At 42.1% G+C, this 144,179-nt stretch overlaps 1 protein-coding gene across 5 annotated transcripts; it reads left to right on the forward strand.

The window, feature by feature from the left end:
• The first annotated feature begins 4,391 nt into the window (after positions 1-4,391).
• On the forward strand, positions 4,392-53,541 carry LOC147421892 (putative LRR receptor-like serine/threonine-protein kinase At1g06840). Of its 5 annotated transcripts, none has more exons than XM_086503788.1 (20): positions 4,392-4,415; positions 5,659-5,963; positions 6,387-6,528; positions 7,204-7,275; positions 7,534-7,605; positions 7,777-7,920; positions 8,063-8,134; positions 8,286-8,357; positions 8,443-8,514; positions 24,401-24,469; positions 24,569-24,634; positions 24,787-24,858; positions 24,945-25,031; positions 25,116-25,187; positions 25,339-25,865; positions 25,936-26,088; positions 50,953-51,294; positions 51,516-51,766; positions 52,126-52,260; positions 52,827-53,541. In XM_086503788.1, exons 2-20 carry the CDS (start codon positions 5,807-5,809, stop codon positions 53,166-53,168), a joined length of 2,919 nt encoding a protein of 972 aa, XP_086359914.1. In that variant the 5' UTR covers positions 4,392-4,415; positions 5,659-5,806; the 3' UTR covers positions 53,169-53,541. The 5 variants fall into 5 exon arrangements, with proteins under 5 accessions (XP_086359914.1, XP_086359910.1, XP_086359911.1 ...); XM_086503784.1 differs by lacking the exon at positions 4,392-4,415 and adding an exon at positions 4,422-4,739; XM_086503785.1 differs by lacking the exon at positions 4,392-4,415 and adding an exon at positions 4,791-4,945.
• The last annotated feature ends 90,638 nt before the right edge of the window (positions 53,542-144,179 follow it).

A 144,179-nucleotide genomic window follows, 5' to 3' on the forward strand; every position in this document is an offset into this window, starting at 1 on the left:
GTTTAGATTGACGGCACATATGAGTACCATCACTGATCCGATAAAAGTAGCTGCCATTAATGCCAAACTTTGCAAGAATAAGAAACAGGAATATGTTGCCCACTTTCGGGCAAAGATGGTCCCTAAAACTCGGCTCTGACCCTTTCTCTTTAGGGCCTGTAAAGCTAAGAATATTCCACCAACTTTCCATGGAATGAACAATTAAACTTTGTTGATTTCTTGTCACTTGTGCATTTGAAACTTTGGTACATAATATGATTTTTTAATAAAAACTTTGACTGCTATCTAGTTGGGTGACATCTATAACATGTGGGATACCCACGCATCACCTGCATACGGTCCCAATGCTAACTATGTGTTGTATTGTTTCTATGGATGCATGTGAGGGTTACCTTCTCAACTCTAGTTGTCAAAGTTTGGTTTTTGGATGAAGGAGACGGACTTGTGTTTCTTCAACCTACTGAGAGGCTCTTAGTTTTCTCTTCTACTTTGTATAAGACCTTTTCTGATTTATGAATTGGATTTATACACCTTGTTCACTGACATAGTAGCTAAGTGTCTTTTGTATCTTGTCAAAGATCGTTGGTGTAGATGTTATTATGTTATTGAAACACACACACACACACACACACACACACACACAGGGCTTGGAGAATAAGCATTGATATTACAATCGAAATTTGACAAAGTGACGATCGACGAAAGCCTCAATCCAAAATGAGGAATCGACAATTGACATTGACATCGACATCGACATCTACGAAATTGAGAATCGATGGATTCAGAAATCAATGGAATTGGAAAAGTTCGATTTGAGAAATCCAAGGCAGGTTATGGAAGCCCAAGGCAGGAGCGCACCTCAACATACAACAAAGGCAGACAATGGGAGGCAACTCCAACAACTCTCGGGTGTTTTTGAAGGTGTAGAAACTAGATTTCTTTAAGCTTTGCGGGTGCTCTTTCCTTGGAATTGTATGGAATTTAAAAGTGAATCTCAAAATTCATAGTGGTATTGCACTATACTTAGGTTTTTTCAAGCGCTTAAAGGAAAATTAGAATTTTTGAGACAATTCTCAAAATTTTGTGAGGGGAGTTATACTAAATTTAGTTGAGGGAGAGTGCTTTCTCCCAAAAACTTAGAAAAATTACGTAAGAAATTTTTTAAGGGCAACTACTATTATATTTGAAGGCGTTTACACTCAATTTCTCTATACTTTGTTAGTTTCCTCACCTTCAAATTTAGAATTTAGACATAAATTTCAAAATCTGGAGGAGGGATTTACTAAACCTAGGATTTTTTGAGCATTCAGCTATACTAAGTTTTTTTGCAAAAAATTTACAGGCAAATTAGTATATTTGAAGGTTTTTGCACTTGCACTTTGTAGATTCTTTAAATTTTATCTATGAACTTTGTAGTTTCTTTGACTTTTGGAGGTATTGTCACCTTCAATTTAAAATTTAAGGTGGAGTGCTCGACTTCCGTGGCTCGGGTCATGGATTTGAGTGTAACCAAACGACCCTATGATTTGCTTTGACTTGCATAGGATTTGTACGATTGGAAAAAAAATTTGTTATTCTTTTTTTATCCATGTCTCTTTTGGAGCATGGGGATGTTCACTTTGTGAAGTGAGTGCTGGTAAAAACATTTTTTTTTAAAAATAGGGATAAATCTTAAAGTTTATGGATGGAATTATACTAAACCTAGGTTTTTTCCTCCAATTGCTATGGGTGTCCTAACCTTCAAATTAATCTTATGAGTATGTGGTCCATCCTATGGACGAAGAGAGAGAGAGAGAGAGAGAGAGAGAGAGAGAGAGAGATCCTTTTCTTGGTGCCTAATCCACTCTCTTTCTTTCTTTACCTTAGTCTCCCACCCCCCGTCCAAGCTCTTTCCTTATGTCACGTGGCAGGGTCTCCAAGGTGCATTAGATATAGTTGAGAAAATTTGTAGGTGCGATTACACTAAACCTAGTTTTTTCTCGAGTACTTTGATACACAATAGGTTTTCTCTATTATTCAATAGTCCATTATCTACACTCCAATACACATAATTTTTTCTCTATTATTCAATAGTCCATTATAATTGAGCTTAACAAATTAAAGGAAGGGAGGGCCTCCAAGCATTGCCTTCTGGTTGAATTGCATGGCATGTTGTATCAATGTCAAAATTATGTTGTTGAGTCCCTACTGGGTCATCCTCCTTTTCATGGACACATTAAAGAGCCTTCAAAAATTGCATGAAGTGGTTCAGGTTCTACACAATTCCATTCTTTCCCAATGACCTGCAATAGTCATGATCATGCGTTTGACAATACGTGTGTGTGTGTGTGTGTGTGTGTGTGTGTGTGTGAGAGAGAGAGAGAGAGAGAGAGAGAGAGAGAGAGAGAGAGAGAGAGAGAGAGTACACAAATCCAACCTTTTCCAACAACGGACAGACTATATAGCCAAAATTGTGTGCCTGATAGCTTGTATGTGTGTGTATACGCACGTTCATACACACTCTATGTGTGTGTGTGTGTGTGTGTGACTGTCATTGTATGTGCCAGAGAGAGAGAGAGAGAGAGAGAGAGAGAGAGAGAGAGAGAGAGAGAGAGAGAGAGCTCCCACTAGCAAGTAGACAGAGAAAGAGAGAGTGAGGTGGGTCACTAGGGCCAGGACCAAGACCTAGACCAAGGTAGTTGGTGGTGATTACATATAGTATGATAGGCCAAGCAATGGTGCCGCGATATTCAACAACAACTCGATTGTGAAGTGGTGGCAAACAGGGGGACAATCATTGCTTGCTGCCATGGAGCACTTGGTAGTAGCAAATATATGCTCAAGATAACGAGTGTACATGGTTTTTTTTCTTGGAGTGATTCCAAGGACTATAGTTCCATTCTCTTCATATATGAGAGAGAGAGAGAGAGAGAGAGAGAGAGAGAGAGAGAGAGAGATCCAATTGCCATGCTTTTCTTTGCCGCAGCAGCACGCAGGTCACATACTCGTAGTTTATAAATGGGTCTCTTCATTTAAGGATCTAATGACTTTTTTGTCAACTATTTGATTTAAAACATACTTTTTTTTGGTATTTTTTTTTTCATTTACAGACAATTTCTAATTAAAAGTTTATAAATTGTCCTTAAATGAAAGAACTTTTTCACCATTAAGATTTTGTTCTCAACTTTTGATTTTGATATGCAGATGTAGTCTTATTACTTTAGTGCATGTATTATTATTAGGGATTAGCTTATTTTTTTTTTTCACACAACTAAGATTTTTTTTTCAACTTTTTGTTTTGATACATAAATGTCACCTTGTTACTTTAGTGCATGTATTATTATTAAGGATTAAGTTTAGACATTTTCAATATTCATTTGTATCCTAAATATATTATGGATTTCTTTCATTTAATAGCATGCATGATTTTATTGTGTAGTTTGTTTTATTTATATATTTAGACAAGAATTGGATCAATTCTTAAACTCTCACTAATATTTTATATGCTTTATGTTTTCATGAGGTCAATTAATAAAACACTCATATATAAGGACATAAGGAAGAAGATTTTTGGTGCAATTTTTTTATCATTGAATTGAATTGTTGGATGTTTTCCATGTGGCATTTGAACGTTTTTGGATTTAAATGTGTGCATATGGGAGTGCCCCCCCACTCCTCTCACTTCATTGGAGTCGAGGTAGCTCTCTCTCTCTCTTTTCTGAAGGCCACTGTAAATTTTACCTTGTTTTATGATATGGAGCCCATGCTCTTAAATGAAAGATCTGTTTACAAATTAAAATAACAAAAAAAAGATGAAAGAGGACGAAAAAGATTGTGTGTGACCAAATTTTTAATGGTCCTCTTTAAAGAAAGAGGCACACAATTGTCAACACCTTTCACAAAAGCTTTAAAAAAAAAAAAAAAGATTGTACACGTGTCCTCCATCCGATCGATTTGCATCCATGATCCAAAATTTGCACCAAAAATCCACTCACCCCACTATGGCCTTCTGCAGGCCAATAAGAGCCGGGTCGCACCCGGCAGGAGTGGGGGGAGCATGGTGAGCATATTCACCATTTTCAGAAATTCCTATAACTTTTGCGCGAAAACCGAATGCACCCAATAATCCCACTGTCAGTTTCAAAAAGGGAGGGCATAAGCGAGGGTTGCGGGAGAATTCTTCTCTCCTTGATCGTATGGTAGCTGGAGCTGACGGTGAGGAAGCATTTTCGCTGGTTTTTTATGCCCTGATCTTTTCTATGTTGCTGTGATGCTAGGTGAGACTCGGTGTCTCCCCCCACTCAAACGGGCCCAACCCGGCTCTAAAGATGGTATGAACTCTTTGTATCCGTAACCATGAGTCGTACAATCATCTACAACCTGACTTAAGAAGCGGGCACGATGTATGAAAGAGTCAAATAGCGAGAGTTGAAATGGTAAGAAGCGGTGTAGTAGACTGTAGCACCAGCCTGCTGTCTGGAATATCTGGATGTGTGTAACAGAGTGTGTGTGTGTGTGAGAGAGAGAGAGAGAGAGTCCTTAAATGCGACCTTTTCCATCAAACCCAGGGTGGCGGCATTTTCTCTGTCTCTCTCCTTTTCTCTCTCTCTCACACAACCCGCACCCACCCACATACACAGGTTCTAGCATTCTGTTTCGATTTGGCAATTCCTTTTGGTTTGGGTCATTGCTCGTGAACTGAATACCTCTCATCAGCATCCCTCTCAACATCCGAGCATTCATGTATTCTCAACTTTCAGGTGGGCTTTTCAATCTGTGTGTGTGTGTGTGTGTGTGTGTGTGTGTGAGTGAGTGAGTGAGAAGCGCATGCGTGTCTGTGTGTGTGTGAGAGAGAGAGAGAGAGAGAGAGAGAGAGAGAGAGAGAGAGATGAATTCAGCCTTAATACAATCAATCTCTGCTGTTTGTGGCTGGTCCTTCAATATATCCATTCTCCTGTGCATGCAGGTGAGTGTGGGTGCGAGGTCATTCTCGCATATGTGTGTGCAGTCGTGCCTAAGAGCACTGCGTGCGGGCGTGTGTGTGTGTGTGGTGAGAGAGAGAGAGAGAGAGAGAGAGAGAGAGAGAGAGAGAGAGAATTTTCCATGCCCAATCTCAGTATTTCAAAAGACAAGGATCTGGATACTTTTGCACTTCTGTAATCCCATTAATTTAGTCATTCGCTGTGGCGCCTTTTTTTCCTGCTTTGTCAACACCAGCACTCAATTGAGCTCTATTTTGAGCAATTTAGGAGTTATCTCTATTGAGCTTATCAGAAAGAGATGAATTTCATTGTGAACAATACACAATTCTCTTATTGCCTCACTGCAAAGCATGGCAAGGATACGGTTATCTGACTTAAACTATCCCGCCCACGGTGTGGGTATTGGCATGATTGTATTATTTAGAAAGCATGTTTTGATGCCGGCTAGTGGCAACGGTAATCTGGCATGTCTATTTAAGTGGACAGTTGCATATATCGATGCCTGCCAGTGGCAATGGGAATCTGGTCGGAATTCAAGCGGCCTCTATGTGTTGGCTTTGAGTTTGAGGGTGATTAGAGCTTGTTTAAACATTACTCTGGTCATTATCATTTATATACATCGATTGATGAAGATAAAGGCTTTGACTAATTGCCATCCGTTTCTAATTCAGCTTTTGCTAAAATTGTGTCATTGCAGATTCTCTTGGTGTACATATTGGAGCTTGATCTCTCTCAAAAGCTTTTGAAGATCAGACATAGCCAACCTGAATAGCTTACCTAATACGAGTTTTGGAATTACCTTTTATAAATCAAACCCTCAATTCTTCCACTTGCACTTCTTCTCGATGCTTTCTGCTAAATACAACGCTTTGTTAGCAGAAACATGTAGAAAAAATAGAGGAAAATCACAAGAAAAGAGTGGTTTTTTCAGAGGAACGTTAATTTTCATCATACTTTTTACGTCTTCAAAGCTATGTGGTGGCATCACGGATCAAGTTGAAGGTGTGCAACTCCTCTGCTCTTCTTTTGCTCTTTTGACTCATATTTGCAGACATATGTGTAGGCATTATTTTAATTTTATGGTTGAACTTTGTATTGTTTTCTTCTTTTCTGACATGCAAACATGCGTACACCTTAAATTCATGTAAGCATTTCTGTGGGTATATACGTAAATGTATGTCTAGGTATATATGTGTATACATGTATATACAGATATGTATATGTGCATGTGTGTATGTACGTGTGTATTTAGATATACAGATATATTTGTATATGTGTATACGGAGCTTGTGTTTTGGGCATGTATTTATGTATGTACGTCTATTCAAATTTGCAAATATATATGTCTAGGGTTTCTTAATCAAGAGCAACACCTATCAGCATTTTCTTTTTGGCAAGTTTTAATGGTTTCTATTTTTTTCTCAGTTGATGCTTTGAAGGCCATACACCGTGACGCTGGGGACGTTTTTAACAGGCTTGCAAATTGGGTTGGAGAGGATCCTTGTGGGTCAGCATGGACAGGAGTGTCATGCGAAACCATAAACGGAACAGATCATGTAACAGAGCTGTATGTGATTGTGTGAACCCCTTCGATTGTTAGTGTCTTGTAAGAGGCAGATTTCTCACTAACGCAGAAGTCTATTATGCCGGAACATTTTTCCTTTTCTAGCTTGGTACATGACTTTGACTAAAGAAGACCTTAGATTTGGGCATGGATTAGAGAGGATTAGTGAGAGTAGCATTCATGATGTGTGTGTGTGTGTGCGCGCGCAAAGAGAAGAAGAAGCCTGAGAGAATTTTACATCATAGGAAAAATCCCAAGAGACCTCAAAGATCTACCCTACAAGTCTTGAACTCAAGAGCCAATACTTCAGTGGGAACTGGATAACCAATTTACCACACTTGGGTGGCACAATGTAGACTCTAAATGAACTCTCGATTATGCATCTAAAAAGAGAGATTACAAACCTCTTATGTACGCACATAGAGGGTTACATCATGGGTATATCATAGAGTCAAACCTCACCATATACATCATCATCCTAGGTGGAAAGTAGCCCATGTCATCACATGGCATATCACATGATTTATGACACATAGGCATTCTAGTAGACTAGGGAGGGTACACACCAAGAAGCATAAAACATAGGCTGAAGCTCACAAATCCTAACACGTAGTGGATCATCATCATAGAGGGCGAGAGAATGCACTTTGTTGTTCCTGATCTTGACATGTTTTGCAGGCGTTTGTTGAACATGAATCTCACAGGAACAATAGCTCCCGATGTGGGGAATCTTACTCAGCTTATTTATCTGTAAGTGTGCTGGCTCACTTTCAAAACTGTGAGCTTTTCAAGAATCAGCATAACATGGATATCAGGCATTGTTAATTCGAGCATACTATTGGTATTTAGTGAGGGTAACAGAGTCTTTGTACAGGGAGAGTGTGTGCGCTTGGTTCATTTAGTGCATTGTGTGGTGGTGTAAGGGCTTAATTTACTGCATTCAGACAGTTCTGAGATTGATTTCGGGACAGGATTTGCTGTATTTAAATTATTTGTTGTAATGTGAAGGGATTTTATGTGGAACAACATCACTGGCTCAATCCCCCCTGAAGTAGGCAATCTGAGCAAGCTCTTTTTGTTGTAAGTGGTATTTCTTTCTCTCCGATTCTTGCTTCCCACTTCATGGTGAATGAAATTTTTTAGTGGTTAAAGCTAAAGTAGTTATGAGGGTAGTCTTAGTGGTACAGTCAGTATGTTTCAAGCTTTGGTACATGAAGTAGTTTGATGATTATGACAATTTCTTTTCTTCAGACTTCTCAACGGCAACCAGTTGAGTGGGCAATTGCCACCAGAACTTGGAAACTTGTCAGAGTTGAACCGAATACAAATCGACCAAAACAACATATCTGGCCCTGTACCCTCCACTTTTCAGTTTCTCAACAAGGCACAGCATTTGTAAGCATAACAGATCGCCAGAATGTAGCTTATGAGTGTGAAAGTACTTCCTAAAGTTTTTCGTGTACAAGCAATTGTGGGTAGGTGCGTGGCGTGTGCTGCCAATCAGGTCTAAGCATTTGTATTTTCATGATGTGTGCAGCCATATGAATAACAACTCTTTGAATGGAAGCATACCCCCTGAGTTAGGCCGACTTGAAAGCTTGGTCCATCTGTAAGGATATTTTTCCCTTATTATGAAACTTCAAATAATATAGGCTCTTAAATTGGGCCTTTTCATCCTTAAGTTTGGGGCTTTTCTTGATGGAATGATCATTTGCCTTGCAAAAATTTAATTTTAACTGATTTGTGGTTTTGAATACCAGTTTGCTAGATAACAACGATCTTTCTGGGGAGCTTCCACCTGAGCTTTCAAATATTTCCACTTTATTAATAATGTAAGCCAATCAATGGTCTTCATTTGTGCTGCACACTGTTGATCGTATTGAACTTGTGGTTTTGTTGTTGTGGTATCTGCTGCAGGCAACTTGACAACAACCACTTTAGTGGCTCCATACCTTCTATCTACTCTGCATTGTCAAAATTAACAAAGCTGTAAGCTCTTTCAAACCTATGAACAGATAGAAGTTTTTAAGTCTTATGTCTCAAGATTATTATGCCCTTCTCCTATGAACAAATAAAAGTTTTCAAGTCTTATGCCTCAAGATTATTATGCCCCTCTCCTAATGGCTTCTCAAATTATAAATTCAATGCATCCATAGAGCATGAAAGCAGAAGAACAAGCCAAGAGAAAGGTTAAGTAAAGAGAAATAGGATGTAGAAGGCATACACAAGGTAAAGAAAAGAGAAATAGAATGTGAAAATGCATACACCGTTGCATGCACGCTATACCATCTTCTATATAAAGAGTACAATGACTTTTGGATTTCCATTTCATGAGGCTTTTAATTTCCTACACTATTACCCTTCACTTTTGCGGTTGATGTTTGAAAGGTTTTTAATGTCTCTGAAATGATGGCGCTTCCCTACAGAGTGTTTCAATTGCTACTGCTAAGGATGTGGCTTATACATCTTCACGTCCATGTCATAGGCTCAGCAGCCTTACACAAGCTTGGAGTGTGGGCAAGAAGAATGAACGTAATGGGGAGAGTTCAAAAGAACGGGCTGTCATTTTGCGCTTTCCCTCCATGGAAGAAAAGAAAACTTGTTAAAGAAGAGGCCAACCCTCAAGAAAACAGGTATCTTTTTAGGAGATGACCTTACCCTCTCACAGCTTGCACATATGAGAGAGGTCGTGCCGGAGATTATAGCAGCAAGGGAGAAGGGAAAGTTAGCCTTTTACGGAGATGGGTAAGTAGTGATTACAGAGTGCCGCTCTACATGACGGTGCGAGACCTATGGGACCACTCTCAGGATGGCGGTTTGTAACTGTAATGGTTCGTATAGACTTGATGTGGGGGCCTTTGAGGACAGCTTCAGAGACGGAGACATTGTTTTCTACTCATAGATTCATCAGGCTCCAAGACAGTTGACGCCGCATATATCAGAATACAGATGGGAGACAGCTTGCCTGACATGCACCAGATCTGAGCATGGGACTAAAGGATCAGGAGGTGTAGCAGTTCTTTTCAGAGAGGAGCTCCAGCCACTACTGCACATAGTTCAGAGAGATGATCAGGCCAGATACATGTGGGTGAGGCTGAGGGCAGAGACTGGACGTTTCTTGTACATCACCTATGCTATTTTCCTCCCAGCACTTCAGTATATGCTTCACCCAAAGGACAGTCTCCTTACTCTGTACTTGATGATGATATTTGGGAGTTCTCCAAGGATGGAGACATCATACTATTGGGAGATTTCAATGCCCGTACAGGCAGTCCACAGATGTTTTTTCATGACACCTCAGAGGAGATGCTCAAAGAGCTAGAGCCAGAGGAGATGGGGCTTGAGAGATGTTCACACGACTGAGAGCATACAGAGTAGGGGAGATACCTCAGGGAGATGACCATTACTCACAGTTTAGCCATACTGAATGGCTTACTGACCTTCCCATCATCTACAGGTTTTACTTGTTTTCCACACAGACATGGGGCCAGTATTGTAGACTATGTTCTGACACATCCGAGCTTTATCTCTCACATTCAAGATTTACAGTAGGACCCAGGCCTGTTGGGATAGCAGTAGATTATGCACTTTTGACATTATCAGTCTCCTTTGAGTACAACACATCTCAAGCCTCACTGTGTGGTAGACATCCACGCTATACTTTTACACCAGAGACTGACTCAGTCTATGCACAGGAGATACATAGACTTTTATGCACATCAGAGCCAGTATACACAATGGAGGAGATCACATCTATTCTGACAGTGACATTACATGGGGCATCGACAGAGGCATACCCACACACTCAGCCTGGTCAGAGACGTCGTTCTGGGCACATGCCTCAGAACAGCTGACATGATGAGGAGTGTCGACAGAGGAGAGCTCAGATCCAGCGGGAGCTTGCATTGGGAGTGATCACCTATAGACAGTCTCGTATTGCTACACGACGACTAGTATGACGGAAGAAGCGAGCTTTCTTGGTCCAGATGGAGTAGGGTTTTTTCAGCTCTTCCTTAGTAGAGATTCAGGAGAGGCTTGGCGTCTATTCCATGAGCAGTCTCCCCCACCAGTGATTACTTCTACGGAGATATGGAGGTGTCACAAACTACGGAGATATGGAGGTGTCACAAACGGGAGCGCATAACAATATAAAATATACTCTGATAAATAGAATTTCTCACTTAATACTGAAGCAAGAGGATATAGAGAGAAATAAATAGAGAGAGAGAGAGAGTGAGAAGACCGACACAGTACTGGGACCAGAAGATGGGCTGGTCTCCCCCCTTAAAGAGAATCTTTTATTAGGGAGAATCTTTTAACAAGCACAAGAACCGGAGAAAACCCCACCGTTCTCATTCTCTGACTCGATGGTCGTTCCTTCTCGTAAGGGAAATTCGAGAGACGAGCTCTCAATCCTTTTTCCGTCTGTACTTGGAGTCGAGACTCCACAGACAATTTCCGAATTCCGTTTCCGGAATTCCCAAGGGTAGGCCGAAGCCTTCTCGCTTCTCCTTCGCGATGAAGTACCTGCAAACACACGCAAACACGCGACAACAATTTAATTCGTATGGCGAATCCACAATAGATACCTGTCGCTCTTTCGCGGGAAAAGCGACTTTCGTGCTTCGTAGTCTCGCGATCTCTTGCGTTACCTGGCGGCACAGTCTTCTCTTGCTGGCGTTGGTAACCCCTTTTCAGTGAGGGCATGTGGTGCTTTAATAGCTCCTTGACCACGGCACGAATAGCTGCTCGCGTAGAGATTGCGGCTGTTTTTTTTAAATTTTATAAAATTTATTTATTTATAAATAATAAATTGTTTTTTTCGTTTCTTTTTTCTGTTGTACTCAAAATAGGGAGAGAGAATTCGCTGGTTGGTTTTGTTGCTTTATTTTCTAAGTAGCTGCCCACTTGAAGCGGCCTCGTATCTCGTAGTAGACGGGGCAGCGGCATATATAATGCAGCTCTGTCTCAGATTCCATGCCACACAAGGGGCATGTCCTGGCCTCTGCTGGTACTCTGCTATATCTCCCAGTTTCAATCCGCAGCTGGTGAGACGATGTGCGTAATTGGTCAATAGCACATCGTATCCCATGAGACAAGTGGGTATCCATGTATCTTGGTCTCGTCACAAAACCATCTTCCGTGAGCTGGAGAAGGTGGTCTCTGTAGAAAGCCATCTTCGTGCCCAATTCTTGTGCTGGTTGTATCCATGTCCTCCTGGTGTCTAGCTGGGTCAGGTCTTGGCGGATGAGCTTGGTGATCTCCGACTGTGTAAGAATGAGAGATGGTGCATCCAATGAGTACTGGAACGGTGGCAGCTTGTCTATGCTGAACCCATGTGCCTGAAACCATGATGTCATCTCCCCATACCAGCATGTTGTATCTCCTTGTATGGCTAACTGTCGGGAAGACTCAAGTGCAATGCGGGCATATCTGTCTCTGGGAAGTTCCCATGTGCGGTTTATGAAGGAGAGTGATTTGGTGAGCGCCTCCACCACTAGTGGGGGGGCCGCTAGCTCTGCTCGGATAATGGCCTGTGGTACTGATGCCTTGGCTCTAATGAGCTGCGAGATCATAGAGACAAGAGGTTTCTCCATGTTCCCCCATCCGTCTGTGCGACCCGGCCTCCCGTGGTGATCCAATGAAGGTCCCCATATCTCAGCCCCATAGAGCAATGCTGAAGCCACCAAGGTGTCAAAGAGCCAGAGCTTCGTCCGGGGCTCCTGAAACTGAACCTGCGAACACATCCTCTCCAATCTACCCAATGCTGTGTGGGCTCTAGTCAGTCTGGTCTCTGCTGCTCTTCTGAGTGAGAATGTAGGTCCGCTAAAAACCACTCCAAGGTAAGTGTAAGCGTCTGTGTACTCCACAGTCTCTTGGCCGTATGTGAATGTAGGTGCTGACCTCCTGATCCACTGTGGGGTGGTATTAAACACCATAACCTTGGTTTTACCCAAGTTGCCAGACAAACCACTTTCGTGGGCAAACGTATGCAAAGCATCCAATTGACGTTGCATTCCCTCTGGGGATTCGGAGATCAACACTATGTCATCAGCATATAACAAAAGTGGAATCCATGTCCCTGCCAAGTGAGCACCTTTATCCCCATCGTCGTCAATGTAGTCAGAAACCTCATCCACATACATACCGAAAAGAGTAGGAGAGAGCGGGCAGCCCTGCTTCACCCCAATGGTGGAGTGAACCGGTGTAGAAAGTCCCTCCGGGGTGCGTACATGCCCTACTACTGATCTGTACAATGCCATGATCCCCCAAATGAGTTCTGTGGGTACTCCCATTTCTTGTAATCTACGCATCAGTCTCGCTCTGGGTACTGTGTCGAAAGCTTTGCGGAAGTCCACAAAGCTACAATAGATCCGTCTCCCATGAGATCTGCCTTCCTCGATGATGGCCCTGAGTGTGAGGATATGGTCAAGAGTAGAGAAGCCTCTTTTGAATCCTGCCTGCCCAGTTGCACGTATTCCTTCCCTCTCTGCCCATCTACTCAGCTGTTGCTCAAGAATGGATGCATACAACTGTGCCAGCGTGTGCCTAATCATAATAGTGCGATAATTCCCAGGCTCCATGGGGTCTCCTGATTTGAAGATAGGTACGATCGTAGATAGGCTCCAAGTGTCCGGTAGGCCCTCACACATGGCACGGTTAAACATAATTGCTAGAAGCTCTGCTAGTAGGTCTTTGGCATGCATGAAATGCTCAGCGACTAGGCCATCATGATCATATGCTCTCCCAGTCTTCATCCTATCAATACTTTCTTCACCATCTCAACGGTGAAAAAGACACATGCGTGTGGCATGGATCGGGGGGGGGGGGGGTGTTGGGGAGGGGCGGCTGTCCAGGTACTGTGTACAAAGATGATGCGTACTGACCCCAGGTCTCTGTGGAGGAAATAGTAGGGGGGGGGGGGGGGGGGACTGCTCATGAAAGAGCTGCCACGCCTCACGCGAGTCCTGACTCAAGAATAGCTGATATAGATCCTGCTCGAGTCGAGCCAAAAAAGCCCTCTTCTTCCGCCGCACCAGGCATCGGAAGTCAATCTGTGACTGTTTGTGAGTGACGTCCCCCAACAACACCTCCCTCTGAAGTCTGGCTCTAGTCTGGCGGCACTCCTCATCGTACCAGCTGTTCTGAGGCATGCTCCCTGATCGGCGGCTCTGTTCAGGTTGGGTGTGTGGGTATGCTTCTGCTGCTGCCTCATGTAATGTCTGTGTCAGTATAGTAGTTAGCTCCTCCAGAGGTCGCCCCGGGTCCTCAGTGCATAGGCGCTTGTAGATTCCGTCCATGTATACAGAATGTGTCTCCCGTGTGAATGTGTAGCGAGTAGGGGTTGCTACTCGTGGCCTGTGTGCTACACTGAACTGGAAGGAGATGGTCATTGACACCAGAGCATGATCCACTGCCACCTTGACCGGTCTGGGCCCAACTGTGAGATCCTGGATACTAGAGATGAGATTCGGCTGTGCCATGACATAGTCCACTGTGCTGGCTCCATGTCTGTGTGGGAAGCATGTAAAACCTCCCGCAGCAGGAAATCTCTCTAGGCCGTTCAAGATGGCCAATCCATGTGTAGTGCCCATGTCTATCAGGTGTCGCTCATACTCAGTATATTCCATATCGTGTGATAGTCTGGAAAGGCCCGTCTCTACCACATCTAGCTCTCTTAGCATCTCCTCGGAAGTACCATAAAACACTGCCTGGTGATGGGTAGTTCTAGCATTGAAGTCCCCTAGGATGATAATGTCACCGTCCCTAGAGAACTCCCATATGTCATCATCCAAAATAGAGAAAGGGGACTGTCCTTTGGGTGATGCATAAACTGATGTACTCGGGAGAAAGTAGCAAATAGCTAGATAGAGGTATCTGCCTGTCTCTGCGTTCAGTCTCACCCACATGTACCTAGCCTGCTCGTCCCTGGGGGCTATATGTATCAGTGGCTGCAGATCCTCTCTAAATAACACTGCCACTCCTCCCGAGCCCCGCCCTCTGTGTTCTGAGCGTGTCTCCTGTCTGTAGGCTGTCTCCCACCTGTATCCACTGATGTGAGGCATGGATTGCCCAGGGGCTTGGTGACAGGTGTGTCTCAGAGTAAAAGATGATGTCTCTTCCAGTAAAGCTATCCTCAAAAGCACCCACATCAAGACGCATAGATCCATTGCAGTTCCAGGCAGCTACTTTGAGTGTGGTCCCTTAAGTCTCGCACCGTCATGTGGAGCGTCTCTCTAGTATTACCACTTTTCCGTCTCGGTAAAAAGCGATCTTGCCTTTTCCCCTTGCCGCTCTAATCTCCGACATTACTTCCTGCAAATGAGCGATCTGCGAGAGGGTGAGATCATCCCCGAGAAAGATGCTAGTCTCTTTAAGAGTTGGTCTTTTCTTCTTTGCTTCCATGGAGGGAAAACGGAGGATGAGTGCTCTTTCTTTTGAGGTTTCTCCACTGCTTCCATTTTTCTTTATGTTGCCCACTCTCCATGCCCTTGTGTGCGTCGGCTCATGAATCCCCATCAAGGCTGTGAGTTCTTTTACTTCTTCGTCCACATTGCCTTTGTCTTTAAGACCGCAAATTCTCACATGTAAAGCGCACACCCTTCTCCTCTGCTCCTCCTCTAGTGTCTGATTAATGATGTTGTTGGGTGTGGACGTGGGCGTTATCTCCTTGCCTTTTCGTTTCTTGGCCACCTTGATCCATTTCTCGGCTTCGTCCGCCTTCTGTTGAGTTTTGGTAAGAACATCCACCGAAAAAGTCGTCATTTCTTTGTGTTGCTCTTCTCCCTCTTTGATGGCCCGTACTTGCTCCTTGATTGTGTTGATTTCTTCGATTACTGAGGGTTGCAGTTTGCCCTCTTCCAGTGTGTTTCTTGATCGTGCTTCGGCGAGATCTTTCTTGATTGACGCGATCTCTTCCTCTTGGGTCGTCACTGGGTCTTCCAGCGTGCTTATCTTGCTCTCTTGGATCAGCACGCGTCCTTCAAGCATGTTTATTGTGCCCCAGAGATTGCGGTTCATCTTGGTAATGATCTCTGTCATTTCCTCTTTGCATTTTTGAATGGCATCCTCTAGGGGGTCGGCTTTATCGTTCATCTTCCTCATGCTTGATCGCCGTCCGCAAGGGAGTTAGATGTACGTGTGCACCCACCCTAGCAGCGGGCGCGACAGCTGGGCGAGTGGGGGAGCCGTCCGCAAGGGAGTCACTAGATGTATGTGTGCACCCACACTAGCGGTGGGCGTGGCGAGTGGTGGAGAGTGAGGTGGTATGGCCAGGGAGGGATAGCGATAGTTACAGACGGGAGAGAGGGGGGGGGGAAGGGGGGTTAAAGTATGGTAGAGAGAGTGGGGGAGGGGGTTTATTTATTTATTATTATTATTATTTTTTTTTTTGACTTCCTAGGCGTAGAAGGACATCCTACGCGTAAAAGAAAAAAAGGGGTGGGGGGTGGGGGGGGGGGGACATGCTACGCGTAGAAGAAGGGGGGGGGGGGGGGGGCTGGGCAGCGCAGGGGGAGAGAGAGAGCAGGAGCAGGAGCACAACAGGGCGCGAGGAGCGGAGCGCGCGAGCAGAGCGGAGCAGGCGCGGGGGTGCAGTGCGTGAGCGGACGTGGGGGGGGGGGGGGGGGGGGGGGGGGGGGGGGGGGGGGGGGCAGTGCAGCGTGCAGTGGGCGGGCGCGGGGGTGCAGAGCAGGCAGCGGGCGGGGGCTGGGCAGTGCACACAGAGAGAGAGAGAGAGAGAGAGAGAGAGAGAGAGAGAGAGAGAGAGAGAGAGAGAGAGAGAGAGAGAGAGAGAGAGAGAGAGAGAGAGAGAGAGAGAGAGAGAGAGAGAGAGAGAGAGAAATGAAATGAAATGATATATTAACGTCTACAAGAGGCCAAAATGACCTATGAGACCAACTGATTACAATGATGAGTCTAGTACCAAGTCTGGGTACAAACAAGAAAACAAGAAAACAAGAAAACAAGAAAACTACAAACAAAGAACTGATAGGAGTGCTACCGACTCCTATGGGTGGCTGGTAAGCTGAGCAATGGTATCATGCCATAAAGGTACAAAGTGGGGATAAGTGTCACCATGATACAATATAGCAGTAGCATGAAGCCTATCCCGATCGACATTCTGGGTGTCGTGCTAGAATCCTGTGGATCCTCTGCCGCAATCTCCGCCGGTGCTGCGTGGCTCCCCTCATCAGTCGCGGTCGTCTCGATCTCCCTAACTCTATAGATCGATCAATGAGAGTACCGCTGATGTGTGTATGGGTGGGAACCGAGCTCTCTGGTGGTGGTGTCCCCTCTGACTCTGTGGTACTCAGACTGAAGAAATCTGAGATGCGTCTTTGGGACTGTCTCTGTCTTTGCCCATTCAATAGAGCGTCTCTATGTCTCTGAATCTCAAGTAGGAATAATCCGAGACATCTTTGATCCTGATATCTCATGACTCTGTCTAACGAGTCAAAACCATCTCTGAATAGACAATGAAAGCGTCCACGTATCTCATAGTAGACTGTGCAGCGACATATGTAGTGAAACTCTGTCTCTGGCTCTCCATGGCATAACTGACATATCCTACTGTCTGCTGGTATGCCTCTGAATCTACCTGTCTCAATCCCAAGCTGGTGTGAAGATGTGCGAATCTGGCCAATAGCACATCGTAACCTATGAGATAGATGTGTGTCCATGTAAGTGGGCCGTGTGACAAATCCGTCTGTCGTGAGTTGAAGAAGATGTTCTCTATAGAAAACCCTCTTCGTACCCAACTCCCGTGATGGTTCTATCCATGTCCTCTTGCTATCAAGCTGGATAAGATCCTGCCGAATGAGTCTAGTAGTCTCCATCCGTGTAAGAGCCAAGGATGGTGCATCAAGAGAATACTGGAAAGGGGGCAGCCTGTCCATGCCTCAACCATGCCTCTGAAACCATGAGCTCATCTGTGCATACCAACATGATGTATCTCCCTGTAATGCCAGCTGTCTGGATGACTCGAGAGCAAGCCTGGCATACCTGTCCCTGGTGGTGTCCCATAAGCTGTGTACAAATGATACTGATCTGGTGAGTGCCTCAACCTCCATAGGTGGGGCAGCCAGCTCCGCTCGTATGATTTCATGTGGGACTGAGGCCTTGGCTCTAATCAGCCTAGAAATCATAGATATCAGGGGTCTCTCCATATTAGTCCATCCAGCACTATCAATAGACGGTCCCCAAACCTGAACCGCGTAGTGCATAACTGAAGCGACCAAAGTATCGAAAACCCAGAGCTTTGTTCGAGGTTCCTGGAACTGAACTTGCGAACAAATCCTCTCTAAACCACCTAGGGCTGCATAGGCACGAGTCAATCTAGTGTCTGTTGCCACTTTCAGTGTGAACCTCGGTCCACTAAAGACCACCCCAAGATATGTGTATGCATCAGTGTACTCCATACTGTCCTGTCCATATGTGAAAGTAGGTGCTGATCTCCTAACCCACTGTGGCGTGGTATTAAATACCATGACCTTGGTTTTACCAAGGTTGACAGACAATCCACTATCCTCTGCAAAACTATGCAATGCGTCCAAATGTCTCTGCATACCCTCTGGTGAGTCTGATATCAACACGATATCATCAGCATACAATAAAAGAGGGATCCATGTCCCTGCAAGCTGAGCACCTCTATCTCCTCCTCTGTCAATATAATCAAAGACCCCATCAACATACATACCAAATAAAGTAGAGGACAGTGGGCATCCCTGTTTCACTCCGATGGTGGAGTGAACTATGTCGGATATCCCCTCTGATGTGCGTACATGACCCATCACTGAACTGTACAATGCCATGATCCCCCACATCAGCTCTGTGGGTACCCCCAATTCCATAAGCCGGTGCATCAATCTGGCCCTCGGCATTGTGTCAAAGGCTTTGCGAAAATCCACAAAGCTGCAGTATATCCGTCTACCATGTGCTCGACCCTCCTCAATGATAGCTCTGAGTGTAAAGACATGATCTAGTGTGGAGAAACCCCTTCTGAAACCAGCCTGCCCAGGTGCTCGTATGCCCATAATCTCTGCCCAACTGCTCAGCCTATGCTCGAGGATGGATGCATATAACCGTGCCAATGTGTGTCCTACCATGATAGTACGGTAATTCCCCGGCACTGTGGGGTCACCTGTCTTGAAGATAGGTACAATAGTAGATAATCTCCAAGACTCGGGGAAACCCTCACACATGACACGGTTGAATAGCCGTGCAAGCATCTCTGCCAACAAATCCCCAGCATGTATAATGTGCTCTGCTACCAAACCCTCATGATCCTGTGCCCGTCTGGTCTTCATCCTGTCAATGGCCTCCTTTACCATCTCAGTGGTAAAGAAGGTGCTCGCAGCCGGACATGGCTGTGGTGGGTCTGGTAGTGGTGGTTGTCCAGGTACAGTGTATAAAGATGTTGCATACTGCCCCCATATCTCTGTAGAAGTAATCACTGGTGGGGGAGACTTCTCATGGAATAGACGCCAAGCCTCTCCTGAATCTCTACTAAGGAAGAGTTGATATAAATCTTGCTCCATCTGGACCAAGAAAGCTCGCTTCTTCCGTCGCACTAGTCGTCGTGTAGCAATGCGAGACTGTCTATAGGTGATCACTCCCAATGTAAGGTCCCGCTGTATCTGAGCTCTCCTCTGTCGACACTCCTCATCATACCAGTTGTTCTGAGGCATGTGCCCAGAACGACGTCTCTGCCCAGGCTGAGTGTGTGGATATGCCTCTGTCGCTGCCCCATGTAATGTCACTGTCAGCATAGATGTGATCTCCTCCACTGTGTATACTTGCTCTGATGTGCATAAAAGCCTACGTATCTCCTCTACATAGACTGAGTCAGTCTCTGGTGTAAAAGTATAGCGTGTATGTCCACCACCCCGTGAGGCCTGAGATGTATTGTACTCAAAGGAGACTGATAATGTTAAAAGTGCATGATCTACTGCTATCCCAACTGGCCTGGGCCCCACTGTGAAATCCTGAATGTGAGAGATAAAGCTCGGATGTGTCAGAACATAGTCTACAGTGCTGGACCCATGTCTATGTGGAAAACAAGTAAAACCTGTAGACAATGGGAAAGTCGTTAAGCCATTCAGTATGGCTAAACTGTGAGTAGTCGTCATCTTTCTCAGGTATCTCCCATACTCTGTATGCTCTCTGTCGTGTGAGCATCTCTCAAGTCCCAACTCCTCTGGCTCTAGCTCTCTAAGCATCTCCTCTGATGTGTCATAGAAGATTGTCTGTGAGCTGCCTGTACGGGCATTGAAATCCCCCAGGAGTATGATGTCTCCATCTCTAGAGAACTCCCAGATATCATCATCAAGTACAGAGTAAGGAGACTGTCCTCTGGGTGAAGCATATACTGAAGTGCTGGGAGGAAAATAGCATATGGCGATGTACAAGAAACGTCCAGTCTCTGCCCTCAGCCTCACCCACAAGTATCTGGCCTGATCATCTCTCCGAACTATGTGCAATAGTGGTTGGAGCTCCTCTCTGAAAAGAACTGCTACACCTCCTGATCCTCTAGTCCCATGCGCAGTTCTGGTGCATGTCCTACAAGCTGTCTCCCATCTGTATCCTGATATATGCGGCATCAACTGTCCTGGAGCCTGATGAGTCTCTGAGTAGAAAACAATGTCTCTGTCTCTGAAGCTATCCTCAAAGGCCCCCACATCAAGTCTATACGAACCATTACAGTTCCAAACTGCCATCCTGAGAGTGGTCCCATAGGTCTCGCACCGTCATGTAGAGCGGTGCTCTGTAATCACTACTCGTCCATTTCTGTAGAAAGCTAACTTCCCCTTCTCCCTTGCTGCTATAATCTCTGGCATGACCTCTCTCATATGTGAAAGCTGTGAGAGCGTAAGATCATCTCCTAAAAAGATACCTGTTTTCTTGAGGGTTGGCCTCTTCTTTAAAAATTCTTTCTTTTCTTCCATGGAGGGAAAGCGCAAAATGAGAGCCCGTCCTTTTGAACTCTCCCCATTACCTTCACTCTTCTTGCCCACTCTCCAAGCTTGTGTGTGCGAGGGCTTCTCCACCCCCATCATGGACATGAGGCTCTTCACCTCTTGGTCCACCTTATCTGAATCTTTTAGGCCGGTCACTCTCACGTGTAGAGCGCGTACCCTTCTTCGTTGTTGCTCTTCTAGTGTTTTGTTGATGATGTCGGGTGTAGTCGGAATTTCCTTGCCCTTTCCCTTCTTGACAACTTCAATCCATTTTTCAGCCTCGTCCATTTTCTTTTGCGTTTTGGAGAGAACCTCCACCCATGAGGTCTTCATTTCTCCTTCCTCCTTTATTTCTTTGGCTTGTGCTCGTATACTATTCAGCTCGTCAATCATTGATGGCTGAATTTCCCCATCTTCAAGGCGTCTTCCCTCTTTGGTTTCGTCGAGTTCCTCCCGAAGGGCTGAGATGCTACTTTTAAAAGCTTGAATTTCATCCCGGAACTCCTTGCGTTCTAGTTCCCTCGCCTGTTCCTCCCTCTTTTTCCATTCGAGAATTAAATTCTTCTCTTTCTTCCACTCATCCATGTGGGCTTTGCATTCTTTCAACTCCTTTTCAATGGCTGTCATCCTCTTGCTTGTGACCATGTAGTGCGCCGCCATTTGTCTTGCCTTATTTGTTTCACTTTCTGAGAGAGAGGAGAGAGCAACCTATACGCACCGCATTATGCATACATATGTTTCCACATTCAGCCTACATGGCATATATTTGCTTTCTGTATGTGTCAATTTGCAATTTCTGTGAGCTCTGCAGTTTCCAAATTCCTTGCAAATAAATCCCTGCAGGTCTGAAAATACAGGATTTTGAGAATGCGAAAATTCGGAAAATCCAGAAAGGCCGAGATTGAAAGTTCCTGTGGGAATTCTTCCTGTGTTTTGAACTTTTGCAATTTTGCCGTATGTACCTGCGGGCTGAAAATCTACGGGCTCGCTGTCACAGCAGCAGATGGGCGGGCTGAAAATCTACGGGCGCGCTGTCACAGCAGCAAATGGGCGGGAGGTGGGGGGAGTTTGTGCGCGCTGTCACAGCAGCAAGTGGGCGGGGGGTGGGAGAAACTTGTGCGTGCTGTCACAGCAGCAAGTGGAGGGGGAGGATCCGCAGCGTGAGGGGACTGTTTTCGTGAATTACAACAGCAGGCGGGGGGGAGTGTATGCGCAGCGTGATGGGTGCAGCAGGCTACGTGGAGAGATGGGTGCAGCAAGCTACAAGAGAGAGAGAGAGAGAGAGAGAGAGAGAGAGAGAGAGAGAGAGAGAGAGAGAGAGAGAGAGAGAGAGAGAGAGAGAGAGAGAGATTTTTAACGTCTATGTCAGGCCGAAATCGGCCTATGAGACAAATCAAATGTACATGGTGTGTATGTCATCCGTCTATCGGAAAGACAAATGAAACAAAACTGATACAAAACTGAACTGAATGTAGGTAGTGGGGTATCTGAGGAGGGATGGAGCTCTATCTCTAGGGGTATATGCATGTCTATATGCTCAAGGTAGTACAATCATGAGAATGCATCAAGCTATCTAGCTCCATCCTGTACTAATGGGGGGATGTAAGATGTGGTACATGGGCGGGTCTGGTGCCAAGGCTGCCCGGATGAAGGCTGTCGGGTCGGCCCTCATATGGGCCACTCGCTCCTCCGTGGCACGGCGCTCCCGGGCTCGGATCTCCTCGATCTGTCGGTGGTGGGAGCTCGCGCCCCTGTAGCCTATGACTCGTGGTCGTCGTCTAGCTCGGCTCACCTCCGCCTGTGGGAGTGTCACTCCCCTCTGAGTGTCTGGTGGGGGAGGGGCGGTAATCCTCTGAAAGAAGTCTGTGAGCTGCGACTGTCTCCCCTCTGCCTGTGTAGTTGTGTGTGGCTGTAGTAGTGTGTCCCGATGGCTCTGTATCTCTAGTAAGAATCATCCGAGCTGTCTCTGATCTCGAGAGTCCATGATCTCTCGGAGATTGGGCTGTCCTCTGAATAGGGCCTCATACCTGCCTCTGATCTCAGTGTATGCTCTGCATCTACATACAAAGTGCTCCTCACTCTCCACCTCCTCTGTGCAGGCTCTGCAGACTCGCTCCTCCCTGGGAACACCAGTATGTCTCCCGATCTCAATCTCTAACCTGTGTGAAGCCACTCTTAGCTGACCAATCGCCACCCGTGAGCTATGTGGCATATATGTGTCCATGTAGCGTGGTCTCTTTATGAACCCCCCAGACAATATGGTGAGAAACTGGTCTCTGTAATCTGACATCCTCGTCCCCAAGCCAGGTGACTCCCAGACTCTCCTAGTGTATAGCTGCCACAGATCCTGTCTTAGTACCAAGTTCCTCTCACTGCGAGAGAGGTGAACATATGGTGAGTGGGGGTCGTACTGGAATGGTGGTAGGCTCTCCATGTCAAGACCGTGTCCCTCAAACCATGCTCTGACCTGTGAGTACCATGCTCTCTCATGCCCACTCTCTGATAGCTGTATAGCTGCCTCAAATGCTCTACGAGTAAGTCTGTCAGGAGGTAGCTCTCTCATCCTCTGGATGAAGCAGACTGTCTGGAATAGTGCCTCTACCACCATGGGTGGTGTGGCGAGCTCGGCTCTAATAATGTCATGTGGCACTGTCTTCTTGCTGCGAAGCAAGCGTGAGATCATACATACCTGTGGCCTCTCAAGCTGTGTCCACTGGTCAGCTGTCAATCCTGGTGCCCATACTGCCGCCGAGTACATCAAGGCCGGGGTGACTAAGGTGTCGAAAAGCCACCCCTTCGTGCGGGGTTCCTGAAAGTGTGCCTGGTGGCATCTCCGCTCTAGCATGGCCAGAGCTGCATATCCTCGGGTGAGCCTGTCAGCAGCAGCCTGCCTCATAGTGAAGGTCCTGGTAGGCTGGTGAATGTGATGCCAAGGTAGACATAGGAGGTGACTACATCAACCTGTCCTCTTGCTGCTGTGAAGGTGGCAGCGCTCCTCACTGCACTGGATGTGTGAAAGATCATAACCTTGTTTTGCCAAGGTTCACAGTCAACCCCCTGTGTGTGCTGAATTCGTCCAAGGCCTCAAGATGGCGTTGCAAGCCCTCGGGTGACTCTGAAATCAACACAATATCATCAGCATATAACATGATGTGGACCGGAGTACCTGCCAAGTCGCTCCCCTCTCCTTCTGCTCGCAGTATGTAGTCGGAGATCTCGTCGATGTAGAGCCCAAAGAGTGTCGGGGAGAGTGGGCATCCTTGCTTAACACCAATGGTGCTAGCAATGGTCTCTGAAAACCGCCTGGGCAACGAACTCGACCCGTCACCTTCTCGTAGAGAGCATATATGGCCCAAATCATCTTTGTTGGTACCCCAATGCTGTGAAGGCGCTGGAAGAGTCTCTCGCGTGGGACTGTGTCAAAGGCCTTGCGGAAATCCACAAAGCAGCAGTAAAGCCTCTTCTTCCGCGCCTTTGCCCCATCAATGAGGCAGCGCAGAACGAAGATGTGATCAGTGGTGGAGAAAGCTCGTCTGAAACCTGCCTGGCCTGGAGCTCGTAAACCCTCGATCTCTGCGTAGCAGCTGAGCTGTGCTTCAAGTACTGCTCCATATAGCTTGGCCATTGTGTGGCCAATTATGATAGTCCTGTAGTTCCCTGGATCCAGGGTGTCGCCAGATTTGTGGAGAGAGAGAGAGAGAGAGAGAGAGAGAGAGAGAGAGAGAGAGAGAGAGAGAGAGAGAGAGAGAGAGAGAGAGAGAGAGAGAGAGAGAGAGAGAGAGAGAGAGAGTTATTTATTGAAAACATTGACTGTAAAACTTTTAAAAATTTGGTATACTGGTTTGGGGTCTTATTTCTTAAATGCAAGCCTTCTGAAATGATTCAACATTTCTTATGCTTGTTTTGATTGTATGCAGGAGTTTAAGAAATTGCAGTCTGACAGGCACTATTCCTGATTTGTCTGCAATGAGCTCTTTGGGATACTTGTAGGTTCCTTACACGTCTTGTAGGTTTTTCAATAAACGTGATATTTTTGGATGCTTGAGGTGCAATACTGACACATTTTCTATTGATTGGTTAATAAGGGATTTAAGTCAGAATCAGCTGACTGGCCAGCTCCCATCCAGCATATCACAGGTTGTCACAACCATGTAAGGATTGCAATTCAAGAAGACCTCGTGCAAAGCTCTACCATCTATTTAAAAAACTTACAAAGAGATTTTGTTTATTGATTTATTTGTTTCATGGGTATTTCACTTTCGTAGTATTCCAATCCTTATATATCTGTCTATGGGAGTTTCAGCGTTCTTTCTAATAATCGGCTTGATGGTGAAATTCCAGAAGCTTTGTATAAATTGGAAAATTTGGAGTTTTTGTAAGTGGTCTTTACTTCTGTATCTTTTTCATTAAGTCCAAAAATAAGATGCAGAATTGTCATCGGGGGGATTTTGTAAAATGCAGACTTTTGGGCAACAACCTTCTAGATGGGAATGTTTCAGCCAACGAACTAACACATACTGAATTTTCTGCTTCTTCAGTCCTTGTTTTGTAAGTGGTTGGCATGCAAAGTACATATTTGAGAGAAGCTGAACAATTTCTTAATTGATCTAATTTGCCGCTGTCAAATTTCAGGGATTTTCAAAATAACAATTTTTCAAACTTTACCTCCGGGGCGCTACTTAGTTCACCAAATGTCACATTGAGGTAGAGGTTATTTTATTCTTCTTTTGCTGTTTTGTTTTGTTTTATTTGTTTTTCATGGGGCTTTTGGCCCTTTGCATCACATAAAAATGACCACATTACTATGGGAAATACACACATTTTGATTAGTTTGTTGGGATATATCTATTTCCAGGTTGTTTGGGAACCCGATTTGCGACAATTTGAGTCCTCCAGCATCTCAACCAAACATATGCATAGCATTTAATGGCACAGCTACAAATGTGTCAGTTCCAACCACTACTATTTCAACAAATCTTACCTGCACAACCGAAGCCTCTTGTGACACAAGCCGGAATGAAGAGATAGTTTATGGGCTGCTACTTGATGGTATCTGCCGATGTGCCTACCCTCTTAATGTAGGGTACCGGCTCAAGAGTCCTGGTTTTGCCACATTTCCACCATATGAGGATGGCTTTCAATACTATTTGTCGTCAGGGCTTAACTTGTCTGATTATCAAGTAAATATTTCAAGTTATGGATGGGAGCCAGGGCCTCGTCTGGCCATGAACCTCAAGTTGTTTCCCAACAGTTCTACTACCCAATTTACTGATGGAGAGGTTCAACATCTCTTTGATACCTTCACAACTTGGAAAATTCCAGATAATGATACTTTTGGTCCTTATGAGGTGCTTTCTTTTATCAAGAATTTTCCATATAATGGTACGCCTCCTTTTGAACCAGAATGGAACCAATGTTTTTGGCACCGCAATCTGACTATGTATGGCTGCAGGCACTGCAACTTCTGGGACTAGTAGCGGTTTGAGTGGTGGTGCCATTGCTGGCATAGTCATAGGTGCTGTTGTGTTCACAGCCCTTCTTGTGGCAGGAGTTATGGCTTTCTTAGCTAAACGGCAGCGCCGCTATGCTGCTCCATTAAGAGCAGGTAAGTGTGGGTGTATGAACCTGTGGCCTTTTGCTTGTGGACGTGTGCATGTGTGTCTGAGAGAGATGAAAAGAAATGAAATGTTTATTTACATCTGCAAAAGGCCTGAATCACCTAAGAGAAAGAAAGAAAGAAAGAAAGAAAGAAAGAAGGAAAGCTTTATTAACCTGTTCTAAAGGCTGAAGTCGGCCCATGACACAGAATGGTGTACACGTTTGTGTTCTCTGGATACCCAGAGAAAAGGACAAAAGTGCTGAAAATAAACATGCTACAAAATAAAAGGGACTGATGGGGGGAATGAAATATATGTGGAGGGAAATGAACGGAAGGAAATGTGTATTATGTTTGCAAAGGAGCAAAAGACCTATAAGACCAAAAAACTTTATCATTATTATATGATCTAAATGTCCAATTTAAAATATACAAAAGACAAAAGACTAAAGTAAAAAAATGTAAAATGTAACCAAATAATTGAACTAGTAGAGCCAGCTGAAGCAAATCTCCCAAAGCCTGATCTCCTCCATGGGCGGCCACAATAAGTATCATCACATACACTCTTACGGCATCAATCTCCTCGTCTGTAAAGAACCTTGCAGGAGCTGTTTATGTCTCAATATATCGATGCGGTGGCAATAACTATATTGGTGATGTGAAGTACAGAGGTGTCATCCATGTCTTCTCTGTATAATATTTGTGAAATCTTGCTAGATAATCCTGTTAATTTATAAGCATGTGAAGGTGACTGTCCAAGAAGTACTGAAAGGATGGAAATCCGTCTGTAGGAAAGCCATGTAAATGAAACCAAACTGACATTTGCACATACCAACATCTAGAGTCTTCCCCCCATGGTTAGTTGTTGAGACGACTTCAGTGCCAATCTAGGATTAGGATGACCTAGGTAGAGAGCCTGTCAGATTTGGATGACCTAGGTAGGAGCTCCCAAGCCATGTATGTAAATTAAGTAATGGGTCTCCAACTTCTTTTATTTGCATTCTCATGTTTTTCTTTCTATGTGCAACCCGAACCTACAACTTTACTTTTGAGACGGCATACGACCACTTGTGAGAGTCTATAATGATTTGAAGGCCATGTGTGTTAGTCCCTTCGCTGGATCCATCTTGCATGCATGACATGACAAAACATACTCCCAAAAAGAAGTGAAAGTCCTCTAATCAAATGTGCATACGGAGGGGTTACTAAGTCCTTGGAGTGGGCAGCTCCAAAGGGTTGCCTCATGCTCAATTGAACACGGAGGGGAAGAACGATAACTACCAAAAATCCATGAAAATGATACACACACCAAGCATCCATGTGACGAACACTAGCATCAACCTCCACACATGAGATTTCTATGTGCAAAATGAAAGGAAAAGCTTACCATAGATTCTCACCATTGGCTTGCATGTGGTCCCCTTGCTCTCCTCTCTTGCTAGTAGCGTCTCATACCACCTATGTAAGAGGGTGGAGAGCCTATTAGGCTAGTTCATCATGGCCTCATGAACTCTAATGGTTTGCTGTCATGTCGTATGTATGAGCAAGAAGAGGCTCTGATATCAATGGTAGTCCCTTCGTCGTATCCATCCTGCATACATGACATGACACAAGCCATACTCACGCATAAAGGAGCGTAGAGAGCGGACGTTAGACTTACCTCCTAGCCATAGAGCCAATACGGACTCACCCCCGAACTTGGGAGCCTGCAGCTAACGGGCTAGCCTCTACCTCAAGGGTTGGTGTCCCATACCACCAAGCCCACACCTAAATGGGTGTACGGGTAGAGTTGCCAAGCGCCTAGAGTCCAAGTGTGGTGATCGCACAAAATGGCTCACAAATGAGTCCTCAATCCTATTTAAAGGACTCCTTAACCACCCTTTAACTAAGGGTGCCTTCACATGCAGGGTTGGTTTACACTTGCCGGACATAGCTCACCCATCTTGATGTTCGGGGATGTAACAATTTGCCATCATATCTAGGTAAGTGTGGAGGCACTCATTGGATACGACTATTACATACATATCAGGCATCAGTTTGATGATGTGATAAGGAGGTTGGTGTGGTCATAAATCTCATTGTTAATACATACCCATGGCCAACGTTTGTCCACATCCAATGCACGGACTGATAGTATGATAGTAATGTATGGTATGATGAGTATGCTTGCAATTGATGGAATTAGTTAGTGAACGTCTACTCTAAAATTCGGTCAAATGGACTATTCTAGTTTCACCTCTCCTATATCTTGTGAAACCATCTAGTTGGCTATGCTGCAAATGATTCTAGCCTATTCTAGTACTCTTTTATGTTTCAATTTGAAGTGAAGCCTCAATGTCCATTAGGTGCTAACTTAATAATTAACTTTTTTGAAACTTAAAGTTTAGACCTAAAATAATACTTGGTGCTTTTTTTTGCATCACACGTGTTGTACTTTGGCCTGGTCCATTGTGTACCTTACTAACACTAGGTGATACTAGCATTGGACGCTTACACATGTCAAGCCTACCCATGATCTTTAGTCTTGATGATAAGTGTTGGGGAAGGAAAGAGGTAGATACTGTCACGAGGACGTGGCAATTGCTAACTTGAGGAGTTGTTCTTTTTGATGATTTTTGTTTAATTTTTCGGACCCTCTTTTTGAAGTTGCAAATGGTCGGACATTGTATGGCCAGTGTGAAATGGTCAACGGCCGAGAGTTTCTCCAGCAGTTGGGAAGGGCAGGTCACCACGAGTTGGTCGGGCCAATCGGCACTGGAATCCGAGCAATAAAATGGTGTATAGGATCAGTTCAAAGTCATTTAGGCCCCTCACGACACAGAGGTTGGTGGGTACTAGGGAATTAACTCAAAAGAGGCATAGGGACACATGGCGGCTCCAGGCGACTTTCCAGAAGCATCAGCAAGAGGGGGCGCCCATTTCAAGAGGGAGGGCTGATTTTTACTAAGAGGGTGCTACAGTGTGTGTGAGTAGTGGGTGCAGGTGCTCACAGCTTTAATGGAAAGCTTGCCTTCTCCCTTGCTCTATGTAGCGCGACGATTTGCTCTCATGCATCTCTCTCCCCCCTTTGCACATATGGTAATGCCCCACTAGTTGGGCTTCTCAGATGACCATGAACAGATCTAGGGGTTTATGCGCGTTTGCCAAGGCAAGAGCCTTTTGTACAGGAACCGGATTAGCTAACTGCTAATCCCCTTCAAGTACGCACAGTTCCATCGCAAAGGAATGCGAAAACGGAGAGTTTTGTTGCGTGAAAACTTGTACGATTTACAAGGGAACTGTCCCATTGCGTGCGGGAGCACTTGAGACACGCGTAGGTGTGCTTGCTCCGCTCGGAACGGTCCAAAACAAAGAATTACAGCCTGCTGTGTTTTTATGCAGGTTTTGGGTTTCTCACCTAAACTGTAGGGCATCACCAAGGGAGCCTCGGAAAGGCCTTGGGATGTGTGTACGAGGCAGTACGCACCTAACAGTGGCAAAACAGAAAATTACAGCATGCTGAAGTTGACCTGCAGCTCATTGGAAAGCTTCCATACCGCAAGGGAAAGTGTCCTTGACGTGTGCTTTTGACCTACAAGGATTTTTGCGTTGTTATGTTGGCGAAATTGGGTCAAAAACCTGCAATTACAGCCATGGACAGGTTTGGACAGCTTGGTGAAGGTTAGGTGAAAGCGTTCGGATCGTTTATTTGCTAGGGGAGCCTCCGGAAAGCATTGGGTGCTTGTACAAGACAATTTGAAGAGATTTTTCGTGAGGAATCTCGTCTAATTCAAGGGGCAAGTGACCCTACAGGTGTGAGAGCTTGAGGGCTATCCGCAGAAGCGATCAACACGCGGATCGGAGCTTAAAACAGAGAATTCAGCGAGCTGCAATTTCTCACCAGGTTTTGCAAAGTGCTCTAAAGTGCGTGGAAAGTCAATGTTTACTTGGGATTTTGTCTGTGGAGACTTCTACTTTGGTTATGTTGCCGAAATCGGGTTAGAGTAGAGGAATTTCAGCCCGATAAAAGTGGGACAGCTTGTAGAAGTTTACGGGTTTTTCTCGAGTATAATAAGAATAAAGAAATACTGAAAGGGGCACCAGTCTTTGGGGCCAACACGGTGTCGTTGTTTGCTTGGTAGCGCTCTAGCTACCAGGCCGTGGTTTGTCTTGAAGTGTTGATTTCCAGTCACAAGCTTATTCGTGAAGTTTCTTTGTGTCATAGAGTTAAAGTAAAGCTTCGGGTGAAAGCCAAAGTTTATCGCCCTACGGACCGGTTTCATGGTTCCATTGCCGGGATAGAATCACTTTTTCCTCAAGAAGTGAGCCTCGGTTGGTTTGGTGAAGACAGAGTATAGGAACTTAGATTTACACTATGGTTGACAGGACGGATGACACCAGGGAAGAGGGTGCCTCTTCACAGGACAGACTGGAAATTTTGCATGTTCCTACATAACCTTTTCAGAGTTCGCCCTGCCAAAACGTGGTCGAATTAGGGCTGATTTTTTGTTGCGTTTTTAGGGTTTGCAAGTATGAACCAAGATGAGATAGGGAGAGGTCTCACGGTGGTAGACTGGCCACTAGATCTCCTGCGAGAGGGATGTGGGTCTGCCAGGTGGCATGCTGCTCGCCGATTCTCTGAGGCGATTGCTTGGACTCTTTGACGCATTGGTAAATATTCTTGAAATATGAGCTTACTTGGTCGTGCGTAATACGCTACAGTGTAGTGGAATTATGCTCGTTTGCAGAGGCCAAGGGTCTCTTGCACATGTAAAAGTTAAGGGACAAGTTGCAAGATGCTATTTGGTGAAGTTCAAGAACTATCCACCTATGGATGCAAAGTGGATGGAAGAGCATGAACTGTCAGAGTCACCAAATGTATTGTAGCTTTAACTTGAGGCCTTTGGGTTACAGCCTATGTATGCTCCAACCCAACGTCTACAAAGGAGGGGTAGTGATAGAACTAGCACATCAAATGTACTCATGGATGCAATGCAATAGTGAAGGAGTACGAGTGGAAGTGCGACGCGAGAGAGAGTGCGAGAAGAAGAGCACGACGATATGGTGAACTCGCTCTACTGTAATGTGTAGAGCATAGTGAGTTCTTATTAGGTTTTTACAAAAGAATATGTGTACATACCTGGCGGCCTGCCCACTTACCTGGGCGACCACATTGGGCTTTATACCCCAACAACCTCCCACTTAAAGTCCAATGTGGTACTTTAAGTGTGAGAGAAGCTACTATACAAGCTAATATACAAGAGATGTAGAGAAGTGATGTACTACCCTACACCTAACTGCTTGCGAAAATGCGCAAAGCTCTCTGAGGGAAGTCCTTTTGTAAGTAGATCAGTAGGATTTTCTGTGGTGTGAACTTTGACAAGCTGAAGTTGCTTATCCTCGAGCATTTCCCTGATGAAATGATACTTCACATCCACATGCTTTGTCTTTGAGTGATAAACTGGATTGCGAGCCAATTGTATAGCACTTTGACTATCACAATATAACACAGGCATCTCTTCTTTGATTCCCAAATCTGTTACTAGTCGATTAAGCCAAATTGATTCTTTGCATGCCTCTGATGCTGCAACATATTCAGCCTCTGTAGTAGACTGAGAACACAATCTTGTAATCTAGAACGCCATGATACTGCTCCACCAGCCAATGTAAAGACATACCTTGACGTAGACCTTCGGTTGTCTAAGTCACCTGCATAATCTGAGTCTGTAAAACCCTTTACACTTAGCTCCTGACTCCCATAGCATATACGCATACTCTTTGTAGCTTTCAGGTATCTCAATATTCCTTTCACTACCTCCCAATGTTTCTTGCCTGGGTTTGACATGTATCGACTTACTACTCCCAATGCAAATGCAATGTCTGGGCGAGTAGCAATCATTGCATACATCAAACTACCCACTGCAGACGCATATGGAATCTTATCCATTTCAGCGTGTTCTTCCTCAGACACAGGACAATCTTGTTTGCTAAGTTTCACATATGGTGGCAATGGAACACTCAGTGCCTTTCCCTTCTCCATATTGAAACGTTGCAAAACCTTGTCAATATACTCTGTTTGAGATAACCAAATCAACTTCTTTGATCTGTCTCTCTCAATGCGCATACCAAGTATATGACTTGCCTCACCCATGTCTTTCACGTCAAACGATTTTGCCATCTTTGACTTCAAAGCTGAAATTTCTTCCAAGTGCTTGCCAGCAATCAACATGTCATCCACATTCAAAATAAGGATCAGCCAACTACCATCCTTAGCCTTCTTTGTATATAGATAGTGATCGAACTCACTACGTTTGTAGCCTTGAGAAAGCATAAACTTGTGGAATTTATGGTACCATGCCCTCAGTGATTGTTTTAAGCCATAAAGACTCTTTAACAACTGGCATACGCAATCTTCCTTGCCTTTCTCAACAAACCCTTCTGGCTGCTGCATGTAAATTTCCACATCTAAATCACCATGCAAGAACGCTGTCTTGACATCCATTTGGTGCAACACCAAATCTAATATGGCAACCAATGCAAGAAAGCATCTCAATGTAGTCATCTTGACCACCGGAGAGAAGACTTCATCAAAGTCAATGCCTTGTTCTTGCTTAAAGCCCTTGGCAACAAGCCTTGCTTTGTACTTTGGCTGACTATCATGAGCGGTGATCTTATACCTGTAAACCCATTTACAAAGTAGAGCCTTTTTGCCGTGTGGTAATTTAACTAGCTTCCATGTCTTGTTTTTATGCAGAGCTGTCATCTCTGACTGCATGGCTAATTGCCAATTCCCGGAGTCCTTCATTTGCACTGCTTCCTTGTAACATGAAGGCTCATTGCAATCAGTCAACATGACATAGTTCATAGATGGAACAAACCTATCAGGAGGTCGCGTGACACGTCCAGATCTACGCACAATAGGTTATCAGGCTCAGCCACAACCTGTGGTTCCACTCTATCCTGTCCTTGCTCCTCTTGAGTCCTGACATTTTGTCTTGCACGTGCAGGTCCATCTTCTTGGAAGACAACTCTTCTAATCTCCTCAACCCTCTCTGGTTTAGAATGATATTTGGATTCATTAAACTGAACATCATTGCTGCGGACAACCTTTCTGGATTCGGGATCCCAAAATCTGTACCCCATCTCACCAGAATTACCATAGCCTAGAAAGATGCACTTTCTACTCTTTGGCTCAAGTTTGTTCCTAAATTCCTTTGGAACGTGAGTATATGCCTCACAGCCTCAGTATATACCATCTCTGACACTGAATCCTTCTGCAAAACCTTGCTAGGAGATCTATTTACAAGATGAACAGCTGTTGATACAGCTTCAGCCCAAAACCCATTTGGCAGCTGTGCATTAGACAATATACTTCTGACCTTCTCTTGTATGGTCCTATTCATCCTCTCAGCAACACCATTTTGAGGAGGATTGTAAGGAACAGTAAGTTCACGTTTTATACCTTTTGACTCACAAAAGTCCTGAAAGGCCTTTGAAACATACTCTCCACCATTGTCAATGCGTAAGCATTTAAGCTTCTTGCCACTCTGATTCTCCACAAGTGTCACAAACGTTTTGAAAACACTAAACGCTTCATCCTTGTGCTTGAGAAAGTAAACCCATACTTTCCTCGAGTAATCATCTATAAATGTCATAAAGTAAGAAGCTCCCCCTAGAGATAGGTTAGGCATAGGTCCACACAAATCACTATGAACAAGTGCCAACTGTGTATCTCTTCTACTGCTTCTATGCTTATGTGGCTGCTGTGTTTGCTTACTATACAGACAATGTTCACAGAATTCAAAATCATTAAATGAAAAGCCAGGCAAATAACCAGAACGAGACAAGATTTCCATTCCCTTCTTGGACATATGTCCTAACCGGCTATGCCACAAAGAAATGTTCGGCTGCTCGGTTACATTGATTACATTTTTAGAGACATTTGATACATAAATAATGTAAAGTTCTCCAGACTTTACTCCATGTGCTATTGTCATAGAACCTTTGGATATCTTCCACATGTTCTGTCCAAAAGTGGTGATGTAGCCAGCATCATCAAGTAAACCTGTGCTGATCAAGCTCTTTGTAATTGCGGGAACATGTCTCACATTCTTCAGCGTGAAAGAAGAGCCATTCTGAAACTTCAATTGAACATCTCCAACACCTAAGATCTCACATGTCTGCCCATTGCCTAGCCGAACATGATCTTTAGTGGTCACATAAGAGGTAAACCACTCCTTGTTTGGAGACACATGAAGTGATGCCCCTGAGTCTATAATCCAGTCACTCAAGGCATTTCCATCAGATGCTGTAAGAAGAGCTGAGTCCATTGTATTCTTCAAGAAGTAGATGTCTCCTGACACTAGACTGTCATCCTCTGCAACAGTGTTTGTCACATTTATTTCTTGAATCTTCACTGAGGACTTGTTCTTCTCACCATGGTGTTCAACTTTCTCTTTGCCTTTTTCTGCTTTCCATTCTCTGCAGTCTCTTTTCATGTGACCCTTCTTGCCACAATGGTAGCATTCTATGTCACTCTTGCCTTTAGCACTGCGGGACTTGCTACGAGACTGATTCCTCTTTCCACCTTTGTACTTTTCTTTGGTCCTTCCCCTGACAACTAAGGCTGTTCCTTTGCCTTTGTCCATTGTCTTTCTATTGGTTTCTTCAGTAAGCAGACTTCCTTCTACACCTGCTATGTTCAAACCATCTGGAGGTGCAGAATTACTCAAAGCTTTGCGAAAAGTGTCCCAACTTTCCGGCAATGTGATCAACAGGAACATAGCTCTAACAGGTTCATCAAACTTGACACCTTGAGCTGACAACTGACTATAGATTTGTGTTGAATTCATTCAGATGATTGGACATAGGTGTCCCTTCTTTCATCTTCAAGTCAACAAGCTTCTTAAGCCAGTATACCTGTGAAGCTGCACTCTGCTTCTCATAAAGATCACTCAGCTTTAACCATGCTTGATAAGCCGACATCTCGTCTGCTACATTGAAGTAAACGCTTTCTGCCAAAGTCAGCATAATGGTAGAAAGTGCCAATTCATCCATTTCGCTCCATTCATCTTCGTCCATATCTTCTGGTTTTATCCCCTTGAGCTTTATAGGTCTTATCTGCTTCTTTTGTACCAACACGTGCCAAATCTGCTTCTTCCACAATGGGAAATTGGTTCCATCCAGCTTCTTGATATTGTAAAGAGCAGTGTGCTGTGATCCAGCCATAGCTACGCTGCACAGTAGTTTACTTTCCTAGGAAAAATTTGGCAGAGTTTCCCCTGTAAACTGACCTCTGAACCAATATCAACCTGATGAACTAGTGGATGTCGCCTACAGTCTGTGTGTAGATGCGCCCATGTCGTATGTGACACGCCTCCAAGAACTGTGAGCCGTCCTTCGATGTGTAGACAGCCACAAATCAACACTCTGGGAGTGTCGATATCCTCAGCACCTGCAGTCGTAGGCCGAAAAACCCAAATTTGCAGAGTCGGATCTGAACCCGCTGAGACCACGTAGTCGAAAATGGCCTGCGCAGAACTTTGTCGAAGCCGAACGGTGACCAAGATGACCTCAGAATGAAATTCTGAGCACACCAAGCCCTACAGGCTATCCCACAAGATTTGGGGCCGTGTCTTTGCCTGTCGAACTTCACTCCAATCTGAGCTGGTGACTCTAGCCTCCTGCAGTGCTGCCCCGAGCCTCGATCTGAGCTCTGATACCAGTTGAAGGAGTACGAGCGGAAGTGCGACGCGAGAGAGAGTGCGAGAAGAAGTGCACGACGATATGGTGAACTCGCTCTACTGTAATGTGTAGAGCATAGTGAGTTCTTATTAGGTTTTTACAAAAGAATATGTGTACATACCTGGCGGCCCGCCCACTTACCTGGGTGACCACATTGGGCTTTATACCCCAACAAATAGCAGTGTAGTCATTTGTACACATGTTTTGACAGTCTTTCTGCGGATACATGCGATGATAAAAGGGTGCTTCCCACACTAAATCATCTATGGCATGTATATATGGCACGCATGACGTTTGCGATTTTAAGAGGGCGGTATGTCACGAGGACGCGACAATTCCTAACTTGAGTTGTTGGTTTCTTTCCGATGAATTTTGTTTAATTTTTGGGACCCTCTTTTTGAAGTTGCAAATGACCGGACATTGTATGGCCAGTGTGAAATGACCACGGCCGAGAGTTTCACCCGCAATCAGGAAGGGCAGGTCACCACGAGTTGGTCGGTCCAGCAGTAAAAGGGTGTCTAGGCTCAGTTCAAAGTCATTTAGGCCCCTCGCGACACTTAGAAGTTGGTGGGTACTAGAGAATTAACTCAAAAGAGGCATAAGGGACACATGGTGGCTCCCGGCAGATTTGCTAGAAGCATCAGCAAGAGGGGGCGCCCATTTCAAGAGGGAGGGCTGATTTTCTCTACAAGGGTGCTACAGTGTGTGTGAGTAGTGGGTGCAGGTGCTTACAACTCTAATGGAAAGCTTGCCTTCTCCCTTGCTCTATGTAGAGCGACGATTTTCTCTCGCGCATCTCTCTCTCCCCTTTGCACATATGGTAATGCCCCACTAGTTGGGCTTCTCAGATAACCATGTATAGATCCGGGGGTTTATGCGCGTTTGCCAAGGCAAGAGCCTTCTGTACAGGAACCGGATTAGCTAACTACTAATCCCCTTGAAGTACGCACAGTTCCATCGCGAAGGAATGCGAAAACGGAGAGTTTTGTTGTGTGAAAACTTGTATGATTTACAAGGGAACTGTCCCATTGCGTGCGAGAGCACTTGAGACACGCGCAAGCGTGCTTGCTTCGCTCGAAACGGTCCAAAACAGAGAATTACAGCCTGTTGAGTTTTTTTGCAAGGAAGCGCTAGGGGAGCCTCGGAAAGGCCTTGGGATGTGTGTACAAGGCAATAGGCACCTAACAGTGGAAAAATAGAAAATTACAGCATGCTGAAATTGACCTGTAGCTTATTGAAAAGCTTCCATACCGCAAGGGAAAGTGTCCTTGACGTGTACTTTTGACCTACAGGGATTTTTTGCGTTGTTATGTTGGCGAAATTGGGTCAAAAACCTGCAATTACAGCCATGGACAGGTTTGGACAGCTTGGTGTGCAATTACAGCCATGGACAGGTTTGGACAGCTTGGTGAAGGCTAGGTGAAAGCGTTCGGATCGTTTATTTGCTAGGGGAGCCTCCGGAAAGCATTGGGTGCTTGTACATGACAATTTAGAGAGATTTCTCGTGAGGAAGTCTGTCTAATTCAAGGGGCAAGTGACCCTACAGGTGCGAGAGCTCGAGGGCTATCCACAGAAGTGGTCGGCACGTGGATCAGAGCGCAATACAGAGAATTCAGCGAGCTGCAATATCTCGCCAGGTTTTGCAAAGTGCTCTAAAGTGCGTGGAAAGTCAATGTTTGCTTGGGATTTTGTCCGTGGAGACTTCTACTGTGGTTATGCTGCCAAAATCGGGTTAGAGTAGAGAAATTTCAGCCCGATAAAAGTGGGACAGCTTGTAGAAGTTTACGGGTTTTTCTCGAGTATAATAAGAATAAAGAAATACCGAAAGGGGTGCCGGTCTTTGGGACCAACAGGGTGTCGTTGTGTGCTTGGTAGCTCTCTAGCTACCAGGCCGTAGTCTGTCTTGAAGTGTTGAATTTCAGTCACAAGCCTATTCGTGAAGTTCCTTTGTGTCGTAGAGTTAAAGTAAAGCTTCGGGTGAAGCTAAAGTTTACCGCCCTACGGGCTGGTTTCAGATACCCAAGAGTAGATTGAAAAAATGGAGATTTTGATGAGGAGTTCGGCTTTAATAGCCATAGGGCCCCCAAAAATGACTAAAAAGGGATGAGCAGGACATAGAAAATTCCTTAAAATGTGAGGTGGAGCGGAATTGAAATGGTGAAGATCCATGTTTTACACTTCCGCAAATCCTTTACTTCTTTCCTTGCGTCGGTGATTCCTTTTAGCTTGAATGATGGTTCCTTTTGCTTTTCCCTGAAGAGAGGGAATGAGAGAGTGTGGTAGAGATGTGTAGAGGGAGAGAGAAAGAGAGAGTGGTAGAGATGTGTAGAGGGAGAGAGAAAGAGAGAGAAGAGGAGAATGACACCCGATGAACCCTCTCAAGGGCCTCCCACACCGTTGTTGATGTGGTATTTGCTTTAGATTGCGTAAATGGCTGTATACACATGCAATACCTCAAGTGCAGACTCTACTGACTCGAATGATGACTGTCTGTCACCAGCATGTGACTACTATCTATCCTTTTTGTTGATTTCTTTCTTATTATTTATTCATTTTCACTTTTTGGAAACACCCCTCTGGAAATCTAACTGCCCTGCATTGCATAGCTAGTGTGGAACTGTTCAGAGGGAGTCCAGGCCTGAGGGCAAGAGAGCACTAAGGTTGGACAATGACTATGGTTAGCCAAAATAGGGTCATTGACTAGCCAAAGTGGAATCCTTTGCTACAGAGACTACATTTCAGTTCTGGGTGTGGCTGCAGTGTACAAAGAGGGTCAGATGACCTAGAAAGATACAATGGCAGCATCTTCTAAAATTTAGGGAACTGCTATTTTGGACCTGAAAATGTGTTCGCTGACTTACCTCCGGAATGACAAGCGGAACATTTTATTACTCTGCCGTGAAGTCAACTGAGCAACCGGTCGGGAGATTTTTAGGCGGCAACCCCGAAACGGGAAATGGCGTGTAAATGTGCCAAGTGGTACATTTCTGTGCACTTTCCTCATGCATGAAGAAGTGGCGCTGATTTTAGAGAAGGGAGGGTTCATTTTCTTTCTTTGTCTCACAGGTTGAGAGCTATGGAGTGCTTCCTTTCTCTCTTATGTACAGTGCGGTGATAGGAGTGATGCCCTGCACGCTACGCACTGCTCTCTCTCTCCCCTATGGCAGTATGTTATGTCCCTCTAGTGGGCTTTTCAATTGACCAATGTACAGTTGTGTGGGTTCATGCGCGATTGCCGAGGCAAGAGCCTCTTGCACAGGTACTGGATTAGCTAGCGGCTAATCCCCCGCAGGTACAATTGATTCAGAGAGATTTCACTTGCAAAATCTTGTCCGACTCAAAGGGCAAGTAGCCCTACAGGTGCGGGAGCTCGAGGACTTGCTACGGATGCGATCGGCACGCGAAACGGAGCCCGAAACAGTGAATTACAGCCTGCTGTGTATTTTTGCAGGTTTAGGGTTTTGGCCCTAAATGGACCCTAATACCCCCAGGAGGTTCGGGGACGCGAGGGGACCGTTGTACAGGTGATCTGGCGCATTTTCGGGGCAAAAAACAGAGAATTCAGCGTGCTGCAGATTCTCGCCAGGTTTTGCGAAGTGTCCGTATACGTCGGGAAAGTCATCCAATGCGTGGGGATACTGACTGTGAAGGGTCCTAGTACAATTATGCTGTCGAAATCGGGCCAGAACAGTTGAAATCCAGCCAAGATTGTGTGGGACAGCTTGTAGGGAACCACAGCTTTTATTCCCTCTTTTAAAGAATAAAGAAATACCGAAAGGGGCGCCTGTTTAGGGGCCAATTTGGTCTCATACAGGTGCAATCTAGCAACCTGTATCCCTTTCCCCTTTGTTGTGTCTTGAAAGTACAGGTAAAGTGGGCGGCAAATTAAATGGGTGAAAGCAAATAAGGTTTAAGTCTAAGGTCTACCGTCCTTTTTGGATTAAACAGGCCGGTTTCACTGTCACCGCGGTAGCTCCTCAAGACGAGGCACCTCCGGGGCTGATTTGATGCACCTTTAGATCCTTCTTGATGTGGGATTGTAGATGGTCACCAAGGGGCTGATTTACGCTCTCGATGTGAGAGGAATGAAGGGCTGAAAACGCAGACCTCGACGATACCGATGATGGACAACAATGGAGCACTCAATGCCGGCGAGGGAATGGCGTCCATGGGAGGCTCGATTGGCTGCCAAAGTATTGGACCGCAACTGGAAAGCTAGCGATTACAGATGCGGGCGATCCGGCAAGGGAAGGGCTGCAAACTGAAAACTCTAGGGCTGAATCTGCATAGAATGCCAACACTTGGGCTGAATCTGCAAAACGTTAGTCTTGCAGGCAAAAACGCTGGCGCTGATCTGTAGGGATGGAAATGCTAGGGTTGAGAATCTGCAAATGTTAGATGGTCTGCTCCTCAAGCTAGCGCTTCCTCAATCTGCTGAAAATGTTGGCCCTCTTGGTCCCTTTATAGGCTAAGAATTGGGCTTATGAATTTATTTAGGCTTAGGTAGGGTAGTCCATCCACCACACCCGAGCCTTACCTCTCCCTTGAGCATCAAAGAATTAGCATCAGTCAGTACCAAGCACCCATTAGGACATATCGTTTTCATCAGCCTCATTGCCAGCATCATATCTAGCGTTTTTAACCCGAGTACCGACAACATCAGCTGATTAGCCCTAGCATTTTCCCCTCAACATCTACCATTAACGTTTTCCAAGAAGCATCCTTAACCAACAGCAGATCAGCCTTACCATTTTGCATTAGGTTAGCCCTAGCGTTTTTGCATCAGATTAGCATCAGCTTTTTCTACTTGCTTTAACAACAGAGCAAGGGGATGTTTGAGGGTGGTTGGCCCGACATGCAGTGCCATCCCTCTCTCATTGTTTTTAGTTCAGCTTCTCTCAAGTGAAGTAAAGTAACCTCGTGTTTGTGCGGAGTACTAGATTTGAGGTTAAATCCTTAAACCCTTCGGTTGCACCTGACATTGGTATCAAAGCTCTGGACGTGCTTCGATTTCACGAACTCAAGGGAAGAGAAGAATCAAGCACCCAAGGAACCTTGCCTGGATTTTTTTCTCTCTATATCAAAGAAGTTTCGTGCCCTTGCCTTGGACTAATACCTTACCTTGAGCAAGGGGATGTTTGAGGGTGGTTGGCCCAACATGCGGTGCCATCACTCTCTCATTGTGTTTAGTTCTGTTTCTCTCAAGTGAAGTAAGGTAACCTTGTGTTTGCGCGGAGTACTAGATCTGAGTTTAAATCCTTAAACCCTTCCGTTGCACGTGACATTGGTATCAAAGCTATGATGTGCTTCGATTTCGCAAACTCAAGGGAAGAGAAGAATCAAGCACCCAAGGAACCTTGCCCGGATTTTTTTCTCTCTATATGAAAGAAGTTTCGTGCCCTTGCCTTGGACTAATACCTGTTGGCGACATATATTAGCTACTCCCACCCTTAGTCCATTGTGCATCTGGTGCACTCCCGTCTGTCTTCATTGCTATGTCGTTGAACGAAGATCAACATCGGATACATGAAGATCGAGATCTTGAGTACCACGATGTGATTGCCTTGTATGCGGATCTGGAAGGAGTTGGAGACAGGATCCTTAACCCTCTTGCGCATTTGCATTCGCATGTACTGTGCATTCACTTTTATCGACACAAAACCATTGGGAATACCTCCTAACACCCTTACCTTCCATCTTCACCCGCAATGTTTTTAGGACAGGGCTATTCGGGTGGTAGTACTTGCTTTCAAGGTAGAGTTAGCATCAAGGCTGGTATTCTGCGACAGCAGTAAGGTTACCTAGTAGCTTGGCTCGTCGGTGTTTACATCGTAGCAGTACCTACATATGCAATCCCGTAAGTTTGGAGAAGTTTTTATCGGTTTATGCATCCACAAGCATTAAGCATCAGAAGTACAGAAAGCATCCATAGGAAGTTCTTCAACAGTTGTGCCTCACCTTTAACGCGGGCCGGGGGGGGGGGATGTCAGGTGCGCATTGCACTTGAGCCACATGGACTGCTATAGGTCAACATCAGTCCAAGTAGTATAGCTTAGGTTCTAGCCTGGCACTTTGTGAGCCTGTTTGCAGGACATGCATGATCAGACAGGTCAATAGTTGCATACCTTCACTTGCACAGTGGATCCATAATGTCACTTAATCAAGTAGGCATATGAATAGTCTCTTCAGCCACTTTTACGTAATAAGTTATAAAACCTCATGAAAAACCAGTCGTGGGATCTAGAACCTTGCTCGACCTCCTCCCTTTTTGCTATATAAGTGAGCCTTGCCTCTCCCTTGAGCATCAAAGGATCAGCATCAATGCGAAGCATCCATTAGGACATAGTGTTTTCATCAGTGGCCATTCCCAGTGTTTTCAGCCTGAATACCGGTAGTATCAGCAGATCAGCCCTAGCGTTTTCCCCTCATTGTCCATCAATGCGAAGCATCCATTAGGACATAGTGTTTTCATCAGTGGCACCATTCCCAGTGTTTTCAACCCGAATACCGGTAGTATCAATAGATCAGCCCTAGCGTTTTCCCCTCATCGTCCATCAATGTTTTTCAAGAAGCATCCTCAGCCAGCAGCAGATCAACTTAGCGTTTTTGCATCAAAGCAGCATCATTGTTTTTGCAAGTCATCAACATCAGCACGAAGCATTTAGTACTCAACATTTAAGCATTGTATCAACATTTGTGCAAGTAATCTAAAGCAAGTACTCACTCTGGCAATAGAGCAAGAGGGCTCTTTAGGGTGGTTGGGACGTGGCATGCAGTGTCATCTCTCTCTCTCTCTCTCTCTCTCTCTCTCTCTCTCACACACACACACACACACACACACACACACACACACACACACACACACACACACACATTGTGTTCAGTTCAGTATCTCTCTCTCTCTCTCTCTCTCTCTCTCTCTCTCTCTCTCTCTCTCTCTCTCTCTCTCGCGCGCGTGCTTTTTCTTGGGGGTGTAGTAGCGTGAAGGATAACTACGAGTTGGCATGCGATGTTGATGGGCAACACGAGGCGGCTCTGATGGCTGAGCTACTCCAGCACAGAAGGCGGTGATACTGTACTCCCAGCAAGTGGCAGCGGCGTTGGGCAAGGCCAGCAGGTGGCCCCCGTGCATAGAAGCAGGAAGCGGTGACAGACTAGCACTTGCGCGCTAGGCTCTCTCTCTCTCTCTCTGTCTTCTATTGCGAGGAGAATATTCTTCTATCGATAAAGCGTATTATCCTCTATCGGACCCGTATTGACTTTGCTGGATTTGCAAAAGTCATTTGAAGTATATTGTGATGCTTGTGGTCGTAGCTTGGGAGCGGTCTTAATGTAAGAAGGCCATGTGATTGCCTATGAAAGCAGATTGTTTTCAAGGCCAGAATTGACAGCACAGATTTATGAGGAAGAGATTTTGGCAGTGATCCATGCTCTTACTCAGTGGCGACATTACCTACTTGGAGCCGACTTCACAGTATTCATTGATCATCAGAGTTTACGCTACTTCTTGTCACAGAAGTAGCTTTTGGAAAAGCAGATACGGTGGGCTAACATCTTGTCACAGTTTCACTTCTAGATTGTTCATGTTTAGGGACATAAGAACTTGGTGGCAGATGCTTTGTCTCGGAAACCGCTAGTCTGGGCTATTTCCGTGATTCATCGTAGAAGCTTCGAGGACATGGTTGATCAGTACACCACAGATTCGGATTTTTCCGATGTATTCACTCGAATACGGAATGGGGAGGTAGTAGCCAGATATTCCATACGGGATGGCTACTTGATGAAGAAAACGATGTTGTGCGTCACACAGCCGTTGAGGGAAAAGAGACTGAGTGCCATTGTCCACCTTTTACGGGTCACTGTGGCATTGACACCACCTTGAGAGATGTGGAGCGTTACTTCTTTTGGCCGAGACTCAAAAAGGATTTGGATGAGTTTGTACGCAGTTATTTGGTATGCTAGAAGGTCAAGTTTGACATGCATAAGGCACAGGGATTGTTACAGCGTTTATCCATTCCATCCGCCCTTGGGAAAGTATTGCTATGGATTTCATTTTTAATCTCCCGAAGACACAGAGTGGGCATGATGGCATTTGTGTCGATTTAGCAAGCAAGCTCACTTCATCCAATGAAGAAAACAATCAAGTCGGATCATTTAGCGAGATTGTTCATTGCACAGATTTTCAGACTACATGGTATGTCTGAGACAATAGTCTCTGACAGAGATCTCCGATTCACGGGGTTGTTTTGAAGGGCTATTTGGGAGAACATTGGCACACGGTTGTAGTTCTCATCATCTTTCCACCCGCAGACAGATTGGCAATCCGAGATTGCAAATTCAGTTGTACTTGATTTATCGAAGTCTTACATTTTAGGTCAGAAGAGTCAATGGAATTTTTTTTTGCCCTTGGTGGAATTTGCCTATAATAATACGATCTACTCTTCGACGGGGAAGGCGCCATTTGAGATATTGGAGATGCTCCGAAGGTTCTACCCTTCCTAAGCACGAAAGATAGAATTTTTGAAGCCGTATAGTACACGAGAGACTTGGACACTACATTTAGAGGTCCAGGAGCAAAATCTCAAGAACGACACAAGAAGGCAACAGATCGACACCGTCGCGATTTGAAATTAAAGGAAGATAATTGGATGCTCTTACGTTTTTAGAAGACACGCCTAAGAAAGAAAAAGGGAAAGGAGTGGCTTTTTCCAAAGCTTAGCATGAGATATTATGGCCCTTTCCAGATAAAACAAAAGTTAATGATGTCTCCTTTAGACTGAAGGTGCCGGATACTTGAAAGATTCACAATGCATTTCATGTGAGTCTACTGAAGCCTTTTAAAGGCTATGTGTCCGATGAAGGGGAGCCGGATGAGCAACCCGAAGTGGAGGAAAGCTAGGAGATACTCGTTCCAGAACAGATATTGGCACACAAAGATAGAAAGATTAAAGGTTAAGTGATTAGGCGGTTCTTGGTTAAGTTCAAGAACTATCCTCCATTGGATGCGAAGTGGATGGAGGAGGAGGACCTAGCAGATACTCCTCATATTTTAGAACTTTACTTGGAAGCATTCGGTTTAGCATAGTCTACTCCGATTGAACCCCGATTTCAGCAAGGGTGAATCTAGTGCAGTGGGTTTGCACAAGAGGGGAGTCACTCCGCTCCTATATTAACGGATTACTCTGATTTTGATGTTCCCTTTGGGTTTCAGGGATACTAAAGGGCTGAGCAGTATTCTGCTGTATGACTTTATAACTCGAATTCCCGAAAATGAAATTGATTGATTTGTATTTGACTTGTTTGAGTGCAAGAACTGAAAAACAAAATGACTGCAGCATTTTGGTCTCATAAATCTCTATAGACATGATTGCAATAAGGATTAGTTAATCAGGCATTTGTGAGGTCCGGAATGGATTTAGATGTGATTACTAAATACGTTGTCGATTGATCATGGTCTGAGATTTGGAATGAATTTGTATGTGATTTGTCATGTGATGTCATGTGATGTCTTGTGATGTTCGGTGATGTGACTGTCAATTTGTACAAGAGCTAGATGTGTTGTGTCTAGTGCATCGGTACTAACAGTCAATGTCTACTAAGACAGTTTATGGCCTCTGTCTGTTTTGCAGGTGTAATTGAGGGCGATTACAATTCTTTCAAGAGGGGGGTATGTCACAAACGGGTGACGTGGCAGGTCCCCAGACACACACACACACACAGTCTGCAGACTCCTATGAAATGCGTCGACAGGCTGACATGGCAGTAGGCCAGCGGAAAATCCGCTGGAAAACACGTTGATAGGTTGACGTGGTAGGTAGTACGGACTTCCGTAATTTCTGCTGACATGCTGACATGGCAGTGTACGGATTTCTAGAAATTGCATTGCTACTTTTGGCTGAATTAGCGCTGGCTGCTTCTCGGAGAAGTTTGCTTTTAAATTTTTCAAGTTTCCCAAGTAACATTAAATAAGTCTTTTGGGCCTCATTACTTAGAGCATTTGGACGTAGAGTCTGAGTGTGAGTTCCCGCAGACTCCCTTCTACTTTGCACACAGATTAATATGAAAAGAAATACCGAAAGGGGTGCTAGCCTTTGGGGCCAATACCTCTTGGCACGGAACTACGCCGAGCCGTGTAATCTACTGTGAACTCTTTAAAGTGAATTTCTGTTGTGTCGCGGTAGAATCTAGACTTGGGGTGTCGAAGTTTGTTACATCACATGACAAATCAATCACACAAAAATTCGTTCCAAATCTTAGACCATGACTGCCAGCAATGTATTTAGTAACCGCATTTAGATCCATCCCGGACCTCACTGATGTCGGATTAACTAATCCTTATTGCGATCATGTCTATAGAGATTTATAAGACCGAAATGCTACAGTCATTTCGTCTTTCAGTTCCTGCACTCAAACAAGTCACATGAGAGGGTACAAATCATTCATGTTCAATTTCGGGAATTCCATTTCATAAAGTCATACAACAGAATACTGTTAGCACAGTAGTATCCCAGATACCCAAAGGATATCAATGACTATTCGATCGAAGTAATTTGTGACAAAGAAGCGGAGTGGCTCCTCTCTTATGTAATCTCTCTGCACCAGATTCAACCTTGTTGATCTGCGGTATCTCTCGGAGTAGACGCAGCCAAACCGAATGCTTCAAGGTAAAGTTCCAAATTTTGAGGAGTATCTGCTAGGTCCTCCTCCTCTATCCACTTCGCATCTAATGCCGGATAGTCCTTGAATTTAACTAAGAACCGCCGAATCACTTCACCTTTCACTTTTCTTTCCTCGTGTGCCAAAATCTGTGGAGGAACGAGTATCTCCTCGCTCTCTTCCACTTCGGGTGTTCATCTGGTTCCCTATCAATTGGCACCTCACCTTTAAGAGACTCACATCAAATGCATTGTGAATCTTCCAATATCTGGCAGCTTTCTTGAGTCGAAAGGAGAAGTCATTTATCTTTTCTTTAATCTGGAAAGGGCCATAATACCTCATGCTAAGCTTTGGAAAAACCGTTACTTTCCCTTTCGTTTTCTTAGGTGTGCCTTTTCAAAACGTAAGAGCACCCAATCGTCTTCCTTTAATTTCAAGTCACGTCGATGTCCGTCTGTTGCCTTTCTTAAGTCGTACTTGAGACTTCTCTAAAGCCTCGCGGACCTTGGCAAAAGCAATGTCTAAGTCCCTTGTATACTGGTCGGCTTCAAAAATCTTGTCTTTAGTGCTGAGAAAAGGAGGAACCTTCTCAACACCTTCAATTATTTCAAATGGCGCTTTCCCCGTCGAAGAGTGAACCGTGTTATTGTAGGCAAATTCCACCAAAGGCAAATTTTTTTCCCATTGAGTCTTCCGATCAGAGATGTAAGACTTCAACAAATCCAAAACAACTGAATTTGCGATCTCAGATTGCCCATCTGTCTGCGGGTGGAAAGATGACGAGAATTGCAACCGTGTGCCGATGTTCTCCCAAATAGCCCTCCAAAACAAACTCGTGAATCAGGGATCTCCGTCGGAGACTATTGCCTTAGGCATGGCATGTAACCGAAATATCTGTGCAATGAACAGTCTCGCTAAATGGTTGGGCTTGACTGTTTTCTTCATTGGAATGAAGTGAGCTTGCTTGCTAAATCTGTCAATGACAGTCCAAATGCCATCGTGCCCACTCTGTGTCTTCTGGAGATCAAAGATGAAATCCATTGCAATACTTTCATAGGGGCGGCCGTAGTAATCCTTGTGCCTTATGCCTATCATACTTGACCTTTTGGCATACTTAACAAGTGCGAACAAAGTCGTCCACATCCTTCTTGAGTCTCGGCCAAAAGAAATAACGCTCTACCTCCTTCAAGGTGGTATCGATGCCGCGGTGACCCGCAAACGGTAGACAGTGACACTCTGTCAAGACCTTTTCCCTCAAAGGTTGTGTGACACACAACATCATTTTCTTCATCAAGTAGCCATCCCATACGGAATATCCTGGAACTGTCTCCCCATTCTGTATCCAAGTAAAAAAATCGGTAAAGTCCAGATCTGTGGCGTACTGGTCATCCATATCCTCAAAGCTTCTATGATGGATTGCGGAAATAGCCAAGATGAGGGGCTTCTGAGACAATGCATCTGCCACTAAATTTTTCTGTCCGTGAACATGAAAGTGAAACTGTGACAAGATGTTAGCCCACCGCATCTGCTTTTCCGAAAGCTTCTTCTGTGACAAGAAGTAGCGCAGGCTCTGATGATCTGTAAAAACTCTGAAGTCGGCTCCGAGTAGATAATGTCGCCACTGTATAAGAGCATGGATCATTGCCAATAGCTCTTTCTCGTAAATCTTGGCTACCAATATTGGCCTTGAAAACATTCTGCTTTCATAAGCAATCACATGGCCTTCTTGCATGAAGACCGCTCCCAGACTACGACCACAAGCGTCACAATAAACTTCGAATGGCTTTTGCAAGTTTGGCAAAGCCAACACTTGTCCAGTAGTCAATTTTTTCTCAAGTGTGTGAAAAGCAGTCACCTTTGTCGGTCCCCACGAGAAAGGGACTCCTTTCTGAGTCAATAAGTGCAAAGGCGAAGCTATCTCTGCAAACTTGGAATGAACCGCCGGTAGTAAGAACACAAGCCCAAAAAGCTACTAATTCTTCAAGTCAAGCCAATTGCAGATAGTCTCAATTTTGGCCGGGTCCATCTGTACTCCTACTGCTCAGACAATGTGTCCCAAAAAATGTACCTCCAGCAAGAAAAACTCGCTCTTTTTGGCATTAATAACGAGTCTATGATCGCGCAATGCCTGAAAGACCGGTAGCAAATGGTGTCGGTGCTCTGCTTCATTCTTGGAGAAAACTATAATATCATCAAAGAAAGTGCCCACAAAAGATCGATGCTCTCGGAAAATCCTATCCAACATTCGATTGAAAGTTGTTGGAGCATTGGTGAGTCCAAAAGGCATCACCAAAAATTTGTATAAATCAAAGCTTGTCCGAAAGGCCGTCTTGTAGACATCTCCCGGATCGATTCTGATATGATGATATCCGCTTTTCAAATCAATCCTGCTGAAACACGACGATCCCTGAAGTTTGTCGAGAATATCATCGATCCTTGGGATTGGGAATCTGTTCTTGATGGCGATTTTATTGAGAGCTCTATAGTCAATGGACATTTTCCAATATCCGTCTTTCTTTAGTACTAGTAAAACCGAAAAACAGTAAGGTGAAGTACTAGGCTGGATGAGACCCTTTTCAAGAAGGTCTTATACTTGGTTCATGATTTCTTCATTCTGGGCTCGGCTAACACGGTAAGGTGGCCGGTTCGGTGGTGTGGTTCCAGGGATTAGATCAATAGTGTGGTCCTCGGGACGAGATGGAGGAAACTCGCATGGTAGCCTGTAGGCCTTCTGAGAAACAGTCAGCATGTGTGTGCATAAATTCTTGTCATTCTTTGTCCAATTCAGACTGTTCGTTCGTTGTTCATCATTCAATTCTTTCAAATAGATCGAGTAAATTTCACCCGTTTCGCATTTCAGGCCTACTGAAATGCGTTTCACGGTCATGCTACCCCCAGGTTAACAGACAATCCACTTTCGTGGGCAAATGTGTACAAAGCATCTAAATGACGCTGCATCCCCTCCGAAGAGTCGGAAATCAACACAATATCATCAGCATATAACAATAGTGGGATCCATGTCCCTGCCAACTGTGCTCCTCTATCACCATCCCTCTCAATGTAGTCAGCAACCTCATCCACATACATGCCAAATAGTGTAGGAGATAACGGGCAACACTGTTTCACCCCAATAGTGGAGTGAACCAAATCAGAAATCCCCTCGGAGTGCGTACATTCCCCATTACTGACTTGTATAGAGCCGCAATCCCCCAGATCAACTCTTTTGGTACCCCCATCTCCTGCAATCGGCGCATCAATCTAGCTCTAAGCACTATATCGAAGACTTTACGGAAGTCCACAAAGCAACAATAGAGCCGTCTCCCACATGATCTCCCCTCCACAAAAATGGCTGTGTGTGTCAGAATATGATCAAGAGTAAACCTCTCCTGAAACCCCCCTGTCCTGCTGCCTGTACACCCTCTCTCTCTGCCCATCTACTCAACTGTTGCTCAAGGATGGATGCATACGGCACAGCACGGCGGAGTTCCGCGTCCATACGCACTGGCCCCAAAGAGTGGCACCCCTTCCGGTATTTGTTTATTATTGAGTCATCAAGGTACAACTCTCGAGGGTCCTCTGTTCTCAGACTATGCGTCAGATGCTCTGTAGCGTGAGGGCTCCAAGGGTCCTTATAAAAAGTACAAGGGTTGTCCAAAAGCAGAGCCCCAAAAGCAGTAACCCCAAAAGTATTTGCTCACAAAAGCTAGCGTAGAAACAGCCAAAACTTGCTAGCGTCAAAAGCGAAAATCTGTACAACCTGCCACGTGGCACAGCCAAGGCAAATCGCGGAAATTCCGTACAGCCTTGCCACATCAGCGTCCGCCCAATCATGATCTGCCAGGTCAGCGCGTTTTACGCAATTCAGCCTCAGAGTTCAAGCTTTTGGTTTTTAGGGTTTTAGGCCCCTCGGCCGGTGTGCCACAAGTTGGGTGGGAACTAGGATTTAAAAATCCCTTATTCCTTTCAGTTTTAGGCCCTTCGGCCATTCTCTCTGGGTTCAAAACTTCCTTTGTTCTTCGGGTACGGTTTCTCTTGTTCTCTCGGCCATTTCTTTTGAGTTGGGCACGCCACATCATCACTTTGTGACAAACCTTGTGTTTGTGCGAAGTACTTGTTCTGAGTTAAAATCCTTAAACCCTTCCACTACACCTGACACATAAGAACTATGGGAAAAGGCTATAGCTGGTGTGTAAGCTCTATTAAAAGTGCTTGTCCTTTTTTACCACATCAGAATCCTCTTCAATCTATTCTCTAATATATGTGAATTAGCTCTTTTATTTTATTTTGTAATTGTTGACCCGCTATACTTTTTGAGTTGTTAAGGTTACTCTCACATGTTGCCTGTTCTCTCTTGAGATCTTCAATCACAGCATCCTTTTCACTTCTGCAGTTTTCCGTTTTTAATTTCCAAGATTGAATGCATCATCCAATTTCTTTTGCACCACAGTTTCCATTCCATTCATACGACCTCTGATACTCATAGCTTCTTTGCAGCCCGTAGGCACCATGAACGTATCAAAGTTACTGGTGTAAAGGATTTTACATACGAGGAGATGGCAAAGGCAACCAAGAATTTTGAGCCTTCCATGCAGATAGGGCAAGGTGGATATGGAAAGGTTTACAGGGGTATTCTAGCTGATGGGATGGTAGTTGCCATTAAGCGTGCGGAAGAAGGGTCACTTCAAGGAGCAAGGGAGTTCTATACTGAAATTGAGCTACTTTCGCGTGTGCATCATCGTAATCTAGTCTCCTTGGTTGGTTATTGTGATGATGAGGGTGAACAGATGCTGGTTTATGAGTTTATGGAGAATGGTACACTTCGGGATCACCTAAACTGTAAGTCATTTTCTTTGAGCTTGTTTCTGGAAGTTAAATGTGTTTGTCTTTTTTGTTTTAGCTGTTTCCAATTGACAGGTTTTAGCTCATATTGAAGTTAAAATCTTTCTAGCCTGTTGGGCTTGAACGTAATTCTCGAGAATCAAGTTTTTTCCGTGCATTGTTTGGTCAATAGTGATTGGGTCTAGCCGGAGCATCTCACTGTTCCCTCCTTTTTCCAGCAAATTCAAAGGTGCCTCTCAATTTTCCAATGCGGATACAGATAGCTTTAGGATCAGCAAAGGGCATACTTTATCTTCACACTGAGGCAAACCCCCCTATATACCACCGTGACATCAAAGCTAGTAATATCTTGCTTGATGCAAAGATGAGAGCTAAGGTTGCTGATTTTGGCCTGTCGAAGCTGGCTCCGGCTGCTGAGTTCGAAGGTCTTGCAGGTGGCCACGTCTCGACTGTTGTCAAGGGCACACCGGTACGTGTCTTTCTGTTTTTGGTTGCTTTGCTAATGGGTGCATGCATGCCTCTGTGTTTTTTATGCACTTCCATTGGGGGAGACAATCATAAACCTCTCCTTGTTGCTTTTACTCTCTAAAACTAGCTCTTTGTCTAGAGATTGAAGTACCTATTAACATGCATGGCTGTCCTCAAAACATGTGACACGTGTCACTATGAAAAATGCTTTTTTCTGATGAATTTATGCGGGCATTCATAGATGCACATCAAATTGCTGGCTTTTATGCTTGTGCATTTGCAGCACGCATTGCACATGCAGTGAACTTCATGTATTCAGTGATTATTGAGAAAGGCTAATGCAAGTTCTTTATCTGGCAGGGCTATCTTGATCCTGAATATTTTTTGACTCATCAACTCACAGACAAAAGTGATGTGTACAGTTTTGGAGTAGTGTTACTAGAACTTATAACAGGCATGCAACCTATCTCTCATGGAAAGAACCTGGTCAGGGAGGTGAGCTCTACTATTCCCTTGAGATAATTCATGTTGCTTGTTAGCATTGATGTGATATAATGGATTTTTTCTTGCTGTAAAATTATTGATGCTTTCTGCATATTATCCATCATCCATGTGATATTATGAATTCCGCACACACCCACACATATATACATACATGCATAGTGGAAACTCCAACAAAAAGAAAATGCGAGGGAAAGGTAAATGAAGAAACACTACAATATAAAGAAACACTACACATTGCATGCAAGCGAGGCCACCTCTTTATATATAGAGCAAAAGACTTGTGACTTTCTATTGTCAGGCTTTTCATTTCTTACTCTCTTACCTTCCACTTTTGCATTTAGATGTTTCGAAAGTTTTCTGAGATTGTGGGGACCGAATCCATGTTCTTATATTTCAAGTAACTGCTACTATGGTGTATGTGGTGTGCTTGTTTTCCGTGTTATCCATTTCTTGTGTCTGTTTGAGTACATTGCATGGTTTCACACACATTTATCAATATAAACACATTGCATTGCACTAAATTTTTCATTTGCACACTCAACACTCTGGGATCGCAGGTCAACCTTTCTTATGAGGCTGGTATGATGCTCTCAATTGTGGATCCTCGAATGGGTCCGTATCCAGCAGAATGCCTTCAGCCACTGTCGCGGTTGGCGGTCTCATGCTGTAAAGATGATTACGAGTCTCGCCCTTCAATGGGTGAGGTTGTGCGAGAGCTAGAAGCGATATGGCGCCTGACACCAGTCGGAGACTCTATGACCTCTTTTGAGACCTCTTTGGATCCAGATTCTGACGCAAAACATGACAAGGGCTTTACTTACAACAATCCATACATATCGTCTGATATTGACGGAAGTGGCTTGATGAGTGGCACTATGCCGAATGTGGCTCCTCGCTAGCCTTGCCATTGCATGAGCATGCGTGCTCAGCTTCAGTCCTCTCCTTTTTCCCTGTATTCATGCATGGTCTTGGTGTTTGAGTTTTGTTTGGTCACGCAGGTGTGGTAGCTAAATAGTTTGCACTTGGATTACACTTGTAGCATACCTGTCTTGTACATTTATGGGACAAGTTCATACTTTTTCCCATCCCTACTTGTAACATACACATTCTGTATATCCCATGTAAGATGTCTTTTGTACCTTTACATACATAAAGGACATACATGCAACATATTCTTTTTGGTCCAACAACACACATTCTGTGTATCCATGTAAGATGTCTTTTTTACCTTTACATACATCAACGACTGAATGAAAGGGATGTTTTGTGTTATCTGATGAGGTCGGCGTTGAGCTTTCTTGAATCGCTTCTTGATGTCCACCAAATGCTTTGTTTTTAATCCATTGGCCTTTCACCATTGACCTCAAGGTGATGCTCTCATCACAAGGGTTTTATTATCATCCCTGCACTATGATCCTGCTCTAATAGTCCCTGGCTCCTTGGTTATTGCTAGTGGGAAACCTCAAAGCAGGGTAAGCTTTGTCACATAACTTCATAGTTAAACAAAAAAAATCCTGAAATAGGTAAAAGTATCTCGAAAACACTTTTGAGCTCGTAGTTGATCTCTCCTTTGAGTTGAAAGCAAATCAAGCACTTGTCAAAAAGAATTAAGAATACGAGAACTGGGACAAAGGAGCCAATTGTGAGATGTGCATGATACCACAATAAGGAAACACATACATCTAAAATAGAGAGGAATCTGGAATCTTGCTTATGTGTCCTCGTGATTCGGTTAAAAGTGTACTATTATTGGGGCTCGCCTCAAAATTGAATTTCTCAAATAGAGTATATAGATAAAATAAAATAAAAAGTGAAAATTGAATTTCCTCAAATAGAGCATCAAGATAAAATCTCAAAAATACATCTAACTAGTCTTTTCCTGATGGTTTTGTTGCAATCTTGACAGCCAAAAAATATCCTCCAAAATTACCATCTTACATTAGGGTAAAGGGCCAGTTTAATAACCTTTAAAATGTAGGAGTCAATAGTGGGACATTTTAAATTGAAATTATTCAATCTTGAGATAGGATGAATTGTTTTGAGCAAAAATGCCATGAAAAGATAGCTCATCTAATGCACTTCATGTTCCCCATGCTATTTGCACCATGATTATCAAGATTCTAAATATATTTGATGTTTATTTTGAAGGTGTCTTGTTATTGGCCCCTTTATCCTAGGTGTGTGTATAATGGCTCATCTACCCTAGCATCGTCTTAGTGCAGCATGAGAAGTCCAATTGAGATCTCCAAGCCAAGGCTAGAATTAGACCAAGTGATTCAAAGTGGCAACAATTTGGCAAGTAGGGGCCAAATCTTGCAATTTGCCAATCACGTTAGTAATGTTTAGTTTCTTATGTTTTTGTCACATTGCGTGTTTTACAATTTTCCTCAATTGTAAAGGTTCTTTCGATACTCACTTTTCTGTGAGTATTACCTTCACTTTATGGCATGTTAAAACATGCCTTAAGAACAACGAGATAAAGGTGACTAAATTTTTCAATCTTGTTTTTTAGTTTGTAAATGGTTCCTTCATTATAAGTGCCTAGTCATTTGAAAGAATTTGTAAGTAGTCCCTTCACAGTACTTTCTTTTCAAATTTTTGTTTTTAAAATGCCAAAGTGAGCCTTCACCTTGTTATATAGTCTAATCAATCATAAATAGTGTGACACCCACGCATTGCTCTGGTCAAAAGAGCACGGCCATTGGGTCACACACATACACATATCTCTAGGTGTGTGTGCGTGTGTACGCATAAGCAAGCATGGTGTACTTTAGTCCCTATAATCACTCCAAGAAGATAGCAATTCTTTCTCTCTTTCTTATTAGGTCTTGAGATCAAGCCTTGTTGAACATATCTTTGATATATGTATGGATTGTTCTTATGTTAATAAAAATCTCTTATTCTTCCACCCTCCCTCCCCCCCCTCCTCTCTCTCTCTCTCTCTCTCACTCTCACACACACACACACACACACACACACACACACACACACACACACCAAGTTTTGAATTTAATACTTGTCGGTAGATCTTTGGGATCTCTCTCAATGAATAAGAAAAGGAAACTATAGTAACCTTTGAGTGTGGTGGATTGGTTATCATAGTTCCCTATTAAATACCAGGTCACTAAGTTCAAAACTTGTCAGATAGAGCTTTGAGGTCTCTTGATGTGTTTCTATGCCATGAAAGCTTCTCTCTCTCTCTCTCTCTCTCTCTCTCTCTCTCTCTCTCTCCATCCAATTTCAAGTCTTGGCCAAATGGATCTTTGAATTTTTGGGAGTTCCTTTTTTTTTGGTGGGTCGAAATTCTCTCTCTCTCTCTCTCTCTCTCTCTCTCTCACACACACACACACACACACACACACACACATGTTTAAACCCCAAGCTACCCTTTCTATCTCCATCCATCAATCTTTATTTTTCTATGGGCAAATGTAAGCTTGAAGGGAGCTATAATTTTTATTTTTGCGTGTGCGTGTGTGTGAACACATAAGCGAGGAGGGTGGATTTTAGTCCCTATAATCACTCCACAAAGATGACATCTCTCTCTCTTTCTCTCTCCAAAGTTTGAGATCAAGATTCGTCAAGTAGATCTTTTGTATCTATTTGGGTTGTTCTTATGACAATAAAAATTCTCTTATTTTTTCTCCTTTCCTCTCTCTATTTGTCTTTCTCCCCCTGTTTCTCTTATTCTCTCTCTCTCTCTCTCTCACACACACACACACACAGACACACACACACACACAAAATAACATGAGGTCTTTCAATAGACTCTTCTATTAAATTTGACAAAAAGAAGCCGGACTGATAAGGATTTTGGGATCCCTTCATCTACATCTCTATTAAACCGCCCATTACATGATCACACAAACAGCTATCGCAGTAAAGCCGGGTGTTTGGACGCTCTGCTAAAAGCAAGATACGAGTCGCCAAGACTAACCCATACTCCCGGGTGCGTGGAGTACTGTTAAAATATCCTCTTAATAGATGACCATAACTACGATACAAAAAAATCTTATGAGGTGGAAGGAATTGGGCTAGCAGGTATAACCGCTCAGAAAAACCTGGCTTCAATGAATGTTCTATGTAATAATACTGTGGCCCTAGACCTAGAGCCTCAGTTACCATCGCCAATCTGATATTATTCCTAAAATGTTCGCGACCCCAAAGGGTTACATGAGTCACTCGGTTTTGATATGACCACCATTTAGTCTGGGAAACAGAGGTTCCTAATTGCGGGAATAGATGAAGTTCATAACGGAGTAAAGTAGCTCTCCGAGTAGATTCACCTGATTGATAAAGGTGTGCTGTTGCTATGGAAAAAACCAGTTCTCGATTGGAGGCCATTATTGGATAAACACACCTGAGGAGCAAATAAACGGATATGTAAATTACTTGAGCACATTTACTCCTTACTGTTACCTTGGACGTGGTTATGTATAAAAGTCATCTGGCTTTTATAGACCCACCTTTTGACTTCGAGTCGGAATTGGAAGTAATAAAAGATCACAAAAAAGTGATGTTGCTATGTAGTGTATCGCACACAGGTAAGATCATGGCAGGTATACTGTACCCTAGTGGATGGCTGCATGACTTAAGCTAATTGTAAGGTTCTGTTGAATTGATAACGATGTGTGTGGAATCAACCTGAGCTAGGTACAAAAAGCTCGTAAGGTGATTCGAACCGGCTATCGACTGCATTGGTTTTTTTTGGTTGGTAGTCATAGTGTGACTTGGTATTATAGGACTTGACCTTGCTTTCAATTTTTTAAAAAAAATCTCTCTCTCTATTCACTCAGTAGCGTTTTTAAAGCTTCTCTGCAATTGTGTCGGGCTGCTTGCAACACGCCACTGCCTGTGCTAGGGTTGAGTTGGCAGGTGATTGTAGCAGCGAATGTTGGGGCGACTTGGTCTAGATCAATCGGATCTTTTGCTGGGATAATCCCGGAGTATCTGGCCCGTATGGGCGCCCTCTAGTGCGGTAGCTGGTCTGAGTTAGTGGCGGATCTGCTCCCGATTTGCTTCAACAAGTGTAATGCCTCTTAAAAAGTGAGTACTCTTACTCACTTAGCATTGTGTTGTATTCACCTGTGTGTGCATTCTATATTGTGTGGGTTAGAAGCTATTTTCTACTGTGTGCTCAATCGTGCCGAAAAAGAATGGGAAGGAGATTGTGGAAGCTTCGTCGTCTCCTAATCTACAGGTTAAACAAAAATTCTTTTAGGGATTGATGCAAGTTATGGTTCTCTTTGACTTATGTTGTAAGGGTCCGTGAAATATGCGGAATGGGAAATAAAAAACTGGTTCTGTAAGCTAGTTTTTTTGGATGGGATAAGTCTGACCCTATCGGCTAAGGAATAATATGACTTGAGCATGTCTAAATATATGGCATGATTTAGGATCGGACTGCATTATGTTTGTTTGGAAAAGGTAAGGTTAGCTGGTGATTATTCAATTTTTTGATGTATGTATAGCTGGTCTTTGCATAGAGCCAGAAATTCACGAATATTAAAAAAAAAGCTAAAAAACAGTGAGCAAGTAATGTCGGAGACCTATGTCTGCTGTAATACTAAGGAGGTCGGAGTACACTATGTACATGGGCTGACCTCAGAACTGATTCAATTCATAGTACTAGTACCGAAGTTTCGGAATTGTCTAAAGAGACTTTGAATAAACGGAAGATTGTTTTCAGATTTGCTGACCATATTGGATGATACTCTGGAGGTATCATATGTGTTTTTTACTCGCTCGTCTTTTCAGTATTACCGCACAAGATGGAAGATGAGTGAATGTTTCCTTTGCTAATCACAGATTCAGCCTATTTACAGATTTCTGCTGGCTGAGACTGTTTTGACCTTGTGTAATTAAAAAAAAAAGAGCATGAAACTATACTTATAAATTAAAACACAAAACAGTGTGCTGAAGGTTCTGTTACCTTGGTAAGTTGGAATACCGATGTGATGTAGTGCTCTAGGTAAAGTTACAAATCCTGGACTGATTTGGTTGTTCTTACTGAATCGACAAAAGGTTACTCTGAAATTACTGGTTACTGGTGTCAAAAGGTTATGTAAGGTTTCGCATACCCGAATGTAGGAGTAAATAATGTTCTTTCAACTTAACTCGACCATTTTTTGTAAAGTTAGATTGATCTTTTTTACCAGTTGCCTATGTGACTGAGTCGGCTAAAAAGGTTATATACTGAGTACTGGCTTCTGGTAGGGTGCCCTATATGCTGACTACACATACCGGACTGAGGTTGAATAAAAGCAAGTTTCTAATTTACTGGTTTTTTTCATCATCATCATATGCTAGGAAGAATAGCGGTAGGTTCTGATTAACCTATCACTAGTTCAATGTGGTGACAGATTTCTGATGACTGAGGTTAGGTCAAACTTTGGCTACTCAATTCTTTTTGCTTACCTTCTTCTGCTGGCTTCTTTTTCTCATTCAAAATATATAGACTTACCTACCATCTTGCTAGTAGGTTTGATCTCGATTCTATAGGGTCAATCATATAGTGACCTTAAGTGGATCCTGGCTTGTTAATCTGATGTTAAATTACAGACGTTTTTATTTTACTGATGTAACTAAAATGATACTCTGAATTTACAGATTACTTCGGAGTTATTGCCCTAATTTCTGATATTTGATAGGAATGAATGCATTATATGGTAGATGAGTATGGTATATAGTTTCCTCTATCTGGGCATGACCGGAGGATTTTTTCGGACTGAGTCTAAGTTGACTCACTGTGACTAAGTAGTCCAATATATTGTAGTATACTTTTGTTAGCTGGCATATGGCAGTAGTAGGAGTGACATAACATAATAGTAAGGATTTTTGGGAATAATGATTATGAAATTTCTCTAAGAAAGGGGTATCTCCGTTAGGTAATAAGTGGTAAATACTAAAAGTTTTTTTTTTAAAAAGGATATCCCAACCTGATTATAAAACTAGTTCTGAATAAAAGGTTCTATTACAAATCTTGTTGATATACAAGGAAGTGGGTGGTTTTGAGCTGGCTTGAGACTACTTCAAATAGAATATAAGTCACTCTTATCTAGTTAAGGATGAAGTTCTGAAAATTTTGTTTACTTAAAGTCCTTTAAAAACCTTAAGATTGTTTAAAAAAATGCTTTTTGAGAAAAAATAAATCAGAATTTATGGCTGCTCTATGGGGGTGAGTACCGTCTGTATCAGATTGGCAGAAAAGCCAAGGATCTTTGTTTTAAAAAAAAACCTTTTTTATCAAAAAGAACAAATTACAAGTTAAGAACTATGTTTTTTTTATGGTGACATGGATAACAACTGGGATGCCCAGCATCATCTGCGTACAATCACGTGCTAACGAACTGTTTTCTTGTGGCTATGGGTGCAGGTGAGGGCTACCTTCCTTGATTAAAATGTCCAGTTCTTAACAAATGGTGGATCTCTTAGTGTGACGCTAAATTTCCCAGACTTTGGGTTTATGGATTCTTGAGTTGTATTTTGTTATGTTCATTACCTTGTACAAAATTTATTTTCAAATGCAAATAAATTATTGTGCAAAGCTACTGTACTTTTCTAGAATTGTTAGTCTGTGAACAGTTAGTGTTCGTTTGCGTATATATATATATATTTATTTATTTAATATATAGACATTTAGAACTGCTACACAAAAAAAAAAATTTGAGTTCTAGATTTGCTGGCTAGATGAATAAGAAAAAGAAACTATAATAACCTTTGAGTGTGGTAGATTGGTTATCACATTACCCTCTTAAATACCACTTCTTAAGTTCAAAACTTGTTAGATAGAGATTTGAGGTCTCTTGTTGTGTTTCTTTGACATTAAAACCTCTCTCTCTCTCTCTATCTATCTATCTCTCTCTCTCTCTCTCTCTCTCTCTCTCTCTCTATATATATATATATATATATATATATATATATATATATATATATATATATATATATATATATATATATATATATATATATATAGTTTAAAGTCTTGGCCAAGTGGATCTTTAAAGTCTATTGGATTTTTCTTTTTTGGTGGGTTGTAGCTCTCTCTCTCTCTCTCTCTCTCTCTCTCTCTCTCTCTCTCTCTCTCTCTCTCGTGATGCATGGAAACGTGGAGCACTCGAATTTCTTGAAGCTCTTAAAGATAAAATATCAAAGTAGAGTCACCCATCAAATTAGAGGGCTAGAGTTTCTTTATGGCCTTCAGAAAGAAAAGTAGTCACCCTTTAAATAACACATGGATGTCTCTAGGGTTCATCTCTTTCTCTCTCTCTCTCTCTCTCTCTCTCTCTCTCTCTCTCTCTCTCTCTCACACACACACACACACACACACACACACACACACACACACACACACACACACACACACACATTGGTGTCCCATGCGAGGGTGTAACAAATTTTCAATAAGTGTGCCCCTCCTCTCTTGGCATAGCATGTACTCCGAGTGGTGAGAGAGTGATCGTGGATGTACTGGGCTTTTGGCTTTTCTACTTCCGTCATGTTTTTCTATTTTGGCGCTATTTAATATTCCCAATGTTTGCAATCAATCAAGATTTAGTGTATTTTTACCACTAAAATTGTAAATTTCTAGCTACATTCCAAGCTTTCCTTAAAGAAAGTCGACAAAAAAATTTCAAGTTTTAATGCAAATATCATCAATTCTTTAAATTTTGACCTAAAATTCAAAAGAGTTTAATTTTGTATTTATTTATTTTAAAATTTTGCGATTGCGTTTATTTTGGTAAGCCATATTCGAGACCTCTCTCTCTCTCTCTCTCTTTCTCTCTTTCTCTCTCTCTCTCTCTCTCACTCACACACACACACACACACACACACACACACACACACACACATGCACCCGTGCACGCGCATAGCCTCAACACGCTCATGTTGTCCCACAATAGGTGTAAGTAGTGCCAATTCGACTCCAAGACCATCCGATTATGGCTCTTTGTGCAAAGTTACATGTGCACATTCTTAGGGCCAAAAAGACTTTCGATCTTTTGTGATGTGTATGCCCTATCAACTACCTCATTTTTGTGCTAATTTTTTCGATTTATTGTCTTTTTTTTAGTGTTAGGCTTCATTATGACTGAGTCTGCCCTTGATCTCCGGAGTCATGATAAAAACTCAACACGTTGAACTTTGTGTTGATGTATGCTCATGTGTGTGTGCCAAGTGTAAGATTTTAGTTTGACGTTATATGATGCTTGAGAGCTTCAAAAGCTCAACGTTTTTTGAAGCTCGAGTATAAAGTTCAAAGCTAAGTCTGCATTTGTGTAGAAAAAAAAAGGGGAGTTCTTTATACCCTTAAAAATACAAAGTGCAACTAGCACCCTTCCAATGGTTTTGTAAAATAAAAGTAATCACTTTAAAATGTGAAGGTTGGAGTGAAACTCCAAAGCCTTGTCAAAGTCTTTAAATTAATTTTTTGACTCAAACTCAAAACTTATCCTTTTCATTTTGTACCCTTCACTTTAAATTAATTTTTTAACTCAAACTCAAAACTTATCCTTTTCATTTTCTACCCTTCACTTTTCTTCACTTTTGCATTTCAAAAGAGATGTTTCTTAAGTTCTTTTTTGAAATGAACCAGAGTGTGACACATGGATGCCATCTCTTTTCTTGAAAAATTTAAGCTGCTTCATATAGATTCTTGATGTTTTTGGTTCTCCTCAAATAAAAGAGTAAATCATGGATAAAAAAAGAAGAAACACTTTTAAGGAAAGTAGAGGTTGTGCAACCCTTTGTTTTCAAAAATATTAAAGGCACATGGAAAGGGCCTCTACAATCCTTTCCTCATTATAACTATCACCAATGACCACATGGCAACCGGTGGAAGTCGAGAGCCATCATCGGAGCAATTATTATCGGAAAAGGATATTAGAGGTCCTTTCTAGGTCAAAGACTCAGCTCGAATGTGCATCAATTTTTAACGCATGTTGATATGTCGGGTTCTAATTAGCCGACAACTTTGAGAACTCCATGTGTTGAGGTGTCGTGTGTGTGACACACCACTTGGATTATAGCTAAGTGCAAACTACTTGATCAAATTCTCGATGCTGATGTGTTAGCAACTCATGACATTTTGTGTGTTAATGTGGAGCTCACTCATTGCTGTAAGGTTTGCAAATTCCATGTGTTGAGGTGTCAGTGATCCAATCGCTGCATCTCGACATTCTTGCCAGTAAATGGACAGACGATGCTCCTAGACCTTGATGGACTCTCACCTAATAAGAAGTGAATAGACACTTCGTATTGGGTGACGAGGTCCCTATTGTGTGTATAGCACTAGGAAAAATGCAAATGTGTCTAAATTTTGGCACAATATTGAGCTCAGTGGGAGTTTGTAATTCTCTTTGTGTGCAAAAGATTTTGAGTAGCGGGAGCATCTCCTCATGAATAATTGCTCTCCCACGGGAGTTCTGATGATTCAAAATACTCGTAATCACTTTCCACGATATTTAATTGGTTTATGCATAGTCCACAATGCTTGACAATGTTTACCTATTGAAGTTAAATATTGCAACTTCACATAATCTTTTTTTCCTAAAATAGAAATAATGGAGCCTCCCTTAAACTAGTCCATTTTGGAGTCTATTCTCCATGGGATAAGTACAAAAATCGAATACCAAAAGGCAATCATGTCATTGAATGATGTGTCATGACCACTTATAATGCATACCCAAACTTGGTGGCCTCACTATATGTAAACCCTCCATATCACATGAGGCCTAATAGAAAAAATAAAATTTTTAATCTGTAAGTTTTTCATGAATATAACACACTAGTTTCCTATTTGATTTGCATATCTCCCCTTTAATTGGTACCCTTCCATGTAATAAAAATGTGTAAAAATTGGGGCTAAAAATTCCCATGTTGAACTCACATGCTATGTTTATACATTTATGAATTACTCCTTGAGGTTTCAATTAATCATAGTATGAAACCCCAATCCTACTTAAACATGGGCCACCTTCAAAATTAACGACATGCCACGCTCAATATGGATCAATGGCCTAGATGGTTTGCCAAATCGAGAGGAGCAATCTCTGTGATTTGATACATCATCTTGTGAATTGTGTGAGAACCCACTTTCTTGAGCTATACGTAGACTTTGTGTGCCCTAGATGGAACTATGTGGAATTTATCAACACATTGTGTACAATGTGAAGAATTGAGGCCTATACTCCATGTACCACACAACACTGTTCCCTATAAGTGGAAGGAGTTGAAGCTTTTTGGATATGAGCACTCGAAATAAATTATTATTATTGTTGGATACGAGCACTATTTTTCTAAAAATTTGAAAAACTTACTTATTAAGCTTTTAGAGATAAGTTGACACAATAAATTTATCATTTTTTTTAAGGTTTTCTCACTATCGCATATAAAATTTTGAGGTAAATTTTAGAGTTTGTAGGTGGGATTACATAAACTTGGGGCTTTTTTAGCCTCAAGATACGAGCCTAACGTGGCTACTCAAACAAAGATATTGTTGTTAGGATGATGCTAGGAATTTTTTGCCAGAACTTTTTTCTATCAATTGTAAGGTGGATGGTGTAGTGAATGGTCCCCTGCTAACCATTCCTTGTAGATTGTGCCCCTTGGGGACTAGCGGTTGCTGACTAGCGGAGGTTGGGAACCAATGGAGGGAATGGTTAGCAAGGGACCATTCTTAGGCCGTCAAGATTCGGGGGGCCACTAATAAAATAGGTTCAGAGGTGACAGAGGTATAAAGGCAGTTCAATTCTGTTGATTGAGATTATGTATGCTGATTTGTCAATGCTAATTCAGAAGCTTGTGATTGGTCAAGCTGCTATCATATTACAAGAGCCGACGTGGTGAGCATCCACGACATGAGGAGTTGGATTCCACATTAGAATGGTGTGGAGATGCATGGTTGGGATTCTTTGGCCTCGACCACTGTCTTGGACGAGCCTCGTATTTGCCCCCTAGGAAATAAATCACTCAAAATTATTGATATCATAACTACTTGATCCTTTTTTTATGTTAGATAGTGCTGCTTTCTATTACATTTTGATGCCATCGTCAAGCTTTGAAATCTCAAATAAAAGCTTCTTCTATTATCCCTCACTAAACTCAATCGTCTCCATTTTTCAAGTTTTCATCGACTTCATTCTCTCTCTCTCTCTCTCTCTCTCTCTCTCTCTCTCTCTTTCTTGGGTGTGCGCTAATAAAATGAGGAAAATGGTGTAACCTTTCTATCACCCAAGTGTGGTAGATTGGTTATGCCATTTCCCTCTCGAAGAATACGTTCTGAGTTCAACTCTCCTAGTGGGATAGATCTTTAAGGTCTCTTGGGATAGTTTCCTACGATGTTAAAATACTCTTCTTCTCGGGTGTGTGTTAATAAAATGAGAAAAATGGTATAACCTTTCTATCACCCAATTGTGGTAGATTGGTTATGCCATTTCTCTCTTGAATAACAGGACTTGAGTTCAACACTCCTCATTGGATAGCTCCACAATGTGATGCCACTACGCGTTGAACGAGACCCACCATAGCCTATAGAGTTCACATCCGAGTTGACACCTGGTTTACATCAAGTTCACATTCACGATCAATGATTGTGATCTTTGCCGCTGACACGTGACACCGATTTTCAATTTCAGATTCCCTTTAAAATTGCGGTGTCAATTATTAGTAACGAGTTCCTCACACGCCTCTGTGGCTTACAAAGGCCTAGGATCCCATCTTGGACTAGCGTAGGCAGGGCCTTCAATGAAGGTTTCAACTGCCAAGCTCAATTGAGACCAACCTAATTGACACGTACCAATCAGATCAATGGCCAACATTTTTTAGAATTTGTGGGTTGCTCGCTTGATCCTAGTGGCTAAATCTGAGCTTCAAACATGATGTTTACTTGGTTGCCCTGAGGTGTTTTTTTTGAAAACGAGGCCTAATCATTTTATATACATTGTATCACCTACTGGCAGCCTCACATACTACTGGGTTGTAGCATATTATATTCAATTCAATGTGAGATTCATACGGATTCTCTTCATTCACCTTCTTGAATCTTGAGGATTTGCTTCTCTTTCAAAAGAGAAGAGGGGATTCGAACCTGCGCCATGAAGACGAAAGTCTCCGGCTACACCGCCATAACCACTTATTCGAGGTCGCCGAGTTGTTCACTGCTGCAACTCTAGAAAAGAAAAAATATTACTCTGCTTCTCTACACGCGTGCTCACTCTCTGCACGCATTGTGTTGGCATGCTTGTCGCTCGTCCGCATGTGTGTACTCTACCTACCGCACCGCCCGGAACCTGCTTGCATGGTCTCCGCCCCCTCTTCGGGCTCCTGCTTCCACAGCCTTCACACCCCACTCCGGCATTAGCTAAGATTCCATTGTTTTATAGAATTTACTCCAGCTGGTACCCCCTACTGGCAGCCTCACATGTTTATTCAATTATCGAGTGAGATTCCCTTTCTTTCATCTCAAGGATACACTACCCTTACAAAAGGGAGACAGGGATTCAAACCTTCACAAATGAAAAATTGACTTTATAATTTTCTCTTGTAACCACCCCACCTAGCACTCTGGCTTGCTTTCCTTGGAAGCAGATACAAAAAAATAAAAGGCAATGCCTGACTCTGAACGCCATCCTCTCTCTGCACGTAACCACCCCACCTAGTACTTCGACTTGCTTTCCTTGGAAGCAAATACAAAAAAATAAAAGGCAATGCTTGACTCTACACTCCGCCCTCTCTCTTCTCGTCACTCTGCCCCTGCATGCAGCTACCTGATCTACGTGTCACCTTGCCTTCACCTACCCGCTCTGCCTGCTCCGTCGCCCAACACCCTCCATAAGGCTTTAACTTTACCCACTCGACGCATCTTGCAGGATTCCAAATTTTTTTCCGAATATCTTCCAGCTAATACCCCCTACTGGCTTCAAAATAAATAAATTCACTACTTACATGGTGCAAGATTTTTTTTGCAAACCTCACAATAGTGAGTTATATTATATTATCAAACGAAAAAATTACATGGAAAACCGTGCTGACCAATTCTAGCCAGGGTATCGATAGATTCATGGGTGACTATCAAGGACTAGGCGAATAAGGGAACCATCGCAACAAAAGATCACACACCCCATGCATGAAAGAGATCCATATGTTAGGAATAAAGCGTGTAGAGATTAGACTGATTTACTAATAAAGAGAGATGATTTTCACACACGAGAGAGAGAGAGAGAGAGAGAGAGAGAGAGAGAGAGAGAGAGAGAGAGAGAGAGAGAGAGAAAGCAACCACTCAATGGCTTTGCACTTCAATTTTGAAGTAGGTTACAAAGGGATTATACCCTTAATGGAACTTCCGCCTTGCTTCACTCTCACCACCTCAGACACACCTTGCTTCACCAACTCCACAATCCATTTGTGTGTAGAAGAGGCCTCATGTTATAGGCCAAAAGGTTTGCTCTCTCTCATGAGAGACACTCGTGTGTGTAGCTGCCCTTGTGTAGATGAGCTCAAGTAGAACTCTCCCATGTGCCCATGTGTAACCGTAGACAAGTCCACTTGAAACTCGTCCATCGTCCATTGTATTCGCCAAAGACTTCCAACCATCGACCACCGCCAAACTGGCCTATCAACTACCTATTTTTCGATCACTTTCCAACCGCCGTCCGACCACAATATTTTGACGAACCCGGTCTCGAGCAAAGCTCTTAACTGGACGTGAATTTTTGGTTTTTTGGCAAGTGATTTTTCTTAGCACGATGGCTTCTCCTCATAACGGAGCCTTACAAATATGCATTTTTGAGTAAAATAAATTTACAAGGGGTGAATCAGGCTCCCTACTTAACAATCTCTCACTACTTGGAGATTGATCTCCACACCAAACCTGTGACTGGTTTCCATTCTTGCTTCTTATCCTTCAATGCCGATTGAAAATGAGCAAAATCTAAACTTCTCCTTGTTAACCACCTTTCTTAACATGTCTGCAGGATTTTTGCTCGTGTGCGCCTTTCCAAGCTTTAGCTTTTCTTCTTCCAAAAGAGTACATATGAAGTGATATCTCACTTTGATATGATTTTTCCTTGAGTGAACTCCTGAATTCTTTTCAAGATGAATGGCGCTTTGAATGTCGCTGTACAAGACACAATTGTCTTACTTGTATCCAAGCTTCTCCAAGAATCTGTGAAGCCATATAATCTCTTTGCTTGCCTCCATGAGAGCTACATATTCTTCTTCCGTACTAGAAAGTGAGACCACTTTCTACAGCTTTGAAGCCCAACTTATTGCCATGCCTCCAACCGTGAAGACGTAGCCAGTAGTGCTCCTTTGAGTATCTTTGTCATCTGCCATATCTGCATCAGCATATCCTTGTAAGAAAGTATTTAAGCCTTCAAAACACATAGCATTCATGGTTGTCCCATTTAGATACCTTAGTATCCACTTCACAATTTGCCAATGCTCTTTATCTGGATTATCCATGAACCTACTTACAACTCCCACTACATGTGCAATATCATGCCTTGTCTAGATCATTAGAGAACCAACCATTGCAACATATGGAACTTTAGACATGTAGTCTATCTCCTCGTGTCTTTGGACACAAACCTTTGGTTAGTTTAAAGTGACTAGCCAAAAGTGTAGAAACCAGTTTTGCATCTTGCATTGCAAACCTTTCTAGTACCTTCTTGATGTAATCCTCTTGAGATAGCTTTAGTGTCTTCTTCATCCTGTCCCTTGATATCTTCATACCAAGTATCCGCTTTATCACCTAAATATTTCATTGAAAATATTTAGACAATTCCTCTTTTAGGTCCTTGATATCTTGCATGTTAGCACTTCCAATTACCATGCCATTAACGTATCACATTAGAATGATGACTTTCCATCTCCCAAATTCTTCGTGTAGACACAATGATTCGAGTTGCATCTTTTGAATCCATGATCCAACAACTAGCAATCAAACTTTAAGTACCACTGTCTTGATGCTTTCTTTAGACCATACATGCTTTTCTTTAACCTGCAAACCATTTTCTCCTTACCTCTTTTTTTCATACCCTTTCGGTTGAAGCATGTAAATCTCTTCCTCCAAGTCACCATGAGGGAACGCTGTGCTTATATCCATTTGCTCAAGATTTAAGTCATGAGCATCCACAAGGCTTAAAACAAGCCTTGTGGAATTCATCTTTACAACAAAAGAAAATATTTCATTGAAGTCAATACCTTTCTTTTGAGAAAACCCCTTTACCACAAGCCTAGACTTGTATCTTTTCTTCTCGCCTTCTTCTTCCTTCAACTTGTACACCCATTTGTTTTGTAGTACCCACTTACCTTTAGGAAACTCAACCAAATCCCATGTTTGGTTACAATGTAATGATTCCATCTCTGCTTGCATGCTCTTTGCCATTCTTCTTTGGATTTTTGTTGCATAGCTTCTTTGTATGACTCTAGCTCTCCAAAATCTGAGACCAAGAGATGATTGAAGGAAGGAACAAACCTTTTTGGAGGTCTACTTGCTCATAGATGTTTGGGGCATAGGTTGAGGTTCCTCATCTGGTTGACGTTGTTGCAAGTTGTCACCACTTGCACTCGTTGAGCCTTCACCGTCCTCTAAGTTCCATGTACTCATCACCTGTAGCTTTTGTTTGTTTTCTTTCCAAGTAATCTTTGTACATATTTTGTTCGTTGAAAATTACATCCCTACTCAAGATTTTACCATCTTGGGATTCCATAGGCGATACTCGAAGTATGCTTCTCCATAGCCAATTAAGAAACTTTGCATTTAGCTTTAGCCTCAGGCTTCTATCTATGTGTATAAAAGCCTCGCATCCAAACACTTTGAAGAATGCATGTCATTGATTTACGTGTCCATGCCTCTTCTGGAACTCCTCCATTCAATGCCGTTAAGGGTGACCGGATGATTAAGTACACAAACATACTTATTGCTTCCACCCAAAGCTCAAGCGATAGGCTTTCATGTAGCCGCATGGTTGGTGCTCACTTTATAATTATCATGTTCATCTTTTCCAAAATACCATTTTATTGAGGTGTCCTTGGGGTTGTCCTTTGCCTCGAAATGTCATTGCTTGTACAAAAGCTTTCGAAAGCTTGGCTGCAATATTCACCTCCATTGTTGGATCTGAAGCATTTAAGCTTGGTACCTGATAGCATGTGAGGTCAATAAAAGGGGTCTATTTATCTTACAAATCTATAAAAGCTACACATACATAAGGGTATTTTAAATGAGAAAAGTGAAAATTTTGGTATATAAGGGGTCTCTTTATCAGAAAAGTGGTACATAAGGGGTCCCTATATACATGAGAAATGTTGAATAAGGGGTTTTATAAATACCTCTTGAACACACGTGCTATATTGAATTGCTATATAGCAAACTCCTCAAGGAAAACGGTTTCGTCAAAGTGGCCAAGAAAAGACTTTCAACTACAGATTTTCAAAGAGCAAAAGTTTAAAAATTATGTTTTAACTATTTGGGACAACATTTAAAAAAACATTGTCCCCATGCACTGGATCCATAGGGATTTAACGAATGCCGTTAATGAGTTGAAACCATCATTTACATGCCATCCATTATGTATCTACTTTTTTAGTTATTTGTATAGGATGTAATGAACTGATTGATTGCAAAATATATATCCAAAGGCATTGATCTACCTATACTAGATTGTTTAAAAATTCCAATACGACAATCAATAAAAGAGGTATAGAGGTAGTAATCACAAGAGTTGTACAAAAAAATGGATATAAAGATGCTAAAAAGCTGCTAATCAATAGTTGGTATGTGCTCAAATAGGCACCAATTCAATCAAGCAACTCAAATGGTTCACCCACCTCAGCACAACACAGTCTTAATAACTACACAGAGAGGCATACACTAACAAGATAGCATAGAAATGTTGAGCTTGTGGATTTTGTCGCACCTCACATTCATAGGAAACCCCCCTAGTCAAAAGTCATTTGGAACATGTGTGTGGGCCATTGATAAAGGCAAGAGGTGTGTCTCAACAAGAAGCTTGTGTGTGTGAGAAGCATATGTCAAAGCCAAGGTCCATATGACATGTATAAAAACAACTCTTTGTAATCTCGTTTTGTGTGCAATAATCAAGTTACTTTGCATCTACTCTCTTGTATATTAGCACTTTCTCCTAGTGTCTAATCTTGTGCTACTCTTATTAACTTTACTAGTCACTGTTATGCCATGAATGGTACACTAATATACCCTTATTAACATTACAATTGGTATCAAAGATTTAGTCTAGATTAGCATTTTCTAATCTATTAAGATCGTAGGCATTGTTCCTATGCTAGATTGCATATGCCCTCTCTCTTTCTTAGCCATTGCAATTGCTAATCAAATTCCCCATGCATTTGCATAATTAGACTATGTAGCCTAATTTCCCCCTCCAACATCTCTCTTTTTTGGTCAATTACCTATGGGATATGTACAATTTAATGTGCCACTACCCACACTAACCTAATTATCAGGAGTAAATGTGTATTTACTACCATTAATATCTTACAATTTTAGGCTATCTTCTCACATTTTTTTGGTGTATATCAGCTTGGTTTTATTGCAAAATCAAAAGCCCCAATCCAATTTCATGGTTATGTGTGCTTGCATTCGTTTGGAATAGCTCTCATTTGACTCCTACCTGAGATTTTGGTCTCAATTAGAGTTCCTAATTAATTTGCTAGTAATAGGTATGTGTACGTGTGTGCACCTTCTAGGAGAACCACTTCTTTGGAGCCGATCTGACCATCTAGTTTGGCCTCTTTGGTTAGTTTGGGATAAGGATTACTGGGGTCGTGGATGAATTTTAGCATTTGAATTAAATTCCATTTCACTTCTTGGGCGGGTCCGATTGGAATCTGGATGCTTTTGCGGTTGGCACAAGTGACAAGTCGTCTTATGCTCATAGCGCCAAATGCTCTCCCTCAGCACCAAAAACCGCTATCAAAAGCTTTGCAATACAACTTTGCAAGCTTCGCACAAGACGCTACCTGTAACAAACCTGACTTGTGGCACTATAGGCTCCAACCCACTGCGGAGTTGACGCAACCCCCCACCTGCTATTAGCTACCTGCTATTGTGCCATGCCATCCTAGTGGCCTCCAACCCGTTGTGGCATTTATGCAACCCCCCACCCGCTATCAGCTGCATGCATGCTACTTGCTATCGTGCCACACATATGTTTGTCAAATGGCATTGGAATCGCTATCAAATACCATGTATCGAGCACCTGAAACCTGGTCATGTGCTGCCTACATGATGGATGTCATTTTCACTTGGTGAGCCAAAGCTCCTTTTTTCAAATAAGGCTAGGGTATTGAGCCACTTGGCTCAATCTTGACCATAGACTCAAGATCTCTATCAACAGCCTCTTTTCCTTATGCTGTTGGCGCTGTGTGCAGAAAAGGAGAAGGATCTGCACAAGAAGGTCAATAGTAATGGTGATGACTTTCACACTTCCACAAGGAGAGTACTAGTAGTAAAAGGCTCGCCTCAGGTACTGGCCGCTCAGCCAAGAGTATTGTGCACACAACTCCCAAGGCAACACCATCATTAAAGCAGCACACACATGCCCCATCAGTGGACTGCCCATGGATTAGGCAACGGTGTCGATACTAATTATAAGGTGCAGAAGAAGTGAGTATCAAAGCCTACTGTGAGTTTGCAAGGCTGCCACTAAATAGCATAGGAGCTATAGGCTTTGAGGGAGTGAAGGTTTGCTTTGATTTGTATGATTTAGAGGGACACTTGTATTGATAGTTCCAATTGATGTGGAGAGGAAAGAAAAAGATTGGTAATTCCTTGATATCATTGGCATTTCTCTATCCATAATCAACCAAGATCCACTCCTTCCATTATCTCTTCTTGAGCCATGACTATGTTATCATAGGTGCATTCGGATGTTATCATGGATGCAGTCCAATGCGAGGCCTCTAAAGCACAATGGAGAGTAGAGAATCATTGCTGGCAAAGGGACGTACGACTTGGAGGGTGAGAGACTTTTGAGAGAGGAATTTCTAAGATGAAGGCTAAAGCTAAGGCACAAAGAGAGAGAGAGAGAGAGAGAGAGAGAGAGAGAGAGAGCAGCTAAAGAGCAAAATAATGCACACAAGCAGGAAGCCACCTATACAAGAGAGATGAGATGTAAAGTGGAGCACCTGCCATATAACCCTCTGAATAGTGTAATGGAGATTTAGAGATTTTGTATTGTACATCTAAGATTGTAAATAGAAAGTTCTCTTCTTGGCCCATCACTCTTTACATTTATTTTCCAAGTACTAGTGTTAGTTTTTGAGATGGTTACAATGTTTGCTTAGATAATCCTTATTGTTAATCCATAATGGTTTCATACCTCATGCCCATGGTTTGCAAATATTTCCCTCATTTGATTGATTTGGGACATGTTGATTAGCATATACAATATGCTAACTAGCACATATGACAATCTAATTAGCATAATGTATGTATCAAAGGCATCATAATGCTAATTAGCGTGTAAGACACTTTGATTACTTTGTTAGCAAATAGCGAGATTTATTTCAACCGTATCAAAGGCATCATAATGCTAATTAGCGTGTAAGACACTTTGATTACTTTATTAGCATATAGCGAGATTTATTTCAACCGGTATTATATTGGTCGCTCTTATATTGGTCGCTCTTTTCTAATCGTTGCAAGCAGAATCCAATGAGGGCCTCTCTATCACCTACTCAGGCATCTTGAAGGCATGCGACTCTGACACATTTTTTAAATCATCTACAGAGGTAAAATCCAGATGCAAAGCGAGAGCCTCTCTCAAGATGCAATCACCTCCGCAGACGTCTTGAAGGCATGTGGCTCTACGCAAGTCGTAAGAAGAATCCAATGAGGGCCTCTCTCCAGATGCAATCACCTATGCAGGCATCTTGAAGGCATGCGACTCTGACACACTTTTTTAATCATCGCAGGTAAAATCCAGATGCAAAGCGAGAGCCTCTCTCAAGATGCAATTACCTCCGCAAGCATCTTGAAGGCATGTGGCTCTACGCAAGTCGCAAGAAGAATCCAGTGAGGGCCTCTGTCTGGATGCAATCACCTATGTAGGCGTTCACCTACGCAGGCATCTTGAAGGCATGCGTCTCTGTTACGCTTTTTTAATCGTCGTAGGCAGAATCCAGATGCAAAGCGAAGGCCTCTTTCAAGATGCCTTCACCTACGTAGGCATCTTGAAGGCATGTGGCTCTACGCCAGATACTGATATGGGCAAAAAAATTGATAGTTTGCTGGTGAAGGACATTTTTGTTGGTATGTCGTAGGCAGAATCCAGAAGGCCTCTCTCAAGATGCAATCACCTATGCAAGCATCTTGAAGGCATGTGGCTCTATGCAAGATACTGATATGGGCACCAAAAATCACAGTCTGCGGGTGAAGGACATTTTTGTTGGTAGTGACCCGGTCAACATGTATGCAAAATGCGGTGCACTGTCAAAAGCTCAAGAAGTGTTTGATGAGCTTCCATCTCCGAATCTTGTGACATGGAATACCATGATTGGAGACTATGTCCAACATGGGCGTGGAGAGGAAGCTATTGGTTGCTTTGAAGGCATGCAGCGGTAGGGAATCTCTCCAAATGGGCTCACCTTCACCTTTCTTTTGAAAGCATATGGCATCTCTAGAGAAATAGGCAAAGCCAACAACTTCATGTAAAAGTTATCAAAAATTAACTTTTAGAACAAGACAATTTTGTAGGTACCGCATTGTTAGATATGTATGCAAAGTGCGACATGCTTGGAAATCCTCAAGAAGCCTTTGGCCAGCTCACTGCTCAAAATATGGTCTCATGGACAAACCTAATTGCAGGATATGCTAAAAAAAGGGAATTCTTGAGAACCTTTGATGTATTTTGAACAAATGCAGCAAGGAGGCCTTTTTCCAAATGCAATCACCTTTGTATTTTCTATGAAAGCTTGTGGTTGCTTGGTAGACTTAAAAAGGGGCCCAGATCTGCATGCTTAATTTGTAGATGAGGGACTGCTCTATCAAAATATCATTGTTGGAACTGCGTTGCTAGGTATGTATGCCATTTTCCCAGCGAGGAACATGGGAGCATACGTTGGACCTCTTTGAACAAATGCAATCAAAAGGTGCAGCTCAAACCAATGAGCTAACATATGCAAGCGTTCTTTGCACATGCAGTGGCCTTTTTTTGGAAGAGAAAGGAGGTTGATGCATATAGACAGAGTAAAATGTGGCTATGACCTTGATGTTTTTATTGTAAGCACCCTCATCCACATGTATGCAAAATGTGGCTTTCTAGATGATGTAGTTCATGTTTTTTCTAACTTTCCAACTTCAAATGTTGTTACATATAACTCAATGCTTGCAGGATATGCACAGCAAGGTGTTGGAGAGAAGGAGCTCAAATTATTTGAAAAGATGCAAAGAGAAGGTTCGAGGCCTAATGTGGCCACCTTTGCAAGTGTTTTGCAAACATGTGCCTTCATGGAAGCTGTTGAAAAGGGAAAACAGAATCACTTGCAAATTGCGAAAGATGGAATAGTGTCAAATGATGTAGTAGCAAGCAATCTAGTTTCTCTGTACGCTAGGTGTGGCAGCATGGAGGACTCACAAGTTGTCTTTGATAACATACAAGATAGAGACATCGTATTTTGGAATACACTAATATTGGATGCAAAGCAAGTATATCTCTCCAAATTCAGACACCATACATTTATACTGAAGGCTATGTTACATCTTGAAGGCATGTGGCTATATGCAAGTGCTCGAGGAGCTTCCTATACAGAGTGTTGACTCTTCAAATGCACTGATAGTCTGTTTTCAATAGCTATTTTTAGCGGATGCAAAGCATTGGAATGCATTGGTTCACGAGATACACACAACAGGAGTAGGGACATTTGTGGGATGTGTGCAACAAGAGAAGCATTAGAGGCTATTGAAAAAAGATGTCATGCTTGGGACTGTCATGGTCGATATGTATGCCAAATGTGGTGCCCTTTTACGAAATCACAAGAAGTTGTTGTAGCATGTGTTAATGTTGTGATTCTTATGCAAATGTTGGCATGCCAGAGATGACACAAAACTTTGAATGCATGAGGATTAAGAATGGTGCTTGAACGTAGCCGGGTCATAGCTGCTAGATTGATGCAAGTGGAAGGGCTCAATTATTTATTAATGAAGCTATCAAGTACCTATAAGGCAAACATATCTAGTTGCAGAGTATCATATGCAATGCTCATCTCTATCCCCTACCACTACAAAAGGGACTCTCAGCTCTTCCATACCAAAGCTTTGGTGATGCAATTTCAGTCTTTGTCTTGGCCACCCCGCCTCCAGTATGCACCTACCATGCTCAAAGTGGTCACTGTAAAAGAGTCATCTTGGCTCTTCAGCCTTTGCAATTTCCACTCTGCCTTCACTATCGTGTCTATTTCGAGCAGTGAAGTTATACAAAAGGTTAACTACAACCTGCTGCATTGACAATAATCCCATGGTGAGTAAGCATTACGATTTTTTCATTTTTGACACTGAGGACAGTTAATGAACGCGCTGAAAATTGCACGTTACCATGGGAATGGCATGTTCCCTTGCATTATAAAAATAGGGGAGGATTGTGAAAACTCCCCCATGCAAGGAGACTTGCATGTTTTCTTTTTTGTGAAACGTAAAAATGGAACAACAAACAATTAATAACATTGACGTCTTGTATGATTACAAACATTGAGCTTGAAAAAACTCTAACCCTTCTTGTGGTTTTTTCCGAGGTACACTTCTGAAACACTACAATCGGTATCCCAAACACACTCTCAGGGGAAAAAACTAACACGCTTTGATGAAAACTCTCTCTCTCTCTCTCTCTCTCTCTCTCTCTCTCTCTTTGCGTTGGCATGCTTCTTTTTAATGTCTCTTCTCCCAGTTAATAAATATTTTAGACATAATTAATAGCATCAAATAATAGAACATTGTTTTTTTTTTTCATTTGAGAAGTGTTGAAAAACATATACAATTTTTTAATACTTTGCTCGATCTCAATTTGATGTGAACGCAGCGAACGAAGCACTTTCGTTAGCATGTATGACATGGTAAGTAGCATATATCTTGTATCAAAGGAAACATGTTGTATGTAAGTTAGGTTTTATTGCATGTGAATGAAATGATCACTAACCTATTGTATGTGAATTAGCATACTTTAGATGCACTTGCTTTGTTGCAGACACAATAGCTTTTATTGTTGCGAGTGCACGTAAACTGACATAGAGTTGGTATGCCCGTTTTCTGTCATTTTCTAGTTACCCTCAACCTGTATGCTGCCTAGCACAAATTGGATATGCAACTAACTTAGTGGCCTGAAGCATGTACATATTTTATCTAAGTTGATACATGGATAATTTTACAATCCTTATATGCTTAGAACCATGTTCTGGTAGTATACATGTAATTCAATGGGAAGCTAAATCTCCTCATTAGCATCTTGAGGATACACTAACTATCATTTGCTAGTTACCCTTAACATGTATGCTAACTAGCACAAATTGGATATGCAACTAGCTTAGAGGCTTGAAGCATGTACATATTCTATCTAAGTTGATACATGGATAATTTTACAATCCTTATATGCTTAGAACCATGTTCTGGTAGTATACATGTAATTCAATCGGAAGCTGAAGCTCCTGACTAGCATCTTGAGGATGCACTAACTATCATTTGCTAGTTTTTTGCTCCAAGCATGAGCATAGTCTTTGTGCTGAACTCCATATCCATCTATATCAGTTCAACATTAGACATCTACGTACTAAATAAGGTAAATTCTGTGAAAGTGTTAGCGGCTGACTATACAAAAGTATATTCATGTAGGAATGTGGGCTTAGGAGCCTAGGGATATGAAAGTCACGGGATTTGGGAAGTTGCAAAGTCCTAGGAAGTGAGTCGTTGCTTACTAAAAGAACCTTTGTATCTCACATTTATCAATCAAGCAATGCAATGCATGGCAGTTGGAAGGCATGCGTATCTCTCTTTCTTGATGTGTGTTCAAGGCTCAACACTTCCTCCTCTTTATTCATCTCACTACCTGCCTCTTCAAATGGGCTTTGAATATCATGAAAAACATCATTGTTTATGTATGATTTGCTTCTCCTCACAAACAAGGTTACTTTTCCCATATGCAAATGTTTTGGCCAACCTCCTTTTGCACCTTCTTCTCTTCCATCTTTGGTATCCCCATTTCATGGCTTAATGGCAACATACAAGCCCATTCGTCATCATCATCATTTGACTCCCCTTTGAACTCATCCTCAAATGCATCCCTCAACCTCTCACATGCATTTTGCTAAATGCAAACCTTCTTTCTACTGGAACATAATTTCCACCTCTCCCCTTTGTGATCATCTAACCATTCTCAAGGTCATCCTCAAAATCATCTAACTTCTCTTGAAAGGGTGGTGGTAATGTGTGTGTTAGTCTCCACCCAACCGTGCTATCTTATAGCCTCTCCCTAGCTTACACACTGTCCGGTCGTGCCGGTGGCCTTGCCCGTAGGACCCATGTCCTTACATTACCCCCCCCCCCCCTCCCTTGGAGAATCGTTTTCGCCCTCAAAATGAACGTAGGAAAACATTTCTTAAGTGTGAGGACATTCTCCCATGCAGAACCTTCTTCAGGTCTATCTAGCCATTTTACCAACGCCTGTCGTCTGACATGATGTCTGGTGTGAAGCTCATGAGAATCCAAAATCTTTTCGGGCTCATGAGGGATGCTTGGCGGTTCGATAAGGTCAACTAACACACCTGTGTCAATGACATTATCATTCTTAGCTGTTTTCGTAAACGACTAACATGGAAAACAGGATGAACTCGTGAGTGCTCTGGAAGAGCTGATTTATAGGCCACTTGACCTATATGTTTGAGAATGGTAAACGGTCCAAAATAGTGTGGTGAAATTTTAGCAACTTTTCTCGTCTTCAGACTTTTTGAATGCTCCGGAACCTTGAGGAAAATCTTGTCTCCTTCTTTGAAAGTACCAAGCGGATGATGCTCATCTGCGTACTTCTTATATCGATCTTGAGCTTGCTTAACATTATGTCTAGCAACTCGAAGCATGTTAAAAATGGTCTTGGAGAAAATCCTTCACTTGTTGTATCTTGTCTGTAGCCAACCCCACCGTAACGAGTGATCTAAGTTGAAATCCATATAAAAGCATAAATGGACTAAATCTATAGTCACATGCTTTGAACTATTCTAAGAAAATTCCAATATAGGTAAGTAGTCTTCCCAATTGGTTTGCTTCTTGCTAACGTACGCTCGTAGCATAACCTCTAGCACTTGATTAACTCTTTCGGTTTGACCATCTGTTTCTGGATGATTAGGCGTACTTAGATTAAGTTTAGTTTCCAACTTTTGAAACACAGCTCTCCAAAAGTGATTATTGAACTTTCGATCTCTGTCACTAATGATACTAGCTGGAAGATGGTAGAGTTTATATATATGCTCTACAAATAGCCGTGATTTTGGCATCTTAACCGTAGTCTTAGTGTAAATAAATCGAACCATCTTTGTGAGACGATCTACAATCACCCATATGGCATCATGGCCACGATCTGTAGTAGGTAGTTCTACTACAAAATCCATAGAGATGCTCTCCCACTTACCTTGTGGAATCTCTAAAGGATGTAAAAGGCCACCTACCTTGAGGTGATCTGCCTTATTAACTTGGCACTGTTGGCAGTTTAATATGTACTCTTGAACATCATGATGTAAGTCGAGCCAATAAAATTGCCATCGAACTAAGGCATACGTCTTACGAATACCTGGATGACCAACACTTGGACTATTGTGACACTCAAATAAGATCTGGTGCCCAGTGTCTGAATCCTTTGACACACATACTCTACCCTTGTGGAGTAAGTAACCATCATCAACGAAAAAAATATTTCCATCGCTTAAGCTCTTCCTGAGTAGGGGTGGAGCTTTGCGTGTTGGAGTTTTTATCTGTGCGTGCAGAGACATGTTGATTTGGTTGTACAGAGACATGTGAGTGTGAGGGATTCTTTTTTAAAATTGCACTCCACACTTTAGCATATGATTGATCTTGTGAACACTTGCCACGTAATGACTCCAAAAATCCACTCTTTATTTCCATGAAAGCAAGTGAATTAATCTGAGGCATCCGACTTAGTGCATCCGCTACTATATTATATCGCCCCTTGTGATATCGTAGCTTACAATCATAATCTTGAAGGATTTTTGCCCATCTAGATTTACAGCCCTTCAAGCCCGTTTGAGTAGTAAACCATTTGATGCTCTCATGGTCAAAAACTACTTCAAAGTCGGCACCATATAAATAGTGTCACTACATTCATAAAGCGTGAATTATGGCATAGAGCTCTCTCTCATAGACAGAAAATTTTGTTGAGCTCTATCTAACTTTTTACTTTCAAAGGCTATAGGTCTTACCTTCTGGAGAAGTACCGCACCGATTGCTTTATCACTAGCATCAACCTCCACCACAAACGGCTTAAGTGGGTCAACGATTGCTAGGATGGGAACACTGGCTATAACTACCTTGAGCTATTCAAAACTGCGTTTTTGGGATTCTTCCCAAGAAAAGGTCTTACATTTTTCTTTAAGTTGATCTGTCATAGGAACAACCATTTTGGCATAATCACGGATATACTGTCAAGAAAATACAGCCATGCCTAAAAATATTTGAAGCTCCTCAACCGTGTTGAGATGTAGTCATTGAAGAATGGTAGCGACCTTGTCAGTGTCCATCTTGATGCCAGAATAAGAGATCACATGACCGAGATAATGTATCTATGTTTAAAAGAAATTGCTCTTGCTTTGCTTAGCATACAGAGCGTGAATTCGTAGCTGTTCAAGCACTAATCGTACGTGTTCTATGTGTTCATATTCAATCTTATTGTAAATGAGAATGTCATCAAGGAAAACCACAAGATAGGGATGTAAGACACTATCCATGAGTGTCATAAATCTAGCTGGAGAATTGGTTAAATCAAAAGGCATAACCAAAAATTCAAAATGCCTGAGCTATGTTCTAAGGGCAAATTTGGAGATATCTTGCAAAACGATACGCACCTGGTGGTAACCTGAACGAAGATCTATCTTTGTATAGTATCTTTCCCCATGGAGTTGATCAAACAACTCATCCACTCAAGGAAGAGGATACATGTTCTTGATGGTTATGGCGTTTAATCTGCAATAATCTACGCACATGCGCATAGTACCATCTTTCTTTTTTACCAATAGAATTGGTGATGCCCAAGGCAAAGTGCTAGGTCTCATGAAACCACGGGCAAGGTAGTCAGCCAAATGACTCTCAACCTCATTGGCTTCTTTAGCACTCATACGATAGGGTGATTTACTCACCAGTTTAGTGCCTGGCAAAACATCTATGCCATGCTGCACATCACATGTAGAGGGTAAACCCGACAGTAAATCACTTGAGAATACATCACTATATTCTGTGAGTAAGTGAGTCAGTTTTTGCCGTGCAAAAGGAGAAAGTAAACTAGAGTTATGCTGGGATGGAGAATCTTGTAATTCTTGTAATGTTTGTTTTACAACAGCTGCATATTGCTCTATAGAATTAAAATTGAGAGCACTTTGCTCGTTAGATTTGTTAACACTTTGCTTATCATTAGAATTCATTGCACTTTGCATACCATTACTAGAATTCACCGCACTTTGCTCTTGAGAATTCACAAGACTTGGAGACAAGCAGTAATACAAAAAGACTTCATCGATTAAATCTACTTTTTGCAAAATAAAAAGCTCGGTTGTACATATAAGAGGTGCAAATGGTATATTTTTCTCACCAAGCAAAAGTATATGTTTACCATTGGCCATAAAGGATAAGGAAATGTTCATAACTAGTGTGCAATGTGTTTCCTAAACCATGCAGCCACTCCCATCCTAAAACTACATCAGCACGATCCATGTTCATAACTTGAAAGTCAAGGGTCATCGTATGATCTTGAACAATTAGCTCAACCCCTTGTACTACCGTGTCCCATACTTCTTTATCATTGCCAGACATCTGTTTGATCACATACTTGTGAGAGTAGGGAGTCTATGTAAGCTTCAATTTCTTGACTAGCTTATAGTTCAGGAAGTTATGAGTTGCACCATCATCCACTAAAATACAAACATGTTGTCCGTTAATAGTGCCATGCATGCAATCAAATCATGGGGGCCAAAGATGGGCTGCCACATTGAAGCAGGCGCACAACACTTGTGTTTTTCTTCCATACGAAGAACCTCTACAACACAATATTTAGGAGATGAATCTAATGTGTGGCATTTTCTTTGCCTTGCAAAAGAGGACAATCTTTCTTATTATGTTGGTCCAAAAGACATCTAAAACAGAAATTGTGTTTCTTTGCACGCTCAAAATCAGCAGTGATGAGAGATCCACGTGGAGTATGTCGTGATTGCTTAGGCTTCTTAGCCTCTTGTGGGCGTGGAGAGGTAGATTGTCTCTTAATTCCTCTTGAACCGTATGGGAGATCTACCTCGCCATTGGCTCTTAGCCACATTGCTCTTAGCAAAATTATTCTTAGAGTAGGGAACATTTCCCTTCCTCTCGTGGTCATCATCATATCTCTAGGCATGACTGATGGCTTCTTCCAAAGTTTTTTGATGTTGGGTTTTGACATGAAGACGATAGTCTTTGTCAAGACGTATTAAAACCCCGTATCATTTGGAATTCATCTAGACCTTCTAGTTTTAATATGATTTTCCGATACTTCGAAAGGTACTCTATGAGAGAGAGGCCAGACATGCGGCATGCATCCCATGCTTATCATATTCTTATCTTCTTCATTCGAGTCCAAAAACCCTTTGGAGAAAGAAGCTTGAAACGCAGCCCAAGACGGAGGACGAGCATCTATTGGAAATTCCATCCACCACTTATAGGCCTTGCCTTTAAGAGATAGACTTGTTTCCACATCCGTCTTTATATCCGGGGTGTGTCTCAATCTATGAATATCACTCCATTTGTGTAAGAACGTATCGACCACATCCTTGTTGCGATCATGCTCTTCTCCATGAAACTCATGAATGGTGATACTCTTAAGCAATGGATTGCTACCTTCTGCATCTTCTGAAGCACTTGTCTCTTGGACTCCTTGAGTTGTGCGAGCTTGGTTTCCTTGAACCGTGCCACTTGTGGCTCCTTGAGCCATATGAGAATTCATAAACTTCACAAGTAACTCCGTAAGATTTGAAACATTTGCATTGAGTGCAGAGAGGTCGCATTGAAGTACGCGATTTTCCAAAGTCTTGAAAGCAGCCATATCTACAAGGCCATAATCTCCTAGATCATCATCGTCATGCACATTAGTGTCAGCAGCACCCGTGGTGCCTTGATTTTGATCTATGTGCTCAAGATCAAAAGTGTGTGTAGGTGGGATATCCTCATTGGCCATGGTAAACATACACTAATGTAAAAAGAGAAAAAAAATGTCAACTTGTACCTTGTGAAGCTTGAAGTCTTTGTATTTGTATGCTCCGTGATTTGTGTTGCATGCGAAAATTGTAGCACTTCACATGTTGTTCGTCGCAAGAACACCTTTGTTAATTCTTCATTGTTTTTGTGAAGGCTTTTGCTCACTTTGAAGCTACCTCCTTGAGGAAAAAAGAATTTTTGGAGGAAAACTTGCCTTCCTCCAAGAAGTGAAAGGAAGGGTGAGGGCGGCTGTCGCTATCTGTCTTCGGGCGTTGCACACAAAAAAATGTGCCTGTATTCTTTTGTTGCACAGCGGAGATGTCGTTGTCTACGGGTCGTGGGAGAGAAGCAGCATGTCGCATGCACATGAAACCCACTTTTCCCCTTTCCCAAAAATAGCTTAGATATCAGGGAAAGGGCGGTGGTAATGTGTGTGCTGGTCTCTACCCATCCGTGCTATCTTATAGCCTCCCCCTAGCTTACACATTGTTCGGCCGTGCCGATGGACTTGCCCGTAGGACCAATGTCCTTACATCTCTGATTCTCTTTCCATCTTCTTATAACATGATGCTCCATGCAACTTCCCAATGATTTTATGAAACTTTGTGCACAAATCAACCATGCAACACTTCCTACATGAATCTTCTTTGAGCACTCATCAACTACACATGGACAATCCTCCACTTCATGCTTCCAGCTCATGCAAACCTCAAATTCATTCTTCTTTTTACACCCCATCACAAGCACTTCAATTATAATACAATAACCATGTTCAACCCTCAAGATTAGTGCACCACACCAGTCCAAGACCGATCAAACTTGCTAAACAGAGAGCCACAGATACAATATCGAGATCCTCAATGTTCATTCAATTGGCTGCTTAAATTGATTGAGACATTTTAATTTAGTGATGTATCTTATGTGTTTGGAAAATTCAATAAAAGATACCGTTCTTGAATTTGTTTGCTTTGAGATGCTAGATTATCTGCTTTCCATCATGAAATTTGGCCATGTTGAATTCTCCACCACTTTCAAGTTTTGCTCCAAATAACTGATTACCCCTCAAAAAATGACGCTCCCCCACAGCCGTGTCATGCAGCAAAAATAATTTCGGATGTAAGGATTATTTCTGTCCCCAAAATCATCGACCATTGTGTAAATGCTCTGCTGTGTATGAATTGCCTCTCAAATGCATACAGAAATCTGCGTGCAATGTTGAGTTGTCAACTTTCTCAAATGCATAGAGAGATATGCTTGCAATGTTGAGTTGTCGACTTTCTGCACACTCCCATCTAGGAAACATCTTTCTTAAGAGCATCACCCTTCCCTTCAGCTTCAAATTTCTTTGTTTGATTTGCAAGGAACGATACCCCCCGTATGTTGTTTGGCTTCGTCTCTCTCCGCCCTCAAATCCAAGCTTCTCCACATGAAAATCCCATCTCTCCACATGAAAATCCCATATCCTTTCTACTTCTATTGCCCTTGATCCCTTATACGCTTACAACCTACTCTCTTCTATGCTTCTTACCTTTTTTTCCATCCGTGCTTCATGTTTGCTGCAAAGCCATTGGCTGTCTAAAATTCAGGTTGCAACATCCCCTGCACCTCCTATTACAATAATTTTTCCTACCGCGAAAGATCCGCCTGTACAAAATCAACTGGCTTTTCACCATTGGTGAGTTTCCATGGAAATAAGCCTCTTCCACAAGATCAAGGTTGAAGCCGAGCAAGATCACCAATGTTGAGCCTTGCACACACATGGAGAAAGACAAACAGACATGACTTTCGGGTGCCATGCATTGCATTGCTTGCTCGATAAATGTGAGATACAAAGGTTCTTTTAGTAAGCAACAACTCACTTCCTAGGACTTTTTAGCTTCCCAATTCTAATGACTTTCATATCCCTAGGCTCCTAAGCCCACATTCCCACATGAATATAGTTTCGAATAGCCAGCCGCTAACAGAAAGAGATGCACAATTTACGTAGAGATAATGTAAGTTTAGAGACAATTTAAGGTTCTTTTAGTAAGCAACAACTCATTCCTAGGACTTTTCAACTTCCAAAATCCCACGACTTTTATATCTTAGGCTTCTAAGCCCCCACATTCCCACATGAATATACTTTTGGATAGCCAACTACTAACGAAAAGTGATGCACAATTTACTTAGAGATAATGTAAGTTTAGAAACAAAAGGCATGTAAACTCATTTAGAGAAAAAATAATTGAATAAAGTACAAGATAAAGTGCCAGTGTTTTAGTAGTCAAACATCAAAGGGCATTCTATTATAGATTGTTTCATAACTTTCAGGGATGATTGTGTTTTTCCACACAGATCACCAAAGTCTTTACTTTCTCATGCAAAATAAATTGAGTTAATAAGGTGGGCAAACACTCTTTCACAATCTACATTTCATATTGCTCAAATAGCTGGTAAACATAACCAAGTGGCTGATGCTCTTTCACGAGCATACAAGAGGTTATGTGCACTTGTGACATTTTTAGCGACGGAAATACATTGAGTCTTTATACTTTCCAGCGTCGCTACGAGAACGTAGCTATAACCGTTGCTATATAGCGACGTATATAGCAACGGTTACAGTCCTTCTGTAGCGACGCGACGCTTATAGGGACCTAGAAGAACCTTATATAGCGATGCCCGAGAGTAAATTTTTTTGGGCGGTAAAGCATTGAATGCTCTGCTACCCATCAACCATATTGAATGTTTCCAGAATAGAGTAAACCTAAATGAATCCAAGATAAGCCCAGATTCACCTTTGAAAAAAAGTGCAAGGTATAGACCCAAAGTAGTCACCCACAAGACAATATAACCATTAGCTCCATCATGCATAGTATTGTTTGTAGAATAAAGATACAAAACTGACAAAAGCAATTGGACGAGAGTAAATTGACGAAAGTAAATCAATGACAATTATACACATCATAGGCAAAATCACTTGATCGTTAAGCTTTGCAAATGTAATAGTTACAACACAATTGTCATTATTGAGAAAATACATGGTTTTCCAATAGTTACAAAAAGACGTATACACGTTATCTCATTATGCATGCTATGACAAAGGACTTCTTATGGTTCAATAATGGTAAAGCTGTAGGCAAGTCTAAAAAGACTCCATTATTAAGTCCAAAGCTTCCGAGGTGTGCACCATATCCCACATAGTGGGCTTAACAAAATCGATAATAGATCCCAGTTCCACTTACCTTAATATAATTAAAAACATCAACTATTTATAGGCTACTTAGGGACCTCTCTTCTTAAGCAAGAAAAGAGAAACCAAATTCTCTAATACCAATATAATGGAAATGGCCTATGAACTTAGAAAATAGCGGAATTAAGAGATTTAGAGTGAGCAACTTTGAGAGCATAGAGGGTGAACTTAATTGGTAGTAGCAACTTAATCATAGCACTTAATTAACTAGGCATGAGCAATACCTTTGCGAGCGAGAGAGAGAGAGAGAGAGAGAGAGAGAGAGAGAGAGAGAGAGAGAGAGAGAATATGACAACAATTGAGGACCGAATTTATGTGGAGCCGGTCCCCCTTCCAAAAGTCATTTGTATTATAGATTATCTCATTAAGAGAGACTTGGTACAATACAATCTTGTTCCTTGAGACCTCTTTGGCAGTATGAAGATGGAAGCTTCATACAACAAGCTTTTGCTTAAAAGCAACAATCAATCTTAGCTTGAAAACAATCAAGAACTTGTGAGCATTATTAATCCTTGTGTTCCCTAAATCATTTGGGTGCATGAAGATGTGAACTTTTATGCGTCAACTTGTGTTTAAAGCAACAATTAATCTACCTTGCAATACAATTAATCTACTTCCATGAAGTAATTAATCTACTTGCAATAAACCATTAGCCTTCTTGAAATAAGCATAACATAAACTTGTGCAAAGCATTGACTATCCCAAGCCTCAGTCCCAAGACCTCAAACACCTTGGAAGGTGGAGAGAGCTAGCAAGGAATGAGGGTAGGGAAGAGGAAGAAGAAGTATTCCATAGGAGAAAGAAATAGTTCCTCACTTATCATCACTCTTTTTGCTTAGCATACATAATAGCATAGTAATGAAGATATAGAATATGGAAAGCTTAAGCATTGAAGCGTAGCTCTTGTTTGGATTTGCATTCCATAGCCAAGAGTGTTGGTATAAGCTCTCAACTTCTCAAGGAGCTTGGAGAAGGAGATGGAGCTCTTGCACCTTGCATAGCACACCATGAGAGTGTTTGTGAGTGTGTGTGTGGGTGAGTATACCCCCTAAGAAACCCCCTAGCTTGCTTGGGATGACCTCCCCCCTTGTAGCTCATGCTTGAAGCTCATTGGAACCCTCCAGGCCTAGCCAATCACAAGCAGGAGGCATTACAAGCAGCAAGGGTAGCCTTGGGACAAGTGTCCCCCTTTCCCCTTTGAGAGAGAGAGGACTTGATAAATTCAAAATCAATTAATTAAATCTCCTAAATTATCATTGGACCCCTTGGTTGGCCAACCAATAGGCTTCAGGCACACCATGAGGGCAACACGAGGAGGAACTTGACAAGTGTCCCTTTTGCTTTCTTTGTACCATGCATGCCTTGTGTGAGTATGTGGGTGTTCCTCTCTCATCCCACCTCATGTAGGGCTCGCCCCCTCTTTGTCATAAAATCTAATATCTGACCAACCCAAATTATTTTCTCATAAAACTGATCATTTAATGTGGGAGAATAAACGGGAACAAGGGTTAAGATATAGATGTTCTTATAGATCTATTTAAGCACGGGGCCAATGGTAAAGGGGCCCATATGAGAAAAGGTCTATCAAAGAGAAAGGTTAACTAATGGAGTAAAATACCTTAGGGTTGTCTTCATTAAAGACTCCAAAGGTAAGTGTTAAAAGCTTTAAGATATAGTCTTTAAAATTTTACTCTTTAGTCACTAAAGTCCAAGTAGGCAAGCGGGTAACTTGCTTAAGCTAGGGCTGTGCTTAAGCAGGGGGGCTGCTTGCTTACCAAGTTCAAAGAACTTGTTACTAAAGAGGGGGCGAGCCCTACAAAGGGGGGAGATAGATAGTAAGTGAGCACCTCACCAAGGACCCATACTCTTATGAAAGGAAAGGGGCCACTTGTCAAGTGTAGAGACATACTACTCAAGCAAGTAGGGGTTGTGCTTAAGCAGGGGATGTGCTTAAGCAAGGGGGGTGCTAGCTTAGCCTCACAAAGGGAAAGAAGGACACTTGTCAAGAGGCTACACAACTTGCCCGAAAGGGAGCCCAGCTCTCATTGGCTAGAGGGCTACATGGCCCAATCAGCTTCAAAGGAATCCTAGGAAAGGGGGTCGATCTAGCTAGCTCTCTCTCTCTCTCTCTCTCTCTCTCTCTCTCTCTCTCTCTCTCTCTCTCTCATTTGAGCCTCCCACGAGCTCTCTCTCCTTCATTCTTCCCTTCACACACTCTTATGAAGGAAGGATTCTATCTCCTTCTCCAAGCTTGAGAAGTTGAGTGCCTACTACCACAAGCTCTTGGCTATGGATGCAAATACACACAAGAGAATGCTTATGCTTGCTTATCAATCTCTCTAATCTCCATTAACTCTATGCTAAGTTATGCTACAGGAGCTATGAGTGATTATGTGCAAGGGGTTATTTCTTTCTAGTAGAGCTACTTCTACTTCTCTCTTCTTCCTCACTTCCTGCTAGCTCTCCTCACCTTTCATGGTGTTCGAGGTCTTGGGATTGAGGCTGGGCATTTTTCAAGCTCATGCTAATCATGTTTATTGTTGTAGTTATGCTAATTCTTGGTGAGTGAAGCTTACCATCTTTATCTCATCAAGAAGGTCTCAAGGAACACAAACAATTGTATTGTAAACAAGTCTTCCTTCATGGAAGAATCTATAATACAAATGCCTATTGGAGGGGGGACCGGCTCCAACTAATCCGGTCCTCTATTGGTGTCAATTTCTCTAAACTCTCACTCTCTTTTACAAGTATTGATCATGCCATGTTAATGAAGTAATGTGTTAAGTGTCGCTCTCCCTATCCAAGCACTTTCTTTCTCACTATACATCTACACACTAAAGAATACTCAAGGAAATGCTCAATATGTTATTTACTTTCCGCTCCAACTCAAGTTAAAAGGCTAATTCCATTACACTCCTTGTAGGGATTGAATATTTGACTTTTTGACACCTCAAGCCCTTCATCCATAGGTCCAAGTCCTACCACAAGCTTGGCCCTTAAGAACTTTAAGCTTGGGCTGTGTTCTCACCTCAAGTACAACCCTAGCATCTCAAGCACCTCAAGCACCTCAATCATCGAGCACCTCAAGAATCTTAGTCATCAAGCATGACAAGTAGGACAAGCACCTCGAGCTGGGTCAGATTCCTGCCTCAAGCTCAACCCTAGCTTACCTAAGGTCAAAGGACTTTTACACACATTATTGGAGGCCTTCAATGAAGCTAACCCTAAGGTCTTATGCTCCATTGGTTAGCCTTGCTCTTTGATAGATCATATCTCATTTGGGCCCCTTTTTTATTGGCCCCGTGTTGAGATAGATCTATAAGCATATCTCAATATCTTAAACCTTGTTCCCGTTTATTCTCCACATTAAGTGATCACTTTTTAATATGAGAAAATCATTTGGGTTGGTTAGATATTAGTTTTTATGACATTATTTCTCTCTTGAAATCATAGTCGTCCTTGACTATGAGGTAGAGATGGTAAAGTCTCACCCATTAGTCCATTGATCTTAGCGGGTAGAGGATCCATTTTTACCCTACGACATCATTCCAGAGTGGATGACTAATCCACTTGGTGCTTGAGAGACACTATCTGGCGCAAGCATGTCTACTCTTTAGTCCATATCATATTTCCAAAGTAGAGTGACAAGTTCTACTTGGTGTTTGGGAGACGTAGTCACCACAAACATGATCCTAAGTATGCATATTTCTTAAAATTTGTGCACAAAACATAAAAAGGGAGTCTTATAAGACAAAAACATGGATCATTTAAAATGCATTTCTTTTACATTTGCTTACTCTTCTGTGTCATTGTAAGCATCATTAACAAGGTTCATGTTATCCTTAAGCTATGTTCTTTGCATGCATTTAGCATCTTTGAAAGGATAATTCTTAACTTAAATAAGATATTGTCAGTAATCTTACCATTTCTTAATACCTTGTGTTCTTGTCGAAGGATGAACTTGGGTTGGAGCTCATTTGCTTCATCCTCGATCTCTGGTGGGTCCTCATTTATGGCCTTTATTGGTGGCTCTCCTTAATAAGGCTCGAATAGGCTCTCATGAAAAATGATATATATGAGCCAGTAGTTGGGCAACTTTAAATGATAAGCCATCTTATGGACGGGATTGAAAATTTAGAAGGGGCCATAGTATCTTTGTGCTGACCTAGCATAATACCTTTAATGGCCCGTAGGATTCTTGTGTGTAATTTGCCTTAGATGAGACTTGGGGAAGTTTAGTAAAACCCAACTTTTTTTCTTTTTCTTTAAAGGATAAGGCTCTTTTGTGCCTAATGATAGGAGCCTCTTTTGCCTAGCTAATAGATGGATATAGCCTGTTTAATCTTCTAAAAAGATGCATTTTGATGTCGACTATACTCCTTTGCAATGAAGATCTTCCCAGGTACCTTAAGCTACAAGGGACTTTTGGATCTTCCGTCTTTAGCCTCGAAAGGTATTTTCCCCTTAGAAGTATGTTCACGTTAATAGAGACATACAGTTGTTAGGGTAAGTACTTCTCCCATTTTGAGCATTGATCTACTTCAAATCATAGGCTTTTAGGAGATCAAGGATCATTAGTTTTGTGATTTTCCTTTTGGCCATCCGTTGGAATAGTAGGCCGACATAAGAGGGTTACTCTAATTCTGATAGAGACTGTATCAAAAATTCGTGGTCATGGTAGGATTTCTATTCAACACAATTAGATGTCGGCAAGCCATGGTCCCTCTATCATACTTCATCTTTTGGTATACCATACATTTTGAAACATACTCTTGTGTGTTCTTGTTTCTTGGTAAGCCAATACAAGTATGCTTTTACTCCTACCAGAGTAACTTCGAATTCCTCTTTGCCCCGCATATGGGACGAGCATGGGAGTGAGGAAGATATAGCCTATTGAGATATGGAAGATACCATCCTCTAACATGAGTGGTTCTTTTTTTTTTCCATTTGTAAAGGCTATTATCATATCCCTAAAGTCTGGGTTAGAAACATATTTAACTAACATAAAAGATAGTTTATTGTAAGTTGCTATTAATACCCTATCTACCCTTGGCCATCGTGAAAGTGCATTAGCTACATGATTGTGCTTGCAAGCAATGTGAGCAATGTAAAAATTAAATTGCAAAAAGAAACTCGCCCACCTCATTTTTTTGTCGGATAGCTTGGTTTGCATCATGGATGGAGTCCTCAAGAAGTACTTCCATGTGTCTACGGCATGTAAAACAGCTCGTAGCCCCTTTATTATATGTCCAACATTCGCTCATTGGATTTGAATCTTTGAATCTCGTATGCTATGGTATTCCCTTCTTGAAGCAAAGTTTTGCTCGAAGGCAATCATCCAGGCATTACATTGGACCTCAAATAGCTTTGAGAGATCCCGTAGTGTAAGCATAAGTTGAGAGATAAGTTTCTCTTTGAGCTTTTCAAAAGCATTTTGCTCTCTTTGTAGTCCATGTATACTTAACGTTCTTTTTCATTAAGTCATGTATTGGACCTGCTATAAGCACGGATTTTTCCTATGAAGCATCTCTAGTATACATTCATACCTTTAGTGCTTTGCAACTCATGTAGAATCCCTGGATTAGGCCATCTTTTATTACCTCTATCATTTGTGGATCCATTAAGATACCACCTTTAGAGATAATGTGACCTAATTATTGAATCTCTTGAAAAATTCACTTTTCTTTTGGTTAGAACAAAGCCTATTCTCTCTCAAAACTTACCTGTTCATGCTCTTTCATTTTGAACTCCTCTTGTGGAGCTTATAAAGCTCAATAAGGAGGCTTATTAGGCAATGAGCTTCATGGTAGAATCTCCATTGCATGGCCATTGTCCCCTCATTGTGGAGATAGCTCACCGGGGTATCATCAATACAAACATTTTGGAATCCATTTAGGAATTTAGACAACTCCAATTCCTCTTGAATCCCGTCTTTTTTATTGTTACTGGTTGAAACATTAAATTCATTTACAGACTTTCCAACAGAAATCATATATATGAAAATATAGATTTTCATTAACTTGTGAAAAGAATGCATATTCACAAGAGATAGGATGCTACCCGACTCATAAATATGTATGTACATATCTCCTAGCATAGGAAAAACAAAAGCCTTTTGCTATGAGCATCCTCTTTTGCTATGAGAAACCCATGAAGATGTCAATTGAAAGATTGAGGCTCATAGATCAGTATAAGCTGCTTGGAAAGTCTAAGTCTCGCAAAGACTTAGGACTACTGCTGCAAAGACCTCAGTATAAAGAATCGGTAAGTGAATCTATTTCATCCAGCAGACCATCGACCAGTAGTCTCGACGACATGCAAAAGAAATGATGATTTGTCTACATCCTGAAACATATAAAGATACTGAAGGCCTTTACAGGTGCAAACTCTCTAATCGACTTGTCACTTCTGATTTTCTTCAGAATGGAGTAACTGTGCTAACCAAATAACATGTAGCTGAAAAAGAGCTTAAATTCAGTAAACCATATATTTTGCCTCCTACTAATTCTCGTCTGCAACCAATCGAGTCTGCCTCTAATTGGCATACTAATGCATTAAAAGAAATTGCAGAACTCCAATATGATATTCTTAGCAGGATGGAATCGCTGGTGAAAGCAAAACAGTCTGCTACTCCATCGACCACTGAGGCTGGTAAAATTGAAGTGACTGAGTTATCCCTGAGCTACACTACCACAAGAAGTAGCTCTATCATGCCTCGCATGTTTTCGGCATTACAATCCTCTATTTCGTCCCGCAATGCACGCCTTCCTCAGTTTTCGGAGTCGCCATTTGCTGATGATGATCTCACAGATGCCTTTGATCCTTTTTTAAGGTGGGGGAGTCAAGCACAAATTATTTCAGACCCACATGATAGGTATGAGCATGATGAAATTCTATGCCAATTGCATAACCCTGAAGATTATCTTTGGCAAGGATTTATGGATGATCACTGCATGACCTATGAGGAACAATTAGTAGACGAGCTAGACTTCAATCTAGCTAATGCTTTTCCAAAACCTGATTCTACTTTAGAATCAGAACCAGAAGTAATTGAAGAAGAAGCAGAAGTTAGAAGACTAAACCCTGTTAAAATGGAAACACATGAAGCCAAGGTGGAAGTCCCTTCTACCTCTACTTCAACATCTTCATCACTCAAAGGAGTCTCCAAGATTGGAGATATGACCATAATGGACATAGATGGACTTAATCAAGAGTAGGTATGGAAATTATTCGAGTTCATCTATAATTCTGCACACTATGGAGTGCAATACAAGGACTTGACCCAACGCCAAGCTATCACAATGCTGACAGCAGGATTCCAAGGAATTTTGCGATATTGGTGGGATGACTTAAATGAAGAAAGCATAGTGTTCATTCTGCGAGGAGGAATTCCTGAAAACTTTGATAATGTAATTACTCTTTTTTTTCGCTGCAATAGTAATGCAATTCTTAGGTTCACAACAAAAGATAAAGGACAGGTACAGGGAAGCTTTTTTCCGTGGTAAGCTGTGTGATCTTACAAAGATCAAAGCCTATCAACAACATATGACTCACTTGATGTATCAGTTCCCTAGAGGTTACTTTAAAGCAGAGTATAAGCAATATTCTGTAAACTCTTTTCCTCCCTCATTTTCAAATTTGGTCAAAGAATGTATTAAAGCATCTGGTTTACATCTTGACGACCAAATCACATTAGCACAAATAAATTCTTTTATTGACAAAGTCACAGATCTTGAATGTGCTCGACTCAAAATGAAGAAAGAATTTAACGAGGTCAAAGGATTTAATTCAAGTTTCTGCAACAAAGAAACGAAGGTAAAGACTTTGGATGTGTTGCGGCTGAAAAGAAATGCTCCTACAAAAGAAAGAACCGCAGAAACAGATTTGGAAAGAAATACAAAGTAGCTCACAAGTCCAGAAAGTTGTCTAAGCAAGAAAGAAAGACAGTTCAGTGCTACATCTGCCAGAAAGAGGGGCATATTGCTCCAGGATGCCCTAAGCGTAAAAAAGAAAAATATGAGTATGAAGTTGTCTACTGTAATAGGTTTTAGAAACATGATATTCCTATCAATGAATACATAGACTATGATTTAGATGATGAAGAAACCTCTGACTCTACGACCTCTGAATCAGTCACACTGAAGTAGCTTTAGCCTTCTCTGACGACAACTCTTCTATCATATTTAATATGGTAAGGAAACCATATGCATTTCCAAAGAAAGCAAGGGTACAATAAGAATCTTCCTCTTCTTCTCAAACTCCTAGTACAGATACAGAAGATTGAGAACCCTCATGGATGAGAAAAAGAAGACCTTCTACATTAAATCTGTCCAAGAAAGAATAGAAAGATTATAAACTACTTCCACTGTTTAGCAACATGATAGAACATGCTGAAGCCTTGGCCAAAATAGAGGAATGGAGAAGAATGGTCCATCCTGGACTTAGACAGAGTTCAAGAACACTTCCAACTCCTGCTAGTTGTCAACCTGAGTCTACTACATTGCAGACTCCTATTACTTCTCAAACACCAATTAAGACAGCAATAGAAACGCAGGATAGATATTGTGCTGAGGAACACCAAGCAAAAGCAATCCAAGCCATGTTCTCAGCATTAGATCAGGTTAACAATCATTTTCAGTAATTACACAAACAAGTGCTTAATACTCAATCACAATTAGCTATTATTGAAGCTAAGGTGGATCAATGTCATGGAGAACTTCAATTTTTGATTGACAAAGTAGATATGAATGATATTGCTCAAGAACCAGTATCAGATTGGAAGCTAGCAAATACCTGTCAGGTAGTCCCTTTCAATCAGAAAGAAAATGTCTCTTATTTTTCAGACATTTGGATTAAATTGCCCAACTATCCCTCCTTTCGGGTAGAAGCTCTTTGGGATACAAGTTTAGCATTATCTTACCTCAATCAGGAACTGGTGCCTCCACATCTCCGACAAAAGTTACAACATGGTATCCCAGTTTCCTATGCTAATAATTCTTGGGGAAAAATCAATCAAATTGTCCATTGTAGAATAGGCCTGGCTAACCTCAAAGCCCTGGTTACATTGTACCTACACCTGCATCCCAATGCTGACTTATCTATTGGGGTTGATGTAATTTCCAAACTCACTCCGTGGGCTATTCAACCAATGGGTGCTATTTCCTTTACTTTGCACTCTCTTCCCTATACTATTCCAACCAAACAGTGCGAAACTTTTCTTGTGGGGGGATTTATGCCAAAATTACCAAATCCAGCCAAAGATCTCCAGTACCTTAGCTGGTTTGAGCAAGAGAAAAAGAAATGGTGTCTAGAGCTGCAGGAATGTGAAGGACAGTTAACCAAGACAATCCACTACCTTTTTGGGATCGAGAAGAATACTGGATTTCTCTACCAGGTGAACTTGAGCCTAAAGGTTTGAAAGCCACTCATCCTGGCATGTATTTAGAAGATTCACATTTATGCAAAACAGAAATAGATCAAATGGGTAGAATGGATTAATCTCACCATCAAACAATCCTTATGCTTGCCAAGCCTTTTACGTCAACAATCATTCAGAACAGAAAAGAGGTAAAAAGAGGCTTGTAATCAATTACAAACCTATCAGTGATTTGTTGGAACACAAAAGATTCCCTTTACCTCTGAAAGATGATTTGTTGCGCAGAATCAAGGATTGCCAAGTGTTTTCTAAGTTTGATCTAAAAAGTGGTTTCTGGCAGTTCAAGATTCGACCAGAAGATAGGGCAAAGACAAGCTTTGTAGTTCCCCAAGGTATGTTTCAATGCAATGTCTTGCCAATGGGACTCAAGCCAGCCCCCTCTCTATGTCAAGAAAGGATCGGAGGCATTTTTGCAGATTGCAGGCAAATTGTGTTACTTTACATTGATGACATCTTGATATATTCAAAAGATGTTAAAAGTCATGTCCAGCATTTGACAGAGTTTATTGCCAAATTAAAGAATACAAGATTGGTACTTACCTTGAAGAAAATGGAAATCTACCAAGCAAAGTATCCTTTTTTGGCAGTCAAACTTTTTGCAGGCAAAATTAAGATGCAAGAGCATGTATTGCAAAAAATTAATCAATATCCTGATCAGTTGTCCAATCAAAAAGAGCTGCAATCTTTTGTGGGTTGCTTACAGTAGATTGCTCTGCAATACCCTCAACTCGCTAAAGATTTATTAATCTTTAAAGAGTTGGACAGATGCAAGAATTTCTTAGGGCATGACCGGCTAACCCTTGTAGTACAAACAATCAAGAAGTTTGTCTAAATCTTCCCCCACTGAAGATCCCTACAGATAAACCCCTGGTTGTTTACTCAGATGCTTCCGAAGAAGCTTGGGGAGGGATACTTTGTGAAATTGAAAATGAAGATCCTATTATTTGCCGATGGGCATTAGGCAAATTTAGTGATACAGAAACATGGTATCACTCTATTCAAAAGGAACTCCTTGCTGGTGTCAATACTGTATTAGCTTTTCGGTTGTTTCTTATCGGACAGGCTTTCATCCTAAGAAGTGATTTAAAGCACTTCAATAAATTTCTTAAAGAGAAAAATGCAAGAAAAGTAAGCAATGCGACGATCTATTGCTGGGATTATAAGCTGAGTCATTTTGACATCACTTACGAATATGTCCTAGGAATAAAAAATAACATTGCCGACCTGTTGTCCAGAATCAAAGGAGATAAAAAGGAAGACATCGGTAATGACACCACATAAAGGAATAAAGTGTGACATAAGCACTGAGAACGGCAAACGAATAAAGTATTTCTACTTTATCGGGCACTCACACCTTGAGACACACTTACTAGATACTTTTGTATAGTGCACTCACTCCTTTAGGTCTCCATCACACTTTGAGACACACTTACTAGACGCTTTTGTATCCATCACGCAAGTGCTTAATCGCCTATATAAGCGAGGCCTTGCATTCTCATAAGGGGCGTCTTTTACGACTGAGCCTTTTGTAATTTCTTGACTATTAATCTACTACTTAGTTGGTAACTCGCATACTGTCTCTGTGCTAACGGTTTATTGTGTCCAAGCTTCTGTATGCTGTCTGCTTTGTTTTTTGCTTCCGCCTAAACTTTGGTATCAGAGCCAGGTTCTTCATACTGAGGTCTTTGCACTAGTAGTCCTAAGTCTTTGTGAGACTTAGACTTTCCAAGCAGCTTATACTGATCTTTGAGCCCCAATCTTTCAATTGACATCTTCATGGGTTGTTGGGCTTTGTTCAGTAGAGTTTTGGAAATATCTAATTTTCCTTCAGAGGGGAATTCAACTTTATGTCACTGCACGATCTCTGGTAGAGATCTTTGGAAAGTTGGATCAATGTTAGCAGCAAGCAAACACGGACATCATTTTTTGGAGTTTTCTTTGTAAAACATTTATTATTTTGATAAATCAGGAATATTGTAACTTCTTTTCTCGTGTAAACTCTGTAATTAATGAGCCGGGGCCACAAGCTTCCAGATTGTATCAGCCAATCATTACCCAGCTTTGGTAGAACTCCAAATTATTAATTTTGACCACCCAAAAACCTTGGCTAAGGTATAAAAGCCAATTTTTGTAAGTTTTTGGATAAGAAATACACAGCATGAGCTAACGGTGCTCACTTCTCTCCTTCTCGCGCTTCCTACTCCCTCTCCGGTTGTCACATTGCAATTGGGTTTGTTGCATTGCAACCGCAGGTAAGAGCTCTACGCATTGATGTAAGCCATTCACAGTATTTCGTAGCTTTTGGCGTCGATGATACGCGGCCTAATTTCATCATAACTAGGAATTTACACTTTGAAATCGAAAACTAAACATAAGCGGGGTATTGGGGCATCATTGCTAAGCATTTAGATGCATTCTGGGTCGAAAACAACTAGGTCAAAATCCCAATGCTGTTAATAATCGCGATTTTGGAACTTGACCTAAAGTGGGGTTTGAGGCCATAGGCATGTGTGCTTAGGTCTTATAAACTTGTCTTAGAAGTTTCGTTTGATGCTGTAACGGATGTGATTTGCTTGCCGATGAGCGATTGGCTTTTGGTGATTTCAGTCACTTGAGTGTAGCTTGAGTTAGATGCGAGTTGTTAGTTGTTTTTCGAGATATTGACAACCTCTTGTAGCCTCTATGCACTGGTCGAGTTAGCTTCGTCCCATGGTTTGATAAATTAATCGTGGTTCTCGCTAATACTGCAATAAGATAGGATAGTGAGGCTAGACATGCGTCCCACATTTGGCGCTGCTGCCGTGGATCGAAGAGACCTAAACTAGGGAAAAATACGAGCGTCTTGTGTAGTTGTTCTTTAACTTCCTCTAGGTTCACCTAGAATTCAAAACTTTCTTTTAAAAACCGCATAGCTTAAGATTGTCGTCTTTTGATGTGTAGAGGTAGCTTGGAAGTAATCGCACTTATCGAGTGCCTTTAGGATTGTAGGATTGTAGATTTAGATTAGGATTTAGAGAATGATTGAAAGGCGAGACAAGTCTTAATATCAATGCTCTAAAAAACGTAAAACACAAGAAAACGAGTGTTTGTGGACACTTTCCACAACTCCATTGCATGAGAATCTAGGAGTAGGGTAAGTAGGATCCGAGGTGGATTTCAAAACATTGCTCTCTCTTAAAGAATCAAGTATGAGTTGTTATTGGAAGTTGCAAAATTTCAGGTCTACGGCTAGAAATAGCTTGAAAAGACTCGAATCCACTCAATCCGACTGGAGAGTAAGCCTAAGAGTTGTCTGAACTAGTTGGTAAGCTCAAAGACACTTCAAGGTCAAAATTTCAAGACTCTGGCCAAAACTCAAATTATTTACTTTTTCTTGACATTTTACGCCAAATTAAGTTTTGACTTGATTCATAGGCTTAAAATAGTTCATATAAAGACTGTCCTTGAAAAAATTGCAAAAAAGTGCTCATTTCAAGCCTAAAGTTGATAATCGCGATTATTAACTTTCTGCTCTATATTGCCAAGGTTCATACCATTGACTCATTGCATGTGTACAAACAACTTTTGTAAAGGCCCAAGAGATTTGGATCACTAAACTGGCAAAAACCTGGGTAAAAACTAAAGTTTGTATTGACTTTTTGAATCTTGAGTATAAGTTGGAAAAAAATTTATCCAAACTTGTTGAAATTTGATTCATAGGCTTATGTTGATGTGATAAACATGTGTACATGCTCAGTTGATCAAAAATTTGCAAAAAATTATCAGAGTAAATAATCGTGATTATTTACATCTGTCTAATTTTTCAAATTTTTTGACCAAGTCAGCATACCACTAGTCTTACCATATTGTAATAAGCCCACAAACCAAATTTGGTAAGATTTGGATCACTGGATTGAAAATTATGACTAAAATTGCAAAGTTAGTCAGCGGACAGATAATTGATGACCATTTGACCAAAAATTGTCCAAATTTGATGAAACTTAACTAGTGACCTTAACTAAAGGTGCTTAACAGATCTGTGTCAAAGTTGGGGCAAAAACTTGCAAAAATATAGTTGGAGTAAATAATCGCGATTATTTACATCTACTTCAAAACTTGATGATTTTGCAAATTTGAGTATACCACAAAGTCAAGCACATCAAGTAGACCTCACAAACCCATTTTGGTGAAATTTGGATCCCAAAAGTGTGACTTAAGCCAGCTCCTTGAAATCAGAGTATGTGGACACAAAACAGTTGAGAAACTTGATCAGATTTTGTCCAAACTTGTTGAAACTTGTCCAGGGACTCTAACAAGTTGTATACTTGCCAAACCAATAAAAAAAGTGCAAAAAATGGACCAAAAGTAAATAATCACGATTATTTACTTCTGCTATCCAGAGACATCAATTTTGACTTTTGAACTTATACAGTGATAGACCAACATAAGATAAAGCCACAGGGCAAGTTTAGGTTCAATCGGATCAACATTGATACATGGACACTCAGTTTACAAGTTGCAAATTAGACCTTTGATTTTTGCTAAAGTTGATTTGAAGTGATACACAGAGAGCAATTACAAGAGTTAGAAAAACTCTACTGTCTTTATAGAAGAATAGCTAACTTGATCAAATTTGTATAGGAATCAGGTTGCAAACGAGGAATCACTGGCTTGACAGAAAGTTGCAATTGAATCAAGTGGAAATTGACAACAAGTCAATCCAAGGTGTGTACTCTATCCAAGGATTTATAAGTCTATATGAACCTTAGATTTGGTCGTGTACTAGGAAATCAGGGCATACTCGGAGAAACCTCCAGTAGAGTATCCACCGAAGAAAGCATGAATCAAGGCAATTCCTTGTACACAATTCCTGAAGAAGTCTCAAACACTTTTTCAGATTCAACATCCGAAATGTCTTCTTACTCGACTCACTCGGAAACCGGAACGACAGTGCGCTATAAGCATATACTATCTTTTTACAAGACTAACCGTCATGGAGCCCAGGTTTACTTGGACCCTTACGAGGAGTATGCTATTCGCATTGATGACCATGGTATTGAGTTTGAAGAAGAGGTTAGGGCAAACAAACAAGGAAAAATGTACATGGATCGAAACGGAACTCAGTATTTACAAGTCGAAAACCTTGACGTGATAGAAAAATGGGGGTTAGAAGTAAACAACATAATCCCAGATATTTCAGCAAAAGAAGGAATACCAACTTTAGAATTCGAAGGATACGATCAAGTAGACTTGAAGCCTTTGAAACGGCTTAGTACGGATAATCCTAGGATTGCAGTTTATTGTTGGGAAGATAGAAACATAAAAGATCTTCTGTGGACTTCTCATGCCAAACTAGGACAATTAACGGCCATGAAGATCATCTATATCTTCAAGATCAAAGATAAGGGATTTGCAGACCTACCAACCTACCTATTTAGGGATTGTTATAACAAAAACTTTGTGATGATGACTCCTGAGGAGGTAGAAGAAACCAAATGCCAAGGGTATTCCATACGGGATTGGATATTGGGGCAAGGACCAGAAACAATTCCAAGAGATGAACACCGTGAAAGATCATCTTAGAGTGATGTCAAGAAACTAGAACCACCTCATCACGTAGAAAATCGGGTGACACTAAGGCCAGTCCAGGGCTACATGAGTCACTATTTCCAACAAACTGGTTTGAAGGACTCGAAACAGGACCAACTCCCAGAAGACCTGGAGTTGAACCAAACAGACGTGTCAGACCAGCTAATTTTCAAAAATGGGTCAGAAAATACAGTGGATCAAGGGATCCATACGACCACTTAGCAAGCTTTAAGCAAGTGCTAAGAGCAGAGCGTATATTCGATTTCCATACTCAATTCGAGGGGTTTGGAATGACATTAGAAGGTAAAGCATTGACATGGTTCCAAAATATTCCACCAAGGTCAATCATGGACTGGAACACATTAGCTCAAGGATTTGTAGCTGCTTGTTCCAAAACGGGGATCAAACATAATACGGTAGCTCAAATCTACAGCTTTAAACAGAAACATGGTGAGTTTGTTAGGGATTGGGTAACTCGAATGAAATAATACATTGCCAGATGCCCAAAGATGGAGATACCTGCAGAAGAACGACTTGTATCTTTGTTTCTAAAGAGACTGCTAAACAAAGAACTTCATGCTATCCTCTATAGTAAAAAGCATACAACCCTAGAAGTGTGTGTGTCAGATGCTATTGACCTAGGAGACAATTGCGAGATTTTCAGCAAAGAAGATGTCCCTAAGGATAATCAAAGCAAGAAAACAACATCCACTAAACCAACACAAGTGGGAACGGCTGCTGTAGCACCACTCTCAACCATAGAAGATATGCTAAAAAGGATGAACGACATGATGAACAATATGCAAAAAGCACCTATGAGGGGACCAAGACAAGGGATACCTCCACAGGGACAACCAATTAGGCCACAAAAATGGTGTGCAATCGAGGGTAAATGGACCAACCATGAGACTCACGAGTGCTACTTCAGGCCAAAGTATGATGGGAATGTTCAGTACGTGCCCATGAGGCCACAGGGACAACCCATGTAAAGATATCAGCTTAATATGGCCCAAGCTCAAAGACCACCAATGGGTATGCAAAGACCTCAACCTGTGTTGGGACAACAACCTCCATATCCAGGACATAATACAATGCCTGTAAAGTACATGCACTCTGAAGGAGTTATAGATAAACAAGCATTAGTGCCTGTTACACCCTATGCAAAACCTAGTCCATCTACAGTAATGGTAGAAGGAGATTGGTATAATCCACATCCACCACCAATGGAGGAAACTGTGACTTATGATCCACCAAAGCTCGCACTAATGTATTATGTAGCTAATCAAGGTGTCAGACCTCCCATAGGAAGACCCATGATGAAGCCAAGAACAGGAAACTGTCAAAACTGTGGTGCTGATGACCATTGGAAAAATGAATGTCCAGAGCCCGACAAAAACCTCAAACCAATTGAAGCCTATTGCATACAATGTTGCAAAAAGGGAGGACACTTTCTGGAAAATTGTCCTAAAAATCCTTTGATCAAGGGTAAAACCGTAGTCCAAGTGATGCTTAGTAGCTTATCAAAGAGTGAACCGATTGTTCCAATCAAGGTAATCACTAGAGACCATGCAAAGAAAAAGAAACACAACTCCTCTGATGATTCGGAAAATACGAAAGTTTCTTCTCAAATAATCAAAAGGAGAAAAAGCAAAAGATATGAGATGAGGAAAAAAAAACAACGGGTTGAAATCAAGGAGAAAGAAAAGAAGCTAGCCCATGACAAGTTGAAAGAAATTGGCAGCGAATTTAAGGAAACAACCGTGAAATATGGAGGATCCATTCTAGTTGATAAATTTTTTGAGCTTATTAATGCCGCCTTGGAAGCCTACCAAGCAGGACTTAAAGTAGGCCAAAACATGAAAAACAAATGGAAAAATTATCCATCTCCAGACATGGAAGCAGCTAACCTGGAAGCTTATCAAAATTTGATAAGAATCACACAAGAAATGCTGGAAAAACAAAAACCCAAGCTTGAAAGTATTGCAAAACCTGAAGAGCTTGTGGTAAAAGAAACGAAAGAAAAATTTGATGTGGTGGCAGAACCCCACCTTGAAACAAAAGAACCCGAGCTTATAGTGCATGACAATGAAGATGCCTTAAACGTAATTCCATTTATAGAGGAAGACTGGCCAGGACACTTATGAGAAAAGGTAAGAGCGATCAATGATGGGAGCCTAACTCTGAAGTCAGCTCCTATAGAGGAAGTTTGGTTGGATAACCTACCTTCTGATATGAACATGGATGTACAATCCTTGTACGGGGATTGCGGATTGGAAGCTTCAGGAATGTTGAAACCATTGACATTAAAAACACTACCTTCTTACTTGGGAGATAACGAAGATGAATCCATCGTATGCAGGACCACTCAAGTAAAAAGAGCTAAACAGACCCTAGAAGTAGACAACATTCATTCAATCATGTCTACACCCATCCAATGCACTCTTACCTTGGGACAACTTTTAAAAATCAGACCATACTTATGGAATGATTTACAGAAAACCCTAGAGAAGGTGGGGATAACGGGGTTAATCTTAAAGAATTTGGAAAAATTGAAAAATGAAATGGAAAACAAAGAGATTTGATCAGTTCCCATGAACAAAGTCGGAGAATATTATGAAGAGGAAGAAGGAAACACCACCCTCCCAGTGAAATATAATGACATTGAAACCATGGAAATACTGGTGTTGGAATTAGGGTTGCAGAGAAACACACACAGCTTGAGAAGACGAAGGAAGCTCAAGGCACACAATAGAGAGTGTGTTACTTAGTGTGCAATGGAAAGATAGATAGCCCTAGAGTGATGGGCGTATATACAATGCACGGGGAAAAAACCTCCTAAAGAGGGAAAAAATGCCCCGGTGGTCCTAGTGTGTTCACACACATCACTACCACATGTATATGGTAATAGATCCCCCCTGGAGTATTGCGGTGAACGAGAGCTGGCACATGAGTAAAGGGAAGTGCCATGCCCTGAGGACAGGATCAGTCCACAAAGGGGAGTAAGCCCAAAGCTTTGCGGAAAGCTTCAAGCTTCTCACGAGACAATGCCTTTGTGAAAAGATCTGCAAGGTTGTCCTGTGTTGGCACATAAGCCAAGCTGATCTCTCCTGCTGAGAGCCTCTCCCTGACATAGTGGTAATGCACCTCAATGTGATTTGTGCGAGCATGAAAAACTGGGTTCCTTGCAACTGCCAATGCGCTCTGACTGTCAGTGTAGATAGTGTTGGCAGCGTCCTGTCCAACACCCAAATCAGCCATAAGGCGTCTAAGCCATACACACTCAACCGTAGCTGTGAAGACTGCCCTGTACTCAGCCTCACAACTCGAAGTGGCCACACTAGGTTGCTTCTTGCTCAACCATGATATACATGAACTGCCAAGCATGAAACAAAAACCACTTGTGGACACTCGCATATCAAAACAACCAGCCCAATGTGAGTCCGATAAAGCATGTAAGTCTGGCGGCAATGATCCCCCCTTGGGATAAAACAAGCCAAGATGTAAAGTGCCACTAAGGTAGCGGAAAATCCTCTTGACAGCCTGCCAATGCTTAGACCCTAGGCTATGCATAAATCTGTTGACCTGTGAGACTGCAAACTGAATATCCCGCCTCGTGTTGCATACATAAATGAGGCATCCAACAACAGTTTGGTAAAGAGTGACATCAGCAGGATCGCCAGCATCATGTAGACTCAACTTCAAACCTGTTTCCATGGGAGTGGCAATAGGTTTGCAATCCTCAAGTCCAAACTTACATAGCAATGTCCCTATGTAACTTTTCTGACACAAGGCAATACCACCATCACACTGCTTAAACTGTATACCCAAGTAATGATGCAACAGCCCCAAATCTTTCATTTTGAAAGTAGCATTCAAATCAGCCTTAACTTCAGCAATGTGTCTCTCATTTGGTCCAGTGATCAACAAATCATTAACATAAACAACCACAATGAGAAGTACATCACCCTCACGCATGTGCTCAATAGAAGGCTTTCTATCATGCCATGCTTCATATAGAGTAATAGACTGCAAAGCTTTCGTAGGACACCTGTTAAGTACATAAGTGGCACACATAATGGCCTCAAGCCAAAAAGAATGCGGCAAAGCTTGACTTATGACCATACATCGTGCCATTTCCGTCAGTGACCTGTTTTGCCTCTCAGCAACACCATTTTGCTGAGGTGTATAAGGCACTGTACATTGGTGTTTTATCCCACGACTAGCCAGAAATGCATTAAATTTATGAGACATATACTCCCCCCCTCGATCGGAACGTAGGGTGCCCATAGTACATTTCGAGACATTTTCAGCCATAGCCAAAAATTGTTTGAAGCACATAAAAACTTTGGACTTTGCTATAAGCGGAAATACCCATGCATGCCTGGAGTAATCATCAATGAAAGTCACGAAGTACAGGTAATTGCCCAAGGACGGAGTTTGCATGGGCCCACAAACATCACTATGCACAAGCTGCAACCTGCATGTGGCCCGAACTGAACCATCCTTTGGAAACTTATAATGCTGCATCTTACCCAAAATACAACCTTCACAAACATGTTTGACAGGTGCTTCAAGAGGCGGCAAAGAAGCAACCATATCAGATTTCTGCAAACGCAGCAAACTGGCAAAATTCAGATGACCAAAACGTACATGCCAAAGTTTTGCATCTGAAATAGCCCTTGAATCTGCAACAGCATTTGCAAAATTTTGTCCACACTTGTCATACAAAGTGATCTTATACAGCCCACGCCAAAAAAGGCCAGATGCAACAATTCCATCACCAAAACTGAGATCATGAACTGTACATCTGTCATCCACAAATTTGACTACAAGTCCAAGTCTAGCAAGTGCGGATACAGACAAGAGATTCTTCTTGATCCCAGGTACATAAAGTGCATCAACAAGTGTGAAGGAACTGCCATTAGCAGCAGTGAGCACAATCTTTCCAACTCCCTAAACTGGATAAGAGGCATTATTGGCACAAGTGACTAAATTCCCATGAGGGACAGGACTCGAGAGAGGTAAACAATTCACGATGTGAGGCAATGTGATTTGTAGCACCACTGTCGAAATACCACACATGTGAATCTGCAGCAACTGACAAGCATGCATCATGGATAGCAAGATTATAAGTGCACTCTGCACTAAAAGCCCATTCTGCATCAACATCAGCAACACAGTCTCCTTTCACAGAAGACTCAACAATGGCTGCATTTGTAGTGAAACCAGCATTTGCAGTGGAACCACTCTCTTTCTTCTTAGCCTCTTTGGCCTTCAACTTAGGACACGACTTGATCAAAAGATCATTGGCTTTACAATAATGGCAACGCATCTTCTTTTTGCCCTTATCACCAGAATTTCCAGACGAATTGCTGCCAGCAGAAGCATTAGGAACATAATTTTGCCACTCGCAGTAGAACCATAAGAAGTGGCTGCATTGCTGTTACCACCCTTTCTTTGAGAAGCAATAAAAGCCTGTTCAACTGCACGCTGTCTAGTCCTGTTTTTTCTAGAAAGTGACTCTTGCAACAGCAATGTGCATAATGTATCAAACTTGACAACTTCTGGATTTCCTTGGGTCATAAGTCTCCAAGTACTAGGAAAAGTCTGGTAAGAATCTGGTAAGGCATCAAGAATAGTCAGCACAAGGGAACTGTCTGAAATAACTTCACTTGCAGAAATAAACTGCTCATTGATATCCTGGACACTAGCAACGAAAGTGTCTATATCATCTTCCTCATGCATAATCTTCGACTCCAGCTCTTTACGCAACAAAGCAATTTTAGCCTCATTGCGGCTTGCTAGAATATCCCAAGCCTGTTTTGCAGATTTTGCTGAACGGATGTGAGGAACAATGGTGCGCTTCACAGACAACGCAATCAATGCATGAGCCTGGGCATCCTTAACATCCCAACGAGCTTGTTCTGCCGTAGGCAAAACAACTCTAACAGCTGGAATCCTTGCAACAAGACCTGCAACATCCTCAACATCGCCTACATCCTCAGAACCAGGACGTACATCAATGCCCTGCACAATGTTCCAGACACCCTTTGACACAAGAACATGTTGCATCATATAAGCCCACATAGGGTAGTTGTCCCCATCCAACCTGTCCTCAGCAGCAAACATCTTGAACACATCTGTGTTGTTGTTGTCAACCATGGTAAATGCTGCACCTGATGTGAAAACTGCCCGAAAATAGGAGAAACGGAGCGAGAACAACCTGTGCTATATAGCACAAACCGTAGAAGACTATAAGGCACTTGTTACGCAGAAAACGGCACTGACAGAAATTCTACACAAAATGATGAAATAGCCTGTGCAATACTGCCTGTAGTGGAAACGGAGGCCGAAATGAGCCCAAATCAAAATTCTGAGTAGACCAAGCTCCTTGAGCTATCCCAAAATATTTGTACCTGTGAACGCTTGCCAAAGCTCACTGAAATCGGAGAAAGTGAGCAGGCGTGTGCTGGAGCAGCTGGCAATTAAGCACAGGAGGACGCAACCTGCTCTGATACCAATTGTTGGAATTAGGGTTGCAGAGAAATACACACAGCTTGGAGAAGACGAAGGAAGCTCAAGGCACACAATAGAGAGTGTGTTACTTAGTGTGCAATGGAAAAATGGATAGCCCTAGAGTGATGGGCGTATATACAATGCACGGGAGAAAAAATCTCCTAAAGAGGGAAAAAATGCCCCGACGGTCCTAGTGTGTTCACACACATCACTACCACATGTATATGGTAACAACTGGATAGTTGAGCTGGCATAGTCATAGCCACTAAAGCAATATGGGAATCCTGAGGGCAACCAGCCATTAGACAAACTCGAATGAAATTGCAGTTGGCTGACGGACACATTGAGAGACCATTAGGGCTGCTTGAAAAAGTGACAGTCAATTCCTGTGGAATTCCTATGGAATTGAATATCAACACACTTTTACCATAGTAGACTTTGGAAAAAAACTCAATTATGAAATCATATTGGGAAGACCTTTCATGCGACAGGTACAACTTATCCAAGATTGGGGAAACAATTATCTGTACTTGAAGCAAGTGGGATCTATAACAAGAGTCAATCTAAAAGATCACACTTATAGAGATGTCTTGAAAACACCCATCCAAGAGTTTGATTCAGTCTCTTCGGTTGAAATTAAACTCCCATCCTGGTTAAACAAAGACACTCCTATTTGGATGTGTGGGGATTCAAAAAACGAAAGCTTAAGACGAGAAGAATGTATCCTAGAAAGGGACTGCACAGACGAAGCCTACGTACCTGAACCCTTTCCAGAGCATTTGTTTGAACCATTTGAGTGGACTCAAATTTTAGCGACAATGGATGTATGTGTGAATACGTCTATGCCTACTCAATTTTTCAATGAGGATGGCTATGACATGTGTTGGACGGGCAGACTCACACACCCATGAAGTGCATGCAAACACTACCTAGATCGACATAATGTCAATCGAGGACACAAATGACACGATAGGCACACAGAGGAAATCTCTGTAGCTTGTCAGGCTAAGACTATCCTACACATACAACACTCTAGAAGGCCAACTAAACCACAATCAAGAACCTCACTGCCCTCAACTACACCACCTAGCCACATACACACATACGGAAGATAACTCACCTAATCATGCCAGATCGGTACGAAACTTAAGGAACACCATCCCCTCATTAGGATATACCTGTCCCTAAGCTTCTACACTCAAAACCCTCACTCTAAACCCATCTGCGGAAAACGCATAGGATGACAGAGCAAAATTTTGAAAGTGCCCGAAACTAAAAATTTATGAGTATCTGTGCGTAGCTTACGTCGCCACGATTCTATAGACTACTAGCAAGCAGAAAACAAACATCGTTTGATACACTTACGGCCACAAATAGCTCGTAGATGCGTCGGCGTGTGCGCTTCGTCTCGTGTGGAATGCTTGGCGTTGACACGTAGCTCTCCTCCAGTCTACAACAATGGTGCAGTCAGGTCTCCAATGTGTTGAGCGAGCCGGGCGTAGCAAGAGGATGAAGCTCACGCTCACTCTCTTTCTCTCTCACACACAGTAGATGGCAGCGCTAAACTTTGATTATGATTAAAAGTCTTCTTTACAAAATGACCTAGGTACCTTATATACTAAGGCTACCTTAGGTTTAACCAAAAATGGTGTTGAAATGGTCAAATGGTTTTGTATTTACAATCTGGAAGTGCCATTGCACCCCGGATTCTGAAACTAGAATAACTACTCATTACAAATGACGTTTATAGCCATAATCCCCAGCATTTCATAACTCACAAAAGATAAGACTTTGGTACGAAACTTGAGTTATGTTGTGTTGTTGACCCAGCGGTCAATATTCCCCCCTTCCGCGTTCATGTCGTCCCCGACATGACCTGATTGTCGATGGCGATGTGGTCTTTGCTGTCGTTTTGTTGTTGGAAAGAAAGTATAGACTATAGCCTTTGCAGTAGCTTGTCTTGTTCGTCCAATCTGATGTACATAGTCTTCACATGATTCAGGAAAATCATAATTGATGACGAACTTTATGTCTTTCACATCCACGCTCCGAGCTGCAGCATCTGTTTCTTTCATTATAGGTCTACTGCCAGATCTAAATTCAAAAAGAACCCAATGTCGTTTAACTTGAGTCTTATCATCATGGATAGAGAAAGCTCCATCCATCACTTGCTCCAGCAAATCCGTCAATTCGGAGTATTTGTGATTCTCAGAAACAACTTCTACAATCTGTAGAATTGAGTGATTGGCTTTCTGATCTTGTGAGCCAATGACAAATTTGTAAGGATTTTGTAGAAATTGTATGGTTAAACCCTTAACTTCTTTAGGCCAAGTTGCACTCCAATGCAAAGTCTGTCTGTCAGGCCGAATCCAGGACTTAATTATTCTAATTTGAGGTTCAAAACCGTGCCGAGCATTCGATGCACATTATCAAGGACAAGCTTTTGAGATCCTTTGATTACCCTTATGTCTGCTCTTTGTCATTGAGGACTTCTTTGTTCTTGAGTTATGTTGTGTTGTTGACCCAGCGGTCAACACTTTGCTGTTGTTTTGGCTTCATCTGTTGCACTGCTTGTATCTTTGTTGAACCACAACAAGAACTATGATCCATTAGAGCGGATGTCTATCATCATAACCATTCATCTTTTGAGATCCTCTTATTACTTTTTATGTCTGCTCTTCTTCATTGGGGACTTCTTTGTTCCTGTGCAATCATGTTGTTAGTGTTGTCTGCAGCTTTGTCATTGTAGGCCATTCTTCGACTCGCCATTGAGGAGAAGTATGCTATGATCTGAAATTGGTGCTCCAATTCATTTGTCAATTGATTTGAGTAGCATTTCCTTATTGTTGATGTAGAAGGAATATGTACAAGAGGATGGTGATAGGTGTCCTTAGATTAGGGTCTAAAACCTGGATGACCAAAGGGAAAAAACCCGGTGGAAAAAAAATTCCTTTGGTATACGCTCTTATTGGAGTTGATCAGTTGAACGTGAAGTACATGTTCATGAAAGGTGAGTGCTTGGGTGAAACACGGAAAGAGTACCTGATGCAAGTGCCAATTATGGGACACTCTATATGCATATGAGAAACTTGTCAACAAAAGCATGCAATGTGAAAGAAGGAGATGATGGGTGTTTCGAGGAATAAATATAGCACATGTGACATCAAAAGATGTCTCAATAGCTTCCACCTTTCCAAGAAGGGTTGTTGATGTAAAAGTTTCTCCACTCGTATCTCACTGTGCTCAGTACGTGAGTGTCTTTTGGACCTTCTCCTTCACTTCACCAGACTTAAGTCTTAGACTTCGACTCTTTTTCTCACCTATACCAGCATGAGCGACACAACGTAAATATGCTCAACTCTTCCAGCTTGAGCAGTACCTAGAATAGCTAAGACGCTTAGACCACAGAGAATATTACTTGAAGCTTTGGGACTAACACCTCACTCATTTTGTGGCTTAGCTACTCGACTCTGACTTGTATGACTTGTCGGTTGCATGTTGACACTGCTTTGTGACAAGTTCTTTGGCTGTTGTAGTGGCTGTTGAGACATACCTTGTGAAGTTTCATCGTTTCCCTGTACCTTCTTCTCTTTGTAGTGCTCAGGCCTCTCATCAGTCTTTTGTTCATGTGGATTATGGATTTTTTTTAAATTTTTTCTTAATAATAAACAAAGAAAATCTTAAAACAACTCAACAAAAGAAAAATCATTCAAATAGAAATCTAAATGCTATGTACACTATACACATGTCCCCAGGGGCTCATATATGGATTTTGTCCCCATACTCCTCTGTAACACTACTATGAGGGCATATACTCTAAATTTCGTCAAAAAATTATCACAATAAAACGCAAAAATTCAATGCCTCTCACAAAACATTGCCCTCTAATAGTCATCATATTAGGTCCGCATTCAGAATGCCTCCCCCCTTCCTATTTGGAGTCATCCTTTACGACAGGGTATCGCAAAGGGTATGTGTTGTGCTTGGGCAATTAAAATTTGTGCCTATGCAGGCCTTGCAATGTAGCCCTATTAAGCATACACAATCAATGCATGGAAAATATTTATGTTGTGCAAGATGTGGGTATAAGCAATTTGTTTATTGGCATTTGTTGGCGAGGCTTCCTATTCTAAGCAATGTAATGGTCTTTGAAGCTCCTGTATCGTTGCTTGATTGAAGCGACTTGCTCTCTTCTAACTGTACTGTAATTGTAGGAAGAATTGTAAGAATTCAAGCGGTGATGCACTGACAGCAGTTTTGTTATTTTTCTTTGGGACCCATTTCTTTGCGATTATTGGCTGTTTTGTTGCTGACGCTCGTTTGGGAACCCATACTTGCCCATGCTTCGTTTGTGTTTGAAGAGACTTCTTTGGGATCCACCTTTTTGTTGTGTGAGTCAACAGTGGTCTTTGCTTCAGCCCTTGTACGCTTGGTTGGGGATGGGATTTAGGCTTTGAAAGTTGATACTGTGGTTTTTTTGGAATCCAAATGAATTCCTGACTTTTTTGTGCTTGAATCAACTTCTTTGGAGCCCAAACCTAAGTTGTGAAAGCTTGCGACTTTGTGATATTCTTACCTGTTCGTGCACTTTTTCCTTGTTTTTGTTTTGGTGTTGGATCTTGTGATTTGTCATTAGAGATCTTTGTCTTCTTGATCCATATCTGTTTTTGGCCAATCTGGCTTTTTGGTATCCAGATTTGTCGAGCTTTTTGGCTTTGACTTGTTGTCCTGTTCTTTTGACGTGTCATGGTTGTTGCTGAAGGGGTATGTGATAGTGATGGCCTGAGTTGATGATAGGGGATGTCATAAGATTCATCACTATTGCTACTATCCTCAGCAAGGTTGACTTCTTGTACTTTCCCTTGATTCTTTGGCTGGTAGTGGAAAGTTACTGTCTGTTTGCTTGTTGGTGATAGTTTCTTGGAGGACTTATCTAGCCCATTGATTAGAGCATTGTTAGCTCGTTGCTCTGGTCGCATTCCTCCTAGCTGAGTCTTTGCATCCTTATTAGGAGCCATGTATGAGGATGCTTGTGGTGGCTGTGTCTTCACCGAGGACTTTGGAATCCACTTTTGATGCACGTTATTTGTGTAGCGATGACATTGATTCCCGGGTCGTTGATCTTCTTGAAGCTCGAAGTGTTCTACAGAGTCATAGAACTCGTCGTCTTCTTCATCTTTTGATTCTCCACATTTCTTTGTTTGCTCCTTATTTCGAGAGATTTTCATTAGGAAAAATATGAACCCTCTAGGGGCCCTTTGGGATTAAGGTTAATTAGAGGTCAACCAATAGGAAGAGGGTGGTGGACACACTCTATACCCTCAAAAAAGTAGGGGGACAAGGTAGCCTTACACCTCTTAATTGTCTCTTACCTAGTGAGAAGGTAAGGGAGGTGGCTAGGGGAAAGAGGGGGGGGGGACCACTTTGACCTCTTTTCCCCCACTTTTTGGCCCGGATTTAAAAATACACTAAAAATTTCAAATTTCAAGTTTTCCCTTCTTAAAAGGTCCCCAAACCTATTTCATAGTCAAAAAAGTTTTGACCTTCAAAAGTTAAAAACGTGCACTAAAAAATCCAAAAAATTGATTAAAAAAAAAAAACAAATCAAAACATCATTTTCACCCTCCAAAGTCTTTCCAAACCTATTCTATAGCTAAAAAGTGTTTTTCTCTCTCTACAAACCCTTTTCCAAGCTCTCCATTGCTGCAACAACCACATGCACCCCCTATAGTCCATCATTATCTCTCTGCTAGCTTTCTCCCACCTCCATTGTAGCACAAAGCAAGCTCCTCCTCCATCTCTTCCCCTTGCCCACCACATAGTTTCACACCAAGCTAGCTCCTCTCTTCTCTCTCATCTCCATTACAACATGAAACAAGATTCTACTCCTTCTACTTTCATTCACTCACACTACATGGAAACCTCTACTCCCGAAGGTGGAAAAAGTATGAGCTCACATGAGGTGCATACCACAACAATAGGAGGTGTGAATATCGCGTGGGCATTGCAAGGGTTCATCTCCAACATAAAGATAGAATGGTAAGAAAACTACCCTTGTAGCTTAACATCATCTCCATCTTTAAGTTTATTATGCTGGAGAGAAGTAACCTCTTTATGGATTTCAGTGTTTATGCTTCACACCTCATAACATTGGGTGGTGCTATTTTGTTGATGACTTTGGTGCGCCATCTATAGTTGTGTAGCATGTGATTTGAGTCTCACAATGTAAGTAAGTTGTGTTATCTATGGAGAGTCGTCAAAGATTTTTCTTGTAATTTATTCTTCGTATAATTGTCATTAGATAATTGGAATGATATCATTTTGTACTTAATAACTTTGTGGTCACATAATCTTTTGTTTACTTACAGATTCAACTTGTTTTAAGAGGACATGAGCAAGCAACCATGTACAGAGATGGAAATCACTCTATTTTTGTTCCTTGAGGAACCTTTCACTACCATGTTAAAAGATTTTGATAAGAATAGTAGGTGTAGGGACTCTCTAGGAGCTCTCATAGAAGCCATCCATATAGTACTACTATCTTCCCTAGTGTCATAGACACACAAATACTCAAGTGTATATGAATCTCTAGATGAGGAAGACAAATACTTGTAAGATAAGCCTAACAGCAACAACATTGTCTCCATTTGTAATTATTTTTCATGAGGCTAGATTCCTCTATAAATGCAATATAAATATATTTTTTTGTTAAATGGTGTCGCATTGAGTGAGAGTATTTAATTTAGATTACTGAAGTTTCATACAGATCTGAGAAATATTGTTTACTTTTATGGATATTTTGATTTGCATGTACGATGATTCAAGTCGCAAGTCTTAATCACTCCACCTTGAAGAAATTCAAGCAATATTTTGATTTTAGTTTAATCATTAATGGTTATTCTTATTAAAGTGGATCATAAACTTTGTAAAAATGTCCTCATTTGGGGATGTTGAATATATATCATTAGCAATGTTTCACAAGAACACTAGGTGGACACAAGGAAGTAAAAATTGGCTCCTTGTTTGGTCGATTTCTAGTGTTTAATGTTTAATGCACAGGATTTGTGAGGCCGTTGACATGGGGAGTTCACTAAAGTATATGTAACATAGCACATGTGTTCAACAGAAGGGATTTTATATTCTTGTAAAGTTGCAGAAACATGTGTAGATAAGGCCTATAAGGGGTACTTTTAATCCATTCTAGTGAACGCACGTGATATAGGAAAATTTTACAAAGTGAATGCTCCGGACCTTTGAACACAAAGAAAAGGGGGGGGGAGCTCTAATTACATCTGAGTGAAAAGAAGTGAAATTTGTATTGTCATGTTGCATAAAGATTTGCTTTCACTTAATCTAAAAAAAAATTGGTATCCTGGGGTGCAGACAAGGCCATATAATGCAAAAAAAGGGGTGGCCACAAAGGCATGTAGTGAGCCATCCAAAGCTGTTGGATGGGCCATATGTGGGCCCTTGTGGCCACCCTTTTTTTGCATAATTAGGCTATTTATGTACACCAGAACCCTGAAAAAGATGAGACGAACCTAAAATTGAACTTTTCAAGCACATTATGCCTTCCTTCAACTCAACTTACTAGTTCCCTACACCAAAAGGGCAAATCACATTGGACAGTATAAAAATCTAGTCTCATGCTGCATAAACATCTGGTTTCATCAAATATTAACATTCTTGCTATTATAAGGGGCAGACAAGACCATATAATGCAAAAAAAAGGGTGGCCACAAGGGCGCGCAGGTGAGCCATCCAAAACTGTTGGATGGGCCATCTGCGCGCCCTTGTGGCCACCCTTTTTTTTGCATAATTAGGCTATTGTTGCACTCCAGGACCTTGGAAAAGGTGAGATGAATGTAAAATTGAACTTTTCAAGCACATTATGCCTTCCTTCAACTCAATTTACTAGTTCCCTGCACCAAAAGGCCAAATCACATTGGACAATATAAAAATCTAGTCTCATGCTACATAAACATCTGGTTTCATCAGCTATTAACATTTTTGCTATCCTAAGGGGCAAACAAAGCTAGAAAATGCAAAAAAAAGGGTGGCCACAAGGACGCGCAGATGAGCCATCCAAAACTGTTGAATGGGCCATCTGCGCGCCCTTGTGGCCACCCTTTTTTTTGCATTTTCTAGCTTTGTTTGCTCCTTAGGATGGCAAAAATGTTAATATTTGATTTAAATTTAACTCTTCATGGCCAAAACTAGTTAACTTAAAACACATGGATAAACCAAAAAGCCAAATCACTATGGAGACAGTAGACACAACTCTTAATCATTTTGTCATTGCAAAGTCATCTGAAATGATGTGAGCCTCTACAACTTCTTGAATAGCCTCCAACGCTATTGCTTGCATTTTATACTGATTTCCATAGCTTTGAAGCACCTCCTTCATCGTGTGAGCATATTTTTGATGCATGTCCATGATTCAAGTGTTAAGTTTTTATTTTATTTAAGTGTTGAACTTTTCGGTTGTTTTCAACAACTTCTAGATTTCAATCGGCTCCGAATCTGTCTGGGCTTGTCTCACATGAATTTGTTCATCTCATCGCGTTCTTCGACCATCATGTGATGAGAAAAAATCATATCTTGCTCGCATTCTTCAAAAATCAACGTGCAAGTTGACAATTTATTTAAAAATGATGTAAAACATACATTTTTTACTTTTTTCTCAATCTACGGGCTCCAACGAGCATTAAAACCATGGAATCTGAAAATACTCAAAGAACCATTGTTTTTTATTGTGTTAAGGATTGTATTTCCTACATACAAAACTTTCCCAAAATCTCGCCCTAACACCTTCAAAAGTGGCTTCCAAGGAGTGTAGTCGGTCAAAATTTGAAACTGAAGAAAAACAATCAGAATGAACTCCTAAACTGTGTATAAACTTTAGAATAGCCAAAATTTCCTTCAAAAAAAATTTATGCTAAAAATTTGAAAATAGCCCCCCATTGGACTCCCCACAATGATAGAAGTCAAAGGGTTCAAGGAGAGGTATGGTGTCACAAGTGCATGGTGGGAATCTCATCGAGGTTTATTCCGTCAAGATCTCTTGTACTTTATCATGTCTTCTCATGTACAATCTTACAAAAAAAAAAGACACTTTAAATGACTATAAATCTTATTTAACTTATCAAACAATCTAAAATATGGTAGACCAAGAGTGCTCTTACACATCAACAAACAAAAAAGTCCAAACTTCTTCTCATTAACTTTGATAAACATACATTCGTGAACAACTTCCAAGGGGTACTGCAGTCATAGTTCTTACATCCATTCCATGACATGGTATGCTCATGGGGTGACCTATCATATAAAAATATCTCTGGTGGGGGTACCCTCATGTTAGGAAAGGGTGTGCTGCTGATGAAAAGTTGTTGTATTGTCCTACTAGGGATCTCTCCATGTTAGCATAGTGATTTTTGGTGTAGTGGGAGCCACATTGCTTGAGAAGAGCTTTGTGCCACCGTAAAAGCTTCATGTTATGCTAGTTCCTTGAGCCATTCTTGCATTAGGATGAGATTACCCACCTCTAATAAGGATGGATTTGAAGCACCTACCTGCAAGATGTAACAAAGAAGGCTGCTTTAGAGGAAAAGTGGTGACACTTGACCTCTCTAACCTGCACCCAGTGTTTCTTGTAATGCCACTGTTTTGAGCTGAAGAGCTTGACATTCTTGCATCCACGAATGCAAAGAAGCACCTGCACCCATACACAACCAATTGCAATAGCCTAAAAAGCCTACTTCTTCCCTCCCAAGATATTGAAGAACCATACACATTCGTCTCACCGACAATATGATGATCTTGGGATGACCTCTGCTCACCCTCACGTGCGGCCTTTGGTGCAAACACCGCGGACAAGCAATATGTACACTTTTGTTGTGCGGAGTACATGGTGGTGGAGGCATACGATTTGTGATGTCCGTGAGCACCATGGCAGCTGTTGCGTGAGGAAGCAAAGAATGAAAAGAAAGAGGGGGGAGGGAGAGGGAGGAACATGGGAGGAGAGAAGGGGACAGAGGGGGAGAGGGAGAGAGAGGGGAGGAGGAGGAGAGAAGGGGGTAGGGAGGGAGAGGAGAGGAACATGGGAGGAGAGAAGGGGGCAGAGGGGGGAGAGGGAGAGAGAGGGGAGGAGGAGGAGAGAAGGGGGTAGGGAGGGAGAGGAGAGGGAGAGAGGAGGAAGGAGGAGAGAAGGGGGTAGGGAGGGAGAGGAGAGGGAGAGAGGAGGAAGGAGGAGGAGAGAACAAAGGCTTTTTTTTTGGGGGGGGATTTTGTTTTTTAAAAAGTGAACTTTTAGTGTTTGTAGGTTTTAAAAAATGTCAAAAAATGATTTTTTGATGTGTATATATGTTGGGAGGGAGTTTTAAGTCAAAAATAAGTAAAAATAACTTTTTTGAAAAAAAGTCAAATTTTGGCTCTTAATGACCCACGTTTTTGCTGATGTGGCCACACCCCTTTACTCCCTTCACTTTTCAAAAGCTATAGAGAGAAAGTGACCTCTTAGGTCCACATCCTACATGTGTCCAAAAAAAAGGCTAGAAAAGTCTACTCAAAACTAGCTTCTTGAATGCCCTTGTCCCCTTAACCCTACACAACATTAGCTTTAATCCCTAAAAACTAGGATTCCTTACAAGGCCCATACAAAGTCCATATTTCTCCTAATGTTGATGTCTGGATCTCTTCATTTTTCCTAGATTACACTCACTGCAAAATATGGAATGACATCATAGCCATTTTCATCACAAAACATTGTTGTGGGAGCATCCTCCACGGCGCACACGTCCAGAGTAGCCAAGATGTGTTCCCATCCAAAAAGCTCTAGCTCTTCTTCAGGAAATGGTTCTGGGATATAGTCTCTATCCTCTATAACCCGCTCAAGGATACATTCCTCACGTTTCAAGCTACCACATTGTGAAGCTCCACACATCCATAGTTCTTTAGGCTTACCTAACCAAGCTGGAAGTTTTGATCCTGCTACTGTGGCGGAATCAAACTCCTCAACCGGTGTTCTCATCACATCCCTATAGCTATGGTCCTTCAAGTTTACCTTTGTTATGGTTTCCATATGTCTCGGGTATATATGGTCATAATCCCAATCTTGGACCATTTTCAATTGTCGCATAAATGGTCTTCCCAGAATGATGTCATAGTTTTTCTTCTTGCCAAAGTTAACAACAGCAAAAGTGTGTTCATATTCAATGCCACAAGAAATAACAAGTACTTTTTCTAGCAGTCCTAGGGGCTTTTCCTTGTGTCCGTCTGCAAGCTGCAGGGTCATTCGTGTGGATATCAAGGCAGGTTTTCCCCATTTTTTCCAAACCTCTTTGGTTGCAATGGCCACACCAGCTCCACTGTCAAGGATTGCCATGGTTTTTACACCATTGAATTCCACAGGAAGGGTGGTGTTTCCCTCTTCTCCCTCGTAATACTCGCCTACCTTGTTTAATGGCACTGGCCTAGTATTTAGTTGAGGCATTTCAAGCTCTTTGATGCCTTCCTTAATTTGAGTCATTGGGGTTTTTACAACAAATTTCTCTAGACATTTACCCACATTAGCCCAAATGTTTGGTCTTATTTTGAGCAACTCGGCTAACATTATTGTACAGGTGACTGGGGTAGATAGAATATCTACTAGCCCCTTTGAATCGATGGCTTTGTTGGGAGACAGTCTCTGTGATGGGACTACAACCACATCTGACTTGGTCTCGTACTCTCCTATGTAGGACGGTAGTGTTCTTAGCGAATGGGGTTGACTATTCATAGATTGTACAGATCCTTTGTCGCCCCAATACGATCGCACGTCTAGATTCATTTGAGATCCAGTCTCAAATTCCTCTATTGGTGGTAGAAACACTCTTCGTTCATCACCAATCTTGTCTACTCGTCTTCTTAGGTCATCGACTTCATTGGCCTCTCTGACTTGTTTCCACAATTCGTCAAGACCATCTATCTCTTTACAATCCTCAGGTATAGCTTGGTGAAATCCCCTGGAAGAGTTATCCATGGTATTCAGTACTATCCATGGTTCTAATGCTGGGTCTTTGAGGTTTGGTCTGTGCTCATGACTAGAATCTGGCTCTTTTAGTTCCTGGTTTGGTGGGATTACTTGTGTAGGCATGACACGGATCACATCCTCAGGTTTTGCAACTGGTGGTTCTAGTAAAGCTTGGGCTGTTTGAATCATTTTTTGGCACATTTCAAATTTTTGCTTCTCTAGTTCCGCATAGGGATATGTCATCCACCTGTGTTCTTGGGTTTGGTTGTTTTTGAGCCTAACATCATAGGCTTTCAAGAGGGCATCTAATGTCTCATTAACCTTCTCTGCCAACACAGATCCTCCTGAACTAGCACTTCTCGGTTTCTCATCCATGGATGGTTCTTCTAGAGGTTTAACCATCTGTGTAAGAAAAGGTGCCTCCTTTTCCTCATGTTGTTTTATCTTCTCCTCAGCTTCGGTAACATTCTCAGCTAGGGATTTTTGCTCTCGTTCCCTGCGTGCTTTCATCCTAGTCTTTCTAGCTTTCCAACTATTTCGTTTGCTCTTGGTTTTTTGATTAGGTGCGTCTGTCTTTGGTCCATCATCTGTCTTTGGACTCGTGTCACTTTTCGTGTTCTTTGTCTCTGGATTCTCATCAGCTTTCTTTTGAGCTTGTGCTCTCGTAACCACTTGAACTGGTACGACATTTTCATTTTCTGAGCTACTAGGGAGCTGAACAATCCTTGATACATTTGTCGTGATTTTCTTGATTTGGTTTGGTTTTTTCGGGCACTCAGGGATCAAGTGAGTGATGCCACACTCAAGACAATAGGCATTTACTTCAGTGATGTCCGTATGAGGACATTGTTTGACCAAGTGGTTGTCATGACTCTTGTGACAATTTGTCTCTGGTTGAGGAGATTCTTTTAGCATTTCCTCTTGGCTATAAGAAAGCTTTGACCTAAATAAGCCGCTATTTGCAATGAATCGCAATGTCCTTTCGTCCATTTCATAAATTCTTTCTTTCGACTGAAACCCATGAGGTGGAGGTTGTACCGGCCTCACCACTCCATGTGTTTCTCTCACATTTTGTTGCTGCGAAGGGTAGTACTCACTTTGGTTGCTATACCACATTGTAGCTGGTACTGGCGTTGGTTTATTTGATGCTTCCATCATTGGCATGTATCTCATGTCCACCGGCATTCTAGCGCCTGGCAGCGAAGGTTGTTGTCCTAAGACAAGCTGTGGCCTTAAAACTCCTACTGGTCTTGGCGCATTCCCCGCCCGTAATGTATCTAGGTGGAGTAGGTGCTTCTAAAACAAGTTGTACATACCTCTCCCTAGCATTTTCCATGCTATAATAGCACTCTTCCCCCGTATGGTTCGTCCATTTTCTCTCAATTTCACACCACTTCGGCTCTCCCGAATCAGACCTTACAAGAGGAATCAACCTCTTGACCAAGTCGTCGATAAGCTTTTCTTGATCAATAGGTGCCGTTGGCTTGGCAATGGACTCACTTATCTGTGAAACACTGTGCTGAGAGGATGTGTCATCTCCTTGACTCTTTAAGTCCTTTTCTTTGTATGCCTCACAATTATCCACTAGATAAAGAGCTTCTTTGATCAACTCGTTTAGCGTCATCCTCCCTATCCAAAATTTGGTCCAGAGACTCCCCTTAAGTCCAACAACACAATGGTATGCTCAGAATTTCATTTGGACCTAAAAATGGCCTTGAGACATCCTACGCGTAGGATGTCTTTTTGCTCAGAATGACTTGAAATTTTCACCCCAGCTTCTGCTTGATGTGCTGATCACAGTGGTGTGCTCATAGGTTGGTTTTGAGTCCTAAATCAAGCTGGAGACATCCTACGCGTAGGAGTTTAACTGCTCAGATTTTGTCCAAACTTGATCCCAAGATTCTCCTAGTGCTCAGCAACCCAATGGTATACTCAAAATTGAATTTGGATGCCAATAGGTCAAGATTTGGGCTGCATAAGCTTCTAGTGCACTCCAAGAGTAGGATGTCTGACAATTCTTGTCTTTGCTTGGTAAATAGGTCAAACAAGGTCCAAATTCACTTTTGAAAAAAGTTCTAGAATCCTTGAGACACTTAGAACCTCCCTATATGGCCAAAGTAGAATTTTGACCACTTTATGACCCTGGAGACATCCTACGCGTAGGATGTCTTTTTGCTCTGTTTCAGCTCAAACCTGCACTGTAGCTTCCCCTTGATGTGCTAAGCTCACAGCTATTTTTACTTTTTGATTCTGACACCTATAGGTTGGTCAAATGATCAAGAATCTGTTCAAAAAGCCTGATGTCCGGTCTGATGAATTCCTAAGTCAAATCAACTCCAAATTGGACCAAAATTGACTAGGAGGCTTGCCTACAGCTATACAACACCCTGCTATGTCCACAGTTTGAATTTGGCCTCTAAATCATGCCGTAGACATCCTACGCGTAGGATGTCTAACTGCTCAGAATTGCCCCAAATTTGAACCACAGACTCTCCTTAAGGTGCTGATCACAGTGGTATGCTCAGAGGTTGATTTGGAGTGCTAAATCATGGTGAAGACATCCTACGCGTAGGATGTCTAAGTGCTTAGAATTGCCCCAAACTTGAGCCACAACTTCCCCTAGTCTTCAACAACCCACTGGTATGCTTAGACTTGAATTTGGATGTCAAAAGACCCCAAAACTAGCTATCCTTGCCTTTTTCAGTCAAAAAGGCTAAAGTCTGTTCAATCTTCACTTTCACTGACCCAAATGAGATGAAAAATATCACATGCACTCAATACAACATTTAGAACATGCCTTTGGAGTCATCTCATGGTTTAGTCTCAAAATTAGGCCTTGGACACAATTTGGGTAGGATGTCTGGCAATTCTCGTCTTTTGGCTTTGATCTATCAAAATTTGGTCAAATTTCCACTTTCCAGGTGAAAATAGGGTAAAACCTACCTTCTAAACACACTGGTCAACTCAGAATTTCCAAAAAAGTGCCCAGATCACCCTGTAGACATCCTACGCGTAGGATATCCCTACTGATTTTTTGAGACTGAAGTGTCCCTGATGCTTCCTTATGCTCTCAGCAAGTGTAAGTATGCTTCACAATTGCAAAAACATGCAAAAATCACTCAATTAAGCCTTTGCTGAAATTTTACGTTTTTTTTAATTCCGCCTTTTGGCTTTTGGTCAACAAAAATAGGAAAAACACCCAAGTCAATATGTTACTAGGGTAAAACCTACCCTATGAACCCACTGGTGCAGTCAGAATTTTCAAATTTGGTCTCCAGAACCCCCTTGAGACATCCTACGCGTAGGATGTCTATGTTTACAGAATTGCAGGTTTTCTTCATAGAACCCTAGCAAATGCTCTTTTATATGCACAACATCAGTCAGTCATACAAAAATATCCACAAAAGCTTGTTTAATGCATTTTTACCCTCAAAAACACACTTTTCCGTGATTTCAAATGTGATCAAGCACTTTAGCAAATATTTCAGTGCTGAATAGCTCTAGATCAGAATCGGATCACTTACCTAAAGCTACTCCTACAGATCATATGGGGTTTTGCATCTATGAGTAGAAAAACGCTTCACTGCCACACACGGACAAGTAAACGCTTTTATCACCTCAATAATCACTGGACCACCAACAACTACTCTAATCCACAAATCCTAACTAAACCTATCTAGTCGCAGACCATCGGCAAGACACACGCTTCCTGGATATCCACTTGATCGCGGAATATCCTCTTCCGGATCCACTTAAGAAAAACGCTTTCTTTAGCTGAAACTAAATCAAGCAATCATCACACGAGTGTTAGTAGGAAACCTACTTAGGTCCTTGTGTCCTCGGAAGCGGCGCCAATGTTGGACGGGCAGACTCACACACCCATGAAGTGCATGCAAACACTACCTAGATCAACATAATGTCAATCGAGGACACAGATGACACGATAGGCACATGGAGGAAATATCTGTAGCTTGTTAGGCTGAGACTACCTACACTTACAACACTCTAGAAGGCCAACTAAACCACAATCAAGAACCTCACTGCCCTCAACTACACCACCTAGCCACATACACACATACGGAAGGTAACTCACCTAATCATGCCAGATTCGTACGAAACTTAAGGAACACCATCCCCTCATTAGGATACACCTGTCCCTAAGCTTCTACACTCAAAACCCTCACTCTAAACCCATCTGCGGAAAACGCGTAGGATGACAAAGCAGAATTTTGAAAGTGCCCGAAATTGAAATTTATGAGTACCTGTGAGTAGCTTACGTCGCCACAATTCTATAGACTACTAGCAAGAAGAAAACAGACATCGTTTGATAAAGTTAAGGCCACAAATAGCTCGTAGATGCGTCCGCGTGTGCGCTTCGTCTCGCGTGTAATGCTTGGCGTTGTCACGTAGCTCTCCTCGAGCCTACAACAATGGTGCAGTTGGGTCTCCAATGTGTTGAACGAGATGGGCATAGCAAGAGGATGAAGCTCACGCTCACTCTCTTTCTCTCTCACACAGTAGACGACAGCACTAAACTTTGATTATGATTAAAAGTCTTCTTTACAAAATGACCTAGGTATCTTATATACTAAGGCTACCTTAGGTTTAACCAAAAATGGGTTTGAAAGGGTCAAATGGCTTTGTATTTACAATTTGGAAGTGCCATTGCACCCCGGCTTCTAAAACTAGAATAACTACTCATTACAAATGACGTTTATAGCCATAATCCGCAGCATTTCATAACTCGCAAAAGATAAGACTTTGGTACGAAACTTGAGTTATGTTGTGTTGTTGACCCAGCGGTCAACAACATGATTCCCATCCAAATGATGTCAATCCTCAACATTGAAAACAAAGATGAGGAACCCAAAGACTTAATGAAAGCTCAACAAGTCTTTTCAGACCTCTATTAGGATGCAACTCATGAGTTAGATGAACACTCACCTACCTCAAAAGATTCGGGGTCAGAAAAAGAGCATACGAGAGCTAAGTTACTCCTCAAGGGAGGGGAGGAAAAGTTTTTTGACTTTCCAAACCAGAAATCAAGAAGACAATAATGGTATAGACAAAAGAGAGACACCAGAATTGTGAAAACATGACCTATGCCATCAGTCTCCAGTAAAACACAATTCCTGATGCAGATAAATACAAATGATTGTGTCAAGGACAAAATAACTGGCAGATATCCTTCAAACAAAAACTCAGAAATGTCTCAAACAACGAGGAAAACAAGCAAGGGTACTCAAGAAAAATCATAGGATAAGAAACCACTCATGACTAGAGTCGAGCGGAAAAAGAAATATAAAGAGTTGAAAAAAGCTCTAAAGGAGATATTGTCAGGACACCGGCAAGGCCGGACTAGACAAGGGCAAGGCCGGGCTAGGCAGTGTGGAAAGGGAGTCCAACTAGGGCAAAGGGCCAGGGGCTATGCTATATAGTGGGTGGTTGGGTAGTGGACTCCTAGGTTCTAGTTCCCCTTGTCTAACATTGGTATCAAGAGCTTGGTTCTTTTTTGGAAAAGGCATAGCCGTGGAGGAGGGGAGCCACATAACCTTGCATGAGCAACTTGCATGTCAGGGTCACCAAACCGTGGAACACCTCTCCTGTGAGGAGGACGATAGGCAGGCAGTCCGTGGGCAACCCCCCTTGCAAGGAGGAGCCGCCAAGACGGACCTGCACAAATCCTCACGGTTTTCGACGGCATCACGCCGGGTGGGGGAACGTTTCATGACCTTGGGCCGAAGCCCCTTGCTCACCTCAATGGCCGCCATGGCCCCTTCTCTTGCTCGCGCGCTGCTGTAAGCGGCCATAGCCATTGTGTGCTTGTTTTTTCACACTACACAGGCACCCAATCCCCTTGAGGGTTAGTGGCCACACCCTATTTTCAACAACAAGGGGCGGTACCCACAGTGGGGTACCCCACCCCCTTCCTCATGTGCGGATTCGGCAAGGTCCAGAGAGGTGCGGCATCTCGACACGGGTGGCACAAACTTCGAGTGCCAAATTCTCTGCGTATTACCAATAGAAACTTAGAGATTTAAGGAAACCATTTCGACGGGAGTTCAAAGTACAATTACTTTCAAAATCAATTAACAATTGCAAGTATAATTGATTCGGCTACCAAGGAATTGCGGAATTTCCTATACGGTGGACAATTCGAATCGATTTTCATCAGGATATTATTGATTTTGACGGAATTAGCAAGGCTAATTACACTTTGCAAGTGCTCTCAATCCTAGGTATTTTTTTTCCTATTCCTTGCACCGCACCGTGTCGCCATGGATTCCGATATCAATATGACATTTGATTTTGAGTAAAGTACACCTGATCCTGCCAATGATGGCGTGCGGCCGGATCCTCTCAAGGAGAGTACCCGCGATGCTATGGCAGGTGATGGCACTTATGAATTGCTTGATATTCAAGAATTTTGTGCACTTCCGACACGCATTACAGTCATGGATGAAAATTTTAAAGCTTTAAATGCAAATGTTACTAAACTATCCACATCAGTAATTCAATTAATGTAATAGCATTCCAAGGGTCCAGCTGACACACACATACATGAGCACGTTGCTACACAAGGGCAAGGCCCTTCTGATCTAGGGCAAGGCCCAAATGCTGATACGTTGCATACTCTCACTGCAAAAGAGGTGGATGAATTGTTGAAAAACACCAAACCACCCATTTTTAAGGGAGAAGACCGAGGCCACAATAAGGATGCAGTGAATATCTTTCTCAGCAAGTGGGATGGAATTCACGTCTTACGACATACTCCGGACGCAGTCAGAGCTACAAACGAGCTTAACCTGGAAGGCAAGGCCTACAAATGGTGGATGTCTCTCAAGGAGAAGAACATCATACCACAGAGTTGGGCAGCTTTTGAAGCTATGTTTAGCAAAGGATTTTTGCCTACAAATGAGGCAGATTGGAATTGGATGGCTTGGGACACATGTTCCATGCGCCAATACCCATCATTGCTTGAATATATCTCTCACTATTGGAATGTTATTCTCAAATTGGAAGGCTTAGATAAATTTCAGCAAGTACGGAGGTTTGTGCGAGGTCTGACACCAGAGCTTAAGAAGTACGTCAAGACCCAAGACCCCAAAACACTTGAGGAAGCCATAGTGAAAGCACATATTCATGATGATTCAAATGAAAAGAAAGCACATAATAGTCACGTGCCTGCTAATACACATGGTAATACACGCACTCAATATGGGCACAATAAAAGAAAATTTATAGTTGCCAACTCAGATGCATCTAAAAAACCCAAGGGGTCCAAGGGTCCTCTCTCTCTTGAGGACTTTGATAAAGCTAAGAAAGAAAAATTATGTTTTCAATGTTTAGGAAGCGGTCATGGCAAAAAGGATTGTCCCAAGGGGAAATCTACTGCTCATGGCAAGGAGAAAGCAGTGCACACGGTGCAAATGCTACCTCTTGAGTCTTCCTCACGCTTCTCTACAGGGGAAGTAACACACACCGAGGTGGTACATGAATGCTCTCTCACAGCTTTCAGGTGGCAACAAACCTTTGGACCACATGAGTTAGTACGTATGCACGGATCTCTGGAAGGCCACAAGGTGCGCATCTTGGTAGATGACGGTGCTACTCACGATTTCATCAATTATGGATTGGTGAAAAAACTCAAATTGCCTCAAACTTCGAGTACCCACCGCTACAAGGTAGCAATGATGAATGGACATGATACCGAAATCTGGGATACTCAATGCCGAGCTATTCTGTTGGAAGTACAAGGCTACTCCACATGCTTGGATTTTAAGGTTATGAACATGGAAAGGGCAGATGTGGTTCTTGGTAGGGAGTGGTTGCATAGCCTATGACTATCACTGAAGCGTAGCTATGAGCACAACAGCTTGATGTTTGAATCCCATGGCGCACATGTGTTGCTATTAGGAGAGAAGGATATACCTTCATCACCATTGATTTGTACCGTTGAGCTTATGCACCTCGTTTCTGATAATGAAATAGATCAAGTTTTTTTGTGTTACTCACTGTCTCATTTGCTTTCTAACATTGAATCTGTTGAACATTCCTCAACGCCGCATGCTTCTCTCTCATCTCTTCCACCAATGGCTAATTCTAAACAAGCAAACATTGCTAGTGAGTTATAGAAATTATTAAAGGAATTTCAAGATGTTTTTCCTAATGATTTGCCACCAGGATTACCGCCGACACGATCGGTGCAACATAGCATCGACGTGGTCGTAGACTGTAAACCTGTCAGTAAACCGCCTTACCGTATGAGTTATTCTAAAGCTGCTGAGGTGGAATGTCAGCTTGCTGATTACCTTAGTAGAGGGTATATACAACCTAGTTCTTCACCATGGGCCTCTCCTATCCTATTAGTGAAGAAAAAAGATGGCAGTATGCGCTTGTGTTGGCCCTAGGGCGATTGGATCTCCAAAAGGAACATAAGGAACCATATGGCCGTTGAGAATGTACATTCCCACCCTATGGCCCTTCGGCCACAAGGTCTATAGATGGGACATAGGGCATTCTTTGATCCTATGACCCTAGGTTCCTTATGTTTCTTTTGGAGATCCTATGGACCTAGTGCCATAGGATCCCCACAAGGAACATACAGAACCCTATGGCCTATGAGATTGTATAGTGCCACCCTATGGCCCTTAGGCCATAAGCTCTCTAGATGGGACACAAGGCAGCATGTGATCCTATGGCCCTAGGGCCATAAGATCTAAAAAACGAACATAGGGAACAATGTGGCCCTTGAGATTGTACCTTTCCCCCCTATGGCCCTTGGACCACAAGGTCTCTAAATGGGACATAAGGCACCCTTTGATCCTCTGGCCATAGGTTCCTTATGTTTGTTTTGGAGATCCTATGGCCCTAGGGCGATTGGATCTCCAGAAGGAACATAGGGAACCATATGGCCCTTGAGATTGTACATTCCCACCCTATGGCCCTTGGGCCACAAGGTCTGTACATGGGACATAGGGCATTCTTTCATCCTATGGCTCTAGGTTTCTTATGTTCCTTTTGGAGATCCTATGTCCCTAGCGCCATAGGATCCCCATAAGGAACCTATAGAACCCTACGGCCTTTGAGATTGTACAGTGCCACCCTATGGCCCTTGGGCCATAAGCTCTCTAGATGGAACACAAGGGCCCTATGATCCTATGGACCTAGGGCCAAAATATCTTCGTAGACTACCGTGGCTTAAATGCGGTTATGGTTAAGAACAAATACCCATTGCCCCAGATAGATGAGTTGTTTGATAAACTCACTCATGCTCACTTTTTTATCACGGTCATGATATCACCAAGTCCGTATTCAACTTGCTGATATACCCAAAACTGCATTCCGAACATGGTTTGGACACTACGAGTTCTTGGTGATGCCCTTTGGGTTAACCAATGCGCCCGCAACATTCATGACACTTATGGATAGTGTCTTGAAGCCGTACTTGGGCAAATTTTCATTGTTTTCCTCGATGACCTTCTAGTATACAGTGCTTCTGAAGAAGAACACTTACAACATCTCAGGCAAGTGTTTGAGTTGTTACAAACAAACAAATTATATGCCAAGGAATCTAAGTGTGATTTTCTAAAAGACGAAATTCACATTTTAGGGCATGTTATTTCAGCTAATGGGATATATATGGATCAATCCAAAGTGGATACCATCCGGAAATGGCCTTCTCCTAAAAATCTGGAAGAGTTACATATTTTTTTGGGATTTGCAAGTTTTTACCGAAGGTTCGTTAAAAACTATGCTAATATTGTTGTTCCCATGACGGATCAACTAAAAGGTAAAGGCAAAGCTTTTCAGTGGGTATCCGCTCAACAGCACAGTTTTGATACGCTCAAGGATGCATTAGCTATAGCTCCCATACTAGCTATTGTAGATCCTTCTTTTTGGAAACGAATACCAGTGACCGTGCTATTGGAGCAGTCCTATTACAAGACGGACGGCCGATTGCATTTGAAATCAAGAAGCTTGATGCAGCTCAGCAAAACCACTCTGCTTATGAGCGCAAACTCTATGCAATAGTGTCTGCCTTAAAAACATGGCGGCATTATCTATATGGTGCTCAATTTGAGATTGTGTTTGACCATGAAAGCATCAAATGGTTTACACAACAACAGATTTTAAGGGTCGGAAAGCCAGGTGGCCGAGACTCTTCAGGAATATAACGCCAAGCTAAGGTATCATAAAGGTTGATACAATGTGGTGGTTGATGCTCTAAGTTGTATGCCGGAGATCAATTCTCTCTTGTTCACGGAACTTCGTAAGTGAATTTTGGATTCTCTCAAAGGCAAATATGAGCATGATGAAGCATATTCCAAAGTGTGGAGTCATGTTCAAATGAGGGATCCTTCTCACTCCAATGATGGTAGTGTAACGTTAATCTCCACACCTAGTTTTCCTCTATCGAGTGATGAACTACAATGATGGAAGCATTTCCACATCGACAATGGGTATCTACTCCATAAGGGGAGAGTTTGTGTATCAACAGACACAGACATTCGGCACCAAATTCTTTATGAATGTCATGATAGTCCAAGTGCAGGGCACTCGGGTATTAGAAAAACTTATGCTCTCGTACGACTATAGTTTTACTGGCCAGGTATACATGGCTTTGTTCAAGCTTATGTCTTGCATTGCCAAAAATGGCAAGTTAACAAACCAGAGCGCCTGAAAGTAGGAGAACTCTTACATACTTTGGATATTCCCAATGGAAAATGGGAAAGCATCTCTATGGACTTTATTATGGGTTTACCAACCACTGTATGAGGTCATGACTCGGTATGGGTGGTCGTAGACCGGTTGACTAAACTATGTAAGTTTATTCCAACCAAATCAACAGTTAAGACACCAAAACTATCCAGGTTATTTGTGGACAATCTATGTAAATTGTATGGTTTACCAAGTAACATTGTCAGCGACCGTGATCCCAAGTTTAACAGTCACTTTTGGAGAGATGTGTTTAAACGATTGGGTACACAACTGAACCTCAGTATAGCCGATCATCCAGAAACAAATGGTCAGACTGAACGAGTTGACCAGGCGCTAGAGGATATGCTAAGAGCATACGTCAACAAAAAACAGATAGACTGGGAAGAGTAGTTACCTATTCTCGAGTTTGCCTACAACAGTGCTAAGCATGTCACAACTGGATTTAGTCCTTTCATGTTCATGTATGGGTTTCAACCTAGGTCATTAGTTATGGTGGGGTTGGCAACCGAAAAACTCCAACAGGTTAAGGATTTTCTCCAAGACCAAATGGGTATGCTGAAGCTCGCTCGTCAGAATGTCCGACAAGCACATGATCGGTATAAGAAGTATGCTGATGAGAAACGTCGGCAACTTACCTTTGAAGAAGGGGAGGAAGTATTTTTACGTGTGCCAGAACATTTAGAAAGCCTGAAAACTGGGCCAACACCTAAATTATCTCCCCGATATTGTGGACCTTTCAAAATACTCAAGCACGTAGGTGATCGTGTCTACAAATTATTGCTACCTTCACATTTTCATATTCATCCGGTGTTTCATGTAAGCCGTTTACGTAAGCGGTTACATGGGGAAGACAATGTCATTGACCAACTGATTTTGGTTGATTTCATTGAACCTCCTACCTTACCGCATGAACCTGAACGTGTTCTCGATTATCATGAGTTGCATACACGTCATCATGTACGTCACGAAGCCTTAATCAAGTGGAAAGACCGACCTAAGGAAGGTGTCACTTGGAAAAACATTAGTGTTCTTAAGAAGAAATTCCCCACTTTTGTTTTCAAGGATGAAAACTCTTCTTTAGGGGGGAGTGATGTCAGGATACCGGCAAGGCCGGACTAGACAATGGCAAGGCCGGGCTAGGCAGTGTGGAAAGGGAGTCCAACTAGGGCAAAGGGGCAGGGGCTATGCTATATAGTGGGTGGTTGGTGGGTGGTGGACTCCTAGGTTCTAGTTCCCCTTGTCTAACAATTATACACAACCAAAATGGAAACCACGGAAGACGATGGTAAGGATGTAATGCATGTTTCATCCCATTATAAAAAGTATACTCTTTAAGATCGTAAAATCATAGTTGAACAACCTATTAGGAAACTACGAAAACAAGACGAGTCTTACGAAGGGCCTGAAAATGCTAAAAGGAGAGACTTGGTTGAACCAGAAGAAGAGCCTTGACCTGATTACATTGCGAATGACCTAACAGAAGAAAAAGAAAAGCTTTTGCTAAGCTTGTTAAAGGAATACCGGGATATCTTCGCTTGGTCATACAAGGATCTCAAGGGTGTTTATCCAGAAATTTGTCAACATACCATACCCATGAGAGATGATGCGAAACCAAGTAGACAAAGACCATACACGTATAATGAAACTTTTGCCAGGAAGATAAAAGAAGAGATTGAAAAACTAAAGGAAGCCGAATTCATTTACGAAATTGAACACATAGATTGGGTGTCTCCAATGTGGTAATATCCAAGTAGAATGGAAAATTACGAGCGTGTGTTAATCTCAAAAAGGTAAATGCAGCTACCATTAGAGACAACTTTCCCCTTCCGATAACTGACATGTTTTAGAACGAGTTGCAGGAAAAGAAGCTTACAACTTCTTAGACGGCTTTTCGGGATACAATCAACTTTTGGTTGGTCCAAAAGATCAGCATAAAACTGCTTTTGCAATAAAATGGGGTATATTTGCCTATCAGGTTATGCCGTTTGGGTTAACTAATGCTCCAACCACCTTTTAGAGGTTGATGAGCCATGCTTTCAAAGAATATCTTCGGAAATTCTTAGAAGTATATATGGATGATCTATGCATACATTCATCAATCCGGGCTGATCATTTTGAACACCTCAAAAAGGTATTCAAAAAATGTAGGCTTTATAGGATTTGCTTAAATCCTGAAAAGTGCACATTCATGGGAAGACAAGGAAAAATTCTTGGACATATAGTGTCTAAAAATGGCATAGCTACTGATATTGAGAGATTCATGTCATTACTGATTTTCCTAGACCAACAACAGTCAAGGGGATATAAGCCTTCATGGGACATTGTGGATATTACCGATGTTTCATCTACATGTACACTATAATTTCAAAACCCATGTATAGCTTGATTACGCACTTTGAATGGACCAATGCATGTGAAAAATCCTTAATGAAGCTTAAGCAAGCTCTCACCTCAGCTCCAATATTGAAAGCACCAGATTGGGATAAGATATTCCACGTGCATGTAGATGCTTCTAATTTTGCTATCGATTGTATACTAGCTCAACCAGGAGATGGGAAAATTGACTTTCCTATTTCTTATGCTAGCCAACAATTGAACATGGCAGAAAATAATTACACCACCAGTGAACGAGAAGGACTAGGAATGATCTATGCCGTTAAAAAGTATAGACATTATCTATTAGCCAACAAGTTTGCGTTCTTTATGAACCACCAAGCTTTGTTGTATTTGGTCAACAAGCCATGCAGCAGAGGGAGAATAGTGAGATGGTTCATCATTCTTATCGAATTTGATTTCACAGTGGTTGTAAAAAAAGGCACTACACATCAACGAGGAGATCATTTGTCAAGGATTGTTTCAGGGGAATCACCCAAAGGGGTAGACGATGATCTACCAGACGCCTATTTGTTCTCCGTGGAAATGATACCTAGATGATCGGAAAACATTGTGTCATTAATGACAATAGCTCAAGTGGATTCACAAATACCACTTCCTATCACAATCGGATTAATCGAGCAATCGGCTATGTATCAATTACTAGCTGGAAGGCTATACGAAAGAAATCGGGACGGGATATTGCTTTTATGCATTAACACTGAAGAAAAATAATAGTACCTAAGTCAAGCACATGTTACCATAGTAGGACTTCACTTTGCGGAAGACCAAACTATGCAACGTATCTTGAGACTTGGAGTATTTTGGCCGACTATGAGGAGAGATGTTAGATCTTTTGTAAAGATTTCCCTCAATGTCAAAAACAAACACCCATCCTCATGTAACATTGTTTCAAATGTCACCTATTCCTAAGTGGAGTAATTATCTGGTTACTTATCAAGCCGAACATTTCCTAAGGATATGAGTAAACACCGTCAAGAGCAATTGAAACTGAAGCAAGAGACTATGCTCTTACTGGGAACCAATTGTATCGGAGAGGTAGAGATCAACATTTGCGTCTTTGTGCAAATGAAAACAAGTATATTCCGATTATAGAACAAGCAGATACTGGATTAGCTGGAGGTCATTTTCTAGTGAGACCACCGCAAGAGCAATATTCATGGCAGGCATATGGTGGCCAACCCTTTTTGCGGATGCTAAAGAATATGTTCGAAGGTGTGATGCTTGTCAATGAGCAAAATGCCAACACAAGTAGATAACATGCCCTTAAGACCAATGATAGGAGCTAGAGCTTTCGCGAAATGGGGTATAGATTTTGTTGGACTGATACAGCCACCTTTCTTATAGAACCCAAGCTCAATATATCATCGTAGCTACGGACTATTTGACCAAGTGGGCCGAGACGAAAGCAACTCAAAAGAATGATGCTAGAACCATTGTTGCATTCTTATATGAGTATGTATTCACTAGATATGGACTGCCAATAGAGATTGTCAGTGATCGGGGAACTCATTTCCTCAATGAGGTAATAGAGTATCTGCTAATGAGTTTATGGTCATCCATAACAAATCAGCTCCCTATCACCCACAAGCAAACAGACAAGATGAGCATACGAATAAAATTCTTAGCTCGGTATTGACTAAAGTGGTTAGTTCAAGAAGGACAGATTGGGAAATGAATCTCCATGCTACTCTATGGGCTTATCAAGTTTCATTCAAAACAGCTCTTAATGCTACACCCTTAAGCTTGTTTATGGTCTTGATGCCATACTGCCAATATAATTTCTATTGCCGACATTAAGGGTAGCACAGAATCTTGAGTGGACTAGACATGAATTGTCAGAAAGACTTGAAGATTTGGAAAAGCTAGACGAGCAAAGGCTAACTGTTATAGCTCACATCTATGCACAAAATCAGAAACAAAAACAAATTTTTGATTCCCAGTTAATCACAAAAATCTTCAAAAAAGGAGACTTAGTTTTAGTATATTCCCTTAAGCAACACATTTCCAAGTTTAAGAAAAAGGAAAATGGACCATTTATCATTGAAGATGTATCTCCAAGTGGAGTAGTAAAATTGTCCACCCTAGATGGTGAACCAATGTGTGCGCGTATGTCGCACGTGTCAATGCAAGGAACTTACCGATACACCGTGTGCGAGCCACAAATGGCTCCAAGCACACAACAAGCCTAAACTAGTAAGCTCAAAGAAGGCGATGGTGTGCCACTCACCGCTCTACACTTGCTTCGTGGAGGATTCCTCGTCGCGAAGAAGAAGGAGACGCCACTACGCCGCGCTCAACCACTTCACTGCCGTCGTGCCTTCGTAATGCTCGATCGCCCACTCTCTCTCTCTCTCTCTCTCTCTCTCTCTCTCTCTCTCTCACACACACACACACACACACACACACACACATACACCCACACAAGGAGGTGAAGAAGAAGAAGATGGAGATGGAGATGGAGCAAGAGCACTCTTCTATTGCACAAATGAGAGAATGAGTGAATTTTAGGTTTAGTTGACTTTTATATGAGCCCCATTCACACATGGGTGCCCATGCTTAGCTAACTAATCCCTTGAATGTTCTAGTTAGAGTGCGTCTCTCATCGGCGATCACTCTTACCCTTTTCCTATTGGACCGACAAGCCCGGTACCTGACTCTACCAAATAAATAATACAATGTCCTTCGTAGGTTACAACATCCGTCGTAGGTGATAGGGTGTCCGTGAGCCGTGAGGGTTGACATGCCCCCCTTCCTGATGTAGATTCCGTCCTCGGAAGCTATTGAGTTGAAGCTCGTTCGTCGAGGTGGAAGAGCATTTGAGATGAATGTCCTTAACCTTCTTCAGTCACTGCCAAATCAAACAACATTGGAACAGTAATTGCATTCTCATAAGCGATTAAAAAGCATATGCAGTTTTAGGTAGACAAATTGAGTGGTAACAGAATTTTAAACATTTTGTCAGCAATAAACATTAAATTTCAATGTAATCAAATGCATAAACAGATTTAAGGTAAAAAATTAAACAAGTCTGGGGTCGCTAATTTGATGGTCGAAAGGCACTAGAGATCGACTATTAATACCATGGGTAAGCTTCTTAATTTTCTCTTGTCAATTAAGTTGTTTAATCGCGAGAGCCAAGTATTTCATGTTCGAGGGCTGACTAGAGGCTATACCTAGAAGACCTTGTAGTTAAGCTACGATAGAAGGAATTTCTCATGAAATCATCGCCTGACTAATTACCTTTTCTTTGACCCCCCAAAGTCTTTTCACAGTGATTCAATTTTGATGTGTGTGCTTATTTTGTATGCCTTGGGTTTTTTGCTTTTCAAGGAAAAGCGCCCATACTGGGAACCTCTAGGGCTCTAGTACCATAGGCGATACATGTGAGTGAAGTACCCAATCAAGCTGAGATTTCTCTTCCAGCTTAAGATTTTACAATGTGGCACTTTGATTTTTTGTTTGTTCATTTTCAGCATTTTAATTTTGTAACTTTGGGGGGTCATATAACACCGTTACCCTCCCCAGGCTCATCACATTAGTAAACTCCCTTTATAATACTTAAGCTAAAGGTCAATAGGGACAGCCCACTAGAAAGCCTTAGTACATTTCACACAACGCTGCCTAAATCAGATTAAGAACCTAAGTAGCCATTGATTATTAGGAAGGCATTCCCCACGGTATTAAGAGAAGATCTCTAACACCTAACTTGGTCAAACTAGCTTAGTCGGACTGCATGATTTTTAAACCTAGACAAGTGATTATGACAAAAAAATTACATTGAATTTAATGCTTGATACTAAGGAAATGCACTGAATATTATGCTACCAATCACAATCAAAGCAGACAAATATATATGCCAAAAAGATAAGGAACAATGCTAATGGACAAGAAACACCTGTTTGTGTTGATGGTCGCTCTTGATTTGAAAGTGGATGAGAGAAAGATTCTATGAAGGTCCAAATCCTAACCACAGCAACACGTTCCTATACACACAAGGAAACATAAAGAATACCTCCAGGAGGCACATCAGTGGGAAAAGAGAACTTTGCTAATCACTCAACTCTAAAGTAGAAACACTCCTATCGTACTAATTCTACCTACCCTCCATCACTTGAGTGATGAGGATCATAGGTGTTTTATGGCATAGGTTTCTGTTTCAATGTACCGGATGTGAATGTGTAGGTCTGGGTCAATGTTTTGACTTTTATTGTGCACTCGTTTGCTAATTGCTCTTGCTCTTTATTATTTTTTGTTTATTGTGAGTATAAGCCTTTATATATACATTCGCTAAGATTGGGAGATTGAGAGGTCAGGGAGGAAGGTTGAGAGGGGAATGAGTGAATGATGACTGTCAGCAAACACTCCCCCCTTCCTTGGGTAGATCATACCATTTCAAATGAGCTTGTCACCCTTTGAAACCAATTGTTTTAGTTGGTAATAGGTGAGGATTTTTGCCAGTAGTTTTCTATTACCTTAGGTGCCTCATCTAGTTGCAAGGGTGGTAAGGTACTTTCCCAGGATCGAACTTGAAGTGGTTCATCAGGTGATTCTTGAACACTGGGAGGTGTGGATTCCTTTGTAGCTTCATGGAGGTCTACTATTGTAGATCGTCGATGTGGAGAATCTTTTACCTCTATGGATGCATTACATGAGGAGCTAGAAGCTTCATGGGACTCCCCCCTTGTTGAGCTAGGTGGAACAAATCGTTCTTTCTTTGGTACCCAAACTAGCTCTGGAGCAGGTGTGTAGCATTCCGTGATTTTTTTCTTTTCGCGATCGTCAATTTGTTTTGGAGCTACGGGATTGAGCTCACATGGGCCAGGTGATAGGTAAGAACACAATCTACGTTTTGACACCCAAATTTGATCATTTCCTCGATAGTAGCCTTGGGCTTCCAATAATCGTTTAGGGATCCAACGCCACGTTCTCTTACATTTCTTGGGACGAGTGGTATGTTTCTTACAAGGCTTCTGTTTTTTAGTACTAGCCATGGTCGCTAAAGAAGCTTTAGGGACCCACTTGTATGTTTTCTTCGTTATATTAGGATGAGTCTTGTCAGAAGCTATATGCATTGCTTGTAGCATATTTAAGGATACGGGCATTTCATCCCCCTCAGGTGTTACCCAGGTCGTCTCCCTATTCCCCCAAATGTCTATGGTTGCTGCTAGGTGGACCCAATCGACATTGTCCGACTCAGTCATCCCAGGTAGTACATCCATATAAGGAGAATCTTCCCCAACATCAGTGTTTGCTTTACACGTGTAACAATACTGCAATGGGGCCGAGTGAACTGTGGTGTTAGATCTATGATCAGTTATAAACCTATTTCCTAGAGGATGTGCTCGACCTGTCACAAGATCCACTCGGATGATAGAATCTTGGAACTGCAAGAAGACATGGTTTTTAGACCAGTCATGCACCATTTTTGATTCCCTCATGAAAGGACGTCCTAAGATCATCTCTGATGCCATAGTGTGTTTGGAGAAATCCATAACAATAAAGGTAATCCTTATTTTATGTCCAAAGACCTTGATCTTGAGATCTTCTAGCATCCCAATAGGTTTAACAATAGACCCATTGGCCATCTTCACTACTATGGTTGTGGTCGCAAGGTGAGGTCTTCCCATAGTTTCCCAGCAATTTTTAGTCACAATGCTAACCCCACTGCCACCATTAAGGATTCCCTTCACAGTTAATCCCTTAGTAGTGATTGGTATGGTCGCATTGGATTCATCACCCTCAAAGTATTGTCCCAACTTGTTAACAGGTATTTCTATAACAAGGTTCTCATCTAGGTTGGGTTGTGGATCTAAGTGTTCCTCCTCTATTGGCATCTCCCCAGCTCCATCCATCTGTGCAAATTGTGGTAGCCCAAACTTCAATTCTCCATTGAGGAAGGCTCGAAGAGCTGAGACTAGCTCGGGGTCTTTATATAGTTTGGACATGATGGTGGTTCTAACTTCTGAAGACATGAAATCCATCAATTTGGCAATGTTTAACGGCACCTTTTGGCCTTGAGTCCCTTGACATGGGGAAGATGGGATCTCCATTTCTTCGATAGGATCAGGTAATTCCTCTGTAAACATTATTTCCATCAAGAAGTGAGTACGCCCACTTTCCCATGACTTTAAGTCACTTTCTTCTTGGATGACACTAGGTATGTCCAAGGGTCTATGGACTTGGTGAGGTTGTTGTTGCGTAGGGAACACGGTGTCTGTAATCTGGAACTTCCTAGGTGCTGGTTCTAGATCCCTTTTGGTATCTTCTAGCAAACTCCTTAATTGCTTGACTCGCTCAATCTCCTCTGTAGGGTTTGGGTAAGTTCCTATCTTCTTTTTGGATCCTGGCCATTGTGGCTCATGAAGATCTTCCTTGTTGGTTTCTATGTTAGTGGTCATTTTGGTCTCCATGGTTTCACCTGAATCTGAATCTTCTTCAGCGTCATTTATATTAGGGGTCATCACCAGTCCCTATGTTGGTCTTTGAACTGGGGTCTGACTTCGCTGCTTTTTGCGATCTCTTTCTTCGTGTTTTCTTCTTTTTCTGAGATTGGGCAATTGATGCCGTGTCTCTTTCCTCAAGAATATAATTTTGTTTTTGGAGCATCGATCGTGTGAGTACGTTTACCGGTACCACGGGTGTACTTGGTGATGGCTCCTTGGTAACTTCAATCAAGTTTAATGGCGTGATCTTCGGTGCATTTGGATTATTTGGACATTGGGCAATCAAATGATCTATGCCACATCGATTACACATGAGTATCGGCATTGTAGACGTGCTCGCTTGATTGGTTTGCATTAGTGTGGCGTTGTTTTGTAGCCTAATAGGACACCCGGCTACACGATGTGGACCTCCACACTCATAGCATTGAAGAGGCGGTCTCTTAGCAGTGTAGTTGATATTTTGGCCTCTTTCCGCAAGAGCAGCTACTTGATATACAGGTTTGACTTGTCCCCAATAGTCCTCCATGTAGTATGTGAACTTTCTTCAAGCACATCCATCCCATAGGCGATATTAGGATCTATATCTTCCTCATAGCCTTCCAAACAAGAAATAGATGACTCATAACCCACTTGATTCACAGAAGTGATTCTCGAATGTGGTGGTTGCGGTCCTAGAACTGGAGGTGGTAAGGGTGTTGTTTGAACAACATTTTGGGCCCTAGGGACCATGTGTTGTGCTGTTTGTTCAAGAGGTGGGGCTGGCATCAATGTAGGCACTCGAGGTGTGTCTGTCCATGCTAAGGTTGGTCTATTGGCCATCGCACGCTTAAATACTATGCAATCCTTAGCTTGATGACCATACCTCCCACATGCATTGTAGTTCCCATTGAATTTTACTCTAAAAGTAGGGCATTCACTGGTACTATGAGGTCCATAGCATACTGAGCACCATTGCTGCTCCCATCTTGGATACATATGATTGTTTTGCGGAGCACGATTGTCTCTAAGACTCTCTTGAATAGCCTTGGTGAGATCTCCTAAAGTCATCTCAGATATCTTTGGCTCCTTAGCAATAGGCGTTAGGGTCATTGGCTGATGCCCCGATGCTTGTGAGCTAATAGATTTAGGCTCAACAGACACTCTTTCTCCTTGAATCATTAAATTATCCTCCACTTGGATCGCATTGGTGGTGACTGCTTCCCAAGTGGTGATACCTCTAATGACTAGGCCATTGTAGATATCCTCATGCCGTAATCCCCTAATGAATCTATCAAGCAATTGGTTATTGTTGAAGCGCTCATTTGGATTACAACGAGAATTCAAATGCTTCAAGCGACTTATAAAGTCTCTCACCGACTCTCCTTCCTCTCGTTGGGCTTTTTGGAGCTGAGAGGCTACACCCCAAAGTACTCCCTCTCGTATGTATTCTTTTAAGAACAGTCTCCTAAGAGTAGGGTAAATCGTTTTTTCTTCCACCCTTAGGGTTCTATACCAATCCCCAGCCTTTCCACTTAAGGTTAGGCTTAAAGCATTGCTCTTATGTAGGTCACTGTGTTCTCCTAGAGAATCGCATATTTGTTCAAACACTTCGATATGCTTTCTCACATCCCCGTCTCAACTAAATTTTTGTGTGAGCTTGGCTATTTATACTGCCTTACTTCTAGGCTCTCTATCAGGCGTGTTATGCATATTCTCAGCAATAGATCGACCAATAGCTTGAGCAAATGTTGCCAAGTCACCTAAGTGAGCAGGCACCGTGGGTGAAGGTGCTCCAGAGACTACATGTGGAGTAGGTATTGGCATTGGGCTTGGCGCATAGGAAGCCCTTGGGTTCCACGTTGGGTACGATGTTGTGCCATGTGGTGGTCCATAGTTCATATGAGTGGCCCTAGGCATAGCAGACGTCGGATGTGACATGCTAATGCTAGCCGGTATAGTCCCATGGAAATAAGAACTTGTGTATTGTGGTTGTGGAGCATAGGTAGTTGAAACAATGGGAGGGGTAGGGACTACATGAGTACGTGGACCCATAGGTGCATACGATTGGTACGCACTTGTAGGTACTATTGTAGGTATTGAGCTACCATGTAGTGGTGCTTTACTAACAAACGAGGTCCATGGTGTGTTTCTTGGCATGCCCATCATTGGGGTAGGCATGGTAGCCGTGGTGTCATCAAGGGAAAGATGAGCTAGACTTGGAAAAGTAAAGCTATCACTTATGGGCTCAGATTGCATTGAGACCCCTGGCAAAACAACATATGGGGGATCGATGGGACTCACTAGGGGAGTCTCCATTTGTGATAGAGTGGGTTGTTTCCCATTGCCCGTGTCTAAAAATCGCATAGGACCCATCGAAGGTATGTTTATTCCTCGATTTTGCCTCTCGGACTGGATAATCCTATGGATGACATTGCAGATCATGTGTTGTTGTTCCTCCAGACTAATAGCACTAGATGTGGATTGTACAACTTCTAACCAACCCACATGGTATGTGTAGCCCATGTATAGGTCGGTCAAAGTCTCCGTGTGTAGGTCATATTCCCAATTTTCATTGAGAAATACCCCGTCCAAACTTGGTGTACTAGAGGGTTGCCTTGAGGTGGATGCAATGTTGCTTCCTATGTTTTGACTTTTAGTCACCGCTACCTTAGAGGCGACTTTGGAAGGTGGTAGCTCGGTAGGGCCCTCATTAAATGAGGTAGGTAGAATGTCCACGTGGACACTCTAAGGGAGTGTGGGGTCTACAGAAGATGTGAATGGTGATTCTACTTCCCCACCCCCTTCGTTTACTTCACTAGCCGTAGGTTCAGAGCGCGTAGCTCTACTAAAAGTTTCCATCAAACGGCTAAAAACACTAGTTCCAGGTTGTTGGGCCCAGCTAGGCATGGTTTCATTTGTTCCCCCGGGGATTTGTGTAAGATGCTCTTCCATAATATAATAGTCAGAGGAAGAGTCGCTAGCCGCTATATTTGGGTCTTGGGTTGCACTACCTTGGGTCCCCGCCGAGGGCGTAGACCCTAGCGTGGAAGGATAGTGAGTACCCCCGTAAATCGAAGCACTAGCTAGTTGTTCGGACTCTAGCACACGACCAGAGCGTAGATACATGTGCCTTTGGGTGCCCTACAAGTGTCGGGGCAAGTACCCTCAAAGGTTACTTGCTTTGTTTTGTGGGTGTTTTGCACCCCGTTTTCTACTTGATTTTTTCTTGTTTTTGATGTTTTTTTAATGTTTGATTTTTTTTAATTGAAGTGTGTGATAGCTTGAAACGAGCATATCACTTAAAGGGTCGCTGTGTGCTTTACAACACAATTTTTGGGCATCTGACATTCTGTTGGTCCTCAAAAATCAATTTTTAGCTACGTGTGAAGCTAAAATTCGTTTTTTTAAAAGGCGACTGAGGCCTAGGCCTTAGCGTGAGCTTGGACTTGGGTCTGGGAGATATTCCCGATCCCGGTCCTACCTTTAAATTTTTTATTTTTTATAATTATTTTAAAGGATAAGGCCACCGCGGCCTGCACGAGAGCACACACACACTCTCTCTACCTAGTTCTAACTAATGCACCTACTCTTACACACTAACACACTCTATTAACTCTCACTAATCTACTTCCTACTTACTGTACACAGAAAACTAACTACCTTAATACAAAGAGAATAAACACAGAACCTTTGAAATCTCTATTAACAAAGAAAACTAACTACCTTAATACACAGAGAATAAACACAGAACCTTTGAAAACTCCATTAACAAAAAAACACACAGTATAACCAAATCCCTCTTCTCAACACACACACACTCCTTCCTTACCTTTCCTACAATAGAAATTGCACCACGGAGAAGCACAGAGTGCTACTCGAGCTTGGTGTATGGCATTCCCCGGCAACGACGCCAAAAATGTGCGTGTATGTCGCACGTGTCAATGCAAGGAACTTGCCGATACACCGTGTGCAAGCCACAAATGGCTCCAAGCACACAACAAGCCTAAACTAGTAAGCTCAAAGAAGGCGATGGTGTGTCACTCACTGCTCTACGCTTGCTTCGTGGAGGATTCCTCGCCGCGAAGAAGAAGGAGACGCCGCTACGCCGCGCTGAACCGCTTCACCGCCGTCGTGCCTTCGTAATGCTCGATCGCCCACACACTCTCTCTCTCTCTCTCTCTCACACACACACACACACACACACACACACACAAGGAGGTGAAGAAGAAGAAGATGGAGATGGAGATGGAGCAAGAGCACTCTTCTATTGCACAAATGAGAGAATGAGTGAATTTTAGGTTTAGTTGACTTTTATATGAGCTCGCCCCATTCACACTTGGGCGCCCATGCTTAGCCAACTAATCCCTTGAATGTTCCAGTTAGAGTGCGCCTCTCATCGGCGATCACTCTTACCCTTTTCCTATTGGACCGACAAGCCCGATACCTGACTCTACCAAATAAATAATACAATGTCCGCTGTAGGTTACAATGTCCGTCGTAGGTGATAGGGTGTCCGTGGCCGTGAGGGTTAACACAATGGCTAATTGGATTAATGGATGTCGTTTAAGAAATACAATTTGCCACTAACCAATGAAATGCTAGAGAGAATGCATGCAGCCAAACAAAGGAAGATCAAACGACAACAGGTTATTGATGAAGCCCAAGAGGAAGCTCGGCTTCGAGTACTTAAGCGAAAAGCTGCTCTCAAGAATCAACAGATATCGATTCCCAACAACACGTTGGAAATATATGATCGACATTGGGAATTACCTAAAGACGTAGTTTCAACAGATGATGACTGGTTAGATGGAATGGTCCTACGCATCAAAGTACAGCTCAACAATCATAGCACGAACGCTTTGGTCGACACAGGAGCTAGAGTAAATACAGTCAGTTATTCCACATACAAGAAGGCAACAAGTCAAGCATTGACGGCAGGAATAGTGACAATCAAAGGATGCAACAAGAACCCAACTCCAACATTGGGAGTAGTCAACTTGAACGTGATAGTACATGGATGTTCATGTCCTCATCAGTTCGTATGCTTGCCAGATGAACACATGAATGAGACGATGATTCTTGGAATTCCCTGGATGCGCACATAGAAAGCAGTACCAGATTGGGATACAAATCAGCTAAAGCTA

This window comes from Adiantum capillus-veneris, chromosome 27 (assembly GCF_014529385.1).
Source record: "Adiantum capillus-veneris isolate H3 chromosome 27, ASM1452938v2, whole genome shotgun sequence".
Lineage (NCBI taxonomy): Eukaryota > Viridiplantae > Streptophyta > Polypodiopsida > Polypodiales > Pteridaceae > Adiantum > Adiantum capillus-veneris.

Coding starts and splice junctions, on each gene's coding strand:
- LOC147421892 (XM_086503788.1), top strand. CDS start 5,807: ATGCTTTCTGCTAAATACAACGCTTTGTTAGCAGAAACATGTAGAAAA. Junction 6,529..7,203: donor ACAGATCATGTAACAGAGCT/GTATGTGATTGT, acceptor CATGTTTTGCAG/GCGTTTGTTGAACATGAATC. Junction 8,358..8,442: donor ATTTCCACTTTATTAATAAT/GTAAGCCAATCA, acceptor TATCTGCTGCAG/GCAACTTGACAACAACCACT.